We start from the raw sequence: 130,276 nt of genomic DNA on the forward strand, positions 1-130,276 counted from the left end.
TTATCAAAACTATTAGAGTACAAAATTTTCTCCATATATTGTATGTTTTTTTATCATCAAAACTTAAGGATAGTTACGGAACCAAACGTATTCCAACAAGGGGTTTGTATAGGAGCTAGACAGTTCGAAAGAGCTTGCAGGAGTTGTAAGAACAAAATAGAGAAATAAAGTGAAAGGAGAAGTTTTAATAAGGAAGTTAAAATCACAAGGAACCTTTTAGGATCCTTAAAATTTCGAAAAAATCAGCATGCTTCTGCATGTAGCAAGTGTTTAGTGTCTCAAAAAATAGGCAATCAATGCTTTTATTAAATTGTAGTATGTGTGGTCGTGTGAATGATTAATTGACATCCCCAACTAACATCCTAGTTAATCAGGAGACATCTGGCAGGAGTGAGGTGACTCATCCCAATTAGGGGGACTTAGGCTAATACAAAAAGGGTCCACCTCTCATTAAAAAGACCACCTTCAGATGAGGGACTCGTCTCTCATTAAAAAGGTCATCTTCACCTGAGGCACTCTCCCCAAAGTGGAGGACTCGCCTCCCATTTAAAAGGGACACGTCCCAAAATATTGAACATGTCTCTTACAAAAGGCTTGCCTTAGACTGCGAGACAGAACTTGAAATAAGCCATAAAAACACTACAAATGCTCGTGTCTAAGGGAGTGTGTAGTGTTATATTTGCGAGAATCCTAAATAGGGGCGGCACAGGGGTCCCTCTGTGTGAGGTGTCGCATGGGTGTTACCTTTACATAGTATGGGGGGCCACCCTCATAATAAGATACAAGCACAATGTCATTATCCCTATATTCATCATGCAAACTGAGTCATACCACGACTTCCTGAAAAATAGGCAGTCAATAACCTCTCCCAATCAGCGGGGAATAGTTACCATCTCTTAGGATTTTCTAAACTTTAGGCCCAAAATCCTCTATATATGACTTTTTGAGGGTAAAAGATAGGTTATAACGTAACTAGCATTATACATATCACAGAGCCTCTCACCATACATAAGTTGGCCTCTCATACCACCATAAACTCCACCATAGAGGGCTTCTCGCCACCGCAGGAAAACCCCAACCACCCTAGCTGTTATAAAACTTCTAAGGCCTCTGGGTATCCCATATCCTTGTAGAGATACCATACACACTTTTACTTTTTAACTAGTACAAAAGTCTTGTTGATCTAGTCACTATTATGTTGAATTATGGTATTGCATCTCACTAGAGGAGGAATATTTTATTGATTGTTTGCTATGTCCTGAATAAAGTTCTGAAATCTAAAAATAAGATCTCTCTTTATGAGATATTGAAGAAAATACAATCAAACTTGTCTTATTTCATAACTTTGGGTTGTCTGGCTTATGTCATAATTTCGGATCTGAATCGAGTTAAACTCACTAGTAGAGTGAGTGAATGTGTAGTTATTGGTTATGTAGTATAAAATAAGTCATATAGGTTTTATGAACTAAATGCTAAAGTAATCATAGAATCAAATGAATATTAATTTCATTTCAAATCTAATCTCATTCTTGTGATAAAAAACACCAAAAGCAACAATGATGTAGAAACAAAACTTCGACGAATTAAAGAGTAAGAGTTTCTAAAGACTATGGGCCCGATTTCGCGACTTATATAGTAGAAGAAGATTTAACAAATCTTTAAGAAGCCTTCTCACATCTAGATGCAGATGTGTGGAAAAAAGTTATTAACAATGAGATAGATTCTCTAGAGTATAAAAGGACATAACCTTTAGTAGACTATCCTTATGGTTGCAAACTAATCAGTTATAAATGGATTTTAAAAAAGAAACTAAAATCCGATAGACTAGTTGATAAGCACAAGGCTTGCCTTGTAGCCAAATGTTTTAGGATAAGAGAAAATATAGATTTCTTCGATACTTTTTTCCCACTAACTAAAATTACATCCATTAGGATACTGACTTTAATTGTTATTATTTATAACTTAATAGTGCACCAAATGGGTGTTAAGAAATATTTTTAAATGATGACTTAGAAGAAGAAGTCTATATGGACCAACCAGAAGGATTTGTGACTCATCGGAAAGAAAATAAGGTTCATAAGTTAGATAAGTCTTTGTATGATCTAAAACAAGCTTGAAAGCAATTACATGAGTGATAACTTAATAATAATATCGAATGGATACAAAGTGAACGAAAGTGACAAATGTGATTATTACAAAATCTGAAAATAACATTTGGATTATCTTATGTATCTATGTAGAAAACTTACTCATATTTGGATTAAACCTTCATGTCATTAATGATGGTATGCAAATGATTATATTAGACCCGACATTGCATATGTCATAGGATTGTTGTATGGGTTTACAAGTAGACCAAGTAATGAATATTGACAAGTTCACTTAACGTGGTTACTATAGAATTTTGAGACATAATTCCTAGATCATTCACTAAATTGGGATAGACGTGCATGGGTGTTGAAACACGAGCTTTTAGAATATACCCTAAAAAAAGATTGTGTATGAGTTTGATGTTTGAGATAGAGTTTAAGACAATTGAGTTATTCTTGTTGAATCACAATCTTACTTGCTATTCAAATGTTCCATTTATAGACACCTCTGATATGCACAATCTTAAAAATGTTTGGCGTTATTTTCAAAACACTTTTTTAAATTCAAGTGGGAGAACTATTGAAACATGTCAATATATCAATGTGCGCATTTAGGTGTTAATGGAGAAAACACTAAATCCCACTTTGCTTAGGTTACATTCCTTAGCTAGCTTACTTTATTATACAAGTAATACACATGTTTCATTCCAAAATAAACAAAGAATTATTGAGTTTTTCCTTCCTCATTTTCTTTATTCCGTGTTTTTGAATTCTTCAAATTTCTTTTTCTTTTTACTCGTTCAATTTTCTAAGTATTTTCTTGAATTGTATTTTGCAAATAATTTAAGTTTCTCTTCGTTTGCAAAATTATTTAGAGTGATCAAATAATCATTATTGAATTTTTTTTTAGAGAATTATTTGATTTGCTCATTGTTTGAAAAGTTATTTGGAGTGGTCAAACAAATACTATTGAAATCTCTTTAGAGAATTATTTGAATTTTTCCTTGTTTGAAAAATATTTAGAGTGGTATTTGTATCATAAAAGGTAGATTTTTAGACCAATTATCTACCGAGCAAGTAATAATGGTATAATATAGAACTGAGTTGTACCATAAAAGGTGGCAAATCATTAATAATAATCACCATTTATTTATTTCGATAATGTTTTATTTCATCTCAAGGATTACATCAGTTATAGTGCCAAGGTGGTTTTCTCACAACCATCATGCACACAAGCTAAGACATCTCTGTAGTCCCTTGATATGGTGAAAGAGTCATACACTTTTCCATCACTACTTTTCTTGTACTCAAACAACAGATATGAGTGATTGAATGCAGTTAGTTTGCCAAAACCATAGTCTCTATCCCTGAAAATACTCCAAGCAGGGGGTGATGTGGTGAAGTCTGACAAGTGACTTCCCCCTCCACCAACAACCACATGAATTGTTCCATTCACAGTGCCTGAGTAATGATGTTTCTCCTTATTCACACATTGGTTCTGCATAAAAAACATTTGAATAATATATAAAATATAAATTATACAAAAATATAAGACAAACAGACAACAAATCGCGACTTGGTATATACCTGATAAATGGGGCATACTCTTTCATAGTTATGGACATGACCATAAAATGCAATGTCTACTTTGTACTTCTGCCATAGCCCTTGCAAACTTTCCCTTCCCATGGGCTCTTCAAATGAGCCCTCCTTGGCATACCAAGCATTAGAGGAGTAACCGAGGGGGCGATGCGCTGCGAAGATTAACCATGGTTGTTGTTTTCGGTCTACCGTTGCAAGACAATTCTCAATGAATTTGTACTGTTCTGATCCTTCTCTCCAGTCATGCTCACTGTCTGCTATACAGAAACGAAACATGCCATAATCTGTTGCATACCAGAATTTGGCTCTATTCTCAGCAGGAAAATAATACATGGTTTCTGCAGGAACACCACATTCTCCACCAGAATCCGGAGTGTTGAAGAATGATCCAGTGTTTGGCCAATCACGTTCATGATTTCCGCTGAAATATGAATAAATGTGATATAAATAAATGCAAAACTAAATTCAAATATCAATGGGAAAAATGATTGCAAGCACAAGCAAATGGACCTTGCTATCATATATGGAACAGTTGAAGAAATTTCTTGCACTTGAGCTGTGAATTGATCCCACTGTGAGATGTATCCATTTGCATATGGCATATCTCCTATGTGGAAAACAATGTCATAATTTTCTAAATCATTGATGAGTTGGTCTGTGGTGTTAAGTGAACCAGGTTGGTAATTAGCATATTCGTTTGAACCATCACGCTCGGCCTAAAGAAACATGCAAAACCAAAATAAGTATTTTCCGGTCTCTCCATTGTAGTACTAATAATGCTTAAAATATTCAATGCTACCTTTCCCATGTCACCAAATATGATTACACGTTGTAATGAGTTCTGTCCAGGATATGGAGATGCCTTGAACGAATACCTCTTACTCCATACATAAGAGCCGTCAGACAAGAAATGCCCCAACCTATAGGTGTACCTGATGGAAGAACAAGAGAGGATGCTCAGCTTTCAGAACAAACTCTACCAACTAATACTAACAAACTCTATCATAAACATTAAAATAATCGAATCAACACCTCATATTTGGCCAAAGTTCTTTAAGGAAACTTGTGTGTATAAAACCAGGATCGCGCCAGCCAACAGTTCGTGCAGGTTCACCTAATGATCAACAAATTTTCCTCATTATGCTTAAATTGTTAAAAGTTTCATGTATAATCTTGATAGTGTAATAACACTTACCACACATGCTGTTACGATTAAATGTCAATGTTCCTGCAGCAGATTTTATCTGTCTTCCTCCCTTTGGACCCCATTCCACAAAGGGTACCGCTTCATCTACGTCATATCCACTTGTCCAAGTAACTGTCATCTGTCATAGATGAAAAAATTTCTTAAGATCATGTTATGTTAGACAGTTCATTTCATACAACAATTACAGAAGCAAGTAGATAAACTTACTTCATTCCAAGATTTCCCATTAGCAAGTCGGGGATACACCGGTGCTTTAGGGTTTGCAAATGCAATGGAGTTGGAAACTGCCACAAGTTGAGGCTGCAATGTTTAATCAAAAAAATACTATTTAGATGAATAAGACATAATATAGCAAGAATTTTTTTATAACAAAAACAAGAATACAAAATTTAACTTACATTGGATAATCCACCTGAAAATAATGCAAAGGAAAAATCTGAACGTTGATTGATCAATCGGAACTTCAAAGTAGTTTTTCCTGTCTTTCCGTAGTTTGGATTTGAATGGTTGGCATACTTATACTGTTACAAATTATATTCAAATTATTAGTGTATATTAAAAAACATAAGAAATTCTTTGATTCTTGTTAATTTGTTCATGTGCATTACCTTTATCGGGGCTGTGCATATATATGGAGGCTGTTTCTTGCTGGTGGCACCAGGGGTTGGTGGACATGTTGATGAACTATGATATGAAAAAATATATATGAATTGTTTTGGCATGAAGGAATTAATATGAATTGTTATGAGAAAAAGTTATATGTTACTTTAAGTTTCCTGGAGAAAAAACTCCAACCCAGTCATCAATGGCAGGCTCAGGAGACTCAAGTTCTACTGTCACCCATTCTACATCCTCGTTCTGCAATAATCATTTAGAAATGTAACTTTATTTTATTTTATGAAAATATTTAAAATTAACAATATAATTAATAACATGTGATACACGTTGTTGTTTGTTTGTTTTATTATGAATTTGTGGCCAACCAATTTAAGTGATTCACACACCAATACGTAATACATTATTGCATGTGTCAGAGAAACTAACTTTTACCAAAATAGTATAAGGGCAGGACAATCGGTTCGGATCGGTTTCGATTCAAAAATTTAAATTCAATACAAACTGTAGTTTCATTCTTAAGACTCAATTTTGACAGATAAGATTTCGATTTTTGGTGGGTTTGGATAAATTTGGTTGATTTTATCAATTTAATATTTATCAGATAAATTTATAAAGAGTTTAAAGGTAGTGCACTGACAGTGTAAACTAACTTTACATGTACAATCAATCAAAATCTGTCATGTCATATTAGTCTTTTTAAATTAAAATTGTGTTTTAATTGGATACATGGTTGTGATTGGTTGACAGTGTAAAAATTGCATATCCTTTTTTCTCATTTATAAAAATGACTGATTTTTTATAAAATTTGCAAACATTTTATTTTATTTTAAAATCTATCATAATTTAATATTACACGTCTTGTATTTTTGTAAATATCAATATCATTATTGAATTATGAAAATGATAATAATTTGAGAATATTATGAACTCTATTTGTATGATGAGTTAGCTTTATAATAATAAAAAATAAATAAAATAAATATTGATTGAATTCGGTTGAGTTCGATTTTTGACGAGTCAAAAATAATCATCCGAGTCCGACCAAAAAAATTCTATACAACTCAAATTAAGCAATCGAATCAATCTGGCATCCGACTTGACTAATCCATTTATACAAAAAAGATAACAGATTAGTCTGTTTCAATCAAAAGGTTCAAATTTATCCAATCCTAACAATATCCTTTTTTTTTTTTTACAAAGATAGAATACGTCTTTTCATAGAATGAGGAAAATTAAGATATAAATTATTTTCTATTCATTTTAAGATTAAATCATCTATCACTATTTTAATTTAATTTCTTAAAAGTGTTTATTATACTTATTTTCAAATAAATATTTAGCACTCGCACAACATATCTTTAAGCTTGAAGATGTTATGGTTAATGAAGTTGTGTTCAATATTAAACTTATCTTAGCTATGGTTGATAATTGATGTAAATTATATGAAATTTTCAAGTAGAAGGTTTTTTATGTTAGTTAGAAAATAAAAAATAAAAAATAAAAAAATAAGGTGAATTTTTATCTATCCAACTCAAAAAATTGGATAAAGTTACCTCCTATATAAAATGCGTGATAAAGTTGTCTCAAAAAAATAATGCTAGCATATCATAAAAAATTTATAACCAAGTGGTATATAGTGGTAACTATAGAATTTCTTTAACAATTCAAAAAATTAATTAAATTACATCAATTATTAACCATAGCTAAAATATTAGTTTGATATTCAACACCACTTTATTAACCTAACCATGAGAAGATCTATTGTGAGAGAGTGAATTATTGGTTTAAAAAAATACGTATTATAAACACTTTTATGAAATTAAAATAGTGATAGATTATGTTACAAATACATAATTTAATCTTAAAATAAGTTGAAAATAATGCATATTTAATTTGACTCTAAAAAGAGATATTCTATCTTTATACTAAAAAAACGGAGGACTAAAACTGCTAAAATTTAAAATAAATAGATCAATTTCGTAAATAAGAGAAAATAGAGGATTTAAAAATATAATTAATAAATTAAAATTTAAATAAGTTAGATTTTAAATAGTCTGAATGTAATAGAGAGAATCTTAACTCAGATATAATGACCAATCTTAAAATACATTGAGTAGTGTGTTTTTTAAGTGTATAGATATTCTCTGCAAAGTTACTCGTGCATGCATTTACAAATTCGGTATCATTATCGAACGGTTTAAATTTAAATTTTCTATTTTAAATTATAAATCAAAAACTAAAATCTGCGTCTTTTAAAGTTTAAACTATCTTATCCCAATCCAACAATTGATGCACAGTGAGTGTGAAAAGAAACTGCATCCAATTTTTAACCTAGGAAGGAATCCAGACATCCCCACCACGAACCACTGTAAGGATAAAAATCAAATAGATACGAAAAGAATAACATGTCAAAGTAACATATTGAAATTGATTTTTTTATACCTTATTGCCAAGCACGAATGGAGAAACTGTAATCGAAGCAGAAGTGTGGAGAGCAATAATGGTTTTGTGAATGGCAATTTTTGAAAGTGGCTGCTCTCCAATTTCACCCAAACTCATCCTCATGTTGATGAAAAAGAAGCATAATATTACCATAATCATTTTTATACCTACCATTTTTTAAATCTCTCTTTAAATATGAAGTTAAGTTAATTAGAATGGAGAGTTTGGGAATTTGACTCCCCCTCCTCTCTCTCTAGCTATACTTCTTCACTCTCTCACTCAGAGATTCTTATGATCATAACTGTGGAGAGGAAGGGACTATATATAGAAAACGGGTGGCTGAATTTATGTCAATGGGTAATAATTGTCCTTACTCACTGTGGTAAAAATAATTTTACAATTTGACATTTGGTATAAGATGTATTTGTATATAGTGTGTCTATGTAATGTCAAAATTTTAATAAATATAAAAAATCAAATAAAATAAAAATATTACATTACAATGTCCATCCGGGGGCTTTATGATTTGTACTTTTATAACATATTGTTTATTTAGATACAATAGGGCGGACTTTTACACTTCCTTTCTTTCAAACTTTAAAGTTTTAAGACTTCTTAGATAACTCAATCATATAAAAACTTGTTTGAATTTTGTATTGTTCAAAAAGTACATGTGTGTGCATGTGTTCGCATGTGTTTTTGGCGAACAATCACGAGTTTGATTAGCTTGTAAGATTAACTCAAAAATCTCGGGAGCAATTTGTGCAATATAAAATGTACGAGAAATTGTGTGTTTGTGAACTGCTTGTGCATGTTTGCACAAAGACAAAAACGACAAGAACCTTAATTGAAGAAGAGTTTGGATGAAAGGAAAGAGTGAAAAGTGGAATAAATGAAATTAAATGATAATGCGCAGTAAATGACATTAAAATAAGAATGTTCCTGTTAAGAAAACATCAAGACAAATAAAATAAAGGAATGCAGACTCGTACATGTTCCTCACAAATTGTTTCGCTCTTTGCCTCAAGTACTCCAGTTCTATAGAGAGATGTATGAATTTTGTGACCTTGAATATAGTGTAGGAGTATGTTATTTATACTACTATAAAGATAACCGTCGACAGTGGTTGATCCCTAAAAGATTGGACACGATTCCCACTATTTGAACATCCATGTTCTGACTCGCTTTTCCGCGTCTTCAAAGAAAAACTGCCGAGGAACTAGACGTCATAAAAGTAACCGTCCTTCAACGTGCTTTGAACTTTTCAACCACTTCCAAGCATATATGATTTAACTCTAGTAGCATTTGTCGAAGTGCTTCTTTGTCGACTCTGACCATTATGTCGAATCTCCTTTTCGAGATTTTGGACATGTTTAGAGGAGATAGTGATACTATTCTTATGAATATGTTCTTGAGATTCTAGGTCGATGTTTCTGATAAGTAGAAGCTCCTTCTGTCGAAAGTCCTCACTACTTGCCATTTATCAGCGTAATTAATTAGTCTTATTCGTTGACTTTCTAGCATTCTTTACTGATTATCTCCAACTAGAATTTCCAGGCTAACAGGTGCCTTACAAAAACGCCTTTTTCAATCATATGTGTTAGATGGAAGAAAGATGACATTTTTGTGACTACTCGAATATGCTAGGGTAGCTTATACACGTCATGGTCTTTATGACCACTTTCCATCAAACTGCTACATCATAGATCTGCGTGCAGTTGGTAATCATTGTCTTCGAATTCCAAGAAAATTAATGAGCCACTAAATAAAATATAATTAAAATAAATTCTTTTAATTTCACTTTTCCCCATAAGCTGACATGCCATCGGTCGATTTGGACATGCCACTTGTCTCAAATCTTTTGGAGGGAAACCACGGGTTCCTAGGCATAAATACTTTCCTATTTACTTCTTCTTCTTCTTCTATTTTCCTCTCCCCCACCACTTCTAAACCCTAGTCTTTCCAGCTCTTCTATCTTTCCATAAGTAGATTTTTCTTTCTAGAGAGCAACATGGCTTCCTCTTCTTTGCTAAGGCTTCCTGTTCCTCCTGCTTCTAATATTGATGTCCTCGTTGTTGCCGAAAAATGTAGCTATGTTCGGAGCCACCAATGGAAGAGAAGATGATGATATGGGCTTCTCAAGTACTTATCCCTTTTTCCATCTCTAATACTACTCACGCATTCTTAGGTCATTTGCCCAAAGCTCCTGAAAAGCTGACCAAAATTTTCCCTTGCTATCATAGTCATGAACCCATGATTTTTCAGGATAAGGCTTATAAGTTTTAGAAAATGTTGGATAAGTTCTAACACATACATTTTAAGGAAGTAAATACTCCATTCGGTCCTAGTAGTAAACTTGAAAATAAAAATGGAAGAGTTGCTGCTCAATTGAAATATGCAAGTGCAATTGGATATCTAATGTATTTAATGCAATGCACCAGACTCGATATAGCATTTGTAGTTAGTAAGATGAGTAGATTTACTAGCAATCCAAAATGGTGAACAATGGAAGGCCATCAATAGGACTTTCGGTTATCTTTTAAAAACCGAAAATCTTGGCCTCTATTATGGTAGTTTTATTGCTATACTAGAAGGATATGCCGATGCGAATTGGATACCGTGTGTTGGAAATCATAAAACTACAATTGAATAAATATTTACATTAGCTAGAGGTGTAATTTCTTAGAAAAGCAAGAAACAAACATGCATTACTCTTTCGACCATGAAATTAGAGTTTGTGGCTCTTGCTTCGTAGGTCAAGAAGCTGAGTGGTTAAGGGACCTTCTGTTGGAAGTTCCATTGACTAAAGATAATTTTTCAAAAGTGTTGATACATTGTGACAGACAAGTCACCCTAACTAGATCATTCAGTGAAATGTACAATGAAAAGTCTAGGCACACAGGTCTTAGACATTCTTTCATGAGAAATTGATTAAGGATGGAATCATTTCACTAACATATATATGAACAAACAATAATTTAGCTGATCCATTTAATAAGCCACTGGCCAAAGACTACTTCGAGAGGTATGGAATTGAAACTCCTTGAATAAGGGTTCCAACAACGGTAGCAACCCAATCGGTATTTAAGAAAACCTTAACCTAATATTCTATGGGTAACAATAAGTCGTTGATCTGGATGTTTGTGCAACATTATGTGACAATGTTGACTATTGCATATTAAGGGTTGAGATTTTCAAACTCTTAATGAAGTTCAATGTCGAGAATATGTATGTCAAGAAAAAAAGATATAATATGAATTTTACCTATATGAATTTCGAGATGGTGTCGTTTCAAAATGAGAACTGGAGTTTCTCTCACAAAAAATTCACAAAATAGGAAAAGCACATGGCCATAAATAGTGTTAGACGATAGATGTAGGTGAAGAACCATTAAAGAGTGTGTGTAAGGCAACGCTGGTCTAATCATAAGGGATAAAGGTTTAAAGCATTGCTACATAACATTTTGATTAGACTTTGGGTTGTCCTTACTAAGGTGAAGTTTAAATCGAAAGATACTTAACTACATTAACATTCATTGTTTCTCTTTTTCTAGAATTGGTCATGTGATTATTAGAATAAGTGGGGGATTATTGTAATTTATGAACAATAAATGCCCATAGGTGTGTTCTAAAATGACAAGAAAAAGTGCAAGTGAGTAAATGCCAATAAATGCATGAAAAATAGTCTCACATAGAAAATGGTACTTGCATTGAAAGCCTTTACAAAGAGTCATGTTCATTAACTCAACAAAAGAGCTAAAGAGGAAAAAGTGTCACATGGACAAGTGTAGTGGTCTCAAGCATTATGCTACTTGTTTCATCCATACACCCCCTTGTCGATCTCATCAGTTTCGAGTCCGGGTCCAAGGGCGTAGGCTTAGAGGCGCTAGTGAAGACTTGTTTGTTGCACGTGTGTTGTATAATGAAAATAGGAAACACTTGAAAAGTGTAGTTGTAGGCAAAGTAATACAATTCTTAATAAAAGTATTGTTGCTACTTGCTAAAAAGTTGTTGTTTCATCAAGGTCGCAACCTTGTGAAACAACACTAGCATGACCTATAAACATAGCATTCCGTATTCAAAAATCACATTACAAAATGTATATCCTCTTCGATAAAATTCCAAATTTTCTTTCCCATATTCGAGTTTTCATCTGTCTTGTACAAACTCGAGTATAGGCTGAATTATTGTGGACTTTTCTGCTTAGAAACTCTAAGACATGATTCTATTCGATCTAAAAGCTTTATCTATCGATTTATATATTGTTAAAATGGCCATATTGCTGTTATTCAAAATGATTTACATAAATTTATTTAATTTTTCAACTTGTTAAAGAAATTTATTAGTCACCAGTCAGTAGTCACCACTATACCACCTGCCTGTAATATTTTATGATATGATGACATGTTAATATATGATGGAAAATAACACTCTCACAAGTCACAAATATGAGATCTTAAAATAAAACACAATCGTGAAAGGGAGATGGATCATATGATAAATGATGTACCATATAAAGAAAATGAGTTGATAAATATAAAATGATATTTTTTTAATCAATACTTTCTGTCTATTTTTTTTATAACACGTATTAAAAAAATAATTAATTTATAAAAGAAAAATTATAAAAAAGTTTTTACAATATTATCTTTGTATTAATTACATAAAAAAAATTAAATTTAAATAATTAAAAAAAATATGATAATAAATACTTAAAAATATAATAGAAAAATAATTGTAATTATTTTTTAGTATTGCAAAACAACTTATATATTACAAAACGACTTATATTTTACAACACCATTTTTTTTTAAAAACGACTTATAAAAAAACAAAAAAATTGAGAGAGTGATATATTTTCCTTAATAGATATTTATACCAAATTTTGATTTTATATTGTAAGAATATGTTAATGCATTCACGCTTGTAGTTCAATTATGATAATTAGATTAAAATCAATCAATTTTAATTTTACTAAAAGAATTCACTTTTATACAAATAAAATATATTTCATATGATTTTGATATAAATATTATAAACGTATTAAGTGCATGAGTTTATTATATATTATACTCCTAATTTTTACTAAATAAAAAATTAAAATTAAAATTTATTAAATAATTAATATATTTGATCCATATAATTTAATTATATTAATTATTTAATATACTTAAAAAAATTATTTTTTACTTATTACGTAGAAAGGAAGAAATATATGCAAATCACCGTCCATTTGTGTTCACAAATGAAAAATTAGTTCTTCAAAATATTGTTTTAAGTCTGAAGAATTACATAGATGGTAAAATTCTCTCTTGTTTTTTAATGTTTTTAATAGAAGGTAGTTTTAACTAAAAAAACTAAACCTTACAAAATAGTAAATTTTAATTTTAATTTCAACTACAAAATATAATATATTTCATGTTTGATACAACTTAATAGAATTATAATTAGGGGATATTCTTTTTATTGTTATATAAATACCAAAGGAACTTATAGAGATTTGAATTGAATTTATTTTCAAATAAAAATTTTAAAACTTTTTTTTGTTAATAGTTAAATTTATTGAGTAATGATTTTAAAATAAGTTAGTAAAATATAATTTATATATGTTTTGCTTAGAAAGATTAAGTTAGTTTATTTGGATTTCATTTTTTTTTTATATATATAAAAAGAGAATTTCTCAAGAATTTGCTTTGCTAGGGTTCCCTCATCATGAGTGGCAAGGGGAGGGGGCGGCCGAAGAAGGCCTCACTTCCTCCGGCGAAACATGGAACATCATCATCTCCGTCTGAAACTGAGAAAGGAAGCAACATCTCAGGGGGCAAAGCGCAGAGCAATCAAGGCACGAAGGGTTCTCAAGAGGCGACACCGAGTCCTGTTCAGGTTGACCAACCTAAAGTCATTATCCCAGGAGAAAACCCAGGGAGTCCAAAGAAATTGTGGGTTGACGTGATAAGCGGTAATAGGAACCCGTCGAATGGTTTGCAGATGGATTTTGTGGCTCCATTGGTTGTTAATGGAGAGCTTGAAGTTGTGATTGAAGAGGACGATATTGCTTCAGAGCTTCGGTATTGGGATTCTGCACTCATCATGTATGTAATTGGAGGTGATTTGAGCATGAATACGGTAAAGCAATTCATGATTAGAAACTGGAATTTTGCCAAGCTCCCTGATATGTACTTCAATGATGAGGGCTATTTCATCTTACATTTCCATTCTATGGATGATAAGGATCTTGTTCTTACGAAGGGGCCGTATACCATACATAATATGCCCATGTTATTGACTGATTGGAAGCCAAATTTTGACCTCAAGAAAGATATGCTGCGAACGATACCGATCTGGGTTACGCTTCCCCACCTCCCTCTTCACCTTTGGGGGCAGAAGAGTTTAAGCAAGATAGGTAGCGCTTTGGGTACTCCGGTTGTCACGGACGAGTGTACAGCTAATAAATTGAGAGTCTCGTATGCCCGCATCCTTGTAGAGATGGATATTACTAAAGCACTAGTGTCAGAAATCAACATCAGGGATGCAGAAGGAAACTTACGCAAACAGTTGGTTGAATATGAATGGCGGCCGAAATTTTGTGAGAGATGTCAGCGCATTGGACACAACTGCCTGGAGAACACTCAGAAAAAGCCAGTCAAACAGTGGAAACCAAAAAACACACAAGAAGCTACGGCTGAACAGACTGAAGGGAATCAAGCTCAAGTCATCACAACTGAGATACCTCAACCAATTGCAAATGATGAAGAGGCTTGGACTACTATTGAAAGACAAAGGAAGGGTAAATCCATCGTTAGAGAAGGGGTGACTCAGATAAGCCACGATAACTCATTTGATCCACTGACTCTTGTGAATGAGGGGTTGGTGATTAAAGGAGGTTGATGCTTATATCGTGGAATGTCAGGGGGTTGAATAAACCAGGTAAGATTTCAGAGATTAGCTCCCGTCTCACTAATCTTAATCCTGATATCTTAGTGCTCATAGAAACTAGAGTTAAACAGAATAAAGCGACTGCTGTGAGGAATAAGTTGAAGATCCATGATTCTTACTTAGATAACTATGGTAAACATCATAATGGGCGCATTTGGCTAAGTTGGAATGATAAGAAGTATGACATCAAGATGATGAGCATGACTGAACAGTTCCTTCACTGTGGGGTTTATGATATTCGAGGAGAATTTATCCAATGGATTACTGCCATCTATGCACTAAACCAACTCGAAAAGAGGAAGAGTTTATGGAAGGATATTGAAAGAATTAGTATCAATCAGCAAGGGCCATGGTGTTTGATAGGAGATTTCAATAATGTGATCAAACCTCATGACAGAATAGGAGGTAGACTTGTCACCGATTCTGAGTATTGTGATCTGATAGATATGATGGATAAAACAGGGCTGGCAGCAATGGATAGCGTGGGAGATTACTACACATGGTCCAATAAACAGTCTGATGGAGTGATATACTCTCGAATTGATCATGTTCTTGGCAACTTAGACTGGCTCACTACTAATCAGGATTTTACCCTTACTGTTCAGGAGCCTCATGTGTCAGATCATGCCCTTTTATGCCTCAGTAGACAAGGTCGAGATAGGAAAAGAAGCCTGCACTTTAAGTTCAGAAATAATGTTACTCAACTTGAGGGATATCAGCAGATTGTCCTCTAGAGTTGGCAGCAGCACATTTCTGGTAATCCAATGTATGTGGTCTGGCATAAATTGAAAAGATTGGTCCCAGTCCTGAGAAAGTTTGGTAAACCTCTTTCTGGCTTGAGAAGCAACCTAAATGAAGCAAGGAACAATCTCATTGATGCGCAGAAATCCTTATCACTGGACAGGATGAACTCTGAGCTTATCCTAAAGGTGAAAGAGAACACTAACTTAGTAATGAAGCTTGCTGAGATGGAACAGATGGATATTACCCAAAGGGCCAAGATAGACTGGATTAGGGCTGGAGATGGAAACAATAGATACTTTTATGCATCAATTAAACAGAGGCAAAAGCAGAAATTCATCAGATGTCTGACTAAAGAGGATGGAAGTGTTGTGTATGAGCAAAGAGAAATTGAAGAAAAAGTCCTGAGATTCTATACTTCCCTAATGGGCTCAGCTGCTGACAATCTTGTGGAAATAAATTGTGCTGCCATGAGACAGGGCCCCCAAGTGACATTAGAACAAAGAAATCTCCTCATTAGAACTGTTTCAGAGGAAGAAATCTTAGCAGCCCTAAAAGGTATAAATGATAACAAAACTCCTGGTATTGATGGCTTTGGAGCAAAATTTTTCAAAAATACTTGGCAAATTGTTGGTCTGGATGTTCATAAAGCTGTTGAGAGCTTCTTTACTCAGGGCAGGCTTCACAAAGGAATTAATACTTCTGTGATATCTCTTATTCCTAAGTCTAATATGGCACAGGCTGCTAAAGACTTTAGGCCAATCTCTTGCTGCACCACAATATACAAGATTATATCCAAGATTTTAACTGCTAGATTAGGGGCTGTTTTACCTACTCTTGTATCCAAGAACCAGGCTGCATTTGTGAAGGGACAACAGTTACGGGACCATATTCTCCTAGCTTATGAGATTATCAGGGGATATGAAAGAAAGTACTCTACCCCTAAGTGTATGATGCAGATAGACTTGCAGAAGGCATATGACATGGTGGAGTGGCGTGCACTTGAAAGGCTCCTAGAGGAATTTGGTTTTCCTGCAACATTCATTAAATGGATTATGCTAACAGTGACTTCAGTGACCTATAGATTCCATATTAATGGGAAGTATACTAGAAGTTTGGAGGCAAAGAGAGGGATCAGACAAGGAGATCCAATCTCCCCCCTTCTATTTGTGCTAATGATGGAGTATCTCACTCGAGTGCTCTCGCAGCTGGACAATAGCCCCACTTTTCATTACCATCCTAAGTGTCAGAAGCTAAAGCTCATCAGCCTCACCTTTGCAGATGACTTGTTGCTGTTTTCAAGAGGAGACCGATGCTCTGTTGAACTTTTGCTTGCTAAGGTTGATTCCTTCTCCAAATCTACTGGCTTGTGTATGAACCCGAATAAATGTTTCATTTATTTTGGTGGTGTTGATGATAGTGAGAAGAATATGATTCGTGGGCTCACAGGGTTTAGGGATGGGATCTTACCTTTTAGGTATCTTGGTATCCCCCTAACTAGTAAGAGGTTAGCTATCAAACATTACCTGGTGTTAATCGACAAAATTGTGCAGCAAGTTACACATTGGAGCTCTAAGCTTTTGACATATGCTGGGCGTGTACAGTTAATCAAAAGTGTGATCTTTTCTGTTGTTAACTTCTGGATGCAAATTCGGCCCCTCCCCAAAACTGTTCTTCATCAAATTAATTCCATATGCCGAAGCTTCTTGTGGACAGGTGGGAAGGAAATCTCCAACAAGTCTCCCATAGCTTGGGAAAGAATATGCAGGCCCAAGAAATATGGAGGTATGAACCTCATTGATGTAGAATGCTGGAACAAGGTTCTTATGTTACGTCTGTTGTGGAACCTTCATCACAAGGCAGATTCCCTATGGATCAAATGGATCCATGAATACTATTTAAAAGGAACTGAACTCATGCAAGTCCAAGTCAGAGACAGTGCATCCTGGATGGTAAAGCATCTCCTCCACTCTAGACAACTCTACTTGGACATGAATGTTGGCAATGGGGGTAAGTTTTCGGCGAAACAGATCTATAATGCCCTACAGAGCAATGCTGAGAAACCTACATGGTGCCATCTGATGTATGGTAATTATGCTAGGCCTCGAGCCATTTTCATATTATGGTTAGCTTGCAATGGCAGATTAGCTACCAAGGAGAGACTGAAAAAGTTTGGTATGATTATGGAGGATCGCTGCGCTCTCTGCTCTGAGCAGGAAACCTTGAGTCACCTTTTCTTCTGTTGCGATAGTTTGAAGATTATTTGGAAGAAGATTCTAAGATGGATTAATGTCAGACATGAGCCTATGCCATGGGATAGAGAACTTGATTGGTTAATTCGTAACTGCAAAGGGAAAAGTTGGCGAGCAAACCTTATAAAATGCGCTGTTACAGAAGTGGTTTACTCTACTTGGAAGATGAGGAATGAAAAAGTGTTTGGCCCTGCTAACGACACCGGAAACAAAGAGGAAGACATCATTGATAGTTTAGTTTACAGATTATGGAATACAAAGAAGTTTAGGACACACATAGCAGCCTTAATGGTTTAAGTGTTGCTTTTTGCTTTTCTTGTTTATAGGACTCGTGCTTGGCTGGATCGTGAGCGATCGCCGTGTATACACTGTTTTTTGAATTAATCAAATCTTATTGATTCAAAAAAAAAAAGAAGAGAATTTCTCAATAGATTTCATTAAATTTTTAGTCACATGAGGAAATTCTAAGTTTTCCCTCAATTTTAATAGATGCACATTCGTAGGCAATTTTTTTAAAAATAATTATTTATTTTTGTAAGTGTATATACGGAACGTGTTAAAACGGGAGTGTTCCGTAGATGCACCTACGGAACAGTCTGCTATATTTTCAAATGACATACATTTCACTCTAAAACTCAATTTTTATTACAACAATTGAAAATTCAATTCCAGTCAATTAAAATAATGCAATTTAAAGGCAATAAGTAAATAGTACACCAAAAATAAACATAGTATAAATCGTCTTCCAATAATGTCGCATACATGTATCAAATCCTCATACAAAAATGAAACCAAAATACATATATGAAATACATCCGTCGGCATAACTATTGTGTGTGTCGTACATCATTCTACGCCTCTCTGCTGCCTCTGATCCCGCCTCCGCGTCCACCGCGCCGTCTGTTGGCTACTCTGCCTCTGGCGTCGAGTGCCCCACATGTCTTGGATCCTGCAGCATCCGTCACCAACACAGGCACACATATAGAAGAACTGCCACGTCGACGTCTGCGGGCGGCGGGCATCTGTGAGGAACCCTCTGCATCATCGCGAGGCCTCTGTGATATGTAGTAGTATATGAAGTACCCCTCTCAACTGGAAAGGATGGAGAATACTCGGCAACTGGAACAGATGGGGACGACTCGAGTGGAATGGGTGTAGCAGGTACATCGGGTGTATCGTGTACCTTTCTTGGAACGGTAGCTTCATTTGTCACCTGTGATACTACACGCATTCGTTCACGCTGCACGGATGCATGTTGTGCAGTCCTCCCATGTATAATCCTGTCAAGATGGTCCTCCGTAACGTCTGCATTGTCATTTAATAAAATTAAGTAAGTTACTAGGTACTTATAACAAGAAAAAGAAAGAAATAAATTAGCCCAGAACCTTCCCTAGATGCATCTACGGAAGTGTCTTACATTTGAAAAAATGTGTTTCTTCCGTAGCTGCATATACGGAATGTCCCAACGTTCCACTCTTCTGTAGATGCATCTACGGACAGTTCTGAAACCTTCAAAACGCAACAATGGTGTCTGGTCACTGTTGCAGAGGATTCAAAACGCCTTTTTAATGGATTGATCGTCCATTTTAAACTTTAAATAGAACCTACATTATATGTAAACCTTATTTCTAACACTACTCAATCATTCCTACACCTAAAAATCGAATTCAATCTCTATTTTTAAAAAACTCTAAAATAACTTAAAACGTCGAAAACTTACCGAATAAATGTAGTTTAGAACTTGTTGGAATGTACTGGTAGTTGACCTTAACGTTCCTGGACGAACTCGAGAAGAAGAAATGAACTTGTCTTGCAGTTTGTTTTTCGAGTTTGAGAAAAAGTGAGGTTTTGGAGAATGAGAAAGTGAAGAATAGGGGACAAGAAGAGTCTGGCGCGAATATAATATTAAATGCTTCTGTAGATGCATCTACAGAAGCTTCGGTATGTACATCTATGGAACAAAACAACGTTAAACAAAAAAAAAGTTTCTGAAAGTACATTTACGGAAGTAGAGGGACAATTTTGTCAAATCAATGGTGCGTAAGAGATCTAAGGGGTGGGGTGAGAAATTCTCTATAAAAATTACTTATTTACAATAATGGACAATTTAAAATATTAATAAAAAGTTGTTTTTTTCTTATTAATATAGATTTATTTATCATATATAAATTTACTTAAATATTTTACTAACTAGAATAAATAAAAATATTTTGATAAAACTAAAATAACTTTGATTTTAAAATAAATAAAATTAGTTATTTATTTAAAAATTACGTATAATAAACACTTTTCATGAAATTAAAATAGTGATAGATTGTGTTACAAATATATAATTTAGTCTTAAAATAAATTGAAAATAATTTATATCTTAATTTCACCCATTCTATGGGAAGACATATTCTATCATTGTACCCAACAAAAAAAAAGGACAGGATATTGGTGGATTATCAATTTTTCTGACACATGCAATAATTATTGGAGAGTACTGAATCACTTTAATTGGGTGGTCACATATTCATATTCATAACAAACAAACAACCGCGCGTATCACGTGTTGTTAATTATATTGTTTACTTAACTTTAAATATTTTCTTAAAATAAAATTAACAGTTGTATTATACTATATGATTAGTGTAGGAGGAGGATGGTTAAGATTAATAATGACCGTTAGATTAAGATTGGAATGTTAAGATTTAAGTTTAATATTTTAAAATATAAATTAATATTAAATCTACATGTTATTTTATTATTATTTTTTAACATTAATGGGATTTTCAATATTAAATATAATAAAATTTATACATAATTAGAAGACAAACTAGCAACAAAGTATGACGCTACTCCTTCTATTAGATCATAAAAAATATGCATGTTATTAGAGAATCAAATTTCAACAGGACATTATTAATAATCCGAACGTGGGTGTGCGTGTGTGTGGTCTAGCGGTGAAACGCTTGGGTTTTGAGAATGTGCTCCTCTCAAGATCTCAGGTTCGAAACCCGTTAGATACAAATTGCTTATTAAAAAAAATAATAATAATCCGAATGTGTGAATTCGTAAACCGATTGAATGTAGATTGGAGAATACATAATGAAAACACAATTCTATAATGTTGCATTCATGCGGTCGGAGTATCTTTAGCTGTTGAATCTTGATCTTACGGTTTAAAAAAAAATATATATTTTTATGTTATAATTTTTAAACTGCCTCTTCTAAATCAAAACCGTCCTATTTTAATCTAACAGCTACCAAATGCCTCTTATATTTAAATTTATATATGACAGTAGAACTGAGTCCATGAACCAGCCATTGATGACTGGGTTGGGTTGGTATTTTTTTCCAAAAAACTTAAAGTAACATACGTTCAACTCTCTATCTCTGTCACAGTTAACTAATATTGATTTTTACTAATTATATGTACATATATGAAAAAATTCCATCTAAAATTGAAACCCAGAAAAATAAAATTAGATAGAATTGAAACTCACTGCTGACTACACCACCCTACAATAAAAAGGCACTCGTTTTACTTACACATAATTTAAGGTGGTAGGAAGTAACATATAGGGTCATGGTCAAAAGCTATGATTCTATGAACATATCTCAATATTATTCTTAAAAATGAACTAAAGGCAATAAAAATGAACTAAAGGCAATAATCTATAACTATAGTCTATAATGGTAAATATCGACCACTATTAGAATATACATGGGTGTTTTCCATTTCTCCATAATAGTAAATATCGGCCAATATCATAGATTTTTTCACCATAATTTATAGCTATAGTTTATATGTTGTGATATAATTCATCTTGTATTGGAACTCCAAAGTTAGCTAAGGTTAGGGTTTGTTATATTAGTTACTTAATATATATAACTCATGTAGTTGTACATAACCACATACTATAATTTTGATTCAGTTTTTTTGAATCATCTTTAATAATAACAATTTTTATTCTTCATTCTCTCTCTCATTCTCTTCTCACTAAAAGTGTTTTACGCACTAACAAATTGGTATTTAGAGCTTCCAATTAGTTTTTTGATCATGTTTTCAAGAACTGCACGTCAGTGGTCACATTTCCAGAGATCGTGAATCCGTTTTGCTGTAGAGATGAATGGTGGCAACAATATTCCCAATTCTCTTCCAACTATTGACGGCAAAAATTGGATCTGATGGAGCAAACAGATGAAATCCTAGTTTGGTTTCCGTGAAATACTTGAAGTTGTTATCAATGGCGTTCCTGAACTTACTAACAACGCAACTGATGCTCATAGATTCAATCACAGAGATGTCAAGACGAAAGACTACAAGGTTGCTTTTTGTATTCAGTCGGCGATAGATGCAACAAATTTTGATCGGATTTCTCATGTTAAATCGGTAAAGGAGGCACGAGATATTCTTGTCAATTATTATGAGGAAGTTAGAAGGTTAAAATTATCAAGTTGAAGACACTACGAAGGCAATATGAATTACTGCATATGGGAGAAGAAGAAAATATTGCAGGTTATGTCTCGAAGGTGCAGAATCTTGTCAATCTCATGAAAGTTTGTGATAAAACCCTAACTCATAAGATGATAGTTAAGAAGGTAATGCATATGTTAGACGCTGGGCTACGATCTAGAGGGGGTGAATAGATCCCCCAAAAAATATTGTTCATTTTTAAATTGTTTTCAAAGATAGCTTACGGAAGCACTCCGGGATCGACTTCCGTCTATTCTTACCGCTATTGGTAGAATCGAATATGAGACTAAACCTTTAATAAATGAGAGAGACTAAAGATGAGAAGTAGCTTGAATCAATTGGTTTTGAAATATAGTCATTTGAACAATTAAACACTCAAGCACCCACTTCCAATGAACTATAATTGACAGAATTGACTTAGTCAATTTGTCGAACACTTGTTGTGCAAATGTTATTTTACAAAATTTGTTTCACAAATAGTTGGTATGCAATTGATTGCGAGCCAATTTTATCTAAGTGTTGTTGATTGTGAAATCCAATTGCAATTCTCTATACAAAAACAGTTTTGTATCACAATTTAAACACTTAAAATTATTTGCAGTTTAGCAATTGTATACCAATGTCAATAGTAAGTAAAAGAGAAATAAGAAGAGAGGAACATAAAGATTTGTTTAGGCAGTTCACCATTCGTCCTCGTTACGGTTACGTCTTCCCCTAATTCCAAATGAGAATTGAGATAGTTTTTATTTCTTTGCAAAATGTTATTAGAAGAGAAGTTAAAGCAATAAACAAACAAACTCAGTTTTGATATTGACTCTTTATCTTCTCCCCCCTTGATCTTAAGCAAGATCAAGTCGCTCAACAATGTTGAATCAATCCTCCGGTTACCATTACTCCCTTGACCGAACCCACCATTCTTCAAGGATTTCCCTCGGCTGAATCAAATCCAAAACTTCTTGTCAAAAACCCCAAGTCAATCTGACCTTGGAGGATAAAACCCCAATGGTTTTATTCAATGAATCCCCCAAAATTCCTCACCCAATCAAAATGTACAAATTCCTATGATCACTCAAGCAAAAATGATTATGTGTATATGATGAATGACCAAGAGAAAGAATGAAGATGAGAAGAATTTTTGTCTCTTTCAGATTTCAAAGTTGTGTTGACATAGATGCATGAATGTATTTATATGTGTGTGTGAAAGAGGCATAAAATAGAAAATGTTGTACCCAAAAATTCCTAAAAAGTAGTTATGCGTCAACCTTCAACATCATGTGCGTCGACCTCTACAAGGTAGTGAGATCTAGAGGTAAACATGCACAGCAAGCGTCAACCTCTGGGTCCTTATGCGTCGACCTACACATGGAAGTGAGGTTTGGAGGTGACTGGCACAACATGCGTCGACCTATGGGACCCCATACATCGACCTACATAGAACTATGCTTCGACCTACAGCTTCTGTGCGTCGACATATGCTTGGAAAATGTGTTTTCACGGAGTTTTCCTTTTCTTGATCAGTGGAGGTCGGCCTCCAAGAGCTATGCATCGACCTATGATATGCATTTTCACCTAAACCATGCTTTTGACTTGTGAAACTGATCTACATGCATATGAACATGTTTAGAAATATTATGGAAATGTTTTCATGCAAGAGTGCACCTTAGGCTAAAAGGATACCGTCCAATACATTCTACTTCTAAATACCTAATCTTGACATCACTCAAATTAAACTACTTGAGGTATGCACTAACATACTCCCCTTTTCGATGATGGAAAAACCTAACGAATTGCTTGTCTTTAGATAGCTTGTTTTTAGGTAGCTCCCCCTTAATTTGTGCACCAATTAAACACTTTGTCTCTTTTGCACTGTTTTTCACTTATTAATCCCCATTTGACAACATCAATTAAACCTATCAAAGTGCCTGTATTTAGATAGGTTGTCATTAGGTAGCTCCCCCTCTATTTTTGCAGCAATTAAATGCTTCATCTCTTTTGCACTTACTACTCCCTCATTGACAACATAAAAAAGAGTACAAGCATAAAGGAAGGTTAGAAGTATCAAGTATGACTTTCAAAGACACACATAAAAATTCAGAGGCGGTTGCAAAGAAAATACACATTAACAAACAATCACATACAATGAAATAAATGCAAGATAGTCACATACAATAATTAACCAGAACAAAGGATTCGGGATAAGCACGATGTGCATACACAGTAGGAAATTGTTCTCAGAGAGAATACATAAAATAAAACACACATGATGATATGCATGCTAAACAGGTAAAATAATGTGCTAAAATGATATGCTAAAATGATAGGTGTTGCTCTAGTGGCCTCGACCCCCAGGAGGTGGAATTCTTGGCCCTCTTAATCGTGCATTCCCATCTTGTCCCTATCGACCATCCACATAATCACACCACTCATTGTACATTACTAGATAGTGTTCATGGTTCTCGTTTTGGTGACGAATGACATTTTGAATTCCAGCCATAGTAGGACGTCGATTTTCAGCCATTTGCATCCGAGTGTCATTGAATTGAGACTCGACATAATTCATAAATATGGTGAAGGTAGCGTCTTGTGCACTCATGTGGTCATGAACAATTGAAATTTGTTCTCTTCAACAGTTGCAAACTCATTACGCCATTTTTGTCTCAGCCTCTGCAAATTCATTTCTCCAGTTTGTCTCAGCCTCATACTGTGATTGTTGTTTGAGACGCATATTTTCTTGTTGAACCCTCATATTTTCCAGCACGCTGATGAGTGTTGACTGATTTTCTTGTGAACCTATATCATACTTTGATGCAGAATTTTTTGCAGGATAGGGATCGTGTTGAGTCCAAGAGGATTGTTGCCATTCTCTCATGCCTTGGTTTTGTGGAGATTGTGGTTGAGAGGAGTGAAGTTGCCAAGCAATATCATCTTCATTATCTGCATCATGCATTTCACTATCAATGGGATTTTCTGTTTCATGTTCATGTGTTTCATCAATAGAACCCGAAGCAAACTCGGTAGGATCATCATAATTGCAAATTATCTTCCCCGACCCCTTTTGCTTGAAGTAATATACCTTGTTGGTATTATCTCATCATAGGTAGCCTATAAGAGTCATTGTATTTTAGGTGAACTATTGAAAGGGAGTAATACCACAATATGGTACATTTGGCTCGCCAATGGCGAAATAATCCAACACCATTTAAATCATAGAGCCGTAAAACAAAGCAGAACGTTTTCCTAAATCCTTTAGAGAGAACATTCTAGATACAAAATTGTGAGGCCACTTTACCTTTATTTTCTTCTCAAGAGCATAAAGGAGATGAACTACATTGTAATCAATTCTAGAGTATCCTCCATGCTTAGGATGCAATATGTGAGAGACATCACTCAAAATAAACTACTTGAGGTATGCACTCACAGCATACATTAACCTCACACTTTGACCATATTATCGTAGCTATTCAAGAATCCAACAATCTTAAAACCCTAAAACTATAAGATTTGGTTGGGTCTTTGAAGGCACATGAGATAAGGATTGTCGAAAGGAATGGGGTTCGAGATTCGATACAAGCACTACATGTTCAAACATGGAAGAAGCATGACGGTTACAAGTTCAAAGGCAAAGGAGACAAAACTCAGAGAAAGAAGTCTTGCTGAGAGTGAAATGGTCAATCTTCCTTCCCAATGGTGGATTAAAGCGGTTAGTCTCCTTTCCACGAACTAGAACCTTGTAGCGGTTAGTCTTCAAGTTCCATAATATTTGAGCTTAATACTTTTGGTTTTAACAGGACAAACTAAACAACCTACGAGATTTTGACTTGACTAATATCTAACCTATGAAGATTTTAATATCAGGCTAATTTTCAACCTATCTAGGTTTTAACCATGCTAACCAAAATTTAATGAAGATTTTAACAGTGGCTAATCTTTAATCAAAATATAGAACTGATTGCACAATCCCCAAACTTAAGCTTTAATCGGGTTTAGCTTCGAACCACAAATAACCCCTAATTGGAGAGTATTCAACTAAGGTGTATACAAACAATTTCTTTGGTGAATTTTACAATTCTATCCTTTCCAGAATTACAAAACTATCATCACTCACAAAGAAACTTATCTCACAAAAGCATTTAGCTATAACATCTAGTGAGAGAAAAGCTAAATAAAACTTTAGAGAGAGAGTGTGAGAGTGTTGGATGAAAATTTCAAAACACGATTTTGAATGGTTTGAAATGAGAAAATGAGCCTATATTTATAGGCTCGAGGTTTGCCAAAAAAGGAATTTGCGATCAATGCATTTTACCATTAGCTAATCGATTAGATTTTTAAAAAACAATCGATTATAAGTTCCCAAAATAGAAGTTTAAGATATATCAGATTTATTCTCATATTCTCACGTAAAAATGTCATTCTCATATGTCTCTCTCTCTCTCGTTTCAAATGAGAACGAAGAACTTTTAATAATAGTTGTCATACCCTAATTTTGACCCCCCCTGAGATGACATATCTTCAGGATTTTCATCAAGTCAAAGCAAGTACCCAGAGCAGCCTGACATTCAATCGAGGGTATTCAAAGACAAGAAAACTCAGGCAAAGGATCAATCAATAGAGGGATTAGTCTCTAATCCAATCATAAGACTCAAAAGCCTCATTATTACACCTATGATTGATTAAGACACCCAGTCATCTAAGCACAGGATTACTCAGATCAACAGACTAGGGTTTGGAGCCTATCAAGGACTAAAATCAGGGATCACTTTTGGGAAACCCTAAAAAGCCCCAGGGAACCATTCAAAGACATCAATCATCTTCAAATAACTCATATGACAAGATCCACTGGACATTACACCTCAGTTCAAAGTCTACAGTCATCATTGTCCTCTGGTCGACAATTAGGGTTTTTGACCTAATTCACCAAGATAGTTGACTTTTAATCAGGGCATGAATCCAAAACTCAAGACATGATTCAAGAGTCTCTACTACCTCAATATAATCCATTTACATCATTCATTTGAGGATAAGATCTTGTTTCTACACAAAAGTCCAAAAATTCACTTTGTCAGGCAAAAGTCAACTGTATGGGATCACCTTTGACTTTTAAGGTTTTTGGTCAAAAAATGACTTTCAAAGATCAATATCATCAATATATGGATATTAAAGTCATTTGACCAAAGAAATTCAAAGAAATTCATCAAGGAGCAAAAAGTCGGGAATTAGGGTTTTTGAAGGCATGGTGAGAACTCAAAATTTCACCTACACAACTCAAAAAACTTCCAACATGAAAGTTGTAGATCTTGCAAAATAAAACAACATCTTACAAAGGAACTTTTTTCAAAAGATCAATCATTTATGAAGTTTTGGAAATTTTGAAGTTTAGGTCATAAACACTTAGAAATTTTTCTAAGTGTTTTAACCTAGTTTTCATCCAACTTTGGGCTCATTTTTCACAAATTTCCCAAATGATTCTGAAGAAGACATAAACTAATGATTTAAAGTAGATGTTTAGGGCTTTCCAAATTGTGTTCAACCTTCTCCAAATTCAATTTGAGCTAAGAGTTATGCTTGTTCAAAGTTGGCCTCATGAAGTAAAATTATAGGTCATGGACACTTTTGGACTTTGCAAATTTTGTGCAAATAACCTCTCTTATGGATGCTACACGACCCATAACACATCTGAAACCATGCCATGCATTCATTTTCACCATGCCATAAGAATTGAGGAAGATTCCTAAAACAAGAACATGTGATTATGTAATGATTACATTTGAGAATTTATGGCAAATTGATGAATCACCCAAGGAATCTTCTCACCAACCAATTAGAGCTCACTTTGTATCTGAAATGTTCCCTAAGATCAGATAGAATCAAAGGATAGGGAGCTGGCTCGAAAATGCAATGATCACACTTGGATATTCTTTGAAATTTCTTCATGGCTAAGAAACCAAACTCACTACACTAAGCAAGCTCACCACAGCCAATTGATCTGCATCCATTTGCCTATAAATACAGAGGCATTCCTCATTCAAAAACACACCAAAGCAACCATATTCCTTGCTTTCTCTTTCTCTTCTCATGTTCATTGTTTTTCAAAGTTCTTTGGCAAGAAGAATCGATTTCTTCAAACCAGAGCTCATCTTTGGGAAGTGAACATTCTAACATCTCAAGGGAGGTCATTTGAGGTGATCCAAGCACCTGGATCACTTCTGTAAGTGGAGGAACACCATTGTTGCTCTCACTTTGGAGCATTTGCAGTTGGAGGTCCATGGAGTAATTCAGGAGGTTCCGAGCCAAGCCAATCATCTAGGCACACTCCCTCAGGTCATAGTGAAGCTAACCAGATGGCTGCAGCTCATCTGTAACTCAAGAATCAACACCCTCCATGTTCACTTGAAGCTGAAATCGAGGGAGATCCATAGAACAATTCAGAAGGATTCAGGCTGCAATAAGCATTCAGTTAGCATCATTGAGTCTCAGGGAAGCTATTGAGATCATTCATTCAAGCCCAGGTGCTCTCCATCATCCTCACGACCTCCATTTTCAGAGGTAAGTTTCTGAACTCCACCTCTTTAATTTAAGCACTCTTTGTGGTAAAGCTCGATTCTATCTTGTTCAGCATCATCAGAGGATTGAAAACCCTCTATCATCATTCATTTATTCATCTTGTGCATCATTTAATTTTAAAATTAGGGTTTATGTGTTCTTCGTGTTCATAATGAAATTCGTTAGTTACACTTAGAATAAATGAATTCTGAGCCCATAATCATGTTCCTTGTCCAAAAACGAGTGAGATTGATGTTTACATCATGCCATTTAGTTGAAAAACCAGAGAGTTAGGAATTTGAAAATCTGAAGCTCGAGGAAGAAGATGAACATGGCGCGCGTAAAATTTGAATTTCCTGGCTTATCTAAAAATATAATATATTGAGTGTATATAGTTAACAAGCTGCGCGCGCAGCTCAGTTGGTTAAGTTTTGAAATGTGATCATGAAGGGCGTGGGTTCGAACCTCTCTAGGGCCAAACCAATTTTTTAGCATCCATTTTCATTCTTTTTTTATACAAACTTCACACAATTAATAAACTTATCAAATTAAATCATTTTCACTTCATTTTACACACACTTGCTATTTAATATACCTACTTTGTGAATAATCAAAAAAATCATAAAAATATTATTTATTTCATGTATTTTAATTAGGTTTAAAATAGTATGTTTTAAATGTTTTCTTAAATACTTTAAAATATATATATTCATTTTGTTTTAACCTAATTACTTTATGAATAATTTTATGATAAAACCCTAATTATTTAGGTCTTAATTGGGTATAGATTTCATCTTTGCCTTAATTAAGTTGACTTTTGTCATTATTCAAAACTGTTTTCAATCTCTGATTAAACGGATGATTAAGGTTTTCAAACAACAAAACCTTGCATCATTCCAAATCATTTTTCAAATTGCTTTTAACCAGTACTGTAAAGTACTGGGCCTCTAATAGAGTGTAAGTCCCAAAAACCTTCTCTTCTTAGCTTGTTTTCAAAACTGTATTTTCAAAATCTTCTTTCTGTTTTCAAAACATTCTTCTGGTATTTGAAGGGCATTATTCCCGGTGAAACTCTTCAGATACCTATGTGACCTTTGTCCATCTTCACTTCTTCTGTTTTCAAAAACCATTAACTGTTTATCATATATATATATTCAACTGTTATCAACAAAACAACAAAAATTACTGTTGAGGCTCTGTACATACTTCTCCAAAGGCCTCCACTCCATCCAGGTTAGGCTTTACAAGCTTTCAATTTACAGTCTTTATTTAAATTACTGTCAAAAATAAACTGTGCATATATTAGTTTAGAACTACGTTTGAGTATAAACCTTAGGACAGTTAAACTATATATATATATATTATAGGAATATGACCTAGGATTGAGAATGTCTTCCCGGTGAAGGCTCTTTCCTAATTAGAGATCTGTAGTTCAAACCCCCAAGATGAATTATTCCCGGTGAAACATCTTGGCAAAAACCTTAGAATCCAAAAAATATAGGACACATCCACCCAAAGAGGAATTATTCCCGGTGAAACCTCTTACCCATTTGCTTAGAGCCAAAATAAGTTCAAAACTACATAGCTTTCTCTTGTGCTATAACAAGGACCCTCGATTAGCCTCCTCTTGGGCTTTGTACAAGGACCCACAGGCTTCTTAAAAGCATTTCCAGCTTCCTCTTGAGCTTGTATACAAGGACCCATCAGGTTTCTTATAAACATAGGAACAGGTCTTTAGTCACCTTTTAGCCTACCCTGGTGAGTTTCTTCCAATTTAAACCAGACTTTAAACAAGCTAAGTTTGTCTCAATTTTGCATTGAGTACACCTTTTGGAACGAGAGACATGGACAGTCTCTGTCACCCTTATCTTCATCAATCTTCCTTAGCAGAGTCTAGGATCTATGTTTATTTTCTCCTCAGCATGTGTCAGCCTTCATCTTGGGCTTTAAACAAGAAGTCTCCACTAGATAATCTTTCTGCCATTCATTTTCAATACCAATCCCTGGAAAGGGTTAGCTTCCACACATTCTTTCATTTTTAATAAAAACCCCTGGAAAGGGTTAGCCTCCAAAGTCAATTAAAATCAATCCATCATTTCAATAAAAACCCCTGGAAAGGGTTAGCCTCCAAAGTCAATTAATAAAAATGTCAAAAATAAAGATTCATTTCTCTTAGGAGATAATTTCCCCAAAAGAGTCAAAACCCCTGGAAAGGGTCAGCCTCCAAAAAACATGATAAAGTCAGTCTTTTACCAAATAATTTCTCCAGCTGAGTCAAAATCCCTGGAAAGGGTTAGCTTCCAAAGAAAAACAGTCTTTCAATAAATAAAATCTCCTCAGTAGAGTCAAAACCAACAAAAATAGTTAGCCTCAACCTTGGGCTTCATACAAGGCACCCAAACAATAAAACTCCCCTGTCAAGAGTCAGCCTCAACCTTGGGCATTGTACAAGGCAGATAATAGAGTCTCCCCAGTGAGTTCTTCATCACTCAGTAGCCACAACCTTGGGCTTTGTACAAGGCAGATAAACCATATTTTCATGTGTCAAAGATTCCTAACACCTAGGATCTTTTCCCCATAGAGTCATCCATACTCAGTTTATTTAAGAGTCTGCCACAACCTTGGGCTTTGTACAAGGCAGAAAATAATGTTTTCCCTAGCTAGAGTCAGCCACAACCTTGGGCTTTGTACAAGGCACATAAAATAGAGTCATTCATTCAAATATCCTCAGCAGTTAGCCACAACCTTGGGCTTTGTACAAGGCATACAAATAGAGTCTCCCTAAGTAGAGTCAGCCTCAATTCTGGGCTTTGTACAGAACACAAAAATACCCTGTAATTAATCCCCCAGTGGAGTCATCTCCCAGAGTCAATAATAATCAATAAAATCAATCAAAAAGCCTCAAGCTTGGGCCTCATACAAGCCAGCTAAAGTCAAATCTTTTATACAGTAGATAGACATAGCTTATCTCTATAGAGAGACATTTTTACTACTCTACCACATTCAAACAAACAAACATTTCAATTTCAATTTCAATCAAAGTCTCCCATTTAGGACTCTGAAAGACATGCTCTGGCACATCCCCAGACTTGTACACTTTCCCTAATTTGGACGAGCATCTTTCTTTCATTTAAGAGGCATCTGACTGGCATACTTGCACACACAAGTAAGGTCCCCCTCTTGAATGAAATGAATCCAGTTATTCTGTCACTCCTTTAAATGTTTGTGGTAGAATAGTACAAATACCTCTCTGTAAAGATGATTTCATGTCTCTTTACTGTAAACAGAGATTTAATTCCAAGCTTCAACCTTGAGCTTCAAGCAAGGCACCAAAAACATTTAATTTCCCTAGTTAGTTCCCCGAACTACATTAAGCTCTGACTTCCACTAGGGATATGTAGGCATGAGGTTCACAAGGAATCTCAGCGAGCTAATAAAATACCAAAAATAGTCAGTTTGTTTGTCTGTCTGTCTTTTTTAATCAATTCAATTCCTTCTCCTAACACAAAGGAGAAACTTTCCCAATCATTAGCAATAAACACAATCACAATGACACAGAGAAGGTTCCTGTAGAGTACTACAGATATGTAGGGTGTTTAAACACTTCCCTATGTATAACCGACCCCCCGGACTCCAGAATTTCTAGTCTAGGTGAAATCCCCACACTTAGCAAACTCTTAGGGTTTAGTTGAGATCTTTTTTTCCCTTTCCTACTCGTAGGACAAATAAGAAAGTTCGTGTGATATCGTAGGAAGAACTGAAATAAAATTCATCCCACCACGGGCGCATTCTCCTTCCAAATTTCGCGTGAAGGGTTTAGCGTGCCGTCCTCCCAAGTGAAACGGGGAGGTAAAAGAAAACGACACCACAATAGTCATACAATTTAAAATTAATGCTCAGATATGCATTTATGTGATGTATTTAAATATGAATCTATTTATTAATTATTGCTTCTTAAAATTTAAGTGAAATCTGAGAATTGATAAATTTTAACTTAAATTTTAATTTCAACTAAAAAATATAATATATTTAATGTTTGATACAACTTAATAGAATTTTAATTACGGGATATTCTTTTTCTTGTTATATAAATACAAAATGAATTTATAGAAATTTGAATTGAATTTATTTTCAAACATGAATATTAACCCTTTTTGTTATAGCTAAATTTATTGAGTAATGCTAGTAGAATAAGTTAGTAAAATATAATTTATTTAGGTTTTGCCCAAAAAGATTAAGTTTGTTTATTTGGACTTCATTTTTTTATATAAAAAAAGTATCTCATTTATGATAATTGACAAATTAGAATATTAATAAAATAATCATTTTTTATTAATATACATTTATTTATGATATATATAAATTTACTTAAATATTTTACTAACTGTAACTAATAAAAATATTTTGATAAAATTAAAATTACTTTGATTTTAAAACAAATATAATTAATTTTTATTTAAAAATTACGTATAATAAACACTTTTTATTCAATTAAAATAGTGATAGATTGTGTTACTAATATATAATTTAATCTTAAAATAAATTGAAAATAATTTATATCTTACTTCTTCTTACCCATTCTATGGAAAGACTTTATACTGAATGTTACAACTACACCGTATTTTCATACGGTTTAATTTCTTTTATCATATTTAACCATTATTTTTCACTTTTTCCAATGAAAACTAGTAACAAACCCGTACATGCGCACGGGTTCTGTTCGGTTACGCGAATTTAGATACATCATTTGTTTTAAATAAAAATGTTTTAAAAAAATTAGATAAATAATTGATTATCTCGTATATAAAAATATTTAGATCAATAATAGATTTTTTCCCGTATAGCATTTTTGGATTAAAAATATTTAATCATAAATACAATTTCTCGTATATAAAAATATTTAGATCAATAATAGATTTTTTTCCGTATACAGATTTCATTTTTGTTTAGGTATTATTTACAAAAATATTTGAATCAATAGTAAATTTCGAATATAAACAAATTTAGATCAATAATAAATTTTTGTCCGTATATCATTTTTGAATAAAAAATATTTGGGTCATAAATACCATTTTTCGTAAATAATATATTTTTTTCCGTATACAAATATTATTTTTGTTTAGGTATGATTTACAAAAATATTTGGATCAATATTAAATTTTCGTATATTAAAATATTTTGATCAATAATATATTTTTAATCCGTATACCATTTTTGAATATAATATATATATATATATATATATATATATATATATATATATATATATATATATATATATATATATATATATATATATATATATATATATATATATAATCCCTAATTCTTTGGCTGTATTGTAGTGGTGTTAAGGTGTATCGATACGGTGTAAGAACTTTGGTTTTAAAATAGCAATCCTCATGGAAAGACGTGTCATATTCTACATTTGTACAGGATACTAGTTTGGTGAATTGTGAAATACTGAATCACTTTAAATTGGTTGGTCACAAATTTACAGTAAATCAAATCAAACAAACAACCGCGTGTATCACATGTTATCAATTATGTCGTGTTTTTATTTTTAGTTTTTAATTTGAATTTTTTTTAAATAGTCTCTAAATGTTAATTTTTTTATTTTACTTCTTAAATTTAAAATTTGCATGAAAATCTGCAGGTTTTCTACGAAATTACCTGCAGATTTTCTTACGAATTTTAACTTGAAGAACCAAAACAAAAAAATATTTAACATTGATGGACTATTTTTAAAAAATTAAGATTGTGGACTAAAAAGAAAAACACGCTAACCAACATACTATTTAAGCCTTAATTTTAAATATTTTCATAAAATAAAATTAACAGTTGTATTTTTGAAAAAATTGTAACGGTTTGATATGAATAGAAATTTCGAAACGGTATACCAAATTAATAATTTTGCTTTGGTTCGATTCTTAGAAAATTGAAACGATTCGATTCAGTTCGAATAAATATTTACTATGGTTTAATTTGATTCAATTTAGTTTTTTCACATATTGTATCCGACTGGATGATTATTGTAGGAGGAGGATACAAAATGGGCGACATTGTTAGAAAAATAATACAAGTGTGAGTAAGTGGGAAAATAGTCTTACAATGGATATGAATGTGGCGAGTTAAACATTTATAAGTGGGAGAATTGAAATTCTGGTATCAGATATGTAACGTCGAAGGAGATGTCACGACACAAATATCTGAGAACTAACAGCTTTGGAACAAGTTGATAACAGTGGTAAAAACAGTGCAGAAAAATAAAAGACACGAGAATGTGTTTACCTAGTTCGGAACAACCTTCCTACTCTGGGGGCTACCAAGCCAGGGATGAAATCAATATATGATAGTATCAATTCGAAGCTAAACAACCTTTGGTTTACAACTTCTCACTTAATCACTACCCTTCCTATGACTTCTACCTAAGACTCGTCTAGGTATGAGGTCCTCCTCAAATCCCTTCAATCACAACCAGTGATACATAACATAATTAAACAATTGTAGAAGAAACTCTTCAAAGACACAATTCTCAATGCTTAAAAGCTTATGAGAACTGACAATAACACTCCTTGCTTAACAGCTTCGAAGATCAAACATTCTACACCTAAAGGTTTGTGAATGAACAACTATGGAACTTACTGTAACACCCAAATCTACCTGGTAATTATAATATAAAAATCAAAGTATTTAAAACTTCTCAACATACAATGGGATGTCACATTTCCACTTAGAAAAACAAACAACATGTATTTCATTTAACATTGATACATAGCATTCGGAAACACAACTTTATTCAATTGAATCCAACTTTGACTTATAATTTAGAATACAATAACTTAAGTAATAACAACTACCCCCGAGTGCTACGTATTAGAGCCAGACCCTCTTGACTTATCATAGAGCACATAAAGACTTCATAAAATTACTTCGAACCTCCACAACTATTCTTGAGTAGCTGCCCATTTCCCATGGTAGGGGAAATATCAACAGAAGGGGTAAGATATCCTACAATATAACAGAAGGGGAAAATAGTCTCATATATAATTTCACCACTTCTCAATACAATACAACTTATATACAACACAACCATTAACAAAGCATAACAACAATTTCAACTTCACAATGATTACATCAACACAGTATGCCAACTTTTTCATCATCACAACCACTCAAAAATACGACTTAATATGCGACTCAATACTATGCATGTGCATGTGGTACCATTTGGAGAAAAACTCCCATCGTCATTGTTGTCATTTTTAGGCCATCGTCATTGTTGCCATTTTCAGGTCATCGTCACTTTTGCCATTTTCAAGCCATCGTGTTTGCCATTTTTAGGCCATCATAAAAATATGTTATGCTATGCGACTCAATGATGCAACATTCACAACATGCAATAACATCAACGAGGAATAACCTCCAACTTAGATGCCAATAGTCAGTGGCAACAACATACAACTTATCAACATTGACCATAGGGTCTACAACAATCTACAACATCACTAGACTTTCGTCCTACAACATCACTGGACTTTCATCCTACAACATCACTGGACTTTCGTCCTACAATATGCTATGAATGCAAGATGCTCAACGTCATAAAATCAACGACCACGGCTAGTAAAAATGGCATCATCATTCATGTATTCATCAATGTCATATCATCATCTCAATTACACAAATCATCATTACAACACATATTTCACATAACATGTATGTGCATTAAGGCATGCTTAATATCACTTGTTTCACACATCACACATTCTCCAACACATAATCATCATCATACAAGTATCATCATCTAATCATCCCCATCATAACAACTTATATTCATCATAGAGAGCATACATCATGTTATATCAAGGTATAATCATTTCCAGCTATACAAACCTCACAAGCATCTTGGTCAACACAACACACAAACATCAATTAATCATAATAACAACAAACATCATGTTACACAAGTCAACTAACGACATGACACGGTTAATTCAACTTCTTAATTAAAGATTATTTATTGTTAATTCATCACAAGGCATCATTATCAGCTCATACAGATTGAATGCGTACAACCAATTGCATCCAGCATACAACATCATTATAAACTCATACAGATCGAACACATAAAAAAATTATAAGTTATATTAAATAATTTTCTGATGGTTCTCAATCCATTTTTTTAAGATAGGAATTTATTTTAACTTTCCAACGGTCCAAATGGCGCGTCAAACGGACTTACGGATCAAAAGATATGAATTTTCAAAGTTTTGGAAAAATCTGCCAACACAGTGATGTAACGGGTTACATCATTCATGTAACCGGTTACATCAGTTCCCGTAGCAAGAATATCCCATTTTTCTTCGATGTAATCGATTACATCAACCATGTAACGGGTTATGTCACCCAAAATTGCCTAAAAATTGTATTTTTCACCATTTTTCACACATGTAACCGATTACCTCAACCATTTAACCGATTACATCACTGGAGAATTCTAAAAATTTGTATTTTTCTTATGTTACGGGATTTTTCCTTCAAACCCCAAAAACCCATCTTTTACACACCAGAAAATCATTATAAGTCATAATTTTTTAAGTCCAACACCATCATCATGTAATTATTCAAATACACACACCAATTTCATCAATTACACCAAAAATCATACATCATTCATAACATTCATAAACACATCAAAACTCCAATTCTTCACACATTCATGAATATACAATTATGAAGCCTAATCTCTACCATACTCATCATCATGTCAACCCTTAGAGAGTAAGAACTTCACCCTTACCTGGTGATTCCTAGCAAAAACTTATTCTTCTCCAATGGAGTTCTCCCCCTTTATGCCCTAGCGTTCTCCTCTCCTCTCCAAAAATTTTCTCTTGTCTCTTCCTTCTTTCACAAATGTCACTTCTAATTCATTTCCCCAATTTTCTTTATTCCACTTAAACATATAATTATATCCTCTTATTGGGCTTAGTATTCAAACCCACTTTATCTACCGCCAACCACTTAATAAGCCCATATAGAATAATCTAATAATTATATTAATATTATTACCAATATTAATCAACTAATCAACCAACATCAACATAGTAACTTATATCCACATTTTCCCACATTTCACAACTTTGACAATTAATCCAAAATAATTTAATTAAATAATTAATTAAATTATCGGGGCGTTACACTTACAGCACAACCAAATAAGGATTCCTAGAACCCTAACAAAATACAAATATCAGTTCCATCCAAAACTAGGTTTCGGCCAGTTTATTTAGGATTAGTATAGACTGGATTGGGACAAAAAAAGCAGCAAAGAGGTTGCACAAAATTTGCTACTTGTTCTCCAAGAAAATAGGTCTTCAATCCAAACTTTCTTAAATTGTCCCCAATTATAGACACTGTGAAGACCAACATATACCTCTTATTGAATCGATCTTGGATGGCACATAAGCTAACTGAATATTCCAAAATATTCTGTAGCTAATAAAACGACTGATACACTTGACAGATCAGCTCCTGCAAACACGATGTCATACCTGCCTTGTTGGAACATCTTGTTCGACATGTTGAAATCAGTATGTTAGGCATTGTTTTAAAAACCGGACCGGACCGGCCGGTCGGATCGGTCGAACCGGGAACCGGCTAGGTAACCGGTCTGGTTCAATAGTCGGATCGGATATGCCATCAAACCGGTGGGAACCGATGAAAACCGGTGAAAACCAGAAAAACCGGAAAAACCGGGAAAACCGGAAAACCGGCGGTTTAATTGCTTTTCTTATTTTTTTTTGTTTTTTTTTTAACTTTTTTTTTTAACTTTTTTTTAACATTTCTTTTAAACTTTTTTTTAATATATTTAGTAGTGTATTACTTAAATAGCATTCTCACATAGTTTTTTTTTCCGTTAGTGATAAATTAAAAACTTTATTGTCTATTTGTTATCTTTGCTAATAAATTTTCTTAAATAGCATAAACATATTGAATTTTATTTGATTTTCTTTTTAGGAGGATCCTATTTTGAATTAAATTTGGTACACATTGGAGTTATTTTGTTATAAACTATTCAATTAGATTATGTTGTAATTAGACTTTGTTTGCGATTAGACTTTGTAATTTTTTACTATTTTGTTATGTGTGATACCTTTATTTAAAATTTGAATTTAAGTTATGAAATTGTGAATTTATGATATGGTATTTTTAAAAAATTTAAGAGCTAGTTATATTTTTTTAGAGACTAAATCATCCGGTTCGACCGGTTTTATACCTATATAATGACAGGTCTATTCAACCGAGTTATCCGGTTTAATCCGGTTTAATCCGGTTTGGTCGTGCGGTTCGACCAGTGACCCAATGGTTCGACCGATAAACCAGTGACCCAGTACCCTCACCGGTTCGATGACCGGTCCGGTTTTTAAAACACTGATGTTAGGACATTTTACTCAACATGTTTTTGCTAGGTTGGTTTTACCAAAATGCATACCAAACTTAGAGAAACTACAAGAACCCACTCACATATCATCTTAAGATTTTAGGTGAATAAGTGGTGTATCTTCCACAAAGGTGTGTTGCTCAAACGGAAAGTCCCGAAAATAAGAATGTTCTGAAGGATAGAAAAACACTTAGAAAGGGGGGTTTGAATAAGTGTGACTTTAAGATAAAAACAATGAACATAATTATTTTTATCCTGGTTCGTTGTTAACAAAACTACTCCAGTCCACCCTCTTAGAGTGATTTACCTCAACTGAGGATTTAACCCACTAATCCAACTGATTACAATGGTTATCCACTTAGAAAACTTCTAAGTCTTCTAGAGTATACAGATTACAACTTGATCACTCTAGGAAATCACCACTTAGAAAACTTCTAAGTCTTCTAGAGTCTACTGATCACAACTTGATCACTCTAGGAACCTTTTACAAACAATGTAAAATAATGTTTACAAGAGTATAGATTGCTTCTTATAAAGCTATAATCACAACAGTGATATTTCTCTTAAGTTCTAAGCTTAAACACTCACTAAATATTACAAGAGTTTGTGAGGTTGAAGATGAAGTTCGTGAGCTTTGAATTTGACAGCGTTTTGGTATTTTGCGCAAGAGTTCTCTATGCTGCTTCTGATCAGAACTTCTATATATAGGCGTTTGAGAGGAGATGACCGTTGGGTTGCATTTAATGCTTTGCGTGAATAGTATATCTTTGCATTTAATGTTTCACACTTTTGTCAACTACCTCGAACCATGCTTTTGCTGCTTTTACTGACTTTGCCTTTTGTAGCTTCTAACGTTCCTTTTGTCAGTCAGAGATTAGACTTAATAGCCTGTCACCTTGTACTTGCTTCAGGACTCATATTTTTGAATAACAACGTTTGAATATCAGAGTCAATCAGCTTGGTGCAGAGCATCTTCTTGTCTTCTGACTTTGAAGAGCTTGAGCGTGATACCATAAGAACTTCAGTGCTTCTGCTTCTGACTTCATGTTCTTCTGATGCTTCATAGTTCATGTTCTGATTCTGCTTGACCATCTTCTGATGCCTTGCCAGAGCATGTTCTGATGTAGCCATCCAGAACCTTCTGAGTCAGTGCTTATGAGTGCTGATTTGTGCATACTCTTTATATATTTCCTGAAATGGAAAATGCAAAGGATTAGAGTACCACATTGTCTTATATAAAATTTATATATAATGTTATCATCAAAACATAGAATATTGATCAGAACAAATCTTGTTCTAACATGTTCCTCGCTCGATCCTCCCCTGATTGTTGCGCTAACAAATGGTTTGTTGCGCTAACAAATGGTATCATGAGCCTTGTGAGGACTCACACTTAAGGGGGAATGTTAGAATAATAATGCAAGTGTGAGTAAGTATCCCCTGAACTAACCATTGATGATTGATTCTTGGCTTCCAGGCTCATGCCTTTACACGAGCAAGTTGACTTTTGGAGTTTTTAAAACGACTAAATAGGTTGGTCTATATATGCAAATAAATTATGAAAAAAATGCTAAATAGGTCGGCCTAAATATTCATATATAGGCCGACTTATAAGGCTTCTTAAGTAATATGAATTAATTAAGAACTTTAATAAAAAAGAGGCTTTTAAATAGGCTTTCAGGCCAGGCCAAACTTATAAAAGGTCAGGTCAAGCTGAAAAAAATAGTTTATATTATCTTTTATAAATATTATAATGTATTTTTAAATACATACATTTCTGAATTGTAGAAAATAATACTCGAATATTTAACATAAGAAAGACTAATAAAATACGAGGAAATAATCTTGATTATATTATACATGTATAATATTTAAAAGAGAAAGATTAAATAGAATAGAGACAAAATTTAGTGAAGTGAGAAAAATCAATGTGTTATTTTGAAGTAACACAATATAAGTTAAATTTTTTATAGCAATGCGGGCCTAATGGGCTACCTATAATGCCCATTTATTTTATTCGATGATTTAATTATGTATTTGTGAATTATTTGGTGAAATGGTGATTTATTTGTGAATAATTAGTATTTATGCTATTTTATTATGTAGTTGAGTAATAATAATAATAGAATAAAAGAGTAAATAATTAGTTGGGCCTTAAGTTGTGTTAGCATAAGAATTAGTGGGGGTGTGTTGTTAAGCCCATTAGAGTGGTGAAAGTTAGTAAGCAATTAATAAAATAAGAGAGAAAAGAGAGAATTGGAAAATAGAGAAGACAAAGAATTTTGGAGAGAACGTGAAAGAGGAGAAGAGGCACGACGAGGCTAGGGCAAAGATTTCATTGAAAGAGTAGAGCATCTTTAATCCAAGTTAAGGGCGGGGTTCTAACTTTATAAGGTTGGGTATGATGGTTTGTATGTAAGAATGAGGTTTTGGGTTTATATTGATAAGTAGGTTTTGAAGAGGAAATTCCATGAAATTAATGAATTGATGTATGTTTGATGATGATTATTGTTGTTATGTGTCGTATGTGTATTGTATGGCTTATATTGCATGGAATTTGGTCTTGTTGTTGTGTTTCATGAAATTTCGTGTTTTGACCGTAAACCTTGTGATAAAAGTGACGTCGTAGAATCGTGTTTTTAAGGCCCCAATAGATGTAAGATGATTAGAGGAGCACAAATATATATAATTCTTTCGTAAAATCAGACAGTCTAAGATGGATTTTTGGTGGAATTAGTGGTTGTGGTAGTAGCGAACAGTTGCAGAATTTTTCTGCATAATCGACAGTGTGCTTAGCGAGCTAGCCGCGCTTAGCGAGCTCTGTCATAAAAGGTTATATTTTTGCAAAATTGAATTGGGTCTTGGACAATAGTGATTTATCAAGAATTTTAGTGAATTTTTCAGAATTTACTGGAGTCGTTTGAATGGCTGTTGAATCGATTTTGGATGAAAACCGTTTACTTGAATTTATATGTTTTTGCATTGGAATGAATAATTGCTTGATAGAGACTTTCTAATCTTGGTTGCTAATTGTTGTTTATGATCGTATGATGTGGTTTTGCGATGACGAAGAATTGATGGCCTGTGTTGGCGTTTGTTAAAGGCTTATGCCTTATGGTTGCATAATTATTGTCGTCGTTGTTGTATGCTGTGTTGCATACATTGCATTCATGATGGGGGCTTATGCTCTGTAAGATAGCCTAGATTGACTAGTTAAGATGAAGGCTTATGCCTTGTTGCTGCCTCTATTTATTGGCAATTGAGATGAGGGCTTATGCCCTGTTGGTACCACATACATTCACATAGTTGTTGGTCTCATTGTATTTTACATAGTGATGAATAATGATGAGCTGTTTAATGATGAATCTTTGTATAACTAATGATGGGATGATGAGTTGTTATTATTGTTGAATACTTGTATACTACTTGTTGATTATTGATATTGATGCTTTGTGAAGTGGGGAATTATGTATGATTTTATTCTTCATATACTTGTTATCATACGTTGTTTTATATTGTTATGATATCTCACCCCTTCTATTTGGATGTTATCCCTATGTTGGTAACATGCAGGTGAGTATGAGTGAAGGATGTTTCCTTCTGTTAGTTTGAGTCGGCGTCGTTGCTTAGATACATAACACTATAGGGGGGATGAACATTATTTGTTTTCGATGTTGGATTTTATATGATTGTTGAAGTATTTTTAAATATTGATGTTGACTAATTGTCGAACTAAGTTGATATGTTGGCTTTTATTTGAATTATGAATAATTTTCGTTGCATAATAAAAGATGTTTTTCAAGACTATATTGTTTTAATCGGTTCATCCGACTTAAATGTGTTATGTATATGTTGTCAATTGCGAGCAAGTGTTTGTATTATGAAGAAATGTGACATCCTGGTTTGTGTTGAACAAATTTTATTACTCTGATTTCATTAATATTCGACGGGGAAAATTGGGGTGTTACATTAGTGGTATCAGAGCAGGTCAGTCTGTCCGGTCAAGTTGTCGAGTCTGTAGTTGTTTCACAATCGAGTATTGTCAATTTAGTTTATAACCATTGTTTGTTGTATGGTGTAAAGCAGAAGATGGTTAGAAGGAATGATGTTGTGATTGTTACTACCTTTGAAGCAATGGCTCAGGCTATGCAGAATCAGCCTAACGCCAGTGCGCAAGATGAATCTCGTAGTTTGACGATTTTTTAGAGGGAGAATCCTCCTACCTTAAAGGGCAAGTATGATCCTGACGGAGCATTGGCTTGGCTCAAGGAGATAGATTCAAGATTATCATGTATATATAAACTATTATAAAAAAGTGTAATTTTATTTCTAATGTACCCGTGCGGCGATCTAGTATATATAAATTTAAGATGACAACCCTAATTATGTGTCATTATGATAACAACTCTTGACAAAAACTCTAAATCGATTATTTACTAATTAGTAATAATAAATATAATAATAATATAATATAATATCCAACCATCATTATTAATAATAATAATATAAATAATTTATAATAATATAATATTTAGCTAATAATAATATTTTTTATTATATTGACTCTACATTAATAATTAATAATAACATAATAATAGAATATTAAGTTACAATATTAAAAATAATAATAATAATAATAATAATAATAATAAATTAAGAATAATAATATAATATGCAACCATCATTATTAAAAATAATATTATTTATATAAATAATTTATGATAATTAAAAAAAAACATGTTTTTCTCCTTTGTCTTGTGTACAATATATTATAATTGTATCTAAAAAAGATTTAGTGACTTTTATTTATTTAGAATCATAAAAATTTTACAGACCAATTAAATAATAAATCATGTATATCTTTATCTTATGTATAATATATTATAATTGTCTTTAAAAAAATTTAATGACTTTTATTTATTTAGAATCATGAAAATTATACAGACCAATTAAATAATATATTTTATATAAAAATTATATTATAATATTCATAATTAATTTAAATATTGAAATTTAAAAAAGAAGTATTATGTAATTATGTATGTTTAATTACAAATCATCATATTAGTTGGTCAATTTTTATAAGTGATTTGAATTTTATTTACAAATTAATAAAATAAGAACTCATAAACATAGAAATTTCTTGGTTTCTAAATATTAAAAAATCAGTATTATATGATTAATTATTTTAAAATAATTTTTTTTACAAAAAAAAAATTAAATAAGCTTGTCATTAATTGTTATAATTTATATTACAATTATTATATTTGTGATTAAAAAAGAACACTAGTGCAAAAAGTTTAATATAATTTTAAAATTTACACCCAATATACTAAAAACGGGTGTAATTGAGAAATGCAATGGCAATTTCGTAAATAAAGTGTCATTTTAAGCATTATTAGATTACAATATACACCCTATTTTCTAAAAGCGGGTTTGAATTGAAAATATTATTATAATCAAATCTCAATTACTCCCATTAAACTAAAAAACGGGTGTAAATTTATATATTAAAAAAACTTATTTAATTTTATTTTATAACTCAAAATATGTAATCTATATGACATATTAAAAAATAATTTAAATATTATTAACAAATTAATGAATAAATATTAATGGGTCTAAATTTATTAGATAAATAAAATAATCTAAACATATTAATGGTTTAGTAATATTTAAACAAGTTTTTAATCAAAACTCATTCTAAATTCAGTTTTTAACAAATTTCACCAAAAACGAAATCGAAGAACAAAGCCGCATCAGAATTTTCTAACAAATTTATGAGTTGTTCTAAAAGAGGATCCAAACCTTAGAAAAATTATTTTAAAAAGAACTAGCAGAAGATATAAGTAAATTTATCTGTAGCGATTTTGAAACTTTCGCTTCCATGATGAGAGAACTGATAACGCTCGTCAAAACCAAAAGCTACCACAACTCAATTAGCTTCAACTCAACGCATGTTTAAAACCCTCTTTTCTGTTTGTTTCCGCGGGTAGTGCGCGGAATCTAGCTTCCCAAAATCGCTGTCAAACTTGTTTCCGTTTCTTCTCTTCACCAAAACCCTAATAACGAAAAGAACTCTTTGCACCTTCTCCATCTTCTATCTTCTTCCTCGCTCGCTCGCATTTTCTTCCATCCACGACCTATTTCCTATGCTTCACACCGTCCGCACTGTGTCTTTAGGGCACACTTCCGCTTCATTCTTTCCCTTCAAACCTTCTCACCCTTCTTCTCATTCGCATTCCACATGGAGAAAACTCCTCTCTTATCTTTCAAGTTAAAGCAGTCTAACCAACCCCGCATCACTTGTCAAGCATCATCACACAAGCACGAAGCTAATGCAGTTTCTCCAAGGTTCAATTTGCATTTGTATTCACGGCTTTTGTTTTATACTTGTCACAAATTAATGCAATGTTTACAATCTTAATGTTGTGTGTGTAGAAATGAAGAATCAATTGTTCATGGACTATCTGAAACGATGGTTAGAGTTTTGGGTGGAGGTCAACTTGGTCGCATGCTTTGTCAAGCTGCTTCTAAGATAACAATTAAGATTGTGGTTCTAGATCCTCAGGAGAATTGTCCGGCAAGCTCGTTGTGTTATGAGCACATGGTTGGAAGCTTTGATGACTGTGCAACAGTAAAGGAATTTGCGAAGAGGTTCATGTTTTTTTTTGGGTGTTTTTATAATATATGTTACTTTGAGTTATATGTCATTTGACTTGTATTGCTTTATTGGGTTGAAATGGTGTTCAGGTGTGGAGTTTTAACTTTTGAAATTGAACAAGTCAATGTTACTACATTGGAAAAACTCGAGAAACTCTTAATTATATCTTTTTGATGATGCAGGATAAGTATATGCAAAAGGTTCACTTCTCTAAGCATTTCACTTCCTGAATTTATGCGGGTTTGTAATGTTTTTCTCAGTTCCAATAATATTTAAAAATTCATCTTTAGGATTCAAATTAATGAATGAAAAATGCATGGAACTGTTAGATGATCTTGAAGGTGCTAAGAAAACAGGGGAACTTTTTGGCTATCCTCTTATGATTAAGAGTAGGAGACTAGTGTCGCTACCGCGAAAATTAACAGAGTTGCCACTAACATATTTATCCTGAAAAAGAAGGAAATTCCAGCAAATCACAAAATAAAACAACGGTCTCACAACCAGAGAAAAAGGGTAAGGGAGTCAGTTACGCGAGGTGAAGGTATTATCACCCCTCGCGCCCATCGTACTCGATGGTATCCACGCCTGTGTCCAAAACTATGGGTGTGTAAGCAAACTACGCTAACCTGGACTAAAATGCATGCAAAATTTAGGGAAAAGAAAGAGTTATACTCGCACGGGCCCTACACCGCTGCCTACGTATCCTTTTTGAGGAATCAGAGATACCGTAGTTCGGCTAACTAGTTTTCGTTTGTTTTGTGTTTTTTAGGTGAACGAGTTACATTCACACTCCGCTGCTCGACCTTTGGAGTCTCACGCTTGGGAATGGAGCGGAAATAACAAGCTCTTAAGAAAAGAAAATCAAAGAGTTTGGTTTGTGTTTTAAAGAATCCATGAGGAAAACCTAAGCTAAGGAGGAAAGCTTGCTACCTATGTCATCATACAAAGGGTACAAATATAAACTAAACTAGCAAACTATGAGGAAAAGGGAAAGCAAACAAGAGTATCACACAAACGACCTCCGCTCGTAAAGCAAACAAACTACTTGCACTGGCCAAGTAGTAGAAAAGCGGTCCCGCCATAGCCAAGGGGAGCGGATCACCCAAGTCAACCAAGCATTAGACCTCGCGAAAATGATCGGGCCATAGACAAGAGGAGCGAGTCCCTCTCAGCAACCAAGCCATCACGGATCCAAAAGGAAAACAGTTCGTGCGTACACCGAGCATCAACGTCGAGCGACTGAGCTATAGGAAATGCGGGGGTCCGATTGCATGAAACCTTTTCCTCACATACTCGATAACAAGATCTTGTGCTAGTTCGGAAGCAAGCAACGTGTAGCATGTTCATTTCGAACGGACTCGATGAGACTGGGCGGGGGTTGATTGCTAACCCTTTCCGCATGCCTTCCAAGAGGACTTAACGGAGTGCCATATAGGTCTTATTACACCATGACTCCCTGCCGCAAAGCTCAAATATAAACACACCAACAAAAATAGAGCCTCTTTCGAGGGCTTGGCCAGATGAATGTCTAAGTCCTACTTCTCATGTTAAAGGATGATGCGAAAAAGCGATAAAGTGCAAGAAAAATAAAATGAAATGGGATCAATACCAAACGGATTATGATCCGTAAACTGCAGCGAAGAGAGAAAGAAAACTAGGGGTCCCGCAAGCGAGCTAGCAAAGCAATAGCAAATATTCAGCACACCGATTAGCCACGTAGGCAAACAAGGGTCGACGTACGTCGAGCATAATCACAATACACCTGCAAGAGGAACAAGCAATCCAAACATACAGATATAAAGCAAAAGAAACGTGTCTCCAAGGTGAGAACACGACACGAGTGAATGAAATTGTGTCCCGCAAATAAAGCGGAACACTCAAGTAATAAGCGTCGATCGGTGACTATCCAAAAGCCTTGCACACTAGCACACAAGTTAGAGATACCAAACATCGCAATCGGAATTGCGTTGGTGCTTTACACCGAAAAAGGATAACGAAATGAGAAATTTGACATTAACACACTTTTTAAACATAAATCGAGCAAAAGTAAGATAACAACCAGAAATAGCACTCAAATGTTAGTCAAATATGTACACAAGTATTATGAAAACCAAAGCAAGTATTTAGAAGTCAAAAGGTACACCGCAACGGTAAAATCGGGTAAAAACGATAAAAACTAAACTTGTCGGAATTAAACCAAAATTTCATGGTAAGTTAAAAACATGTCAAGGAATTCAAATATGCGGTTGGAATTTATTAAATCGGCTCGGAAGCACGATTTCCGAAACGAGACAGTGGCAGAAACGGTAAAAAAAGTCGGCCGAAACCAAAAATAAAATGCACCAACAGCTCTGAAAACATCATTCCACTCAAGAAACATTATTCATATGCTAAAAATCTCTAAGCGAATCAAAAGATATGGTATTTCAAATAAAGCCGGCGTACCGCACCGTTGGTGTCAAAACCGAACAAAACACAAAGAACAAGTAAGACAGAAAACTTCCAGCCATCAAATGTCATTATTAGTATAAGGAAATAACAGTTCATCACTTAGGGACAAGCCATAACCAAAATCAACAAGTTCTATGTCGAAAAAAAGTAATTAAATGTCAATTTTCATGAGTTGTGAAGATGGAAGTGTAGTGTAAATGGAACCAACAAAAATTCTACATTATTAAGTACAACAACCAGTCCCAAAAGCTTCCTAAAACATGTTCAAACTCATTGCAAAGCTTCAAGGTAATTCACATAAAAGAAACATGCATTTGCAAGTGAAACTTTGTGCACAAAATCAAGTATTCAAGTGGCAATTGACATTAAATTTGCTGCACTATTTTCACATAAAACCAGTCCCAAAAAGTCATTTAGAACACCCATAATCACAAGAAAGAAACTCATGGCAGTTGGTACAATCAAGCATATAATTTTGCAAGTGGAATCTAAGCATGGAAACATGATTTTCAAGTAGTAAACAACCAAATGCAGTCAACACAAATCCATTTTTCATGAAGCATTTTCAACAAAATAAAACAATCGCAAAACTAGCAAAAGTCACACTTAATTTTAATGAACAAGTTTCAAACAACACCACATTTGTACATCACGACCAGCACAAAGAATTTTGAACAATTAAACACTTAGCATCAATTAAAATTCACATGGATATAGTGCAATTAATTTTCAGCTTTGTATCAATTCAAGTACACATTATTTCCACTCAAGCAATATGTCCACAACATCGACAATCCTCATACAAATTTCCAGCATTATTACTTATTCCAAACAGTCACAAAACAACCACAACCATCACCAATTTTCATGTTCTAATTAGCTTCAAGGAACGCACAACAACACCATATTATTCATCATTTAACTTCAAGCATTGTTATTGTTCAAATAGTATCCCAAATCAACATTAACACCACTAATTCAAGAGCAACATCAACACTTAAGAAAAATCAACCGGAAAAACTCGAACACGAAAAATTAAGCGCACTGTTCACATTTTAACATATTATGAAGTGTAAGTGAACATTCATCCATGTTGAAAAGTGAGACAAACAATACAAATATACTTCCAGGCAGCAATGATGTGTCACAATAGAGTCAACCGAAATCATATCTTAATTCTACTATTAATTCTCACAATCACTTAATTTCAAAATTATGCCAGAGTAACAATGTTCATGCGCATCTAAAATGCAAATTCAAAGCTGAGACAGCATGCATGTGATTATGAAAAGAACTCAAAACAAACATTGGAATTAGAGGAATACAGCAGCATTATGACATCACTACAGCTTACATTTCATCACACTTAGACAAACTCTATGGAACTTAATCACAATCCATGTAATCATCACTCATCAACTCCAACAAGCTTATGTTTACGAAGATAATTCTTACTCCCTCCGGCCTTATTTATAAGCAAAGATTCATTTTTTAGGTTCTTTGAGTAATTAATGTATCTAGTTTATTATGTAGATCAGATACAACCTAAAAAAGGAATCTTTGCTTATAAATAAGGCCGGAGGGAGTAACAATTAGGAAAAATTCAACAAATATGATTTGACAACATATATTCTTCATTCAACTATTCATACTAAGCTTTTCGAAATTCGCGACCATTGATTCAACTCACATAGCCACAAATACACAAAATCATCAACGTCATCGCTTTAACAACAACACCAATTTCATTGCCAATTTTCAATTCACGACAACGAATTTGTGCAATTTGCAATCAATCATCATCGTTCAAAACTTTAACAATCAACAACAATTTTATCCAAATCATTACCAACCACTGCCTAACAAATTATCACGATCAAATCACACTTTCAAGATCTAAGAAAATTACCGATTTGACGTCGAAGAGAGGAAGAAGATCCGCGACTGGTTGAGATTGCAAACAGAGCGGAGGAAAAGGCGAGCAAATTGGTGACGGAGAGTTTGAACTTCAATCCATTCTTGTTGTGTTCTTGAGAAATTGATGAAAATTGTTGGAGTTTTTGAGTAATTTGTGTGTTTTGATTTTGAGAGAATTGAGGGAATGAGAGAAAGTGTTTTTGAGAATTTTGGGTGAATGGAAATTATGAGAGAAAAAGGGGGGAAATAGTTTATATAGTGTATGTGGTGAAATGTCAAAAATGCCCTTAATTATCTCTTTTTTGCTCGTTTTCGAAGAAATGTCACTCGGTGCGAAATTCGAAAATGAAACGAATATCACTGTGAAGATGACCAAATTTGTGACTCGTAGCCGCGAGAATCGTCTCAATCCGACAAACGGTGAGGAAATCATGCGCGTTTGAATGACGAGAAATGTCGGTTCATCTGGTGCGACAGTGCAGAATTTTGCGAGTACCGCTCAAAGAACTCGATAAAACTCATACTTTGGTTCGAAATCTGACTTAGCACGTGCAACAAAGAATCGGAGATAACGAAATTTTCGAGAGAATGCCGCTAGAATGGACCTCATACAATAAAAATCGAAGAAGTTATGAATTTTCAAATTTGTCGCGACATACCCGAAAACACACTTTTCACTGCAAAATCACGACGTTCTTCAAAATGCTGAGCATTTTCGGTGCATAATTAGTCGATGGCCCGAACATATGAAATCTCGAGAATGATGGCACAGAACTCCAATTAAAATCTCGAGAAAATCTGACAAGCGGATCATGAGATATGAATTTTCTAAGGCCCGAAAACTACATTCAGCACCATTTTTCACTGCGAAAGCTCCAGTAATTTTCCGATTCGACCATCTTCCTCATAGAATTGGTTTCTGAGCCAAACACAAAAGTTGTAGAGAACGTCGAAACAGTCCGGACTACGCGGGAACCAAGCTTATAATACCTTCCGAATAAGACTTGTGAATTTTCTCGTATTATCACCGTATAAACCAATTTTCACGTCACACTTCTTTAAAACCATGAAAATTCCTTATTATTTTTCTTCCCTTTTCGAACGACGAAATAAACGTCTTTCATAACTTATAGCTCAAATAAAGAGGGCAAATTTTGGAGTGCAACAACTAGCTTATGATGGACGAGGAAATGCAGTTGCAAAAAGTAAAGAGCAACTAGCTTCTGTTGTGGATGGTAATTAGTGTTTAGCTGTATGTTTATTCTTTCTTTGAGAAAGCGAGAAGAGAAAAGACTTTTCTTTGAGTTAATACAAGTTGTCTTTCAAGTAGTAGAAGAAAAAGGTCTTCTGCCTATTTGATAGATGCATATTTATTTTGTTTTAATTATTTAAACTCTGCATATTTGATAGATGCAAATTTGTTTTGTTTTAATTCTTTATTCTCTCCAAACTTTGTAGCACTTGGAGAATTTGCTCGTGATTTAAATGCAAACAGGAACCTTTTGTCAAGGTTTGTATCTAAATATTGTTATTGACCGCTGATGGTGAATTGGTTCCAATTCATGGTTCTTAAATCGTATGATGTAAAGCAATATTGATGCATTAAGCCAGCAACATCTTAAATTTATGTATGTTGTGACCAATTTATTGTGCTTTGTAAAATGATTGTTTCTACTATTAGTGATGACTCTGGTATTGGTTCTCAATTTATTGTGCTTTGTAAAATGATTGTTTCTACTATTAGTGCTAAAACTTGCTGAATTACACAGTGAAGGTATTTCTTGGCTTTCTTATGCTGCATTAAATGATTTTCATTCCAGATACCACATACTCACATTAGCCCTTGTTATTTACATGCTCGAGATTTAAAGTAATCAATAGCATGAGAAATTAAAATAGAGATTCACAGTTATATGATGATATGATATCTATTATGGAGATTTTGGTGTGTTGGTTCTTGGATAGTTCTATTGTGGCAAATGGTGTTATCCTATAATCGTTTCAATTCTCTGCAAATGTACCAGTTATTTGCCTTATCATTCTTGCTTAGAATTTTGTAGCTCAATAACTCCTAGTATGTCATTTGAGTTCTTGAACCTAGGTTCTCTAGTTACTCTATTAAAAATATACCACAAAGCCAAGATTTCAATTCAATGCTTGTTACATACTGTAAAATTTCAATTGCAAGCCAAACTATAAGGGTTGTTCATTTCACTTGGTTGGTTGTGGATCAAATTCAAAACATCTTTTCTACTTTCCATTCCTTTGGTGTTTGTTTAACAAGTTCTAACATATATATTATATATGTAATTATAAATGAGAGATAATGAAGAAATTGTCATTTCCCTAATTAATTACGTGAGTATATTGCTTATTTATGCTAATACATAGTGTGTAAGCTGTATGTAAGGGAAAGAGTCATTGCTTGCTATTCAAGTAACTAAATTAATAACAAATCAACTGTAGCTTGTTATGCATGCAAGACAATTAATTTACTATTTCTAACTACCTAACAGTGTGATTAACAGCATAACTGAATCAGAGTTGGCAAAACTATGATGTGTTATCTACCTCTTGATGTAGTATATGCATTCAACGTGGGGTTGCAGGAGTTGTAGGGCTTAATGATATTTCATAATATATGCATTCAACGTAATATATGCATTCATAATAACTGAATCATGAGTGAGATTTTTACTTTTCAATTTTCTCTTCTTTTTACATATCCCGTTTGATATTTCATTTTCTCCGCGTATCTTTCTGAGTTTTTTCATTTTCTAACCAATCATTAGCTAGTGCCTACTTATATATTGAGACCTTGAAGTAATCGGTAACATTGGTTTTTGATGTTGCAGCATTCTAGAAACAATTGAACCATACCGCAGTAACACCAGGATTATGAATACTCCAACAACAGCAGAATCTGCTGAAAATACTCAGGTTAACTTAATTACATATACTCTCTTCCTATTCATTTTCCTACATTCTCAATTTCAATATAATAGAGTTTGAATGAAATTTTCATATATACATTACAGCGTTTGAAGGAAGAAGTAAAAAACATGATGAGAAAGATTGATCTTCTTGAGACATCAAAACGGTTAAACATCTTGAATTTATATTCATAATGACAACTATTTTTACAATATTCAATGTCTAAGATGAAAACATGTCGTGGTTGCAGAAAATTCTTAGGAGAAGGTTTAGGGACTTGTTTCTGTTGGAAATAGAAAAAATACATAGTATGTTTTCCATTAAAAAGAGCATTTAAGTTTTAGGTTCATGTATATTTAGATTCATGCATTTAGGAAGTTGGACTATTATTTATTTCTCCTTGTAAACATAATATGTAATTAATTATATAGTGTATAAATATTATGGATGCTGAGTGCTTTACTCACTCAAGCACATTCAGAACACTCTGATTTCTATTTTTCACATGGCATCAGAGCTCCTAATCTAGGGGACTCTACTTCCGCTAATATCAGTATTTAGAAATCTGACCGGGCATTTTTATGCTGTCAGAACCCTTAAATCTTGACTGGGCAACACGTGCTGTCAAGTTTTTTCAATTAAACGCTATCTATACTTTTCCGGCAGCCGTCCGTAGTGTTTCATACAGTTTTCTGCAGCCGTTGGTACAACTCTGCACATTTTTCAGCCGCTGTTTACACCGTTCCAACTGCTGTTTACACCGTTCCAGCCGCTGTCTACACCGTTCACCGTTCCAGCCGCTGTCTGCACCGTTCTAGCCGCTGTCTGCACAGTTCCAGCAACTGTCTGCAAGTTCCAGCCACTGTTTGCAAGTTCCAGCCGCTGTCCCTGCATTTTCTGGTATGGAAAAATCATCAAGTAATTGTAGTGTGGCGTATTCTGGTAAGCTTCCACTCTCATTTGGATTTCATGTCTCAGAAACACCTTCTCATTTATTTTGGATATTAGATTCAGGAGCTACAGACCACATGACACCCTCTTCAAAACAGTTCTCCACATATTCCCCTTGTCCCAGTAATAAAAAAATTTCTACTGCTGATGGTACTCTTGTAACTGTAGCTGGCTTTGGAGATATTCAAATAAATCATTCTATAACCTTAAAAAGGGTTCTCCATGTTCTGAAGCTATCCATGAACCTTGTCTCCATACAAAAACTTACAAATGATTTATCCTGTAGTGTGACTTTTTTTAATGATTGTTGTATATTTCAGGATAAGGACTCGGGAAAGACGATTGGACGTGCTAGAGAAAGGAATGGCCTTTACTATCTTGAAGAACCAGGTCACTGTACAAGTGTCCACTTGTCTCACTCATTTATGTCAGAGTCAATACTCTCCAAAAAGGAAAAAATCTTTCTTTTTTATTGTCGATTAGGTCATCCTTCTTTTGGAGTCATTAAAGTTTTGTTTCCGTCTTTATTCAATAAGGTAGATATTGAAAGTCTTCATTGTGGTGTGTGCGAGTTTGCTAAACATAAGCGTCTACCATTTCCATTAAACAACAAAAGAAGTCTTTCCCCTTTATATCTTGTTCATTCAGATGTTTGGGGTCCCTCTACTAATCCAAATGTAACAGGTGCTAGGTGGTTTGTGACTTTTATAGATGATTGTACCCGGGTTACTTGGGTATTTTTACTCCAAAACAAGTCTGACGTCAGTACTGTTTTTCCAAAGTTTTTTTACATGATTAAAAATCAATTTGGAGTAAACATTAAAAGACTTAGGTCTGATAATGGAAAAGAGTACTTCAATCATGTTCTTACTTCTTTCTGTCAAAAAGAGGGAGTTGTCCATGAGTCTTCTTGTGTTAAAACACCACAACAAAATGGAATCGCAGAAAGAAAAAATGGGCATCTATTAGACCAAACCCGAGCACTATTGTTTCATAAAAATGTTCCCAAATATTTATGGGGGGAGGCCGTTCTCACTAGCACATATCTTATTAATCGATTACCCTCTAGAGTATTAGGGTTCAAGAGTCCTATGGATGTTCTTTCTTCCTTCTATCCAAATTTGTCAACAAGTAGTAATCTCAAACCTCGAATCTTTGGGTGTGTCTCATTTGTCCATGTGCATAGTCAAGACAGGAAAAAACTCGATCCTAGAGCCCTAAGATGTGTTTTTGTCGGTTATTCCTCTAGTCAAAAGGGATATAAGTGTTTTCATCCTCCATCTAAAAGATTCTTTGTGTCGCGGGATGTAACCTTCCATGAAGAGGAACCGTATTTCACTCAACCTTATCTTCAGGGGGAGAGTTTTAAGGAAGATAAGCTTGAAAGTCTTGATCTTTCTGGTCTCGAGTCAAATACACTCAATTTGTCTAGTATTAAGTCAAATACATCTGGTCATGACTCAAATACACTCAATCTCCCTGGTCTCGAGTCAAATCCACCTAATTCTTCCAGTTTCGAGTCAAATAGACCTGATCTTTCTGGTCTTGAGTTAAACACACTTGTACCAAACCCATCTGAGCCTGAACAACTGGGAGTTGAGTCAAATCAATCAAATATACCAGTAGTTGAATGTGAACCTGATGTGGATGTGAGATATGGAAAGAATTTGGTTTACATGAGAAAGTCAAAGGCCGTTCCTGAATCGACACAAGTTCAAGAGTCTGACTCGACTCCTTCAAATGAGGTAATTAATTCTTCTGAATTGCAGGATAAAATTATGACCCAAACAACAGATGATGACCTAGACCTTCCCATTGCTATTAGGAAAGGTACCAGAAAATGCACCAAACAACCTTTATATCCCCTTTCAAACTATCTTTCTTTTAAAAAATTCTCACCTACCCATAGAGCCTTCCTTACAAACCTTAACGCTACTTCCATACCTACTAATGTTTCTGAGGCATTGTCTGATGAAAAATGGAAGCAAGCCATGAATATTGAGATGGATGCACTAAAGAAGAATGGAACGTGGGAGATAGTGACTTTACCAGAAGGAAAGAGGCCAGTTGGATGCAAATGGGTGTACACGGTAAAATATAAGGCTGATGGATCAATCGAAAGATATAAAGCCAGGTTGGTTGCCAAAGGGTTTACACAAACCTATGGAATTGACTACTCAGAGACATTTGCACCGGTTGCAAAGATGAATACAGTGAGAGTAATTTTGTCACTTGCTGCCAATTATGGTTGGAATTTACAACAATTTGATGTGAAGAATGCTTTCCTACATGGGGAACTTGAGGAGGAGATTTATATGCAGGTACCACTAGGGTATGAAAAAAATGTGTCAGACAATACAGTTTGCAGGTTGAAAAAGGCGTTATATGGCCTAAAGCAATCACCTCGAGCATGGTTTGGAAGATTCACTAAGGTTATGACATCCTTGGGGTACAAGCAAAGTCAAGGGGATCACACCTTGTTCATCAAACACTCGCCACAAGGGGGAGTAACAGTTTTGTTAGTATATGTGGATGACATTATAATGACTGGAGATGATTGGAAGGAGCAACAGATCTTGAGTCATTGTTTGGCTAAGGAGTTTGAAATAAAAGCTCTTGGAAAGCTGAAGTACTTCTTGGGAATCGAGGTGGCACATTCCCGAAAAGGCATTTTTATATCACAACAAAAATACATTACAGATTTACTCAAAGAGACAGGAAAAACAGCGTGTAAACCAGCGAGCGTTCCTATGGATCCAAATCTTAAATTGGGTAATACAGAAGAAGATGTTGCAGTAGATAAAGAAATGTATCAACGTCTAGTTGGGAGATTAATTTACTTGTCTCACACTAGACCTGATATTGCATATGCTGTAAGTATGGTTAGTCAGTTCATGCACTGTCCTAAAGAGATCCATTTACAAGAAGTTCATAGAATCCTGCAGTATCTCAAGGGAACTCCAGGAAGAGGAATTTTGTTCAAAAGAAATGGAAATACAACACTTGAGGCCTACACTGATGCAGACTATGCAGGATCAATTGTTGATAGAAGATCCACTACAGGGTATTGCACCTTTCTTGGAGGAAATCTTGTGACTTGGAGGAGTAAGAAGCAAAATGTAGTAGCACGTTCTAGTGCTGAAGCTGAATTTCGAGCCATGGCACAAGGCATTTGTGAATTACTTTGGCTTAAAATTATTTTAGAAGATTTGAAAATCAAATGGGAAGGACCCATGAAGCTCTACTGTGATAATAAGTCAGCTATCAGTATAGCACATAATCCAGTTCAACATGATCGAACTAAGCATATTGAGGTTGATAGACACTTCATTAAGGAGAAGCTTGACAGTGGGCTGATTTGCACCCCATATGTGTCCTCACATGGGAAACTTGCGGATATTCTCACTAAAGGATTGAGTTGCTCAAATTTTGAACGAATTATATCCAAGCTGGGAATGGAGAATACTTATTCACCAGCTTGAGGGGGAGTGTTGGAAATAGAAAAAATACATAGTATGTTTTCTGTTAAAAAGAGCATTTAAGTTTTAGGTTCATGTATATTTAGATTCATGCATTTAGGAAGTTGGACTATTATTTATTTCTCCTTGTAAACATAATATGTAATTAATTATATAGTGTATAAATATTATGGATGCTGAGTGCTTTACTCACTCAAGCACATTCAGAACACTCTGATTTCTATTTTTCACAGTTTCATTGATGAACTTCAAAGGATAGAGCAACAGTTGGAGAACAGTATAATCAAAATTCGAGCAAAAAAGGTTAGCATGATAAAAAATATTAGATAAAATATTAAAAGTTTAAAGAAATCTTTTACTGATGAACTTTTAATTTTTCAGGCAGAGGTTTTCAAGGAATAAATTGATCTGCTAAATGAATCTGTTGTGACCTTTTGTGCTGGAAGATTGAATGATTGAAGTTGAATCTGTTGTGACCTTTTGTGCAGCATGCCAATGGCGGTGTTGTTTCAGGGAATAAATTAATAAAAAAAAGGGTGTAACATAGCATGTATTTACACCCGTTTTTAAACGGGTGTAAATTCGGTAGACATTTCTCACCGGGTGAATATACATATGTTTTTTATTTAAAAAAATGGGTGTAAATTTAATAATAAGCAGGTGTAAATTAACCTTTTTATACTAGGGGAATTATGTTAATATGATTTATATGATGGACCGTTTTTACAAAAGAAGAGAAATATAAAGGGTAAGAGTAACCGTGCAAAAAACTTGTTATTATATGATTTATACGATGGACCGTCTTTCTCATATGTTATTATTTGCTCTAAATTATCAAAAGAAGGATTGGGTGTAAAACGTTGGAGTTGATTGAAATTAGAAATTGATTGAAATTATACACGCTGAATAAGTCTCACACCCTTTAGTTTTGTAAAGGAAGAGAGACTCTAATATTATATATAAATGATTTAAATTCTTCTTTATAAGATGCATTAGACAATGTTTGTATTTGACTTTTATATTTTACCTCATACTCTTGTGTTAGAGTATTAAATGACTATTTGTTTTGGAGAATATGAGTATATTGAGACATTTTGTGTGATTGAGGATGATTTATGTGTTGTAATTATTTTCACATAATTTTATTTTTTTTATTGTCATTTGACGATGAATATAATTTTTTTTTCAATTTAAAATTTTCACATTAAATTCTTGTATTGTTATTGTGTTTTTTTTATATATTTATTTTTTTAATATTTTATATCAAGAGTCTTGGTTTGGTTTGATTAAGTATAAATTTTGTAAATAGCCCCCACACAAAAACGATAAATATCATTGTTATCATGAACCAATGCAAATTTTGGGATTAATTATATATATGGGCACGTGCTAAAGCCAAATGACAGAATATTAACGTAAATAGGAGTAGTTTTAATGCGCGCGGTATATTATTTTAAGTCGTTTATTAAAAATAATTGCCACGAGCTTTTCATTAACAAAATTGCCACGAATTAGTAAGTCGTCTCTTTTGGAAACAAATTTAATAGATATTTAAAAGATTAAGAACCAATTTGGTATTTTCTATTTTAGGGACATGTGTTATTACCTTAGAAACAGCTACCAGCTGTATTTACTATAATAATGATGCCACGAGCAAAGTGTCATTTTACAATTTCTCATTTCACTCCATCCATGATCTTCTTACGCATCATTGAATTGATCAAAATGTCCTCGTGTTTTCATAAATATATTTTTGGAAGCACTTTTTTTTGTGTAACATTGTTTTATTCCGTATATGCACTTACGGAATTCTTCCGTAGATGTATCTACGGAAAGATTCGACGTTATAACTCGCGTCAGACCTTTCTCATCCCTCACTCTCTTCATTTCAAACTTGTATCTCTCAAACTCACTCAAACTCTCTAAACCCCAAACACTCTCAAACTCTCAAACACTCAGTCTACATTGTCAACATCAAGTATCAAGAAATTCTATCAAGTTTAAATCGTTATTTAATCGGTAAGTTGTCGACATTTTGACTTATTTTAGAGTATTTTGAAATCGAATTAGAATATCATATTTAGGAGTAGAAATGATTGGATAGGATTAGAGATATTGTTTAGAGACAATGTAGGTGCTGTTTGTGGTTTATTTTGGACGATCAAGTAAAAAAATGGGGTTTTTAGGTGACTGAATAGTGCAGTTACGCCATTGTTGCGTTTCTGAGCTTCAGGGGCTTCTGTAGATGCACCTACGGAAGAGATGAACGTTAGGGAATTACGTAGGTGCATCTACGAAAGCACCATACATTTTAAAACTAAGGTGCTTCCATAGGTGCATCTACGGAAGCACCATACATTTTGAAACTAAGGTACTTCCGTAGATGCACCTACGAAAAGAGTATTTTTTTTTTAATTTCTTGTTTATTTATAAATCATTGTTTATGTATAGATACATATTAGCTAAGTAGATGTTATCACAATGCAGACATTATGACTCACGGTACGAATAGAGATATACATGGGAGGACTACACAGCACGCATCCGTGCGGCGTGAACGAGCGCGTGCAGTATCTCAGGTGACTGATGGAGCTGCTGTTCCATCTGATACACCCGCTTCAATTTGGGCCTTCTACATCTGTCCCAGTTGAGGGGCTCTCTACGCCTGTTCCAGTTGATACACCCGCTCCAGCCGGGCCTTATCCATCTATCCCATTTGAGGGGCCTTTCCCGTCCACTACTACTTCACGTAGGCCACGGGATGATATTGAGGGATCCTCACAGATGCCACCCCCCGCAGGCGTCGTCGTGAGACTTCTTCTACTTCTATCCTTGTGCCTGTGCCAGTGACAGGCAATACAGGATCTGGTGTGCCACTTCTGGCGGGACACGAGGATGAGCCGGTGCCAGAGCCTATCTGGTATCCTGGGGGTCCTATAGACGCATCCCTTTTGACAAGGTATGACGATCATGCAGCTAGGCGTATATGGGATAGAGAGGTAAATGTTCTTTGTTAATTACTTTTTTTCTTCAATTTCTGAATTTGCTTATTAATAATCGTGTTTATTTTTAAAAAAATTTCAAGATAGGGATCCACAGAGGTTCTACATCCACGACCAGAAGATTGCGGGTCTTGCGCAGCCTGACGAGTCGTGGTTCCAGGATGTACTAGCAGCTTCTGGCCTGAGGGACCTCTGTCAGGTGGGCTACACGACGATACATAATGGGATGATGATAGCATTGGCGGAGAGATGGCATCCGAAGACTTCCTCATTTCATCTTCCTCACGGCGAGATTACCATCACTCTAGATGATGTGGCATGCCTCCTGCATCTACCTATCAGGGGTACTCTCCTTGATCACGGTAGGCTGACGAAGGAGGAAGCGATGGAGATGCTGATTGTTGAGCTGGGGTGTGATCCGAATGACGCACTTGAGGAGGTAGAGAGGACCCGCGGGGCGTATGTGAGGTTTCACACCTTGCAGAGGTTATATGACGTGGAGCTTCTTGCGGCACATCAGGCTGCTGGCGACGAGGTGGAGGCAGATATACGCAGATAACAGGCGATGATATGTTACTTCCTGTATCTGATAGGCACTCAGCTCTTTGTGGACATGAGTTCTTCGTACACAAATGTCGTCTACCTGACATACTTATCGGATACAGCACGTATCCATGAGTACAACTGGGGAGCGGTTGTACTGGCGTACAGTTACTACAGACTGGGAGAGGGATGCCTGTGGAAGGCAAGAACGGTGGCAGGCAGCCGTACCCTTTTAGTGGTAACAATCTTATCCCCTTCTACTTATTATATATTTGTGATAGTAAATTAAAATAACCGTGTTTTTTTTCAGGCTTGAATACTACAGCACTTTCCAGACATTATTGGCTGGGGAGAGGTGCCGACTTACACTGAGCTCATTCTGTGTGCTACTAGATTCAACCCCCGCAGAGGGAACCATGAGCCGTTACCTTACAGGCGCGGACTTGTTCGCATTGCTGTCGAGGACGTACGTTATGACTGCTATGTTGAGCACCGGGAGACGGTTCCCATTGATGAGATAGCGTTGTATTCTGGATGGTTGGCCGCCAGCTCGACCATCCTTGTACGATATCTTACAGAGCACGCCATACGTCAGTTTGGCTACGCATGGACGATACCTCGCGATCCTATAGTCTCTGCTCCTATCACCATGACCCGTCGACAGTTAGATGGGGTCTTTGCAGACTAGGAGCCTCACATGGTTCCTGAGGAGGCTCGGGTGACGAGAGTAGAGAGCGACTAGAGATGCGTCGAAGGGTACATCACCTGGTACTACAGGGTGTCACACCCGTACATGTTACCCGCTACACCTGGAGATCCGCCCAGACCAGCCCACGAGGAGATTCTGCAGGCTCATCAGGCTGAGTTGGACCACACTCACGATCTCCTTCCTCGGTGTCGTGAGATAGCTGACACAGGACTGAGAGCCATTGCAGATGGTTTATTCCCTGAGGGGTCTGCGGAGAGGCATGTGGTGGATACTGTGATTAGGCTGGCATAGGAGGCATTTCTATACCGTAGAAATCGTGCCAGGACTGGTGGGGCACTGGACGCTAGAGGCAGAGCCAGGAGAGGCCGTGGTGGACGCAGAGGCAAAGGCGGAGGCCGTGGTGGAGAGAAGCAGGATGATGTCCGGCACACACAGTAGTGTTGCATGTGGTCTATTTTTTTGTATTTTCTTTTATGATGTATGTATGTTACTTATGTTATTTTGATGATGTATTTGACATTATGACCGATATTATTTATACGATGTATTATTTTTATTTATCTACTATTGTATTTAAAATGTGTTTCTTTAGTTTTATATTTGTATTTTAAAATATTATTGTAACCAAAATTGAGTTTTTGAGTGAAATGAACATGATTTGAAAATTTAGCAGACTGTTCCGTAGATGCACCTACGGAACACTCTGACCACCACTACAAGAAAATTAGCAAATTACGACGGTTCATTTTAGAAGGTTATGACGGTTAGAACCGTCACAATTTGCAAGTCACGACGGTTGTTATTCTGTCCTAAAAACGTGTGTCGCGAGACTGTATTGCGACGGTTGTCAAAACCGTTATACCAACCGCCGTTCTATGCCACGACGGTTGGAGAACTGTCGTAAAATGATTATTGCAACGGTTACCAACAGTCGAGAAATTTCGTTTATTTTCTGTTTTTAATGTTGATTGTGAAGGTTTCAAACTGTCGTGTGTGTGACATCGTGATTGTTCAAACCGTCGTAATTTTGATATAAAATTGTTTAATAAATTTTTTATGGTAACGGATTAAAGCGCTATTAATTATTAAATTTTTACTTTTAACAACAATTTAAATCATTATTAATTTTAATCTATAGGATTTTTAAAATATTTTTTATTTTATTTATAATATACGGAAGGAAACACATTTTTTTCTAAAATCAGGGTGTTTTCGGAAGTGCATCTACGGAAGCTGAGGGGAAAATTGAAATTTCGCGTGGTGTGTAAGAGATCCATGAGGTGCATTGAAATATTGTCTTATTAATTGGCATTAGGTAGCTAATAGTACATATCAATATATTTAAACTAATCATAAAAAATATTAACTCTCACGTTAAAGTCTATCTCCCACTCAAAACTATATATATATATATATATATATATATATATATATATATATATATATATATATATATATATATATATATATATATATTATATTAATCGGTATTAGGTAGCTAATAGTACATATCAAATATTGATATGTACTATTAGCTACCTAATACCGATTAATATAAAATATATATATATATATATATATATATATATATATATATATATATATATATATATATATATATATATATATATATACCGATTCGATTCGAAAGAGCAAAAACGGTATCTGATTAAAGAAAATTCAGTTAATTATAGTTTTGAGTGGGAGATAGAATATATATATATATATATATATATATATATATATATATATATATATATATATATATATTAAAATAAACTTTCGTATAACGTTAATTTTGATGCAATTCAATAATATAGTAAATTATTACAGATTAATCTCAAACATTATAGGTATGATAAACCAATATTTATAAGTTACCATGTTAAATTTCACATAGTCATACAAGCATGAATAAAATTAAATTATTGACAACTTGATGTTTAAAAATACTAGATCAATTGAGAAAAGTCTTTTGTCACTAATCTAATAGCCCGCAAGTCCACGAATTTATCGATTTTAGTATAAAAGTTTTGTCGAATCCCATATATACCACCATTCACCAATTACCGTTATATGTTACTATAGTATTTATCAACAGCGACGCAATCAGTTTGTTTGAGTGTTATTGAAAAATAGCGGTTTAATTCAAATTTAATAACGAGAGACCGGAACTTGATTTCCATCTACCATCATTACTCACATAAATTGCATCACATTATTTTAATTAGAAAAAAAGTTTTAGTAGAAAAATTAATTTAAAGGTACCGTCCACTTTCGTGTGTCCGTTATCGGATTTTAAATTCATAAACGTTCGCTTTCGCCTAATGAATTCACTAGTTTTAAAATTTCCTTGGAAAATTAATGGTTTCTTAATTAATTTAGAAAGAGCTTTTGCTATTTTTAAAATTTAAAATCTGAATTTTCTTTAATCAGATACCGTTTTTGCTCTTTCGAATCGAATCGGTATTACGATATTTCTACTTTCGTTGTTGTTGTGAAAAACGATGTCGGAATCAAAAAGTATAATAGGTTTCTTTTGGCAAGAAACCCAGAAGGGTAAGAAAAAGTAGGGGAGCAATAAGAACAACAAGGATTGGTTATAACTGCTATTCTTTACTTTCTATTTATTCAAGATTACAAGTGTTACAAGAATAACAAATAATCTTCTCACCCTAAATTATGATTTGCAATATGCAATGATGAGAGACTAGTAAGCTATTTATAATAAACTTAACATACAAAACTAATGGGTTTTTCACAAATATCCATTACAAACTAACTTAGGGTACAAGCTAACTTATATAACTCAACATAACAAACAGACCCAATTAGTCCTGCTAACAAAGCTAGCATTTTCGACAACTGCATGCTTGACCATACTTAGACTATAACATACACTACTTCGACACTAGCAAGTGAGTGACATTCGACTGCGTGCTAACCTCTGTCAAACTTGTCGAGCCACGAAGCTACCCTTCGATCAAATAGAGTTCGATCTAATATCTCACAAATCTTCACCTTGGAACAAACTCTAATATCAAAGAACAAACTAGCTTTCGTCAGGCAGTTTTATCAACTACATACAGTGGAAAAAATAGCAACTCGACAATGTCTTGGTAATCATATCAGCAGCATTATGATCTCTCAAAACCTTCAACACTTGGACTTCTCCATGCTCAATTACTCCTATGACAAAATGCAACCTCACATCGATGTGTTTGGTTTGCTCATGATATGCTGAGTTCTTCGACAGGTGTATAACACTTTGACTATCACATTTAACAGTGTACCTCGACCTTGAAGTTTCAGTTCTTTAGCAAAACCTTCAAGCCACAATGCTTCTTTCACAACTTCAGTGATGGCAATATATTTTGCTTCAGTGGTTGATAAAGCAACAACCTTCTGAAGTGTTGCTTTCCAACTAATTGTTGTGCTAAACATAGTGAAAACATATCCAGAAATAGGTTTTCTAGAATCCATACAACCTACATAGTCAAAGTCTACATATCCTCCGATTACTGATTTACTATCTTCACCCAAGGCTCCACCATAAATTAGGACTTTATTCAAAGACCTATTTATGTACCTTAGAATCCACTTCAATGCTTTCCAGTGAGCCTTTCCAGGATTCGCCATATACCTGCTTATAAGACTTGCTTCATATGCTATATCGGGTCTAGTACATACCATAACATACATCAAAGAACCTACTATATTAGCATATGGAATGTTATTCATATAAGCTTTTTCGACATCAGTATTGGAACACTGATCAAAACTCAGCTTAAATTGAGGGTTTGTCGGAGTCACAACAGGCTTTGAATTCGACATTCCAAACTATTTGAGAATCTTTCGTAGGTATGCCTCTTGCGATAAGCATAATTTTGACTACTTTCTATCTCTTCGAATGTCAATCCCAAGAATCTCTGCACTTCGACCAACATCATCGGTTTTTGTAAAATCCATTTTAGCTTCATTGAAAACTACATCTCGATTGGTGAGACTCTTCTTGTGACCTGGCTCTAGGCACCATAGCCTATAATATTTGACTCCTTCAGGGTATCCCATGAACATACATTTCAGAGCTCTATGTTCGACCTTGTCTTTCCTAATGTGAGAATAGACTATGCAGCCAAATATTTTCAGTTTGTCGAGATCCGGTGGATGTTCCAACCAGACTTCTTCAGGTGCCTTCATATCTAACGCAATCGAAGGACATATGTTTATTAGATATGTTGATGTCGAAACAGCCTCCACCCAAAACACCTTTTTTAACCCAGCACTAGTCAACATGCATCTAACTCTCTCCAAAATAATTCGATTAAACCTTTCAGCCAAACCATTTTGTTATGGAGTACATGCAGTAGTTATATGCCTTGCAATACCAGAGGCATCACAAAATTTTTCGAACGCCTCATTGCAAAATTCAAGGCCATTATCGATTCTCAACCTCTTGACCTTTCTACCAGTCTCATTTTCGACCAGAGTCTTCCAACTTTTGAAATTCTCAAAAGTTTCATCCTTAGTCTTCTAGATGAATACCCATAATTTTCTAGAATAATCATCTACTATTGATAGAAAATACCTCGCTCCTGAATGTGATAGACACCTTGCAGGCCCCCAAAGATCAGCATGGATGTAATCAAGGGATCCACGTGTTCTTTGTTTGGCTTTGTTGAACTTCATTCTACAAAATTTTCCAAGTACACATGGTTCACAAAACTTCACCTTTTCGACTTTGTCTCCACAAAGCAGATTTTGTTTTCTCAATTCGACCAGATCCCTTTCACTGACATGGTCCAATCTCATGTGCCAAATTTTCGTCTTTGACAAAGGTTTCGTGGATGCAACATTTATCGATCCACTTACAACTTCATCCTTAAGGGTATACAAGCCTTATTTCTTCATGCCTATCAAGACTTCCTTCGACCCCTTCATGACTCTTAGGATACTTTTCTCCCCTTGGAAAACATATCCTTTCTTGTTGTATTCACCAAGAGAAATCAAATTTCTCCTTAAACCATGAATATACCTGACTTCAGTCAATAACCTTATTGACTCATCATGGAGCTTGAATCTCACAGATCCAACACTTGCAATCTTTCAAGCTTTGTTGTTCTCTAGTAATATAGACCCACCATCTTGATCACATAATTCCTCGAACAAAACTTTGTTTAGAGTCATGTGCCAAGTACAACCTGAATCCATAATCCACTCCTTACTCGAGTCACTGCTTGAAATCATGAGAATATCAGATGATTCGAAATCATCTTAAACAATGATTGTGTTGCCATTATCCTTACCTCCATGATCTTTCAGGCGTTCAGGTCACACCTTTCTTGTGTGACCCTCTTTCTTACAATGATAGGATCAAATATCAGATGCTTCGCCATTGTAAGACTTATGCTGACTTTCACATTTCTTCTTGTCAAACTTACCATCCTTTCGCAAGAACTTTCCCTTAATGGCCAAACCTTCATTAATTGTCAAAGATTTATGCTCCTTTCATTCGTTCATGTCCTTAGCATAAAAGTTTGATTGAACTTCTCTGAAGGTCAAAGACTCCCCTCCATACAAGAGAGTTTCTTTGAAGTGGGCATGTGATCTAGGCAAAGCGCACAACAGCAACAATGCTTGATCTTCATCATCGATCTTCACATCAATATTTCAAGATCGAGAATCAGCTTGTTGAACATATCCAACTGCTCATCCAATACTTTGTCTTCAATCATCTTGAATGAATACAAAGCTTGCTTCAGATAAAGTTGATTTACCCGTGATTTGGTCATGTACAAACTTTCAAGTTTCATCCATAACCCTGATGTCGTCATCTCCTTTGATACATGTTGAAGAACCTTATCACCAAGGCTCAACAAAATTGCATTGTGGGCTTTCTCTATCATGGCCGTCTTTTCTTTTTTCGTTAACGCAACGTCCGTATATGGAATGTAAGGAACTTGTTGGTTTTCAATCCAAAGTCCAATGTCTGGTAAAGGTGGCTGGAAGGGCAGGGGAGGCAGTAATTGACTTTAATAGATGGAATCCTGTTGTTTGCATAAAAAATTGAATTCCTGTTGTGGAAGGAGAAAGTGTGCATGATATGCATTCTATTATGGTTGATGCTGGTGTGTTTGAGGACGTGAGCATTTCTTTTGGGTGTGTCATTAGAAATATGGATAGAAACATTATATTGTATGCTTGCAAAGCTAAAAATATGAGGGTTGATTCGTCTCTAGCTGAGGCTCTTGCGATCCGTTGGGGTGTGCAACTGGCCAAAAACATCAGTTTTTTAGAGAAAGATGTTGTCCAATCTGATTCAAAAGTTGCAGTCGACTGCATCAATTCCTTTTTAGGCTTGGCGTCCATCAAGCATATTGTTGCTGATCGTAGAATATATCCTTCTCAGTAGTTTTAATCTTGCTTCTGTCATTTTCATTAGTAGGGATTTTAATTCCTTAGTTCATGAAATGGTTAGGATTGGTCATCTTAATGGATATAGGACTTGCTTGGGGGCTTGCCCCATTTTGTCCTCTTTAAACTCTATATCTGTTTCTTCTCTCTGTTAATGGATCCATAGTCACATAATTCGCTGCCTAACCTTGTATTAGTATGTGAGTACCTGTTCGCGGTACTTTTACGAACCAGTTCGTGAAAATTCCTTCAGAATTCACAAAAACCAACGTACCAAATTTATGCATGGCTCACATGGTTAACAATTTGAACTATTTTACTACCATATCAATAGCTGCCCCACGTGCTTATGCAAACAATATCCAATGGGTTTTTAAGCTGGCGTATCAGAAATATGTTATACATGCTTAATACTTTCCTTTATTTATAACATACTTTTTCATTGAACATTTCATATTCAACCGATGTGGGACTTTGTTCATCATTTATTTTGTTCACATAATAATTTTTTTAATTACAACATACAGTTTATTATATTCGAATAGTATTACGAATTCATATAACGTACCATGAACCCATATATAACGTACCACGAACCTACATAGCGTATCGACTATGTATACCCCTCGCGTACCGAATTTTTTAAGAGTTGCGTACCGCGTACCCGAATTCGTACCAAGTACCGGAGCGAATTGCGAATTGTGTGACTATGAATGGATCATTTGCCCATTAAAAAAAATATTAGAACCAGTGTTACTAACATGATCCTGTTTTATTAATTTATGTTACTCCCAAGGGCGAAAGGTAAACAACTAGGGGTGTTCAAAACCAAACCAACCCAATAGAAAACCGCAAACCAAACCAAACCGAAATCGCAAAAAACCGCATTTGGTTCGGATTAGTTTGGGTCATCTTTTAACAAAACCGCACGGTTTGGTTCGGTTTACGGTTTGTATTTGTAAACCGAACCAAACCAATCAAACCGCATTATGTTACAACCTAAATTTTACTTAACTCACATCCAACCCAAACTTAAACCTATTATACCTTAGCCTTATGATTACCAACAATTTTCTCATCCTTACACATATAATTTCAGTACCGATCTTCTCAAATCTCTAATAACATTATCGCACCTTCTTTGTCACATACATCTTCCCTCTTCTTCTATAATCTCTACTCTCTTATATTCTTTCTTTTTCACCTTCTCATTTTTATGTAAATGTTATGTATTTCAGTTTCGTTTTTATCGCACATCTTATTCTCTAATCTCTCAACACTTTTTTTCTTTTTCACCTTCACTAATCTCTTGTCTCTTATATATTTTTTTCATTATAATAATTTCTATATTATTTTATGTTTAATATTTCACTTTTGTCTAATTTAATTTTTACATATTAAATGGAAAATTGTTGTCAAAATATCACGAGTTTTGTTGTTATTTGATAGTGTATGAATGTCTAACTACAAAATTATGTTGTCATCTATATGTGTATGTATCGCTTAGTAAAATATTTGTAAAAAACCGAACCAACCGAACCGAACCAAACCGCATTAGTTTGGTTTAGTTTGGTTCGGATTTTTTTTTAAAAGTCAACCGAACCAAACCAAACAGCACGATTTTTTCTCTTGCGGTTCGAATGATTTTTTTTACTAAAAGCGCCCAAATCACACCGCGAACACCCCTAAAAACAACTATATGATTAAACTCAAATTTTATAGCCTGTGAACAAATAAATCAAATTATATGTAATCATATTTTTATCTCATTTTCGCATTTAGGACAACTATCATCGCTGAATGAGATTAGATTATTTAAATTATAATTTAGACTTTGATTTGTTTTAAAGAAAAATAGCAAATTGGAAATCTCAACCATTCAATTTCAATCCAACGACTATAGTTATCCTAAGATTTTGAATGCAATAACAAACTAACGGTCAACAATCATGGTACGTGAAGAGAAGTTTCAAATATTGGCATCAATCCCAATTAGTTTTTATATATTATGGACCATTATTATAATTGACATCAATCCCAATATCCCTATTGTTACCAAATTTTTCTATATATATTCCTTCCCTCCCATAGTTAGGAAAATCAATAGCCTCATGTGTTAAATGCATATTGAGAGAGTCAGAGAGAGATATCTATGAAAATGGGTGGCTTCAAGTTGGAGATGATTTTGGTAATATTGTGCTTCTTCTTCATCAACATGAGGGTTGGTTTGGGTGATATTGGAGAGCAGCCACTGTCAAAGATTGCCATTCACAAAACAATTTTTGCACTCCACACTTCTGCCTCTATTACAGCTTCCCCGTTTTTGCTTGGAAATAAGGTATACAATCCATCTTAATATATATATGGCATATCATATGAGAATGACATATTTATATGAGAATATAAGAATGAATCTAAATCATTGGATTTTAAAATAAATGGTGGAGATTATGTGTGAACCTTTTTTTTCTCTCACCTACATCATTTATTTCAAAATGTAGAAGAGAAAAAAAAAAGATTCACCCATAATCTCTACCATTTATTTTAAAATTCAATGGTTCAGATTCATTCTCACATTCTCATATAAATATGGCATTCTCATATGATATGCCCTTTTATATATATATATATATATATATATATATATATATATATATATATATATATATATATATATATATATATATATATATATATATATAGGGAGCATATCAAATGAGATCATTTTTAAATGATTATTCCTCTCATCTCTCATTTAAAAATACTCTCACTTGATATGCTCCATATATATATATATATATATATATATATATATATATATATATATATATATATATATATATATATATATATATATATATATATATATATATATATATATATATATATATATATATATATATATATATATATATATATATATATATAGGGGATGTATCAAGTAGGAGGAATTTTTAAATAAGAGATAAGAGGATTCAATGCTAATCATTGGATTAATCAAGAGAGAGAATTAAATTATTTATTAAAATATTAATATAATTATTATTTCTCTCTCTTGATTAATCCAATGGTTAGCATTAAATTCTCTTATCTCTTATTTAAAAACCCTCCTACTTGATACATTCCCTATATATATATATATATATATATATATATATATATATATATATATATATATATATATATATATATATATATATATATATATATATATATATATATATATATATATATATATATATATATATATATAATTTAAAAAGAATATTAAAAAGATTGCATGCTAAAAGTATTTGATGTTATATTTTATTCTTAAGATAGCATAGCAGATATTACAAATTACTATATAGTATTTGCACCATTAGTTAGAAAAAGAATACCTTAAAATATTCCTCAAATAGATCACTATGATGGAAAATGATACTCTCACATGTCACAATTATAATATCTCCTTAAAAAAGGCACAATAATAAAGTGGGTGTGCACGAAAGAGAAATGCATGTTGTCGAGTAGTGTAAAATATGAAAAACGAGTGAAATATAAAGGAAGTGAATTAATTAACAATTTGGGTGTGATTGGTTTAAGAAAAATATGACAGAGAGAGTTAGGTGAAGGAGAAATATGAAATAGAGAATGAAAATTATGGAGAGAATGAAAATTATTTCAGTGAATAAGAATCAAAATATATTTTATAGTTAATCTTTATGTAAATTTTCCTTTTTTTTTTAGTATTATAAATAAACTATTTTAATGTCTACACAATATAAATGATATTTTTTTACTAAATTTTGTATGAATATTCTGATACTCTTGAATTTAATTGAATACCGATATCTTCATCCAATCAAACAAGATTATTCGTTATTATATCATTTTTTAAATTATTTTATTTTAAAATAAATTAAAAATTAATTAAGTTATATTAAAGAAACTAGTAGTCATACTGGATACCGGATATGTACCGGGGCAATAGGGACTAGGACTAGTTTGGTGATTATGTTGTTATCTTTAGCCCATTATTTAGTATATATTAGTCACAGATCTGTGTTGTCGTCTGAGTGCATTATTTGTGGGGTTGTATTTTTTGAATGATACAAAAAAATGTGAAGTAAAAAAGTTTGACCAAATTGCATATATTGTGTAAATAACTAAACGAAATATGTAATAATTTAGAATCATCAAATAATAATCATGAAATAAAAAAAATAACAACAAAATATTTGTTAATGTCATAACACTTAGATAGTATCAAATACAAATGTAAAATTTTAGATATAAATGCAAAATTTGAAATAATTTGGAGTACTTTTTTTAAAATGAACAGTAATCATATAGATTTAATTATATTAAATAATCATACACAAAGAAGAAAAAATATAATTATGAGTTGGAGAAAAAATTAATATTTAAAAACAAAGATTTTGTCTCATGAATTAAAATAATGATTGATTAAACTAAAATAAATATTGTCTTGTCAGTGACCTGTGAGATAAATACATTTTTAATGTTATCTACTATCTACTTGGACCTGTGAAATAAATACATTTTTAATTTTATACCATATTAATTGTATGATAGTATAATGTATTTTTTTAATTTTAATACTATCATATATGGATAAAATTATTTAAATACAAATAAATTTAAAATGAATTACTTAATTATTAAATAATCATACAAAGAAAAAAATTGATCCATGAGACGGAAAGAGAATAAAAAGAAATTTAACATTTGAAAAAATAAATAAAATATGTATTATGTTGATAGTGACCCGTAAAATACAGCCTAATAACATGTAACTGTATTTAATATTATATAAAATATATTTAAAAACATGTAAATTTAAAATGAATGATTTAATTATAAATAAGTAATAATCATAAATATTCAACTATATTATATCTATCATATAAGAAAATTCATTGTTCTGGAAAAGACACTAATATCCTTATTGCTTTTAAGTTTGACAAGTGGATGTCTTCTCCTTCTAGATTTCAATTGTTTTGTTCTCTACTCATTTCTAATTGTTTTGCTTCTAAACTTTTCTATCAACTCATAAAATAATTTTTTGATCTTGGTAACCACATCCCTTTTTTCAACTTCACACTATTCCTTTCAAATCACCACTTTCTTGATTATAGCTTCTACTTCTCTCTCTCTCTCTCCTTCCCTATTATTTTTCTTACAACATTAAATATTTAAATATTATTTTTCATCCATAATATTTTTTATTATATTTTTTTAATTACAACATTTTAGGATAAAAAAATATTTTATTATGTTTTTTAATTGTGAAATTTGATAAGAGGATGGATAAGGAAGTATAGGGTGACGTGTTAGAAAATAGTAGGTTTGTGTGTGAGAGAAATTTGTTAAATAAATTTTTTTATCACAATGTAAGACAAAACATATATGATGCATTATTTCTAATGTTGTAAAAGATAAAAATAATATTTATATACGGGCAAAAATACATTATTGTTTCAAATATTTTTATATACGACAACAACTTTATTATTGATTCAAATATTTTTATAAATAATGTTAAAACAAAAATAATATTTATAAACGGGGAAAAACATATTGTTTATTAAAGTATTTTCATATATAAAAAATATTATTGTTATAACCGGTAACAATTTTACTATTAATTCAAATATTGTATAATTTTTCATACTTAAAAACATTTATCTTGCATACTAACGGGAATCCGAAGTTACTAATCACAATATTGCATATTAACGGTAACCTGGAGTTATTGATTATTTGTATTGAATATTAACGGAAACATGAAATTACTGATCACAATATTGAATATTAACGGGAATCTGAAGTTACTGATTAAAATATTGAATATTAACGAGAATATGAAGTTACTGATCAAAATAGTGAATATTAACTTGAACATGAAGTTACTGATCACAATATTGCATATTAACGGGAACCTGAAGTTACTGATCACAATATTGCATATTAACAGGAACCTGAAGTTACTCATTATTTGTATTGAATATTAACGGGAACATAAAGTTACTGATCACAATATTGAATTTTAACGGGAACCTGAAGTTACTGATTAAAATATTGAATATTAACGGGAACATGAAGTTATAGATCAAAATAGTGAATATTAACGGGAACATGAAGTTACTGATCGCAATATTGCATATTAACGAGAACATGAAGTTAATGATTATTTTTATTAAATATTAACGAGAACATGAAGTTACTGATTACAATATTGAATATTAACGGGAACCTGAAGTTACTGATTAAAATATTGAATATTAAAGTGAACATGAAATTATTGATCAAAATAGTAAATATTAAAGGGAACATGAAGTTACTGACCACAATATTGAATATTAACGTGAACTTGAAGTTACTGATTAAAATATTGAATATTAACGGAAACATGAAGTTACTGATCACACAATATTGAATATTAATGAGAACTTGAAGTTACTGATTCAAATATTGAATATTAACGGGAACATGATGTTACTGATCACAATATTGAATATTAACGGGAACTTAAAGTTACTGATTAAAATATTGAATATTAACGGGAACATGAAGTTACTTATTAAAATATTGAATATTAACGGAAACATAAAGTTACTGATCAAAATGTTAATTACTTTTAATATATACTTTTTTCTATTAAAAAATATACATCTGAAACAAATGTGCGTCTCGTACCAGATACCGTGCAAACGCACGGGTTTGTTATTAGTTTTCAATTAAAATTTTAGAATAAGGTACTGTATTATGTTGTAGAATGTGTGTGGATTAATGAAAGTAAAACACTCGTGCAAAAGATAAAAAGGTGAAGGATTATTTTATTGATTACCAAAATATCTAATTTATAGTATAAATTATTTTTGAGAAAAAGATAATTTAGGGAGTTTGGCTATTTTTGAGAAAAAGATAATTTAGGGAGTTTGGCTAATCTCTTAGTGAATACTAGAAATAGTAGAATAGTAAACTAGTCACTTAAATTGGTTGATCACATATTCACGATGAATCAAACACATGTTATCTTTAGCCTTATATTTCTTTTAAGGATTTTACTGTTTTAAAGACACGGATTAATGAATTTAAAAATGAAAATTGAAAAAAAACAAAATTATTACTTTAGTAAATTTCTTACAGTATTCCTGTATGATTAATTCAGGGTGAGGATACAGAATGGGTGACAGTAAGACTTGAGTCCCCTGAACCTGCCATTGATGACTGGGTTGGAGTCTTTTCTCCAGCAAACTTAAAGTAACATACATTCAACTCTCTATCTCTCTCACTATTAATTAATATTCTTTTTCATAAACTATCGACATATATTATACTCTGAAAATGAACTAAAGGAAATATATTTTTCATATCACAGTTCATCAACATGTCCTCCAAACCCCGGTGGCACCGGCAAGGAAGAAATTCCATATATATGCACAGCCCCCATAAAGGTAAATGCAAACTCCATAACATAATAAGAATGAGTTTCTCATGTTTGTTAATACTAATAATTTGAATCTAATTTGTAACAGTATAAGTATGCCAATGACTCGAATCCTAAGTATAAAAAGACAGGAAAAGCTACTTTGAAGTTCCAATTGATTAATCAACGTGCAAATTTCTCCTTCGCACTATTTTCAGGTGGACTATCCAATGTAAGACATATATTTTGATCTAGTGTTCTAATATCTTCAATTTTTTTTTCTCTTGCTAAATTTTCAATGCCAATGTTTTTTTTCTTCTTCGCTTAGATGTAGCAGTTAATATGGAATGATCCTCATTCAACTTTTGCTAACAAGTACTAATAATGATTGAGCATTGCAGCCTAAACTTGTGGCAGTTTCTAACTTCATCGCATTTGCAAATCCTAAAGCACCTGTGTATCCACGCCTTGCTCAAGGGAAGGCTTGGAATGAAGTAAGTTTAACTATATACCACTTATCTAACTTATTGAATTAGACAGTGGTTCATACCATATAGATCTAACTGAAAACATACAGAACAACTTTGAGAAATTTTTTCATCGATGACAGATGACAGTTACCTGGACTAGTGGATATGACATAGATGAAGCTGTACCCTTTGTGGAATGGGGTCCAAAGGGAGGAAAACAGATACAATCTGCTGCAGGAACATTGACATTTAACCGTAACAGCATGTGCGGTAAGTGCTATTACATTATCAAGTTTATACATGAAACTCTTAACAATTTATGGACCAAACAATGTTTCATTAATGTTGATCTGTAGGTGAACCTGCACGAACCGTTGGCTGGCGAGATCCTGGTTTTATACACACAAGTTTCCTTAAAGAACTTTGGCCAAATATGAGGTATCCATTCAACTATTTTTATTGTTCATGTATGATTGGTTGGTAGAGTTTGTTCTGAAAGCTTGGCAACCTCCCCTGTTCTTCCCCAGGTACACCTACAGGTTGGGGCATTTCTTGTCCGATGGCTCTTATGTATGGAGTAAGAGATACTCGTTCAAGGCATCCCCGTATCCTGGCCAGAACTCATTGCAACGAGTCATTATATTTGGTGACATGGGAAAGGTAGCATTTGATTGTTTAAGGTTTACAGTATTTGAAAGAATGAAATCTTTCTAACTTGTGATTATTTATAGTTTATAGGGAAACTATTAATTTTCTTTCAAATGTCTTTTAGGCTGAGCGTGATGGTTCAAATGAATATGCTAATTACCAACCTGGTTCACTTAACACCACTGACCAGCTCATCAAGGATTTAGACAACTTTGACATTGTTTTCCATATAGGAGATCTTCCATATGCAAATGGATACATCTCACAGTGGGATCAATTCACAGCTCAAGTGCAAGAAATCGCTTCAACAGTTCCATATATGATAGCAAGGTTTGTTTGCTTGCAATCATTTTATGCCATTGACACTTGAATTGAGTTATACATATTCTTTTAGACAGAAAGTATATCACATTTATTCAAATTGCAGTGGAAATCATGAACGTGATTGGCCAAACACAGGATCCTTCTTTGACACTAAGGATTCAGGTGGCGAATGCGGAGTTCCTGCAGAAACCATGTACTATTACCCTGCTGAGAACAAAGCCAAATTCTGGTAAATTATATTAATCTAAATGCAAAGCAAGACACATTTAGCTGTAGTATCAGATTTTCTTCTTTTAATTGAATCTATTACCCTGCTGAGAACAAAGCCAAATTCTGGTAACTTATTTTTATTTTGTGATATCTAAAAAAGATGTCTTTTCATCCTTACACAGTTCATGATGCAGATTCTAGTTCCTGCAAGTGAAAAATAAACATACAACTAGAATGATGAAAATTGAAAATATGCAGGTATGCAACAGATTATGGCATGTTTCGTTTCTGTATAGCAGACAGTGAGCATGACTGGAGAGAAGGATCAGAGCAATACAAATTCATTGAGCACTGCCTTGCAACAGTAGATAGAAAACAACAACCATGGTTAATCTTTTCGGCACATCGTCCCCTTGGTTACTCCTCTAATGCTTGGTATGCCAGGGAGGGCTCATTTGAAGAGCCCATGGGAAGAGAAAGTTTGCAGGGGCTTTGGCAAAAGTATAAAGTAGACATTGCATTTTATGGTCATGTCCATAACTATGAACGAGTATGCCCCATTTATCAGGTATAAATATTACTGTTACATTTCAATTAAACCAAGTTGTGCTACAGTGCTATCAATATTGAGTACATTATTATAGTTTTTTTCTTCATTGTAAATTCACCAACATTCATTTCTAATAATCCAAATGTGTATGATGCAGAACCAATGCGTGAACAAGGAAAAAACTCATTACTCTGGAACTGTGAATGGAACAATTCATGTGGTTGTTGGTGGAGGGGGAAGTCACTTGTCAGACTTCACCACAGCACCCCCTGTTTGGAGTCTTTTCAGGGACAGAGACTACGGCTTTGGCAAACTGACAGCATTCAATCACTCATATCTCTTGTTTGAGTACAAGAGAAGTAGTGATGGAAAGGTCTACGACTCTTTTACCATTTCCAGGGACTATAGAGATGTGTTGGCCTGTGTGCATGATGGTTGTGAGAAAACCACCTTGGCAGCCTGAATAAATGTGTCTGCATGTAGACCGGATATGGTCTAGAAATAAAATACTTTTGAATTGAATAACAGTTATTATGTTCAATTTCTACATCAAGCAAGATTATGAAGCACAAATATAGAAACAAAATGCAGAAACTACACCAACACTTGTAGAAATATAATGCAAATTCTAAAAATTACAAGATAATAGCAGTTATGACTGGAAAATTATAATATTTGTTGGAATATATAATTTTGGGCGTCTAAATTAGATATCAAATTGAAACGAAAAAATCACATTGTGGCAAGAGTGACTAAGACAGATCATCAACAATCAAACTTGAATTAAAAGATAAGCAAAATTGGACCAAAAAGAAATATGCACTAACAAAACATAAACAGGCAAAGATCTGTGATTTCAAACCATGATCAAAAAAGAGAAAACTACATATTGACTGGAGACTTCAAAGAGGGTCAAATCAAACTCTAGATCACATATTGATGATTATGTGTGTCTAAGTCAAACTACATTCACCTCTATTTATAATAGCATACAGAATAAAAACTTATTGATATGATTTGCTAATTCTAATCCTAATCCTAATAATAAATAAATTAGTCAAAAAAAGTCCTAATCATAAATTCTAATCTTAATAATAAATATTAGGATTTTATTCTTTGATTTAACAATATTAACATGAAAATGCAATTTCTTAGTTATAATAAATGCACCAGATTTCATAAATTGCCTTTAGTCATTGTGAAAACAATGAATAAATGCCAGGAAGAAATATTCCAAAAGAATTTAAGAAATACACCAGTAAAGTATTTAATAGTTACAGAATCTTTTAAAGAAGCAACAATTCTTCACTGAAAGAAAAAGGAAATCTAACACATAACTTAGGACATATGATTTTGAATTTACAATGATGTGCAATACACTGTATACTAAACTGCCCGCAACTGTAAAAATAAAACAGTTACACTATCATGCTATCAGATCTCACAGAACCAGACACAAGATATATAATGTGCATGTGTCCACCTGCTCTCCATATGGGTTAAAGAAACTCCGGAGGCAAACACAACTCCAACCGATACAGCTTTATCTCAGCATGTATGGTAGACTGGTGGTTAGAAATTCCGTGGATCTTGTATAAATTATGGAAGGCCTCGTGGGATAAGCGTCGAAGAAAGCCCCACATTAAGGTGAAAACTTCAAACATTGCATTCAGAATAAAGACCGACATTTGCAACCCGTAGAGTATTTCCCATCAACCATCCATCTCAATGTCGCAGGCCTTATTTTCTTGATCTACTGGTGAGCTGACAGATCCCAACAGATCATCAACTCTGAGGGGGGAGTGTCGAACACTATATTGGAACATAACCTGGAAGTGCAAATTGCAGCATGATTATAATCAAAACCACCAATGATGATTATTGAAGAAAACAGTGTGAATCTATGATGGCTCGAGGAATACTTCTTCAGACAAACAGTAAATCAGATTAAAAACAAAACAAATATGCACGTTCTCCTTAGCATTTAAATATTAGCAAAATGAATAAGGAAGATGAATTTTAATTATCATTCTCAGGAAATTCTCATTTTCTTTTAAGGCTTCCAGCTAAAATTTAGCATGCAGCAGTGAAAAATAAAGGAATCATGGCAAACTTGTGTTAACAGGTTGCAAATACTTTTAGGGTTTACTTTAATATTCCCTTACAACCTTAGAGAAACTATCAGCAGAGGCACGGGCTCGATTGGCCTTGCCAAGATACTTTAGATCAGCCTTCTCAAGTTTCCCATCCACCAAAAGCAATCCCCCTTCTCCAATTGCAAACCGTAGAAGATACCCCGAATGCAAATCTGACTGCAAATCGAGAAAGTTACTTTAGATTACTACGTAAAAGATAAAATAAAAAAAGTGAGTTTGATACATAAAGATGCAAACTTGTTTATTGTTACATTTCATAACTGAAAGTCTATCATACATCTCAGAAAGAATTACTATTTCAGTTAAGTACATCAATTTCCTAGAAGATGTATAAGATTTTACTGTTAAATGGGCTTGGATCTCACTTTCAAAAACTAGCTCCTAAGATGAGGTTGCTTTCCCAAACACATATATACATCCAACAGCCCAAGAACTTTGGCAGGGTGGGACTCAATACAACTTCCATATATATGTGGTGTAAAGTTTTGATTCTGTGAGCCTCATAACTAGATTAAGCATCAGAAGAAAATTAACAACTGTAAGAAACCTCTTTCAAACAAACCTGCTGGATGAAGCTTCCGTCCAAACAGCCAAATACGACATGAGGATCATCGCAAGTAGTCAGTTTTCCATCTTCTTGAAGCTCCAAAACCACCTGGTTTGGAAATCCAGAAAACCGATTAATAAACATCGGTATTGCAATGTATCTGTAATGCTTGAGGAATAAATTTGTAAATATATTGAAGTTTTTGAAACATGAATAAAATTGTGAACTTGGGGCCTCTTCAAAGTTGTAATGTGTACACCCACACAGAAAGAGGGGAGACAAGTCCAACTGGCTTTCTCCAAGGAAGGATGGGTTTGGAGAAGGTCAATTGCATATTAGATCTAATTTCTAAGGGTCTGTTCAGTTTGAGAAAATATTTTTTGTTTCCATTTCTTATTATCACTTTCCAACTATGCAGCACTGACACCTCTGAAAAAAGGGTTGTCTGAGTCCGTGTCGGAACTTGCACTGACACTTATGATTACGTTTAATTTATTCATTTTTTCAAATTATTAGCGGTGTCGTCATGTCAATGTCGGGGTCGTGTTCGGGGGGTGTCCATGCTTCATAGCTTTCCATTACAAAATTTCCAAATTCTTTTTATATTGTTTTATATACAAAAACAAGAAACCAAACAAAATACAAGTTAATGTTTCTGTAATTAATAGAAAAAATGGAACCGGTATTGCCTTAGGACTAGGAGCTGTGCAGCCTTAAAATCCTAATTGCTTGGTGTTCTTAGAGAAAGAAATTGTTCAATTCAATGATCATAAATAAAGTAAAATTGACGCATAAAATGTCTATCTTAGAATTTGGGTTGGGCCTAACTCATCCCTACAAAACCGGCTTGTAAGGTGAGGATTGCCGCCACTTATAAACACAACACAGGCCATATCTCTAAGCAATATGGGACTAGATCTGCCCTTTCAAAGCCAACACAATGAAGGTGTCGGGGGCTGGCAAGCCAAAGTGGCTAGGGGCGGACCGCAATTAAGGCGGAAAGTCCAACAGTCTGACAAGGGAGACTTGTTCCCAACAATTCTACAAAATCATATGACTGAAATATAAGTGATAAAATGGCATGAAAAACAAAGCAATGAGAAAATGCAAAGGAATCAAGGGGAAACACCTGCTGTTGGTTAGGAACCTGTCCTTGACTGTCAGTATCCATAACATATTGACTGCAGTTCTCATCTTTCCAAACTAATGCTAATGGCGTATTCCCAGCCTGGTAATGTGCATGCCTAAGGGAAAAAATAATGAAAATAAACAACAAATAAAAAAGAAATTACTAACAAATTAAAAAGGGATAAAATAACCCAGACATGGCATTATTAATTTATCAAGTTATAATTCTGAAAAATTAAGAATACTAGGAGACAAGATTTTCATTCTCAACAATAATGCAAAGCTATCCGTGAACAGATTAGCACCGTTATAATTTCAAAAAGGCTGGAATAACATTCACAGATTAGTTCACAATGAAAGAGAAAAGAGTTAAATACTTGTTATAGAATAGAAGACCGTCTTTGACATAAGGCACAGGCGCAGAATAAGCCGAACACAAACCACTCTGATCACAACCATACACCGGAACTAAACTGAACTTATACTTATGATAATATGAAGGAGAGTCACAAGCCCCGGTCTCAGCAAGCTTAGAGTTCACCCAAAAGAACCTGAACTCAGAAGTACAATCATAAAGGGAGTAGCCACGCCAACAAACCATATCAATAACGTAGTAAGTTTGATCTTGCTGTTATACCAACAAAAAAAACACAAACTAGTCACATAACAAATAACTTCTAGCATACTAAACATGCAATGAAACTCAAACACGAACTACAAATTAACAAAAGGAACATGACAATGAGGAAGGAAAAGTAGTAACCTCGTGGAAAATGCAGTCAAGTATAGAGTATGAGTTAGAAGCAGATGAAACTTCTTTTGTCCTTGCCCCATTGGGCAATTTAGAAGGAAAACGGTGAAGTATTGAACCGTTTCGCAAACGGCTTATAGTTGTTCCGTTGCTAGAAACCACAAAACACCGTTTTCCAGAAGGCCTTGCAAAAACAAACCTGAGAATCAAAAATCAAAAATAAAAAAAAAAACAAATTCAAAATTGAATTTGAGTGAAGAACGAGTTGTGAAGAAAATTTGAGAAAAGAAAAGAACCAATCACTGGCGAGGTTTTCGGGGATATCAATCATCCATTCAGGAAGCATGAGTTGTTTCGCGAACCATTTCCGAGCTTCTGCGCCTTTCAGCTTCGACGCTTCCAATACGTCGAGTTCCTCTTTCTGATATGGCTCCGGTTCGTTCACAGGTTCGGGTTCGGGTTCCGGTTCGGGGGTTTGGGATGAGAGAGAGAATGCGGTGGAGGCTAAGAAGCGAGCCTGACGCTGAGCGTCGAGGCGATTCTGTGCCTGGCGAAGTAGCGAATGTTGTCGGCGCCTCTCTTGATCGGAGATCAACGGTCGTTTAAACGGACGGCGGAGATCGTGCGGCGCCATGGATTTCTCAATTCAATTTCGCTTCGGTAACTACAGTCGAAGTCAAGAAAATCGTGAGAGTTAAATTAAGTTCAGCGCGCGTCGTTTTGAATGTTTTTCTAGGGATTAATTCGTAATTTCAGATTTTTGATATTTTCCGTTTTCTCTTTTCCCGAAGCTTCTGTTGCCGTCGTCGTTCTTCCGCTCCAAGCAATTCATCGAAGTTAGGTACTCTCTCTCTCTCCCCCTCTCTCTCTCTCTCTAGACTATTTCAAATGATCCAGTATCTTGTTATTCATTTGCCAGTATGGAGCAAGCACTGTGGAGCCATTTACCAGTATTGTTAAGGGCCAATTCCAAAGACTCTATTGAATTCATTCTTCAAGCCCTATGGAGAACCAGAAAAACCGGTCTTCAATCTGCTGATAGATGCATCATCCAAGACATGCTCCAACTGGAAAATGACTCTGACCTCGATCCAGTAAGTTCCCTTATGATGGTTTATGGATTCTTCTGGTACAGATTATCGTCCTAACTCTATCTACAGCTTCTGGTTTGCCTCAGAATGTTAATCAGGAGATGCGTTTATGAAAATACCTCCAAGGATGATATTCCAAAGTTGTTTCCTGGAGAAGTTCTGCCTGAATTGCAAAAACTATTGACACTTTTGTTGCAGAAGTTTCAGCGAGAGTGGCAAGAAGACGTGTTGAAAGATCAGGTATTGGTCACCTATTTTGCTGCACATTTAACTTCTGACCTTCTTTGGAGAATTTGATCTGACACTATATTTAGGGTACAAGTATTCAGAATGTCGTGCCCGGATTAAAGGAAATGACATGGAATATGGTAAATCGGGATACAGAATCGTCAGATCCTGCAGCTGTTATTAATTTGAAGGTAAACACTAAACACTGCCTCTTGAAGCAATTGAGATGTAAGGGATGTTCGTATACATAAAGTGGTCTTGACCTTTTTGCTATGTATATATACATTGTGTGTTGAATGATTAGATATGGTTTTATCTGTTTTTATAGTTTTAACTGAACGCTTTTCAGCTTCAAAATGATGCTCAATTTCACTCGGGAGACCTGGACGTGAAGTTCCAGTTGGCTACATATTCGCTAGAGATGATGCTAAAAACCATGCACAATATTAGAGACCAGTTTTCAACCATGGTATATATATTGTGCTTCTTCTTTTTTTCTTGATTGAATTAGAATGGAAATTTTACAGTTATATTGGCTCTATGATTATTGTGCTTGTCATATGTTGTCAGGATGAGGCGCCAAAAGCGAATTAGTACGGGAAAGCAATAGAGTTCCACAGATATATCTCACAAAGAATGGTATACTTAACTACCCGCGTCGCTTTTAACTTTTACACAGTATGCAATTCTATTTAGTGTACAAAGTTGGTCAAGTTTAACGGCCAAAAGTAGCCTGTTTTTGAGATTCTAACCTAAGCACGCTATATGACTGATCAAAAACTTACCATGGTTTCAGCACATATTTAAATCTATTAACTTTGAACCATTGTACTGCACCATAACAATCTACAACCTGGCCATTGAACAAAATAATCAGATGCAAACCAGTGTAAACCACACGAGCCACTGGTCACGGTTTACTTATGACCCCTTCGTGCTAAGTTTCCCCAAAAATAAGTGAAATTCCTTGGTGGAGATTTGCACCTCGGGGTCTTTATCATGCCATGATTTCACGGTTTATGTTGTTTCAGTTGATCTGAGATTGGGAATTTGCATTGTTCTGTCAGGTACACTAGATGGACTCAGATGACAAGCCTGTGGATGGATAGTAGTCGCAGTATCATTCGGTTTAAAGCATTAACTGACCAGATCACCCTGTTGTTTACTGCTATAGTCACTTTTTGGAAGAGAAAATTCCAATGCCCTCTTTAAGTGTAAATACAAAGAGAGAAAATACAATATGCCAATGCCCTCTTTAAATGTAGAATCACTCTTTTTCTTTTTATTTGTTCAGTGGCACATTGTTGTACATTGCTTGGGGGCATGATAAACCCCTGCTGACCATTCTAAACAATGGGAGATTATGTAATTATTGATAACCTTACTCCTTAATGAAAATGACCTTTCCTTTATTTTCACCCATTCTTTCTTATTAATGCATTGAAAAAACGATTATGTCCTAAGCATAATCAATATACAGGTTTGCAGAAAGAGACGTGCGAAGAACTTGGTACCTACAGGGTACAGAGTAACGGTACAGCGGTACCCATTGGTTAGAGTATTAGTATTATTGAATTAAGTATAGTAACTTACAACAACAAGTTTTATCGTAGTAACTGATGTTGGCTACATGAATCAACTTTTGTCATAATGTTTTATCTATGACCATGTTTCTATCCAAATCGTTAATTATGGGTTTTTCTTAATAACTTCTCTTATAATTTTTCTAGGTCTTATTTCTACATGTCCAAGGCACCTAAATTTATTTTCCACATCTTTTCAATTATATGTATTACCCCCAATACTCTCTTTAATATTGTCATTTCTAATCTTATCATGTCTAAGTCTTACCACACATTCATGCAACATCTTCATCTCTACTATACTTATTTTATTCTCGTGTTGATTATTAACCGTCTAACATTCTATCTCGTTTAATATCGCAGGTCTTACCACAGTTCGATTATAGTAGTCTTTGAGAAAATGTTAGGGTAATACCTACAGTAAAAAAGATAGTGGAAATTAGACTTAAGTGGGTTTGTCGTGTGTGGAGAAGACTTGTGGATTCTGTTGTAGGAGAGTAGGTATGACAAAGGACAGTCAAACCATTAGAGGTATAAAAAGACTTAGAAAACTATAAAATAAACTATTAAAAAAGATCTATAGCTTAATGAATGGGAAAGAAGCTGTGATTTTTAATATAACATTACATTATAGTTTGATCCATGTAGCTTATCTTATTTAATGGGATAAGGTTTGGTTGTTATTGTTGTGAAAAACATGTTTTCTCCTTTGTTTTACTTCTTGTTCCTTGTTTTGTACATCAAACACTTAATACTTATATGGATAACATATAATTGGCTAAAGAAGAACACAGTGAGTTGATTAGCAATCTTAATTTATGTCTAACATGATGCTTCCTCATAAATCGTGATGTGCGTAAGAATAAGATGGATAGGCTTACAAGTGTCTGGTAACCAGGGAAGGTGTGACAATAATAGAAAACGGTGTGAACTACATTGAGATGAATGGCTTTTTAGGACATTGAGGGAGCAAACGAATTTGTACATTGATGATCGAATGAGGGTGGTACCTACAAACACTATGACGTCCAAGTCGATGAACGTAAAACGAGTAAGAGATATCTAAGATAGAATGTTGTTCTTTTCGGTTTTGAAACTTTTATATATGTGCGTGCATGTGCGTGCGTGCGTAAGTGTGTGTGTGTGTCATTTCCTTGATCCTTGCCTTGTGTTTGGCCCTTTGTAATCGCCTTTGTCTTCTAATAATTGTTGTGGTTGTGGGCAATGAGGAAGGTCGGTCTTTGGGTTGCAAGTTGTGGGCTTATCTTCTTATGGGTTAGACTTGAAACCAACCCAAAAAAAATGCCTCTAAGTCGACGGTCTTAGGGAATTAATAATGATGACTTATTTTTTAGTAATTAGGAAATAATTTAAGTAGAACTTTATCTTGATATTGGAAAAAAGAAGATGACTTTATTGAAGAAGTGGATGGTAACCTGAGTAGGATTTTGCCGAGAGCCAAAGATGTTTTTTTTACTAAGAGCCTAGGATAATTCGAGGAGGAATTTTCTTGAGTTTTAGGTGGCAGTGTTAGTCTTGGGAGGACATCATCCGAACATTTGATCATGCCAGATGCCTTGGAGATTTTAGTGGTATCTTTCAAAGAGGGTCAGAGTTTGTTTCATTAGGAGTGGTATGAAATTTGGGGATTCTTCTCAATTTGAGTGGGGTCGATATCATGGTTTGCCCATATTTTCACTATGATGATTACTTATCAATTTAAATGTCTTATGTAACTTTTATGACATTACTTTGAAAAGTTTAGGCGTGTGGTATCCATATGTCACATGTTTGATGATGCACGTGCAATCAAGTACTTATACTCTTAAGTATGTAGTGTACGTGCAATCAAGTACTTAATACTCTTAAACTCTTAAAGTATATAGTGTTCAATTTTGAAGCACCTTTTGAATTGTGTTCAATTTTGAGGCACTTGTGAACTGTTTAATGAGATTTGGTTTTTTGTATTTCTTATATTAGTTTTTTGGTATATAATGTTGTCAATATCATTTTGTCTTAGAGAACTTATTCGGATTTATTCAAAACTTGTGTTCCTTCTTCTGCATATTCTTGAGTTCTTGAGTTTCCTCTCAACTCTCCATCTTCCATTTCTTAGATGCATTCTTCATTTGCAATGACATTTTAACTAAGACAAACACATATATAATGCTAGTTCTCCAGTCCTATATGATATTCCTACATGTATCTGGCTTTTAATAATGAATGAAATACATTAGTTGGATTTCCTATTAATAAAAAATAAAAAAAAGACTAGTCAATTGGATCCCACTAGTACCCTATTTCTCAATATATTTTTTCTTTTCACTTTTCTTTATCTTTTATTTTGCAAGGAACAATTCTCTTTCTCATAGTTTCCCTACGATTCTCTAGCAAAATTTATCTACTCACTGAAGTTGTTAACACATTTCGTTCTCCTTGTGCTGCACATCTTTTATATCCATCTCATCATAAACATCTTCTTCCTCCTCCTCCATTGATCTTCACCCACTTGTGTTTGTGCTTGGATTTCCACAACTTAGATAGAAATTCTTGAGGACAGATTCGTAAAAAATATAGTGAACGTGTATTTACATTCCAATCCAAAGTTCAAAGCATGTCAAGAAGATTATATAGTTGTAATACCTCACGTGAGTTGGGATTGTCAAATATCATGGTTGATAAAGATGTTGGCAGGGTAGTAATAATGTCTTAGAAATTATTATTTTTCCGTAGTTCTCATTTTAAAAGAATCAAAATTCATCTTAAGAAAACAATGGTAGATGATCCAAGAGCAACCAAAATTCACATATACATTTTGTGAAACATTGTATCAAATATATAACCGTCATGGTAATTCAGCCACCTTGATTCCCACAAAAAATTTCTTTGTTCCTACTTTTGTTCCATTCTCCTATTCTTCAAGTTGGGTATTCAAATGTATCAAAAAAAAGTTATGTATTCAAATTTCTTTCTTCCTAACCAATATTACAACCAAAAAAATACAGAAATCTACAATTCTCTTTTAGTTACCCTCAGGAGCATCTCTTCCAGCAGCTTTACGATTCAAGTATCGAATAACAGCATCTTCAGCCCTGAAAAGATTACCAAAAATAACACAAACAAATTATTACCGATACATTCAAGACTTCAACAAGCAAATAAATAACATGCCTCAGCATAAAGCGAATAGGTAAAGCATCAACATTACCATGGTTGATTGTAAAATTCAGAATGCTGTTCCTTGTTGGAATTACAGCCAGCATCTCCAGCAGCATGCTTTGGATCCTTGCTCTTAGAAGCAATCATAGCATTGATAAACTCTGATGGAGACTGACTAAAGCTAAGAAAGAAAGCACGTCTTCTACGATGCTCTTGGATTTTCTTTAGGTTACTAGAGATAATCTCATCAGAAGCTTCAATCTCTTTGTGACTCTCAACGCTGTTGCTAGCCAAAAATGCAGACATTTCTTTCTGCAATAGTATAGGCACGTCAACCTGTACGTCGTAACATGCAGTTCCGGCAGGGCAATCACCAGAAAGCTTGATGTTATGCTCCAAATATATAGGCTTTGGTGGTGATAAATGGTCTAACAACTTCTGAGCAGCCATGGAGAATCCCATCTTCTCTTCCCCGAAAATCCTTTGGAGGGAAGGATCACAGATGAAGGACGAAGGTTCATCCGGACACTGTAGCCTCCTGGACTTCACATAATGCCAAAGAGAAGCTATGATTCTCGGGCGACTCTCAACCTCAATCCCTAAAAGTTTAGACAATGCCGCCGAGACCATGAATTTCTCGGGTGAATATTTCAAATCTATTTTGATCACTGCAGTGAATTCTTTGTCTCCTTTCCTCTTCACCTCAAACCCGTCCTGTTGTTTCGGCGAACGAGCACTGTCCCACACAATGATGTGGTTTTCAGGATAGAGGTTCTGATCCAAGCAAATGGTAACTTTCTTGAAGAAATCAGAGAATTTTGTATCACAAGGACTCGATCTCTGCGAAATTCCCGACACAGGACCATTACCATCTTCCAATACCCTTCCAATTATCTTCAAAGACCAAGAAGATTCCTCCGCAGTTGTATCCTCAGAGCTAGCTTTTGAGCGATTCGAGAATGTATTAAACACATACATTCTAAGAGTTTTCTGAACATGGGTAGGACTTCTAATAGCCTCCTGCATATCAACCTTTTTCTTATCCAATGCAGCATCGATCTGAGCTTCAAAATCAAGCAATTGAGTATAAAGCGCAGATTCAGGCAGAATCGCAGCCACTTGCTTCTCCAGTAACTCCCTCTTCCTTCGCCGAGAAGCAGGAGTCAAATCCGCACTCTTATTATCCAACACATTTTGACTCACACCAGACGAACCTGGAGTCCGCAAAGAATTTCTCTGAGACGCAGCTCGCTTCGAGCTTCCAGTAACCGGAGTTGATCCAAGTCCAACATTAGTAGTATTACCAGCACTACGCAACGGGGTAACAGGCTGAGCTTGTGAGGATTGTAAAGAACCATAAGCAGCCTGAGCTTGCAATTGTGCATAATGAGCCTGCAGCGCCGCTTGAGGTTGCGATTGGGATTCCGCAAACGGAAAATTACCATGAAACTGGGTTTGAGGGTTTGATCTAGACAGAACATGTGCCCATTGCTGCTGATGGCTCATAAGGTTAGGGTACTGCTGCTGATGTGGCAGTGGCATTGTTGCAGAACGACCAAACAACGATGATGATGCAGATGCAGCAAAATTATTCCCTTGATTATTATTACTATTATTCATTCTTATAGCTGCTTCTATAATCTAAACCAGAATCATATAAATCATATAAACCATATTAATCATATTAGTCATATTAATCACATTAATCACACTATTCAACACACTGAAACTAGGTAAGATTAAGAACAACATTTGTGACATGATGAAAAGGATGAGTTGGTAACATAAAGAAACGTTAGAGAATGAAAAACCTAATGTCGAAAATACAATGCATGTGAGAGACAACCCGGGAAAACAGAAATTTGTTTAATCAAAATTATGGTGAGGATTTTATTTTGTGATAAAAATAATAATAAGACAAAGGAAAGAGAAGGGTGGAGGATATTCTTACGGATTCAGAAATCGAAATGCGAAGAAGCTGAATGAATCTCTGAGCGTGTCTTTCGGTCGTTTTGTGTCTCTCCTTGTTTTACATATTTTATATGTCTCGCTCTCTTACACTGCAATATTTATAAATAAATAAATAAATAAATAAATAATAATAATAATAATAATAATAATAATAATAATAATAATAATAATAATAATAATAATAATAATAATAATAATAATTAGGGGTGGCAAAATGGACGGTGACTTCTCGAGCCGCCCGCGCTTCCGTCATAAAATGGCGGGTTGAATTGCGATTTTGGGTCTGTCGCCCACCAAAGTCCGCCCCGCTTGTAAAAGTTCCTGAGAGAAGTCGTCGAATATGCACACGAGGAAAGATGATCAACGGGAAAAAAACTCTCCGTCAACAAAAGTTCCCTCCCTTTCCTCAACACTAGAAGCATCTAAGATAACTCAGGAATTAATAACATGCCCTTGTTGCCTCATAATAACAACTTCCTCGGGGATTTTCCTTTCCATAGGAATGCCAGATATTTCCTCAGCAACCCCTTCTCTAGCGAAAGTTTGTCGTCACCAAAAAAAAATACTTAGGGGATTCTTGCTTGAAATGATCCCAAGACCAATACTTCCTCACTTTCTCCTAGCATGAAGAGGAAGAAAAGGGAGGGCAGGAACTTCCCAATTAACTTTACAAAAAATTGAGTGAGCCCCCGGACTCATGGGAGTTACTAGAACATAGTGGTCCTTGAATTTTTTCCAGCTATCCATATACACGTCGAACATCTCGTCCGATTGAAGAATTGAAATGATTCCCTGACCACGGGCAGTATCTTGCGAGGACCAAGACACAAGGAATAGATTGAAGAAGAGCCGAGGATGGGTCAATCTGCCGATACTCACACCAATGTTAGAACACCTTTAAAAAAATCCCAGATAGACAAATGAAATTGGAAAGGAGATATAGTTAACTAGCTTAGTATGCTCTCGTTAAAAGCAGTAAAGGGTTACCTAAACTTCAATTGCATGAAGAGACACTCGTAAAAGGGAATGGCACATGTGTCATAACAACTACAGCTCTGTTTACCCTTTCCAATATGAGAAACGATCCAATTAGAGGGCGAACCAACATATATACGAGCATCAACCACATTCTTTTAATGATCATACACGAAGAAGGTCCTTACTATCTCAGGGTCGACCCAAGGATAGAGTCCTGAATTCGAGGGTGGAACTGTAGTCGGTCGTCCTCGTTTAAACATGTTATCCTAGCTGTCACACAAAAGATAGCGATAATCAGATGTAAATTATTATACCGAAAAAGGAGATGTTTTGTAAGCTCTTCCTTTGTGGGTTCCCTGTCGCTAGCTGCGGAAAAAGTTTCAGAAAAGTAACAAACTTTTGCTTCATTTTGAGAAATAATGACCGCCTTCATTTCTTTATGACAACGAATGATGGAAGTCACGCGCGCGATAACCTTCAAGTAAACTTGTTGATGAAAAGTTCCTTATTCATTTCGTATTAAAGGGCTAGAAGGACCACCTCTACTATCTATTAAACCTTATATAATCTTAGAACTATCAATATGAATAATAAAATTAGGAATGGGACCATTGAATTCCAGAAGTTTATCCTCAGGAATGTCGGGATTTCTATAAATAGTTGAAATGGGAGATTCGCCCTCACTGTCTTCATTTACATTCAAAGGAATACTCCTTGGGTCATCCATGAAAACAACAAGACAATAAAGAATGAGCAAAGAATAAATGGTACCTAAATAAATATATTAAACAAAGTAAGTTGTTAAGAGGCATAGCAATGACAAACAATAAAACTCATGAAGGAGAGGAAACTAATGGGAGCAAAGGAAAATCACCCAAGGCAATGCTGAAGAAAATACAAAAGTAACAACAAGATGGAGAAGTGGGAAACCGAAAAGCTCTAAAGAACTAATAGAGAAGTTTATATAAAAAGAGGAGAGAATAATACAGAATCGTGGGGTGACGTTAGCATAAGTGATCTAATGGCTTAAATACCTTTTTGGGTCATAAATGCACTCAAAAGCACTCGAAAGGCTTAGCCTATGCACCACCCCTAAACTAATCATCTAGGGTCGCACATGATATAGTCAGGAAAAACGTCTTAATGATTAGATAAGCATTTATTAGAGATGTCCCCTAACTATACCTTGCCCATAACGGGAGGCCAAAACTTAAAAGTTGTCTGGGCTGGATTGAAGACTTCCAGCATTTTCAATACAACAAGCTTGAGTGAAATTGTTCCACACGAGCTCAAGGCCCAATAAAAAGTCCAATTAGGCCCATTATTCTTCCCATTATAAATACAAATTTATTGGCACCAAAAATAAGTACATAACTCATTTCTAAAATATCCATTTCTACTCTTAACTTCTTGATAACTAACTTGAACGTTAGAGTACTAACATTACAGGTTAGCCACGCATGTGACAAGGGGAATGGAGCTCCACCACAACAGTAAGTTTAGATGGATTATCGGAATAGGGCAATATATACACCGATGGAGTTGCATGTAACCAATCATATCTGAAGTACAAAATACAAGGAAAATGTTTTGGTTGCTTCTCCATGTGCTCTTTTTCATACTATACATGTGGTTTATTTCCTAGTGACAATAAATAAGTGAGATGATAAACTAATTTTATTAGCGATTTCATCTACAAAAAAGAATAAGCACGATGTTCCATTATAGAACTAGAATTTGTGTGTATTGGTGGTGAAGGATCCTGAACCGATGGTGTTGATATTCTATGTGGCGATGTGGGGTGGACCTACAAGGTTAGAACTCTAACATCAAAGTCAGTTCTAAATCCAAAAGGAGTTTAATAAAAGTGGAGATCAGGAAAGTGTACCTTGAATATCACGTGTGCTAGCTTTTATACATTGGGTTGCTTTGATTCGACTTGCATCAGGTTGGGTCTTGGCTTTGGGCCTTTGGACAATCTGAAATACATAATAATAATGATAAGCGTGTTCCTTAATAGCTATAAACATTGCCTAATATAAAACATATGGGAAAGTATTTATTTATCTTACCTAAGTGTTTGGGTCATGTGAATGTGTGAACAATCCATATACACAAATCTATGATATAATGCATTTGATTTTATGACATTGTAGTCACCGCAATATTTGGGTAACATATTCTATTTGTTAAGGTTGGAGGTAAATTAGCACTGTAAGTGCTGTCTGACTTACATGTCTCTTCTTATAAATGAAAACCCAATTAGCCGAGGAGGATTCTAGTATTATCACTTAACGCAATAATAACAACAGCCCAACAACACTATTCAAACTTCAATGGAGGCAATTCTTACCTACAACATATACATACACACAGTTCAAGAATCTTTACCTTTTGGCCGGTTGTAAAATTGATTTACGATTATCTATTAGAAACTAATTTCAATAGATAAAGCTTGCTAAGAATATTCTTTTTAGTTATCACCTAGGTCCCGGGATAACATCATGAAACTGTATTGTTTATGATAATCGGATGTTTAGTTTTATCTTTAATTCACTAATAACCATTGAGGATTAAATTAAGATTAAAATTTTATTCACTAAGGAATTATATATTAATATTCTAAGGAATGAGTAATTATTTGGAATAGGAATATTTAGTTATAACAATGTCAATTTGCGGCACCAAAGAGATTCAAGGTTAGACTCATTTTTAACATACTTCGTCATATTATTTTCTTTTTTCGTTAAATTAAATCTTTGTTTTATAATTTTAGTTTATTAACAAACCTTAAAAAAAACTTTATTATCATTTTGTTCAATTGAAATTTTACACAAACTCTATAATTATAAGCAACCTTTGAGTTCAACATTCAAAACTTCCTATTATTACTATTTGTACGATTTAGTACACTTGCTAAATTCATAATCAAAGTGTTAGATACTTATTTTGCATTGATACTTTCATCAACGTTTTCACTTTCTTTTGTGGTTAGCGCACCTGATAAAAGTGGTTGACCTTTATTAATAATATGGGTGTTCGCGGGCCAGTTTGGTTCGGTTTTGAGAGAATCCGATACCCGAATCGGTTAAAATTATATGGATTTGATTTGAAAATGTTTGCGATAAAGTCCAAGCCGAACCAAATTGAAAAACAACAGGTTGATTTGGATTAGATTGATCGGGTAGATAAAAAATACAAAAAAAATTTGAAAAAAATAAGTTATTTAAAAATTAACTTTTTAATGATAATATAATTTTTTTTAGGATTAATAGTGTTTAATCGTAAATATTATACTAGCAATTTTTCTCTAATAGATTAAAAAATATCTAACAAAAAAGTATTTAACACAAAAACTTTTGAATCTATAATTAGTCACTTGAGTTAGTATGATAATGAATGTGTTTCATCACTCTATGCTCATTTACCACAATACACTAACAATTTTCTAATAACAAATTAAAATATAATAACTTGTCCACATACGGCATTTCACTTTTTTCTTCTTAAAGTTGAATGTTTGGTAATAATTTTTGTGATTAATAATTATGCTTGGTTTGGGTTGGGCTTGCGGATAGAAAATTGAAAAATCCGATACCTGAACTAATTGTCATTGGATTTCATTGGTTTGGTTCGATTCTTGCCCGAACTAAAAAATGTTCAACCCAAACACCATGGGTTGGTTTGGATTCCGGTTTGGTTCGGATCTACCCGGACCAATCAACACCCCTAATTAATACATTAGATTTGGCATTCATTGTCCATGCACTTACGCATTATCCAAATTATATAGGTACATACTCTTTCCAAATGTGACTGATCATTAACAATGGAAGCAATTCATGAATTACAATGTCATAAGAAAGGTTGGAACAATATTAGTTAAGTTCTACATACTTGAGCTCCCCATATGAATGAATTCAATAATCAATAATGCATACATACACAACATTCATTAATTTCAACAACACTAGATGTTGACTCGCGTGATACGGAGGAACACTTTGAAAATGCTATTGAAAATTATTTTCATATATTTTTAAAACATTTTTTAGCTTAAATATATTCAAATTATAGTATAGTGTCAACATATATATTTATAATTACTCATGCGTCGCATAGGTATTAATTAACATATATAATTCAATCTACAATATAAGAAAATCAATTACTCTGGAAAATACCAACTTACCCCTCTGTTTTGAGATTGAGCCACGTGGAACCCTTGTCTTTCCAGCTTTTATCTACCATATAAGTGGCATGGCTTAGCATCCACCATTTCTCTATTATACTCAGCCAACTACTTCTTCCATTTGTACAAAAACAACCTTCTACTTTCTCTTTCTTTCGTCCTATTTCTCTTTCTTTCTTTCACCTTCATTCTCTATGTTCTCACTCTTTTTCATCTACTTCTTCTTCTCCCTCTTTCATATCCTTCATCTCTAATACTTCATCAAGATATTTTTTAGGCTTTACTTTTCAATAATTTCACAGTTGATTTGTCCTTTTTTAATACTTGCATACTAACTTCGAATGATTTTCAGGATCAATTTCATTGTTGACAAATATTTTGTTTTCATCTTCTTCAGGTAATTTTTTATCTTTGTTTTTATTCTCCTTATTTTTTGTTGGTTTCTGTGTTTCGCATAGATTTATAAATCACAATCTTATAAAAAAATGTAACACAGATCAAGATAAAATTAGATATGGAGAAAATAGGCATGGAGAAAAGCAGTTCTGGAAATTTCCTCTTATTTATTAGGTTTTTAAATTGTAATTCCTTCATGCTCTTTCAAACATTTTGATTTTGTCTTCAACAGCTAAGATAAATTTAATTTACCATCTTTATCATTTGCTTTGAATACCCTTTTTGTTTGATTTTTGATTTTTGTCATGGTCATGATTTTCTTCTGCACAAAACTTTGTTGTAAAACTATAAGGATTATTCTTCAAAAGAAGAACTACCCTTTTTATTTACAGACGGTCTTGCTTTGAAAATAAAGAAGAACTACAAAAGAAAGTAGCGATGGATAATAATAAAGAAATAATTATAAGGATTCTTCTTCATCATTGGATTACTAACTAGAGTGTGGTTACAAATTTAAGCAGTCTTGACAGATTGACAACTCTTATAGACAAAACAAAAATATATTTTTCTTATGATTTTTGTTTACAACCATAATATTTATTTTAATAATTTTAGTAATAAATAATTTTAAAACTAATAATTTTTTAGAGAATAAAATTAGCCAACATTCTGATTTAAGTAAACAGTTTTATAACTAATAATTTTTAATAAATAAGTTTTGCTTTTAAAAAGAAAATAATATATAAGAAAACTCTTTCTAAATAAAATTAATTTTTTTTAGAGTTTCTAAACATTTCCTCTTTGATAACATATTGTTAGAAAATGAATATAATTTGACGCTAATTAAATATATTTGATTTTGAACAAGAGTGGATTTCTTAAATAGCTTTGAATGTTTGTTTTATAAACCATTAAATTGAATTTGTTTACTATGATCTGCTATGCATCTAATCAATCCATTAAAAATAGATAAAATTTAAAAACTTGAGTACCTGCTGCTATTATTATTATACTGTGCTATACAGGCTCTATGACTATGCCCTATACTGGCTCTATTACTATGTTGTCCTATACTGGCTCTAAATCAAAAATATTTTTTATTTTTTTATTTTAAAAAATACTAATTTTTTTTATAGAGTGGTCTCCTTCCTGCCACTTAATGCCCCACGTAGCTTCCGAAAGTTGTTCCTCAGAACCTTTGAACTCAGGAGGACCTCAAGGGGAGCATACCCTTGAGGCCCAAACACCTTCCCACTAGACCAACCCTCTCGGGTTAAAAAAATAATAATTAATATCCTTATTTTTTTAAATTTTCACCAATTTTCATTATAAATTGATTAGACAACACATGAGTGTAAAGATTTGACACATTGTGAGTCTCAAGATAATAAATATACATTATAATTTAATAACATTAAATGGTAGAAAAAATATGTTTTTTTATTTTCTATACACAACAACTATCGTTTTTAAATTTTTAAAAATTTCTTTAAAATTTGATGTTACCACTGTTTCATATTCTCTCATCTTTAATTTCTTTTTAACTACTACTATATTATAATAGTAAAAGAATAACAATCAGATGAACAATTTTCTTAACAGTTCAATAGACATGATAGAGCAATACATCTACAATATAAGAAAATGAATTGGTCTGGAAAATACCAAATTAGCCCGAATTTTGAATTTCCCCTCAGAGAAACCTATGTTCTGCAACTCATTAAATGCCATAGGCCTTATTTTCATTTTCTGCAACTCATTATTAAATTGATTGTATGTTTACTACTATTAATGTTGAGGTTTTTTATGTTATGATATTTGTAATAATCACCATTAAATATTGTTATCAGGTGTATATTATTATAATTTATTACATGATTATCTTGATGTATGAAGTTTGAAAATCAATATTGTTATATTATAATTACCAAATTAATGTATATCAAGACAAATATTTCTCAACTTTACCTTAAAGGTTGTAATTAATTTTACCAAAAAGGTTGTAAAATTGAATTTCAACACTATTTTTACAAAAGAATAAGCTTAACATATTTTATTGATTCGTAGAATTAAATATGAATAAGAATAAATTTGTTTGTAAATAAAACCATGTGGTTGACCAATTAAATATGAGTCGGTTTTGAATTGGTTAAAATTATTTATTTTATGTTGTATTTAATTAAGTTTTTAATAATTATCCTCTAATTTAAAACCAGACATTCGTCCAACTCTATATTTAATTATTATTTTTTCACGGGTACCAAACATTTTTCTATATGATCAATTATTATTTTTTCACGGGTACCAGACGTTTTTCTAAACATTTAATTATTATTTTTTCACAGGTACCAGATATTTTTCTAAACATTCAATTATTATTTTTTCACGGGTACCAGACATTTTTCTATATATTCAATTTTTATTTTTTTCACGGGTACCAGACATTTTTCTAAACATTCAATTATTATTTTTTCACTTATATCGGACATTTTTCTATATATTCAATTATTATTTTTTCACGAGTACCAGATATTTTTCTAAACATTCAATTATTATTTTTTCACGGGTACCGAAATTTTTGCTATATATTCAATTATTTTTTTTCACAGGTACCAGACATTTTTCTATACATTCAATTATTATTTTTTCACGGGTACCAGATATTTTTCTATACATTCAATTATTATTTTTCACGGGTACCAGAATTTTTTCTATTAAAAAATATATATCTGAAACAAATGCGCATCCCTTATCAGAACCCGTGCGAACGCACGGGTTTGTTACTAGTTCTCAACTACAATCATGCACTCACTCGCTATATTAATGCAAAACTTCAATTACTAAATTAGTTTAGTTACACTTTTTATTAATTATTACTTCCTATTAATTTTTTAAAGATTTTTTTCATTACACCAACTTTTAATTTAATTTTTAAATATTTTTTATCATAAAATATTACTCCTTTTGGGATATTATATTCATATAAAATAAGTAATTAATAAATTCTAAACTTACAATTTTTATTAGAGTCTATTGTCATTTTATTAATATAATATGAAATATAATTTGATAGAATTTTATTTTCATCCTAATCAATGATAAATAACTTATTCTAAAAGTATTTTTCTTTTGATTTGTTTTATATATTTTGATGAAAGATATAGGATATCATTTTATTTATTTGCATAAAATTTAGATTACTCAACAAAATAATTGATGTTTTTCCTTTTATATATTTTTGTTTATTAAAACTAATAAGATATAACTATAATTTGTTGTAAAATTTATTTGTTACGTAAATATTGATGAATATCAATCTACATAAAAATAAAAAATAATAAAGTTATAACTTAGTCATCGGAAATAAATTTAGTATTATTTTTAGAAATGATATATATTTATTTTTTTAAAATTAAATAATAACATTAATTTTTTCCAGATTATCATAAACTATAAAAAGAATCTATTTTTATAATCAATATTCTAATTTAAATAGTTATATAACTATTAAAATTAAATCAATAAAAATTTTAGAAATATTATACTATAATAAAATATAATTACCAACATCAAACCTTATATAATAAAAAACTTATATAATATAAATATACAAAATTAAAAATATTATTATCAACACCAAAACTTATAACATAAAAAAATAAATTAAATATTCAAATGTCTTACGAATCATTATATTATCATTAACATTCTCGTCCTAACACAAAAATTGAGTAGAACATGAGGCAAATGTAGTTTAAAAATTGTTTGTAGCTAATCTACATGTGAAATTGGAACCAAAAACAAATCCCATCTCTTACTAAATTAAATTAAGATAACTTAAAATAATATTTTTTGTAGCATTAACATAAAACAATCATTTACTAACACAAACAACAAAATCATTAGATCTTCTGATAGCACAATAATATTTAACTCGTAATTGTAAATCAAAATACTCGAGATATTTAAACTTTTCAGCACATTCTATGTCCAGTTCCTACTAAATCTGAGTTCTTCAAACACATTTCCAACATGTAAGATTTTTCAATGTTACCTTAAACAACATATATTATCAACTCTTGACAAATGAATACATTAAAATTCATATAAAGGTAAACCATAAAATTTGGTTTTTAATGTAGGGTCAAATTAGTAAATAATATAATTAGATTTTTGTTAAGAGTTGCTATCATGATAACACATGACTATGGTTGGAACAAATGAATATATATATATATATATATATATACATATATATATATATATATATATATATATATATATATATATATATATATATATATATATATATATATATATATATATATATTAAAATTAAAATATGCAAAGTTGGAACAATACTGGTTAAGTTCCACACACTTGAATTTTCTCTTATGAATAAATGCAACAATTAAGATGAACCTAGGGTTAAGAGAAGTCCCTCATGAGTTTTAGGTGTCATCAAGGCTTTAGAAGTGTCTAAATTGGGGTTTTAGACAGAAAAAATGTGGCATTTTAGAATTTTTACACTAGCATTATTCGTGTCACGAGATCCTAAGACTCAAATCATGTATCCAGAATAACATGGAAGTCCATGTGATTCAAGTCTCATCTTTCCATGATTTGAGTAAAGCTGTCACAATCCCTTTTTTTTGGCATTTTCCAATTTTTGCACACCTAAACAACCTTAAATTACCCACGAACCTTCTGAAATTCTAATCAATAGTGTTTGAGAAAAGTGTTTGATTAGAATTTCATATTTTTTGATTCCAATCCCCTTTGGGTTAATCAACATTTTTGGAATATGGTAGTTCTTACGTCATTCTATCAGTTCACAAATTCTTCAATTATGACATCCTTCTTTAGCACCTAAAATCCAACTTGGTTGTCTTGATCCCCAAGATTCACAGTGTCACTAGAACGGCGAATTTTAGACACATTTCACTTTCCAAATTTTAATTTAAAATAATCCAGAAATACTAACTGATAGTTTAGCATTGATCACAACTAAAATAGTGTTCATTCATAAAAGAGGATTCGATAGAGATAGACACATTTATGATTATGTGGCTTGGCATCTAAATTTATCAATACTTGGAAAAAAACATTGTGGTAGTGAGGCCTTTAAGGTGGACATCAAAAAAATGAATTTGACACCTTAGAATGTACATTTCAATTAGAAGTGATTCATGAGTTTGGTTTTAATTCCATATATTGTTATTGGATTAGAGAGATATTGCATTTAGCTAGATTATCAATTATAGTCAATGGTCAATCAATAATTTACTTTCATTGTCTTAGGGCAATGAGATAATGTGATTCACATTTACCCCTCTAGTTTTTCTTAGCTTATGAAATGCTTAGAAAGTATATTACAAAGCTATCCTAGTTGGTTTACTCACTCATATTCTATATAGCATAGGCTTAGCTTTCCTAAACCACATTCTTTTTGTAGATGATATATTCAGCTTTTGCAAAGGAACTATAATCAACATGAGATGTTTTCTATACATTCCAAGCTTTCTTCAGAGGCCTCGGGCCATGCTATCAATAATAATAATAATAAGAGTGAGTTATATGCTAACTCAATGTCTCATGCTAGAATCCAAAGATTATTAGAGCTTATTCGCTACATTACATATTCCATTCCTTCCACCTATTTAGGATGTATTATTTTCATAATTAAGCCAAAATGGATTCACTTCCAAGCTTTAGAAAACAAGGTCAAATCTGAGTCAAAAATCTGGAAATACTCTCGCCTATCCATCATGGGTAGGGTGCAGCTTGTTAAGTGAATCATTGATGGAATTCTTATATACTTACTTCATGTCTATAAGTTCGAAGATTCTCACTAGCAATAGTCAATGGTTCGTCATATACAAGGCCATATTTTTTATATATGGAAAAAAAAGGTTATCATATCTATTGATCAACATGATCAGGTGTCAAATATGAAATTTGTACAACTATAGCCAACTCTTTCTAGAGGATTGGTATTATACCCTCAATATCATTTTGGAAATACAATTGGGTTGGGTCTTCCATGACTAATGTTATTGAAATTCCAACTTCCATTTATCTTAAGTTCACTTGCATAATAGTTGTTTCCATTCCTGATATGCATTAGGACCTCCTCTCAATAATTGGCGAGATTGATGCAAATTTGGTGTCTAATATTATGCAAATTACCTTTACTATAAAGCCTCTACCTGATAAAATATGGGGAATCCACTTTGATGATGGTTGCTTGTATGCCTAGCAAGCATAGTTACTCTTCAACCCTCCCCATCCCTCATTCACATGGGTCAGGGGTATTTGGTGGTTATTCATCCCTACATATCTCTCTTATATTTTTTGGAGACTTATTCAATGTGGTTTCTATTTGTGTTTTTTGTTATGCAGCCTATGTGATAGCTGATCAAATATCCAAATATTGTCCCTTTGCCTTTACTATTTAGAATTTTGCCTGGTGGAATTCTAAACTGCAACTTAATTACATCCAACTTTGCTAATCTCTTCATTTCATAGACACTCTTATAAGCCCCCAAATTCATCGCATAATCCTATATAGCATGTGATAACTCATTATGTGTGAGGTATTCAAGCCCTTAACACTTGACTTTATTTTGTTATTAAGCAAGTCAATTAAGTTAGTTTGAGTTCATTTTGTGGTTTTAAGTATTTTTGTGAAAAAGCACAATAAGTGCTCTTTTTTGGAGTTTTAATGTGTTTGTCAGATGTGTAAGATTGCTTTTTGATAAGTTTTGGCATGACAGAACTGAAGCAACACTTTAACCTCAATTTTTAGCAAAGTCTCAAATGAAAGGGGAATTACAAGAATTTACTGTTCATGCCATTAGGGAACATGTGGCAAAAATTAGAGGACTGGAGTGCAAATGAGTTGGAAATGATAATGGATAAGATTAGTCACTATAAGATAAATTTCTGAAAAAGTTACGTCGGGCTGCGCAACAGACCTGCCACACGATGTGTTGCCCCCTGTGTGTTGGAACTTATACGACCCGGAGTTGATCCAAATGAAAGGAGAAAGAATATGATGTGATTAGTGGGTCAAAACCAAGGAATATCTACAAGTCCCATGATCCAATGACAAGAGAAAACCCTAAAAGCACTAGGGTATAAAAGGAACCTCTTAGACGAAATGGAAGGAAGTTCATAAGTTGGAAACTTGAAAAATTATTCAGAAAAACCATCTTAATGATGAAGAAGAAGTAGGAAGAGAAGAATACTAAACCAATAGTGAAGAGTTCCTTCATTTCTCCCTCTAATGAAGATGTATTGAGCTTTCTGGCGTAACAGACCTCGCCTCATGTTGATTGAAATATTGCAAGGAGTAGAGTGTCGTCCTTAGGTTAACATTTTCTCTTCATTTGTGTTTGGAAATTTTGAATGTAAGAACTTGTGTTGTTGTATTTATTTTGCTCATAATGAGCTAAAGCTCTTTATGTTTAGCAATGTGAAGTTTATTGAAAACTAGTATTTTTTTTGTTAACATAGTGTGGTTTAAAGTGATGCTTTTTACAATGTGAAATAATGTTATACATATGTTTCTTTGATTGATCACCTTAGAAATAGATAAAAGTTGGTTAAGGGTTGAGAGATTCATTAACTAACAGACTTCACGATTAAATATGGTTGAAAATAAAAGGATAGACATATTCATTAGAGAGATAAAGGATTACAATCATATTGGACATTAGAAGATGCAAAAATACATGCTTTAATATTATTATGAGACCTCAAGAGTTTTCCCTTGACTTATTGCATATGCCTTGATGGTGTAGACATACGCCACTAGATCATCTTCTGCCTCATCTGTCACGACAGATCTCATCAGACGCACACAAAATATGAACTTCATTAAATGGATCATGGCCCAACATGTCTCTTACTATTTTGTAACGGTGAAATTTGTGAGACTAAAGCCATTGAATAGACTTAGCTTATTTGTTTTAAACAGATTCGCCACCGCGCTTTATTGTTTCCAAAGGAAATGGTAGAAAGAGCAAATAAAACCCAAAGAAGTTTTTAAAATCAAAACTAATAAAATAAACAGAGACTCCCTGAAACTCTCTGCTCGAATCCACCTACAAGTAGAAGAACAAAAAATGGAACTTGAGGTTCCAGATGTTACAGTTGCAAATCAATGGTTCAAATAGCTTCCCTATTGTATATAGAAGATATCCAAAGTGATAGTTTGGTCAATGTGTGTGTAGAATGAGAGTTTGGTGGTTAAGGTTTCAAAGGTATGTTAATGGAGGTGAAAATGGTGATTTTTGATTTTGAGTGTTTTTGGGAGTGATGCAGATGATGGACAGCTTCTAAATGATGATTAGAAGTTCTTTGAATGGTTGATTGACACTTAGAACTTGGGGAACTCAAAATGGCTAGTGAAATGCAAAGGTGGAAAATGAGAATTTCAAGTTGGGTAGTCACTTGGAGAATTCTGGTGTGTTTGATGCCAAGGGCAATGCTTTCTATTTATAGGTATAAATTAGGGTTTATGGAGGGAAAAATCTGATCAAAAGAAGTTCACATGTGATACCAGTACCATTTTGCTTCTTCATGAAGAAACATGAAAGTTATGGTTTCAATGGAAGGTACAAGGCTTTAAGCATGCTTGTATGGACTTTCTCTGAACATTAGTAGCTTGCTTGTGGTGTTTAACATGCTTTTGATGCAGAGCAAACAAGTTAGAGGCTCAATGCAAGAGTTGTTGGCGATTAAAGTCTCTTTTTCAAAATGGAAGTGTGATCTTTATGCCATAAGTGGAATGATTCAATGGTTAATTATCATAGCACTTGGTTAATAGCTCAAAAGCACTCAAAATCATCTGATTATGGTGTCTCCAACAAGTTATGGCTGTAAATAAGATTCCTTCAGGTTTGAATTGGTTTTGAATCTTTGTTCTTCATGTTCATGCTTGAAATTCAAGTGTTATGGAGCCATATTGACAAAATCATATCTCCTAGCTCAAGTGATAAAAAATCATGCTAATGGTACCTTTGGAAAACCCTTGCTACATACTTCAATCCACTTGTTAAAATTTTTCTCAAACTCTTTTTGGATCATAGTGAAAAATGGCCATAAAGTTGGAAGAAATCCATGTCAAAACACTTAAAATTTATAAGTTTTTTAAACATAAACTTCTTGATCCAATATCTCTCAAATTAATCACTTTTTGAAGAAATGCTATAAGTGACAAAGTTGTTTATTTGATCAAAATCTTCAACTTTCATGTTGGGGGATTTTTGGGTTTGTAGGTGAAATTTGAAGTTCCCTAAATGAGGTCAAAATCACTTAAAACCCTAATTTTGACTTTTGTTGACTTTTTTATCTTTGATTGATTTTCTTGATTTTTCTTGATCAAATGACTTTAATAATCATATGTTGATGATTTTGATCTTCAAAAGTCTACAGTTGACCAATTTTCTCAAAAGTCAAAGGTTGACCCTCACAATTGACTTTTTCAAATGAATTGCAATTTTGGGGATTCCACTTGAATCAGGCTCTCCTCTTCAAATGAATGATATGAATGGATTATAATGTTGATTTGGAGACCCTTGAATTATAGTTTGAGCCTGATTAAAAGTCAACTACTCAGATGAATTAGGTTAAAACGCTAATTTGGGCTCCAGATGAATTTGAAAGTTGTTGATCTTGAGTTGGGCCATTCTTGGGCTTTGATTTTGATGGGAGAATCATTTGGGAATGTGAGATTGCTTGGGCTTCTTTGTGGGCCTCAAAACCCTAATTTGCTCAGTCTACTCTTGATCAGTCTCCTATCTTAGAACACAAGTAAAAAGCAACAATTTTTTGGTATTTTGGTTAGCAAATGATGTATGCATGATGATAATAATGATGGTGATGGTCCTACAATTTAAAATAAGGTGGGATCTCAGTGGTCAAAATTGGGGTACAACACTATTCATTTAAATTATTCATCATTACTTATATTTTATTGTATTTCAACCTGAATCTGTAATAAATTAAGATTATTGCTACCATTTTGCTCATCTCTGTTCATAAGATTTTAATGATATACTCAACATAATTTATCACAATCTTTGTGGGATCGATACTCTTACTTTTACATCATTTCATACTGTTTGACTATGTATACTTACACATTATTATTTCTCTATAATTTGAATTGGCATTATGTTTGGTAAAATCAATATAGTAGCAATTAGTTAAATAAGATATATAACTTGTAAGAGAAAGCAGGTGGAAGTTCTATTTGACAAAGAAACATGTTGAGTTGATTTGTTTCAACATCTGGACAACATGTTGAAGAAGATGTCCTATGCAAGCCATTCAACATCGCGCTTGAATCAGAACCGCTGTTAATTGAATCGAACTCAACAATTAACAGCAATGCAGAATATTACTAACCAATATTATGCAATCATAAGTGGCGCAAATAAGAATCTGGAAAAATCAAATCAAAATATGTTTGATTGAAGACTTTCTTATTTTGGAGATTTATTAGGAAGATTTGATTGAAGACCTATTTTGTAGGAGAATCTTTTGGAGATTTGTTACAACATATTTGTTGTAATTAGAAGTCCAAGTCCAGTTGGGAATAGGTTATAAATAGAAGCTTTGTAATCTAGGTTTAGAAGTCAACCAATATGTAAAATTATGAGGGTTGCGTTGGTAGGGGAAACCACCCGGTTTGTGGGATGGTCACCTTGTTCTCACTCAAAAGCCTTTAGGTAATGAGTTGAGTATTGTTCTTGGAGGAAGATTTTAAGCAAATCCAAAATGGTGTTCTTAGTCTAGAGTCAAGGCTGAGTATGGAGGGAAATGTGGCTTCCTACCCGACATAGGAGTGTGTCTCCTCATCATGGAAGTGTGTCTTCTATTCTGTGGATTTAGGATTTTGGAAATTAGGCTGTTGGTACAACTCTTTGGACTGGAAAACTGTACAACATCACTGAGGTGATTGGAAGTGGGATGGAGATATTCCATATCTAGAGAGGATCTAGGTAGAAGGGTCATTGGGTAGGGATTAAGTGAGAAGTTGTAAACTGAGACTGTTTAGCTTTGAATTAATACTGCTTATAGTGGACTTCATTTCTGGCTTGGTATGCCTCCAGAGTAGGTGAGTTTGTCACCAAACTGGGTCAACAATTCTGTGTGTTTTTATCTTTTCAGTACTCTTATTTTCTTGCTTGTTTTATTAATGTCATATCAGATGTCTGAACATCCTTATAGGACATTTCAGTTCTGTCATACCAGAATTTCAATTGGTATCAGAGCAGATATCTTGTTCGTGTTTTTGGGTGAGATCTCAAGGATGATATTTTCTGGTTCATGAGCAAGAAAGATAGTTTTCCTGAAAAGTTGCATGGACTTGGTCAGTCATATGTTTAAGAATGGTCCCTAGAAGTGGAGGATGGACTATTCGTGACAAGGTATATGGTGACCTTGGCTTGAAGCTGTCAGGAAAGTAGAGACTCATGTTGTGCCTGAAGCTTGGTGGAGGAGTTTTTCGAGTATTCTGCTGCATCTGATGGAAAATTCCTGGTGTATCCCTTAAAGATATATCATACTCCATGATAAATGGAGGGTAATATCAACTGACTTATTAAATTAACCTAAGATACTCGAGGTTTGAACCAAGTCCACTCATAAAGGCATTTATAATAAGTTTGTTGATGAGAGATCAAAAGGAAGCAATTTATTTTTGCTCTCTTCTCTGGAAGACCAACCCCGGGTCTTTGTTGAAGGGTCTCTTGGTGCAGTTCTTTAATGATGTTCTACAAGATGCTGGGACATCATATCAGCAAATTATGCAGGATTTTGCTGATTAAAGAGATTGCACAAAAAATGCTTTGGGGGATAAACATTTGTGTATTGTTCACGTGTTTGGAACCTACTCCTAATTTATAAGAGGAGGCATATGGGTCTAAGAAGTTTTAAGGCTAGAAACTTGTTAGACATATATGTTGGTCAGGACACGAACAACATATATTGTACTTTTAGGATTAGTTTATTTATGATTTAAGAAAGTAGAAGTGCAGGAGCTAAGCTTGCTATTGTATTTGAAGGACATCTCATCAAAGTTATTCATGTATGAAATCCAGTTATAATGTCAAAGACATTATCTCTAACATTTGTTAGGTTCTCCTGACCAAAGGAACCAAAAATCCAGAGAAAAGGATTTAAGACAGTTGTTATCCAAAGGTTTGAGGTTGATAGCTTTTTCTACAAACAGGATGGAGGTTGTTTACTCAAACTTGTTTCATTTGTCAAGTATATGAGAGCATGGAACTTTGGTTCTGAACAAAGAAGAACTGTTATCCAAGAAGGGATAATGGAAACCGTATCAACCTAGGCTCAGTAATTGATAAGTATATACACTTTGGAAGTATCATCCAATCCATTGGATTGATCCTTCTGTATTAACTTGAGAAAAGGGAGCTGAACATATCACTTCAAGAGCAAGGTATGTACACTCAATGGAGGTCCCTCTCAAGAGAGTCCAATTATGTAGTGTCCTTGCATATTGGAACAGTTGGCTATGCACTAGGGTTGAAGTGCATTATGGAGCCTTGAAGAAGCCTTGAAAAATGCTTCTGCCTTATATACCTGATTAGAGGGAATATCCTCTTAAGGTGAAGAAGGTTGGCTCCTACCACCTCAATGTCAGATAGGAGGTCTGTTCATATGTTCCTGAGGTGTGAATCATGCATCTGCATGAAGTCATTATCTGATCATGAAGGATGATCAGTTGTTGAAGGTCTCTTGTATCCCCAGCAAGAGTTATACAGAGATTACTATGGTATTTCCTCCAGAAACCATAGTTTTTGAATCTATGTGTAAAAGGAAGATGTCAGATCTGATGTTAAGACATCATCTCAGGTATTTATCTCTTCAACAAAGGAAGGCTAGTTTTGTCCAGAATAAAGCACGAGGTCAAACTACTGACCTGTTCTAGAATTGTTGTGATGAAGGAGGTTGTCATAACTTTTGTCATTAAGAAGAAACAGCCTAAGTCACAGGTATGCAGGAGGTTGTGCATAGGACTAAAGGTGAATACAGATGGGAGATGAAGTATTTATCTATAGAGTTATGCATGTTATACAGTCTAAACTCATAAAGTTCAGTATCTATATAGGAAATTCATTGTTCCCCATGTGGCTGAGTAGCTTAATCACAAGAGCTACTGACTATTGAGAGTTTATTTCTCTCAGTGGTGGTGTGTGACAACAAGATGTCTAAAATGATGTTGGAACATCATAATTACTGGTTGTTGACAAGTTCATCACTATATTCAGAAGTGATGTTTCTAAATATGACAGAAGCAGTATATGGAGCTTTTGGCCCTATCCACATTGGTGTATAATGAAGGCATTACTCCTGAAGACAACAATTAAATCCATAAATTGCTAGGGGTTATAAATCAGATAGGGGATCTGATCAACATGCCTTTCAAGGAAACTTTCTTCTTTAACAAGGACAAAATGATAGTCTGAAGCCTGTATAACAAAGAAGCTAAGTACATCTTCTTTGGAATATGTGAAAAGATCCAAGTCAAGTGTGTCGTTGCTTATGTGAACAGCTCAGGGTACTCAAGGAGCTAATGATTCTGGGTCTATAAAAGTCCAGATGATTTTACAGTATAAAGTCATACTCAGCTGGATGTCCAACCAGGAGTATGTAATAGTGGTTACCCTACACTATGGGAAGATGAAGTCTCTTATAACTCTTCATCCTGTGCTTAAAGGTTCATCTTTAACTTAAGCATTATTGTCCATAACATAAGAAGTATTGGACTTATTCATGGATTAAAGCTGCAGTAATGCAGTCTTGGGGACGGAATGTCATACAACATGTCGGGACATTTCAGTATGCTTGACATGGCGTAAATGGTTAAACCAAGTAAAGGTGATTGGTGTAATCATTTGATCTTAAGTTTCGCAAGGTGGACTCTGAGAGATTATAGGGATTCTGGGAGAATTTATTTTTCTCTGCAGAATCTAAAGGGGTATTGAGATCAGCAAAGACAGTGCACTACTACTTCTAATCTTATGGGAAAGTCTTTTAAAGACTAATCTATTCAAGTTGCAGGACAATGTCAAACTCGAAGTTAGGACATATCTCAAGACATGTTTTATCCTTGAAGACCAGTAGGGAGCACTCTTAAATGTTTTATCTAATATGTGTATTGATGGTGTGTATCACGTGTTCTGACTTCCGTGCATGTTTTGGAAACTGTCAGTTCCAAAAAAATTGGTTCTGATGAAGTTACTTCTTCTAGCCGATGCACAAAACGTACCTGATGTATTTTTTGTTGTTGTAGGGTTTTTTACCAAAATATTTTTACAGTCTAGGTACGTTATTTTGATTTCTCAAGTATTTAGAGAGTCTTTTTGTTTCTTTTTATTCACTTCATATTTCATGTATTTGTTTGTTTGTTCTCATGTCCTTCTTTCGGATATGAGTAAGTTAGAGTCTGTGAAGGTTATGTTTGTCATCTTGTGGCAAGCATAGGGAAAAAGGGTAGTGTTCAGACATTGCTAAGTCTGAGGTCAATCTTTGCAGTTGTTTTGCAAAGGTGACGAATAGAATAGTCTATTCAGAGTCTGTTTAGTTTGCAGTTTGTTTCCGTTATGCAAATGTTTCCTTTTTGTCTTGTTTTTTTAACACAAATTGTGTCTTGTGTTCTTAGTTATCCAATATAGAGGTCTGGTTTCTCTATGTCAGTGAATGGATAGTTCAAGTGTTTGTTTCTGTTGGTGTGTTTCCTCTTATGCTCTAAAAGAGGATGTTTTTTTTTGTGTCATAGCATAGTTCTCAGTTTGAGGGAGAGTATCAAATATTTTCTTCCTCATGTGCACCATGACTTCAGATTTTTCTCCTTCTATGTGAAGTTGTTGTTTATGGTGTTATGGTTACCGTGCTATAGCGAGTTCTTTTTCTTAATAGCCTTTGTTTTTTTCAGGCTAAAAGGGGGAGAAGTGGTTATTTATGTTATCTCTAGAGATCATCTTTTAAGGAGGAGAAACTATGTGTTATCCGTGGGATCCTTGAGAGAGAGAGAGAGAGAGAGAGAGAGAGAGAGAGAGAGAGAGAGAGAGAGAGCATTGGAGTTAGGACTACCAAGAAGATGTCCCGGTATGATGTTGAGACATCATAGACGAATATTGTAGACTGTCTCATACAAAGATTGAAGATCATAAACAGTGACTATCTGAAGACTTCCAAATTGCTGTTGTTGTTCTTAATTATTAAAGACAGTTGTATTTGTTTAGCTTCTGTAATACAAAGGTTGTATAAATTATTTTTAGCCAAAATAAGCCAAAGGGGGAGATTTTTATTTCTCTATAATTTGAATTGGCATCAGGTTTGGTAAAACTAATATAGTAGCAATTAGTTAAATAGGATATATAACTTGTAAGAGAAAGTGGGTGGAAGTTTTATTTAACAAAGAAACATGTTGAGTTTATTTGTTTCAACATCTGGATAACATGTCAAAGAAGATGTCCTATGCAAGCCATTTGACATCGTGCCTGAATAAGAACTGCTGTTAATTGAATCTGACTCAACAATTAACAGCAATGCAGAATATTACTAACCAATATTATGCAATCATAGGTGGCGCAAAGAAGAATCTGGAAGAATCAAATCAAAATATATTGGATTGAAGACTTTCTAATCTTGGAGATTTATTAGGAAGATTTGATTGAAGACCTATTTTGTAGGAGAATCTTTTGGAGATTTGTTACAACATATTTGTTGTAATTAGAAGCCCAAGTCTAGTTGGGAATAGGTTATAAATAGAAGCTTTGTAACCTAGGTTTAGAAGTTAACCAATATGTAAAATTATAAGGGTTGCGTTGGTAGGTGAAACCACACGGTTTATGGGATGGTCACCTTGTTCTTACTCAAAAGCCTTTAGGTAATGAGTTGAGTATTGTTCTTGGAGGAAGCTTTTAAGAAACTCCAAGATGGTGCTCTTAGTCTAAAGTCAAGGCTGAGTATGGAGGGAAATGTGGCTTCCTGCCCAACATAGGAGTGTGTCTCCTCGTCATGGAAGTGTGTCTTATATTCTGTGGATACAGGATTGTGGAAATTAGGTCGTTGGTACAACTCCTGGGACTGGAAAACTGTACAACATCATTAAGGTGATTGGAAGTGGGATGGAGATATTCCATATCTAGAGAGGATCTAGGTAGAAGGGTCATTGGGTGGGGATTAAGTGCGAATTTGTAAACTGGGACTGTTTAGCTTCGAATTAATACTGGTGATAATGGACTTCACTCTTGGCATGGTATGCCCCCATAGTAGGTGTGTTTATCACCGAAATGGGTCAACAATTTTGTGTGTTTTTATCTTTTCAGTACTGTTATTTTCTTGCATGTGTTATTAATGTCTGATCAGATGTCTCAACATCCTTATAGGACATCTGAGTTCTGTCATACCAGAATTTCACACATAACAATAGTTAACATCACAACATGATTAACACCCTTCATAATTTATGTTATTCTAGGAATATTATTCACTTTATAAATGCAACCATTCATTTGCATGCGAGTAAGGTCAAAATGTTAACTTCAAGGGCAATTTTTCTCTTACATGTAGCTTGTATCATGTGGAGGACTATAGAATTATTAATAACTTCTTGGTGTTTACCCTTCATAGCAGATATAAGCCTATCATTAATCTCCTTTAGAATCTCTCAATTGTGTTTTATACCAAGGTAAATACGGGTGGTTCCCTTCTTTGTCAACCTCAAAGATTTTCTTACAGATGGATCTTTAGGGACCATGGAGTCACTTATCTGGAGAGATTTTCTTACAATACTAGTGAGTGGTTAGTTCTTGCACATGAGATTCATGTTTCATCTTGGCTATCGAGATTTCTCATCATCATGGTTGGAAGAACCTTTGAATTTAGGGAGAATCCACCAATGCATTAATATCCTTTTCCAGCAAGAGCTTAGTTCCTTAGAAGATAAGAAATCGATGGAACAAATTCCTTAGTTTTGGTTTAAACTTAATTACTTTCCACATATATAAATAGTAGAATTATTATAGACAACCTAGCTAATAAATGTCACTTGATCAATAACCTAATTTGGTACGAAACGCTTCTCCTTTTCGTTAGTGATGACTTTTTCTAAAATTTCTTTGGAATCCCCGCGTTTATATTCCTTTAGGCTATGTTAGGGAGTTTGGAGGGGAAGGGAGGGAAGGGCTTTGAAAAATATAAAGAATTTGGTGAAAAGAATAAAAGGATTTTGGGTATGAGGGTTTTGGAGGGTTTGAGTTTATTCATAACACTAAAAACCCCATAAAATGGGAGAACTCACAAATTGTATTGAATGAGGGTTTTGGAGGGTTTTGAAGGGCTTACATAAATTTTCCAAATATCTTTTAGGTTGTTATAGTATTCTGAAAATTAAAAATTTAGTAATGATAATGACTCTTTTATTATTCTAAACAAAATCATTTTTTAAAAAAATGTCAAATATTTTCCTATATTTTTTAAAAAATTTATTTTTGGAAGTCTTCCCCTCCCCTACCCTCCAAACTCCCAAACATAGCCTTAGTGTTTTTGTTTTTCGTTTTGTTTTTTATTTTATTTCCCTCCTATTGCTTTTGGTTTACTTTCCTCCATTTTGGATCAGGTTTGGCACCCTCCTAAATTTGTGACCTCTTGGAGGTTCCAACCTAGTTGAGATGTCTATGTTCATCGCTTGCCCAACAAACTCTTAGTTCATCTTAAAAAATCTCATACAAAACAATATATCAAATCAACCCCCTTTTTTCTTATGTTTTTTACTCTATTCTTGCATCTTTGTCACCTAAAAGTCACACAAGTTATTTAAAATTTTAAAATATTTTTTATTATGTTTATTAAATGCTAGAAAATAAATATTTACTTTTTGTTTTTATTTTTTCTAGAAAATATTGTTGTTGTATGTTAGATTTGTTAATTTCACTTATAATTATTACCTAAAATTAGATAACTATCAAAAGACGAAGTTAAGAGGAGTAACTAAATTTTGTTATTTATTGTTATTCATAACTTTTCTTTAATACGGGACTCTCATTTAACCGACTTCTCAAAACAAATTTAACCAACTCGAAAATAACTTCTATCTATATAATCATATACCAATTCAACTACTTCTTTAATATCAATCAATAATCATTTTAATTTCTCATATATGTTTTGTCTTCTTTTATAATTGGAAATTTTCAAGGATAATTATACTACGTCATGGTATCTCAAGGTACAAATTATGTCCTATGGTATTTTGTTTTCTCAATTGTCATTGTTATTCTATTCACTCCAAGACTTAGTTATGCCGAACAATCAGAGTTAATGGATTCGAATATGAACATGATTGATCATTGTTGGAGGCCAAATCCTGAATGGAGGAGGCATAAGCAACAAATAGCAACTTGCTCTGTAGGCTATGCTGGAAAAATGGTAAACAACATTGGTAAGGACCTCATACATTATAAAGTTACTGATCCAAATGATGACCCTATAAACCCCAAATTGGGTACATTGAGATATGGAGCATCTGTAATTCAAGGTAAAGTATGGATCACATTTCAAAAAGACATGAACATTAGACTCGTGAAACCCCTTCTCATTAGTAGTTTCACTACCATTGATGGTCGCGGGGTCAATATCCATATTGCCGACAATGCATGTTTAATGATATTCAAGGTAATCACCAAATACATAAATATTACTAGGAAAAATTGAGACGATAAATATTGATAGAAAAATTAATTCCCTCTAATTCTTTTATCATAAAATTTGGAGATAAATGTTTTGCCTTTCTAAATTTCCCTCACCAATTTTATATTTTTAGTGTGAGTTTTGTTTCATGAATTAGTAACAAATTTCTCTTACTTTCTAGGCCACCAACATAATCATTCATAGCATTCGAATTCACCATTGCAAAGCTCAAGCCCCGGGGATGGTGATGGGGCCTAATGGGAAGGTAATTCATTTGGGACCCGTTGATGGAGATGCAATAAGATTAGTTACCGCTTCAAAAGTTTGGATTGATCATAATACACTTTATGATTGTGAAGATGGTCTTCTTGATGTCACTCGAGGCTCTAGTAACGTGACTATATCCAATAATTGGTTTAGAGAACAAGATAAAGTCATGCTTCTTGGTCATGATGATGGATACGTGAGAGACAAAAACATGAAGGTTACTGTTGTGTATAATTATTTTGGACCTAACTGCAACCAACGAATGCCTAGGTAATTGAGTACTTGATTATGATGTTTTTTTACTAGAAGAATTTTTTTAAATAGGGAAAAGCTAACATGTGCCCCAAGGGCACAATTTAATAAGTTGTTTATAGAAATATTTTATTGAAACATGTGCATTCAATGTTTCGAAACTTTAAATATGAATTTATTACGTTTAATTATATTTGACTTTTTCTAATTATAGTATCCTTAACATGTGCCCTTAGGGCACATGTTAGCATGACCCTAAATTTAAATATACAAACAAAAACTTATTATAAAGTTTTTATTGTTTTTATTTGTAAAAAAATGGTGTAGAATTCGTCATGGATATGCACATGTAGCAAACAATCTTTATTTAGGATGGGTGCAATATGCCATTGGTGGAAGTATGGGACCTAGTCTAAAGAGTGAGTCTAACCTCTTTATAGCACCAAAAGTTGGGAGTAAGGAGGTATATGTTTAATTTTAGCAAATTGTTTTCAACTAGCTAACGTGTATAAACAAAATCTTTTAACTTTTATTAGATGTTTTGCTAATTATACAATGTGTGTAGGTAACATGGAGAAACATTGGTCAAACAAGTGGGAACAAATGGGAGTTTCATTCGGTAAGAGATGCATTTGAAAATGGAGCCTCTTTTGCGGTAACAAAAGGTGGACGTGTGCCGAAGCCGAATTACAACAAAGAACAAAGTTTTAAAGTTGTCGATGTTAAATATGTTAGATCATTGACAAGATTTTCAGGTGCATTTCAATGTGGTAGAAGCTCTATATGTTGAACAAAAATATGTATAAGATCGATCTTGAAGCACAATGTGCATAACTAGTGTGAAATTTTTTGGTTATACTATGACAATGGTTATGGATGGACAGTTTTGCAGTGCATTATTTTGATCATATCTAGAGTTTCGTAAGTTGTTTAAGAAAATTTAATGAAGAAGTCAAAGTCTAACTCAAACTGTAAAAGGAGATAAAATAGCGAGTAACATTATGATGTTGTTACGGATCTAAATTGTAAAAATTGAGTTACTTCCTAACTTTCTCCCAACTCTAAAATCCAAGTAAATGCCTATTTAATGAGAATAAAGACGTGGATTTTAGTGTCAAATTTTGTTCCATAATTTTTATTTCAACCATGTTCCAAATTTTATGGGATAAGAGACAAGTTCTGGGGCATTGGAGAATGGAGAAGACAAGAAGTCAAATAAGGATTCATCTTTAATCGTTTGTAAAGATTAATCTATTTCTTGTATTGAATCGACCATAAATATATTAAGGATGAGTGGTTAGTTCCATTATAATAAGTTCCCTTAGAAACATTTGTCCCTTAATAATGAGAATGATGCGATCAATATAGATTTTTTTCCATGATGATGAACTTCTTATAGTTATTCATTAATATTTTGTATTTAATGTTTTTTCCGGTGCAGATTTATCTAGGAATTAAGAACTAAACTTATATTTTGCTAGTGGAATTAAATATTGTTGATCGGTTATTTATGATCACTAAGGACATGCTCAGCGGTGACATAATTATTTTATGTTCGATCAAATTGTTGTCGGTGGCAACTCTTCCCAACACATAAGAGGATTGTAATTACATAAAACAGGATACACAACGAGAAATCTTACGTAACTATATTGTAAAATTTTCGTGATATAAGAAAACTTCTTATAGGATCAAAGATGGATTAACCACATAAAAAGGGAAAATGGTTCAAAGGGGGCTTAACCACTTCTCCTAATAGAATTCTCAATTATGAGTTTTGTTTAGTTAATTTTATTATTTACACAACCAATATAATTGTGATGTATGCAACCCCTTTTCTACAATTATGTCACATGCTTCCCTAATCGTAAGTATCCTTAGCTTTGTATATCGATAATTTTTATTCACCACTTGTGAATTTTTGTTGACACAATTTTTCTAAAATTTTATTTTAACACCAACAAAATGGTGTTGTTGTCAGGAATTCGCTATTTCACAAGTGTACGACATATATCACGAAATTGATTGTTCCACTAAGAATATGTTTGATTACCGATTATTCATATTTTGATTATCATTTAAAAAGAAGTAATCTTGATTCGTTTAGTTATTTTTTAGGTTTATAATTTTAATAAAAACTAGACTTAGGATTTTGATTCCTTATCTAAAACAAACTCTTCAAATTTTTTTTACTACTTAGCTTATTAAAATTTTACTTTGACATAATTATTATATAAATTTAGTTATATTTCTTTCAAACAATATATTTGTATCTTAAATCACTGAATCACCTAATTTTGTGGTTTATTCGATGATGAGACCCTTTAAGAGATGTTATTTGCAACAACAACAAATCTCAATAATTATAAAATATTTCATGTTATAGTTTATTCATCTAATCTTTATGTGTCAAATATAGGACTTCACCTTTTAGTTCATCGAATCACATATGATATCATCTTTACTTTCATAGGAGTTCCTAAAGTTATTAACGATTAGAGTATGGGCTTCATTTTATAAAACAAAGTTTTGAACTAAGTTTTACGAGAGTTTGTCATTTAGACAATCCTCATGAGTCATAATCCTAAAACTATGCGAATATACTCAATCATATATGAGTTTGAATAATAAATTATAATCATAAGTATAGTAAAAATAAAATAATAATAAAGCAAAACAAGTAAGGTAAAAGAAAAACATGACCTCGGTAGAAAATGCAACAAAATATTACAAGAATAGAAAATTTCTTTCTTACAATAATCTTACATTAAAAATAATTTCTAATAATTCTAGATGTCCATAAACATAAGAAATAATGCGTATTTATTATTGGTGTAAGCCTTAAAGGCTAGTATATTTATTAGAACTGGGTACTTTGTGTCCAATTATCTAGTATTAATAATAAGATTGTTTCTTATTATGTTTGTTTTCCCAAAGTAATAAAGTCCCTATAATACTGAGTCTATTTAATGAAGAATTAAATGTGATTTAATCTCGAGACTCCATTAAATATAATGACAATATTCTTATAATATATGTAGTGAAGCTTTATTGTGAAGTGTGATAACATTAAAGTGTCGAGATTATTGTATGGACAAACTAATGATCACATCTCACTGATTAATGATAAAGAGTTATCAAGTATTCACATATGTATAAACATTATGAACAATATTTATACTGAAATGGCCCGCTATGATAATACTAAGTAGAATATTATGCAAGTGTCATAAGTTATTATCACGGTGATAATGGTGTATAAAACACTTTGATCTGAAACCACTATCGACCCTAGAGTTGGATTTGCATACTTTATTGTTTATCAAACATTGTATGTAATATGATGCCCATAAATATGGTTTATGAGTACTTCATATATCATGATGAAGGACATGAGTATCCTAGGGGAAATTTTACCATCTTGCGTAAGGATGAATGTCTAAGAGCCGAACATGGAACTAGAAAATTATGACATGATCTATACCTTGTGTTCAATATAGACATGATAGAAAAATGTTAAATATACACATAAACGTTATCACATAAGGGTTTTGTTAGATTACATGACATTTCTTAGACTTGGACAACAATGATGTGTTTCTAGATACCGCTCATTGTTTAATATATTAAATATGTTATTTGATATAATTGCCAACACCACAAGAACCTACAGGGTCACACGCATAAAGATATATTGATGGGAAAAAATAAATAAGTGAATCCTGTTTGATTATAGTGTCTCAGAATGCACTATCCTCAATTAGAGAAACGTTATACATCGTAAAGTACTCTGTACTTAAGCGTAATATGGAACTCCGCAAGGTATGTTGTACGTAAAGTGGAATAAGGAACATTGTAATGTATCTCGTATTTAAGTAGAATATAGAACATCAAGACACAATGCACTTAAGTGGAATACAATATACCATAAGGTACAATGTGCTTACTGGGCTTGTTCAAATCACACTACTTTTTATATGGTGATTCATGGTTTTCCAATTCTTTTCACCTGTTTTTGATAAATGCATGCGAGAAAAGCCTAATAGGTGTTTCTTTACTTTTCATAGATAAATCAGGGTTTTTAATGATTTCTTGTGAAATAAGCTAAAAAGTGTTGACGTTTTGAACGCAAATCTTGTACTTATCAAATCTCCCCAACTTACCCTTTTGTTTGTCCTCAACCGAAATTATTATATGATTAAAAAATGTTGCATGTTTCTTTCGGTAGGTTGACTAGCTTCAGGTCCATATTTTGGAAATTTTATATATGGCATGGTGTTATTTTTTTCAAATGCATGTTCATAATCAATATCATGACTATCCATGAACCATAGCATACAGATGGATATTTTTCTTGACCAAAGTAATATTTTTTAAACAAGCCAAAGTCAACATTTAATTATTCACAAGGATCGTGATCTCACTGGGTAACTCTCAATGGTTAGTGTTTCCCTTAAAAATTAAGACAATGCATATATTTTAGTAATACTTTGTATTTCTTCTCAGCATTCGTTATAAGATATTTCATCAGTCATGGATCTTTAAGGTCTTTCTTTAAGTTGTAACATGGTTGGGCTTACAAAAAAATATATTGGTTTTTCTTTGGATACAAAAGCCTAAAGATAAGAGAGCATTAGGTATTTCTTTTTTTCACATATTTATCTTTCTTTATTTCCCACTTTCTTGCAGCCTTTCTCTTTTTGATGCCTTTCTTTGTTTTTATATACTTGACTTTTTTTTTTACTTTGATTTTTGTCAAAGCATTTTTCTTTCTTTCCATACACCAATACTACTTGAGTTTTTCTTTGAAATTTTTCCTTTTTCAATTTCTCCCCAACTTTCGTTCTTACAGTACCCTTGTTCTTGCTTGCTTTCTTATCCTTAAGATAAGATAGTGAACATTATTTTTATTCTTTTTAAATTCGGCGAAGGGTTGTTATTTTGAAAGAACGATTTTTTTATTGTATGGCTCAAAGGGGTTTGGCAAATGATTCTCATCCTCACAAATTAGGATTTTTAGGTCAAGTAGATTTTTCAATCAATACAAACAATGCCTTGATCATATCCTTTACTTTCAAACATATTAAGTAATTAGCAAGACTAATGCAAAGTCTACTTAATTATTATGCACATCTACTCTAAATAATTTAGTAAAAAATGAAGTTACACACTTCTCACTTACATAGACTTTTCGATTCTTAACTTATGTCAACGTGTTTTCTCTATACCATAGAAAAATTTGAACTTTGAATAAAGCAAAGAATTCATAATCATGCCATTTTTCATAGATAGCTAGGCATCAACTATGAATGAAGCATTTAAAGAGAACAAAAAATTTTGTATGCCTTTTAATTTCTAACCTTTTATAGTGTTATACCCCAAAATTTTCCCTCCATGATTCAAAATATTCTGGCTCAAGAGTTAATTCAATTCATTGGTCAACAGTAGACTGTGCTAGTCAAAAAGTCAACGATGGTCAACATACAGTCAAAAGTCAAGATTTTTGGTCAACATAAAAAACATGAAGTCACATTCATCATTTGATCAAGGGTTGATCATGATTCATCAAGAAAAGATCAGAAATTGACAGATCTCAAAAGTTTCCAAATCAGGGTTTTTAGGAGAAAGTCAACTGAACTTTGACCATTCATAACTCTCACCTGCTTTATCAAAAATTTCACAACCAAAGTTCATTTTGAAGGAAATTCAATTCTCTACAACTTTGTCTCTCTAAGAGCTTAGCCAAAAATGCATCATTTGGAAGATATGAGTCAAAACATTACAGGTCATTTTGAAAGTCAACAAAAAGTTGTTTTGTGTCAAAGCCAATATCATCACGATAAAATCTCTAAATGCAAAAAAGGTTCCAAAGTGGCTTGAAGAGGACATCTTGAGCTTTCCAAAAAGCCCTAGATCATTTCCATATCATAAAAATTGAGGGAGATATGCCTTGTCAAAATTGGTCATTTTTGAGTGAGGTGTATGAAGAAAATAAGGGTCAAATTGGAATTTTTTGTAAAGAAGCCCAACTTTTTATTATTCAATCTTGTTACCCAAGTTATCTAGAAGATTCAATCTGAATATCACACATTTTTAATGATTATTTGATTTTATATAAATTTTTATTCATTGAAAAATCAATTTAATCAAATATTTTGGAAGAAAATAGAAAAAGATTGGATTTGTTTTGATTCCAATCAAATTCAATCACCATTTAAGTCATATATCTGTTACAAATTCGTGCTAATGAGGATTGGTGAAAAAAAGATTGAAATTGATCAATTTTAGAAACATTAAAAATCAATTTCCAATCAAATTTTCAAAGATTGATTCAAAGAGATTTTGTTTGTTGAATTCGGTTTTGGAGTTTGGAAGCGTTTCAGAGGATTCTAAGCATTGCTACACGTTCCTGGGAGTGAAGTGAAGTTGTTTGGATCATTACACGACATCAACACCCCTAGAACTATCTCCTTATAACTCACGGTATGTAGCTTGTAACTTGAAATCAAATATCATGATTCACGCATCCTTTGAATGATTTGAATGCATATTATTATTTGTGATGTTGTATTGATTCATTCTGGAAGTTTAATTGCGTTTTTATGAATGTTTGATGCCAACGGCCATGCTAGGGTTCGTACCATTGAATTTAGGGCTTTGTGTTTTAGCTTGAATTAGAGCTCGATTTTGGTACAGGTGCGTTCGTGAGGCCAAGACGAACATGAACATGGTCTCACTTTTGATTTATGATGCTTGTATGAGATTTTAACGTTTGGCAGGTGTAATAGCTATAAGCTTTTTACAGCTTACTAGTAATGAGTGCTGTAAAAGATGTGTTGTAGTTTTTTTATGAAGAAGACGATTATGTGTCTTCACGTGATTGGCTGATTTATAATTCAGCGCACGTTTTTATTTGTGTCAACATGTTTTCTTTTAATATATATATGTGATGCGTTAATTGACAACTGAAGACGCATGGTCTGGTGGTAGTGCGTGTGTTTGGTGACCAAAGGGTCCAGGGTTCGAACCCTGGCCCTTGCGTATATTTTTTCTTTAATTTCTTCTGCACGATCCCATGCGTTTCAGCAACAGGGCTTACCATGTGCCTTCCAATACTCAGCCATCCAGATCAAAGTCATCTCAGATCCAACGCCCCAGGGTTGAGGGTGCATCTTAAGGACTCCAACCACACCATATCAGATCAAAACCCTGGTTTTCTTTAACTCTTTTTTCATTTATTTAGTTAATTTTAATTAATTTTCACTAAAACCTTTTTTTTTCCTTAACTGTAAAAATTAATTATTTTCACAACTAACCCTAAAAAATCTCACATTAGCTAGGTATTGTTCATTAACTGTAGGTTTAGATTTTTCCCAATAAACTTTTAATCACTAATATTTTCAGGTTTATTTTATTTTTGTTTTTTTATTTCACTAACCCTTATTTCTAACCCTGATTTTATTTTTTTGGCTGACTGCTTTTCATCATAACTATTAATTGTTGGTTTCTCTAACCCTTTTACTTTTTTATGTTACCTTATAATTATTGAGGTTTTTATGCGCGAATTCTTTCCTTGCCCCATACTCTGTGATTGTCGCATGTGCCTTTATTTTAATTTTGCCTTATTATTTATCCATTTATCTGCTTCACTATTATTGCTTGTTATTATTTATAAATTATGTAACTGCTCACAGGGTGTATTGTTTGCTTTAATATTTTTATTTTCCTGCCCTTTATTTTTCTGCCTTATAACTTATATCATAACTTATGGTTTTTATTTTCTGTTAATATTTATTGCATGGTTAGTAATTTTAAGGAGTGACAAGAATGCCAATAGAACATAAATCACTAATTACGAGATAAAATAACTGAATTGAATCACGTGATTGATGCACCCACACACCTTTAAGGTAATCCCTCTTATTGCTGCCTTTCGATTAAAAAATAGTCAAGTCCCTCGGATACGAGGATACCTTAGCAATGTTGCCCTCAGTTCATTATCATCATGAAAGGTCATAAGTCCCTTCGATGTTGCCTACAAATGTTAATGATCTTGTCCCTCGAGGTTGCCTACGATAAGATGATGATCGTCCCTTTCGAATGCTAAGGTATCCTCATTGGTTGCCTAAAATGACTATTATATCCTTCCATGAGACTTCCTACCCTCTTTATGGTATGGATAGCCTTATGGCAAACGATAATTGTCGATGACCCTCTTCAAATCAATGAAAAGACTATCTACCCTTCTTATGGTATGGATAGCCCTTTCAAACGAAAATCTTAAAGAACATAAAGACATTGAACTTAGGGTAGGTGCTTTTAATTGCTTACTCACTATTCAAACTAAAATTACTTTTCACACCCTGTCATACCCCAAAATTTGCCCATCACATTTTATACTCAAGCTCATCCAAGTATCAATAGCTCAAGATCTAAGTGGATGCACACTATCCTAAACAAACAACCCACAACTAGGGTTTTTGCTTCTCTTCAAGAAAAATCAAGTTCTGACAATTCAAGTGAACCTCATAAACTCTCATATACCTTAAAGAATCCTCATGCCAACTTTCAAGCTCTGATTCACAAGATTGCTTAAACAACAGTTCAAATAGTCAACAGTCGACTAGTTTGACCTAAAAGTCAGTTGTGGTCAAAGTACAGTCAAAATTCATGATTTTTTGTCAACATACTCATTTTGAAGTATCATTCACCATTTGATCAAGGATTGATCATGGTTCATCAATGGAAGATCAGAAATCAACAAATTCAAAAGCTTCTAAATTAGGGTTTTCATAGGAGAAAGTCAACTGAACTTTGACCAGCCATAACTCCTACATGGAACATCAGAAATTCCCCATCCAAAAGCTCATTTTGAAGGAAATTGAATTCTCTACAATTTTGTATCTCACATGCCAAGTCTAAAAATGCTTCATTTGAGATATATGGATCAAAACATTATAGGTCCTTTGTGAAAGTCAACCAAAAGCAGTTTTTTGTCAAAGCCCGTATCATCAAGACAAAATCTTCAAATAGAAAAAAGCTTCCAAAGTGGCTTGTAGAGAACATCTTGAGGTTTCCAAAAAGTCCTAGAACTCATCCATATCTTAAAAATTGAGGGAGATATGCCTTGTCAAAGTTGGACCATTTTAAAAGGAAAATGTGAAACAAAAAGGCTTCAAAATGAATTTCCTTACAAAGAGGCCCAAGTTTTTATGATCCAATCTTGATCCTTAAGTAATCCAAGAGGTCCAAACCAAAGGCCAAGAATTATTGATGATTATTTGACTTTATATGAATTTTTATTCATTAAAATTTTTTTTAATCCAATATTTAGAAGGAAAATTGCAAAGATATGATTTGGCTTTAAGTTTCAATTAATTCCAAACATCAAAAATATCACAAGGCTGATTAAGAATCGTGGAGAGAAGATTGAGGTAGTAAGGATTGAAATTGGACAATTTTGGAAGGATTTCTCAATCAAATTTCCATCAAATTTCCAAGCATCAAAGATTAAGATTCAATTGGATTTTCCACAGTTTTGGTGACCTAAATCCACTCCATATATATACTAAACTTATAAAGATTGCAGAGGAGAGAATTTGGTGGCGGAAGAACCCTACAGCGACTGAAAAAAATCCGTGGCATACAAGGAACATACAAACCCGAATCTCAGCCAATTCAAGCGATTCTAAGGAGTCCAATTGATTCATCGGCATTCTCTGGAATCAACTGCATCACTACCATTGGTTTCAATGCACGAAATCGACTAGATACGGCCACGGTTTGCACTAAAAGTTTTTGAATTCAATTGCACTCATACAATCATCATAAATAACATATGAGTATATATTCTTGATCGTGAGAATGATTGGCAATTTTCTGTGCTATTTAATTTGTGTTTGGTCGCGGATTAGAGGTTGTGCCATGTTTAGGGTTTTGAGCTTTCGAAATTAGGGGCCCCTTGCAGGAACGATTTTAGGTCAAATTAAAGGTTTCATTAGAATCATAAGGTCTGTTATATTTAATTTATGCTATTCCTTGGTATTGTTTGGTGTTTATTTACAGGATTTAAGGGATGATAGCTACGACAACGGTAAAAAACCGTGGGCAAAAGTGTGCCCGTTTCTGAAAGTGCAGCGAGGAAGAAGAATTCCAAACATGCGCTTTTTTTTTTTTTTTTAAAAAAATGTTGCTTAAATGGTTTGAGACTCCCCTAATCATCAGCGCGTGTGCATTGGCTTAGTGGAATGGGAGATTATGAAGAGTCTGTGAGGTACAAGGGCGTGGGTTCGGTCCCCACCCCCTTCATTTTTTTTCTTCCATATTTCATCTTAACCAATCCGGTGCAGGTGTATGGTTCAGGCCTACGTTGCGCCTCTCCTTTCCAACCATCTGATCATGCCCATCTTGGATCCAACGCACCCAGATACGCTTCCTCACCATGGTCCCTCATGCGCTTGCAGCACTGGATTACAGCTAAGAAATTTTTTAATTCTTTTATTTTAATTATACAACTTAGTTATTTATTCATTTGTTTATATTTATTTTATTTTTTTTCTTTCAAAACTATTTTAAATATTCCTTTCCAATTAAATTTGTTGCTAATTTTCTTTTCTTCATAAAATATAAAAAATAAAAAATATCTTATTTAACTATTAATAATAATTTAGATGATTAAATGTTTAATTAAATTGTTTAAATAACTTAATTAATTACAAATATTTTTATTAATTGTTTAAAATTACATATTAGGGTTAGGATATTTAATCGAATTTTATTTTCACCGATTTAATTAATTAGGTTGAAAAACAATAATTAATTAATCTGGTTTTATTTATTCTATTAACCATGGCTAACTTGTGCTCGAATCAGGGTTTGTCGTTCGATCAGTCATGCACTAAAAATTTTCCTTTTTCTTTGTGCGGCTTTTCAGGGTTACCATCAGCGTTCGTCCGACTACGCGTCATATCAGATCAAAAAGCTAAGTCCTTGATTTAATTATTATTTTAAATATCATTTTATTTTTGCCTTATAAAATAATTAGGGTTTACTTTCAAACGTCAATGAACTCCTCCTACACTTACCCTTCTGTTTATTTTTCCTTTGCCAATTTTCAGGGTTAACCAATCGGTCAAAACTCGAATGTTCGGTAACCCTAAAATTTATTCTATTTTTAATTTCCTTTTATTATTACTTATGTCAAACTATTTGCTTTGTTGGGGTTTTTATTCTTATTGCTTTTTCCCCCATCCCCATGGTATATTATGTAACTGCTCCTGGAATGTATTGTGTGGCCTTGAAGGCACTTAACACTGTTTTATATTATTCAATTGCGTGGTTAGTAATTTAGGGAGTGTAACCTCGAACTGAATTTAGAATAACTATTTACAAGATAATTTTCTGAATTAATCACGTGATTGTGCACCCACACACCTTTTATGGTAACCTCTCTTGTTGCCTGTTGCCTTGTTGCCTTGTGTTTTTCAGTGCAGAATAGCCAAGTCCCTCCAATACGAGGATACCTCAGCAATGTTGCCCTCGGTTCATTCTTAAGATCATAAGTCCCAATGATGCTGCCTTCGATTCGCTAATATGATCTCGTCCCTCGAAGTTGCCTACGAAATGCTGAGGTGTCCTCTGGTTGCCTAATAATGATGGCTATTTTGATCCTTCCCTTAGACTACCTGCCCCTCTATGGCAGGGACAGTCTTGTGGCGAACGATGATTCGACGACCCTTTAACCTCCAAATAAAAGGACTTCCCTACCCTCCTATGGTATGGATAGCCCTTAATTGCATGCTCTGTTTTAAAATTCCCTTTTCTACCCTTTTCTCAAAAAACTCTAATAAGGCTACGCTCATTTACGAGCTAAAGTCCTTATTTTCTTCTTCTACATTTCTAAACTTTTGGTTTCAAAACTAAAGAGCAAAGCAATTAAGAGCCCATGGACAACCATGGATGTAAAGGGTGCCTTACACCTTCCCTTTGTATAAATTACCCCCCGAACTCAGTTTTCTTTTAAAAGGTTTTTTTTCTGTTCTTTTAGCCTTTCTATAATTTGGATAAAATAAAAGTCGATGGCGACTCTTGCTTACCGTACATTTCGATAAAGTCAGTTCACCGTATTACACACCCCTTTTTCAAATAAATTCAAAAAGGTTACGCTTAGTTACAAGCTAAAGTCCTTATTCAAATATTTTTAATTCACACACGACACTCTTTCGAACATTTCAAACAAACAAAGTGAGCTAAGCAATTAAGAGCCCATGGATAACCATGGATACAAAGGGTGCTTACACCTTCCCTTTGTATAATCTACCCCGAACTCAAAATCTTTAAAAAGGTCTTTCCTGTTCTTTTTACCTTTCCTAATTGGATAAAATAAAAGTCGGTGGCGACTCTTGCTCACCGCAACATTTGTTTGCGAAATTAAAAGTCAGTTCTCCCACCGTATTACATATAGTCAACCTATTATTGGTGTTTAGTGCATTTTTAACCTTTTCAGATCATTATCTGAATCATCTACAGACAGACTTCCTCTGGGAGTACTTTTTCAAAAAGTATCCAAAAATTTTGGAAAAAATAATAGTTAATCATGAAAACAATTTAAAACAAACAAGTATAGATTAGTTTGGATCATCTTTGTATTCCACCCGCTGCAGAAAACATTTTCCTGTCCTCAGACAACAAATTAATTGAGTGTTGCAAATATGTCCTTGCCCTGCCCTAATTTCCTTGCTTAGCCCATCTGTGGAACCTAGCTGCTCTAGGTGCACTAGGTTCCGCTTAGCATGCCTCAACTTCAAACTGCACTGGACACAACGTGTAGCACACTTAGCACGCCCTCTGTGATAGCAGCAGGACCTGTTATTTTCTATGTATTTTTACTTTTTGTGCACATTTGTATTGGGGATCAATAAACCTAATGCATCACAATATTCAAAATGTATTAAGAAGTTAGGTGTGCGCAAATAAACCAAAAAAATGAAATTTCACTATTGGAGCCCCGTCAAATATCTAATTTTGACCCCCAACAACCCAAATCAAATAGAAAATATCACACATATATATCATACAATGTTTATTCCATCAAAACCCTACTGAATCATCACATAAATCATCAATCTATTCTAAATCTAAGAACATGTTTATCATACCAAAACCCCATGAACATAAACATTCAAACTCATATTTGCACGTACACATCATACATGAAATTCATCAATAAAAAATAAAGCACGAATTTCATAACAATCACAACGATTGTCATAGATTTCACACAACTTTTTCTCAAAAATATGCAAGCTTAAACAATAGTGAAAAAATGGAAAAACCTATAGGAAAGTGAGGAGCCCTCTCTACCCTTCAAGCATTTGACACCAATATTAGAGTAATTTTCCCCCTTAACTTAATTTTTCGGCAGCAAATCTAAGGTCTTGGCTATGACTTCTCCCACCTAGAGTTCTATTTAGGTCTTGTCTCTTTCCCCACTTTCATGTATCATATACAACTCTCCACTCCCTTTACTTTATCTATTTAAATGACGTACTATTATTTTTCATAATTCTACATCTTTCCCTCAATTATAGGTAACTCTCCCCTTAACCCACCAATTTTATAAAAATACTACTTTCCACCTCATATCTCAATATTTCCATTTTATCTATTATTTTAATTAAATAAAATCTAGGCTTAATATGTGTTTTAGTCCCTTAACTTAATTTAATGTTCCACTTTAGTCCCTTAACTTAAAAACGTTACAAGTTAGTTCCTTAACTTCACTTCTGTTACCCTACTTGGTCCCTTCCGTCAATTTCTAGCAAAAAAACATTAAGTTCTGGTGTCGTGGAAGAACAGCAAATCTCAACGTCCAAATGTGACTCGACATTTGTATAATAAAGTAGGGTTTCCACTTAATATATCCTTATTATGATCATCTTTATGGAACCTACTTAAGTGGAAACCCTACTTAATAGTACAAATACTTAGACACATTTGGACTTTGAGTCTTATTGTACATCCACATCACCAGAACTTAATGTTTTTTTCTTTTAGAAATTGATGGAAGGGGCCTAATACGATAACTGAAGTGAAGTTATGGGACTAACTTGTAACGTTTTTTAGTTAAAGGACTAAAGCAGAACGTTAAATTAAGTTAAGAGACTTGGGGACTAAAAATCTAATAAACCTCAATTAAATCACATCAATCACATAAAGCATTTTATCACTAAAATAAATTAATTAAAAATAATTAAAATCGATTAAATAATTAATTGAAATTCGGGGTGTTAAAACTCTCTCCCATTTATAGAATTTTCACCCTCGAAAACTACCTGAACGAAAAAGCTTCGGATAAGACTATCTCATCCGACTCTTTAGCTCCTACGTCATGCATCCTCCAACAGGTCCTCCCCAAATTAGCTTCACCAACATGATCTCTTTACCTCTCAAGTGTTTCACCTCTCGATCATCATTTTGCAATGGTGATGCCTATGCAGTCAAATTATCTCTCACTTGCACATCATCCATTTGAATCACATAAGACGGATCATGAATATACTTATGAGTTTGAGACACATGAAACACACTGTTAAGATTCTAAAGAGATGGTGGTAAAGCAACTCTGCATGACACTTCTCCTACTCTCTTCATAATCTGATAAGGACCAATAAAACAAGGTGTGAGCTTTCAAGATTTCAATGCACAACCAACACCATTAACCAGAGTGACTTTCAAGAACATATAATCTCCCTCTCGGAATTCAAGTGATTTCCTCCTCTTATGATGATAACTCTTATGTCTACTACG

General features: G+C 33.6%; 7 protein-coding genes across 8 annotated transcripts; 4 read left to right on the forward strand and 3 right to left on the reverse strand.

Annotated features, from left to right (window-relative positions):
• Positions 1 to 3,219: 3,219 nt before the first annotated feature.
• On the reverse strand, positions 3,220 to 8,250 carry LOC131662063 (nucleotide pyrophosphatase/phosphodiesterase-like). Its single transcript, XM_058931745.1, has 11 exons — positions 7,960 to 8,250; positions 5,666 to 5,757; positions 5,508 to 5,583; positions 5,298 to 5,420; positions 5,107 to 5,199; positions 4,888 to 5,017; positions 4,725 to 4,806; positions 4,492 to 4,624; positions 4,203 to 4,408; positions 3,678 to 4,113; positions 3,220 to 3,588 (listed from the first exon to the last, which is right to left on the reverse strand). Exons 1-11 carry the CDS (start codon positions 8,131 to 8,133, stop codon positions 3,283 to 3,285), a joined length of 1,851 nt encoding a protein of 616 aa, XP_058787728.1. The 5' UTR covers positions 8,134 to 8,250; the 3' UTR covers positions 3,220 to 3,282.
• Positions 8,251 to 60,221: 51,971 nt separating this feature from the next.
• LOC131658421 (protein MAIN-LIKE 1-like) lies at positions 60,222 to 61,290 on the forward strand. The gene is made up of 3 exons (XM_058927715.1): positions 60,222 to 60,369; positions 60,583 to 60,728; positions 60,829 to 61,290. The coding sequence occupies exons 1-3, from the start codon at positions 60,222 to 60,224 to the stop codon at positions 61,288 to 61,290; spliced, it is 756 nt and encodes a 251-aa protein (XP_058783698.1).
• Positions 61,291 to 70,518: 9,228 nt separating this feature from the next.
• On the forward strand, positions 70,519 to 78,598 carry LOC131662062 (nucleotide pyrophosphatase/phosphodiesterase-like). Its single transcript, XM_058931744.1, has 12 exons — positions 70,519 to 70,735; positions 75,575 to 75,666; positions 75,785 to 75,860; positions 75,942 to 76,064; positions 76,234 to 76,326; positions 76,443 to 76,572; positions 76,659 to 76,740; positions 76,830 to 76,962; positions 77,075 to 77,280; positions 77,378 to 77,503; positions 77,743 to 78,052; positions 78,192 to 78,598. The coding sequence occupies exons 1-12, from the start codon at positions 70,550 to 70,552 to the stop codon at positions 78,495 to 78,497; spliced, it is 1,863 nt and encodes a 620-aa protein (XP_058787727.1). The 5' UTR covers positions 70,519 to 70,549; the 3' UTR covers positions 78,498 to 78,598.
• A 652-nt stretch (positions 78,599 to 79,250) lies between these two features.
• On the reverse strand, positions 79,251 to 83,250 carry LOC131662065 (uncharacterized). The gene is made up of 7 exons (XM_058931747.1): positions 82,913 to 83,250; positions 82,629 to 82,815; positions 82,243 to 82,493; positions 81,867 to 81,981; positions 80,753 to 80,845; positions 80,203 to 80,346; positions 79,251 to 79,863 (listed from the first exon to the last, which is right to left on the reverse strand). Exons 1-7 carry the CDS (start codon positions 83,248 to 83,250, stop codon positions 79,747 to 79,749), a joined length of 1,245 nt encoding a protein of 414 aa, XP_058787730.1. The 3' UTR covers positions 79,251 to 79,746.
• On the forward strand, positions 83,176 to 85,347 carry LOC131662066 (uncharacterized). 2 transcript variants are annotated; one of them, XM_058931748.1, is made up of 8 exons: positions 83,176 to 83,303; positions 83,408 to 83,457; positions 83,536 to 83,710; positions 83,777 to 83,947; positions 84,022 to 84,126; positions 84,285 to 84,404; positions 84,506 to 84,574; positions 85,003 to 85,347. In XM_058931748.1, the coding sequence occupies exons 3-7, from the start codon at positions 83,537 to 83,539 to the stop codon at positions 84,527 to 84,529; spliced, it is 594 nt and encodes a 197-aa protein (XP_058787731.1). In that variant the 5' UTR covers positions 83,176 to 83,303; positions 83,408 to 83,457; position 83,536; the 3' UTR covers positions 84,530 to 84,574; positions 85,003 to 85,347. The 2 variants fall into 2 exon arrangements, with proteins under 2 accessions (XP_058787731.1, XP_058787732.1); XM_058931749.1 differs by lacking the exon at positions 83,176 to 83,303 and having other exon boundaries at positions 83,332 to 83,457.
• A 2,941-nt stretch (positions 85,348 to 88,288) lies between these two features.
• On the reverse strand, positions 88,289 to 90,698 carry LOC131656220 (SWI/SNF complex component SNF12 homolog). The gene is made up of 3 exons (XM_058925978.1): positions 90,629 to 90,698; positions 88,727 to 90,318; positions 88,289 to 88,610 (listed from the first exon to the last, which is right to left on the reverse strand). The coding sequence occupies exons 2-3, from the start codon at positions 90,295 to 90,297 to the stop codon at positions 88,541 to 88,543; spliced, it is 1,641 nt and encodes a 546-aa protein (XP_058781961.1). The 5' UTR covers positions 90,298 to 90,318; positions 90,629 to 90,698; the 3' UTR covers positions 88,289 to 88,540.
• A 23,777-nt stretch (positions 90,699 to 114,475) lies between these two features.
• Positions 114,476 to 116,258, forward strand: LOC131656221 (probable pectate lyase 4). The gene is made up of 4 exons (XM_058925979.1): positions 114,476 to 114,934; positions 115,131 to 115,486; positions 115,796 to 115,931; positions 116,034 to 116,258. Exons 1-4 carry the CDS (start codon positions 114,476 to 114,478, stop codon positions 116,256 to 116,258), a joined length of 1,176 nt encoding a protein of 391 aa, XP_058781962.1.
• The last annotated feature ends 14,018 nt before the right edge of the window (positions 116,259 to 130,276 follow it).

This window comes from Vicia villosa, linkage group LG3, assembly GCF_029867415.1.
Source record: "Vicia villosa cultivar HV-30 ecotype Madison, WI linkage group LG3, Vvil1.0, whole genome shotgun sequence".
Classification (NCBI taxonomy): domain Eukaryota; kingdom Viridiplantae; phylum Streptophyta; class Magnoliopsida; order Fabales; family Fabaceae; genus Vicia; species Vicia villosa.

What these genes read in the sequence shown, in the direction of transcription:
- LOC131662063 (XM_058931745.1), bottom strand. Translation starts at nt 8,133, where the DNA reads ATGGTAGGTATAAAAATGATTATGGTAATATTATGCTTCTTTTTCATC. An exon ending in ATGGGAAATCTTGGAATGAA is followed by an intron (nt 5,018 to 5,106) that starts GTAAGTTTATCT and finishes CATCTATGACAG; the next exon opens with ATGACAGTTACTTGGACAAG. An exon ending in GAACTTTGGCCAAATATGAG is followed by an intron (nt 4,625 to 4,724) that starts GTGTTGATTCGA and finishes TTCTTCCATCAG; the next exon opens with GTACACCTATAGGTTGGGGC.
- LOC131662062 (XM_058931744.1), top strand. Translation starts at nt 70,550, where the DNA reads ATGAAAATGGGTGGCTTCAAGTTGGAGATGATTTTGGTAATATTGTGC. An exon ending in AAGGGAAGGCTTGGAATGAA is followed by an intron (nt 76,327 to 76,442) that starts GTAAGTTTAACT and finishes CATCGATGACAG; the next exon opens with ATGACAGTTACCTGGACTAG. An exon ending in TATTTGGTGACATGGGAAAG is followed by an intron (nt 76,963 to 77,074) that starts GTAGCATTTGAT and finishes AATGTCTTTTAG; the next exon opens with GCTGAGCGTGATGGTTCAAA.
- LOC131656220 (XM_058925978.1), bottom strand. Translation starts at nt 90,297, where the DNA reads ATGAATAATAGTAATAATAATCAAGGGAATAATTTTGCTGCATCTGCA. An exon ending in GAATTTTACAATCAACCATG is followed by an intron (nt 88,611 to 88,726) that starts GTAATGTTGATG and finishes TAATCTTTTCAG; the next exon opens with GGCTGAAGATGCTGTTATTC.
- LOC131662066 (XM_058931748.1), top strand. Translation starts at nt 83,537, where the DNA reads ATGGAGCAAGCACTGTGGAGCCATTTACCAGTATTGTTAAGGGCCAAT. An exon ending in AAGACGTGTTGAAAGATCAG is followed by an intron (nt 83,948 to 84,021) that starts GTATTGGTCACC and finishes CACTATATTTAG; the next exon opens with GGTACAAGTATTCAGAATGT. An exon ending in GAGACCAGTTTTCAACCATG is followed by an intron (nt 84,405 to 84,505) that starts GTATATATATTG and finishes ATATGTTGTCAG; the next exon opens with GATGAGGCGCCAAAAGCGAA.
- LOC131658421 (XM_058927715.1), top strand. Translation starts at nt 60,222, where the DNA reads ATGACTCACGGTACGAATAGAGATATACATGGGAGGACTACACAGCAC. An exon ending in AATTTGGGCCTTCTACATCT is followed by an intron (nt 60,370 to 60,582) that starts GTCCCAGTTGAG and finishes TGCCAGTGACAG; the next exon opens with GCAATACAGGATCTGGTGTG. An exon ending in GGCGTATATGGGATAGAGAG is followed by an intron (nt 60,729 to 60,828) that starts GTAAATGTTCTT and finishes AGGGATCCACAG; the next exon opens with AGGTTCTACATCCACGACCA.
- LOC131656221 (XM_058925979.1), top strand. Translation starts at nt 114,476, where the DNA reads ATGGTATCTCAAGGTACAAATTATGTCCTATGGTATTTTGTTTTCTCA. An exon ending in CATGTTTAATGATATTCAAG is followed by an intron (nt 114,935 to 115,130) that starts GTAATCACCAAA and finishes CTTACTTTCTAG; the next exon opens with GCCACCAACATAATCATTCA. An exon ending in TGCAACCAACGAATGCCTAG is followed by an intron (nt 115,487 to 115,795) that starts GTAATTGAGTAC and finishes AAAATGGTGTAG; the next exon opens with AATTCGTCATGGATATGCAC.
- LOC131662065 (XM_058931747.1), bottom strand. Translation starts at nt 83,250, where the DNA reads ATGGCGCCGCACGATCTCCGCCGTCCGTTTAAACGACCGTTGATCTCC. An exon ending in AGGTTCCTAACCAACAGCAG is followed by an intron (nt 80,846 to 81,866) that starts GTGTTTCCCCTT and finishes TTTCCAAACCAG; the next exon opens with GTGGTTTTGGAGCTTCAAGA. An exon ending in CTGCTGATAGTTTCTCTAAG is followed by an intron (nt 79,864 to 80,202) that starts GTTGTAAGGGAA and finishes TTGCACTTCCAG; the next exon opens with GTTATGTTCCAATATAGTGT.